At 44.8% G+C, this 144179-nt stretch overlaps 1 protein-coding gene across 4 annotated transcripts; it reads left to right on the top strand.

Moving 5' to 3' along the window:
- Window positions 1–37156: 37156 nt before the first annotated feature.
- COPS8 (COP9 signalosome subunit 8) lies at window positions 37157–77467 on the top strand. 4 transcript variants are annotated; one of them, XR_012332904.1, is made up of 8 exons: window positions 37157–37313; window positions 38372–38442; window positions 39573–39621; window positions 40826–40958; window positions 44154–44261; window positions 46366–46428; window positions 71715–71898; window positions 72166–77467. XR_012332904.1 is itself a non-coding variant. In XM_004314660.3 (8 exons), exons 1-8 carry the CDS (start codon window positions 37236–37238, stop codon window positions 48683–48685), a joined length of 630 nt encoding a protein of 209 aa, XP_004314708.1. In that variant the 5' UTR covers window positions 37157–37235; the 3' UTR covers window positions 48686–49635. The 4 variants fall into 4 exon arrangements, 3 of the variants coding, with proteins under 3 accessions (XP_004314708.1, XP_019779198.1, XP_073663179.1); XM_004314660.3 differs by lacking the exons at window positions 71715–71898; window positions 72166–77467 and adding exons at window positions 47832–47879; window positions 48606–49635; XM_073807078.1 differs by lacking the exons at window positions 37157–37313; window positions 71715–71898; window positions 72166–77467 and adding exons at window positions 37324–37368; window positions 47832–47879; window positions 48606–49635.
- Window positions 77468–144179: the final 66712 nt, after the last annotated feature.

The raw sequence follows: 144179 nt of genomic DNA, 5'->3' as shown, positions 1-144179 counted from the left end.
TAGGTTAGATGAAACTTTGTGAAGAGAGGGGGACAGATCAAAGAGAATGTTTTCCACTTAGGCTGAAAGTTGCATAACATTAAGTAGTGTTTCCAACACTTTATGATGTTTAACTTGTCCGTGCAAACATCCATCACTAGTTACTTAATGTATTTCTTTGATTCACTGGAAAATTTAAATAATTTATTTCCATCGTAGGCAATAATATCCATGAAAAAATCTGGTTTCATGTTGCAGTTATACGGTTTAGTTATGTTTTCCAATTACATTTTCTTCAGCTCAAATTAAAATAATATATAACTAACAAATAAAAATATTCATGCATCTGTCATGTAAAACCCTTACAAGCATCGTCCGTGGAATGCTGCCACACTAAAGAAACACTGACTTAATGTGACCATGATGGTCTTGAGTTCCTGCAATCAGCAATGGTGGCTTTGGACCCAAGAAGATAACACAGGACATAACAAAGGAGAGGGTGGAAGACAGTTCATATGATGGTCAAGCCTGTACAGCTCTGCAGCCCTGCAGCCCTAGCTCTGGTGCCACAGCCCCACTACTGAGCCCAGAGCCTATGCTCTTTAGACCTCAGTTTCCTCACGTACCGGAATAACATCTCCTAATTCACTGCACTATTGCGAGTATTGACATCCACTCATTCACAGACATTCACGGAGCACCTCTCACGGGGCACCAAGCAAGTACCCCACCCATGCCATATGCACCTGTCATCAGTCATCTGCGGGTCCCTTGTTCAGGAAGTCTCTCTATATACTTGTTCATCCATAAGCACAATTTAGTCACTTTCAGTCAACATCCTTATTTCTAATTTTCCATTTAAACAACTACAGAACACATGGACTTGTGTGGGCCCTACTCACAATCAGATGTTAACATTTTTATTTGTTAAACTTCAGTTGATTTACAATATTGTGTGAGTTTCGAGTATACAGCTTCAGATTGTTTCCATTATACGTTATTACAAGATACTGAATATAGTTCCCTGTGCTATAAGTAGGTCCTTGATGTTTATCTATTTCACATATAGTGGTGCTTATCTATTAATTCCATATTCCTAATTTATCCCTCCCCATCCCCAGCTGTTAATTTTAATGCAGACTAATTTCTGCCTGCATGGAGCTCCCGATCAATGGGGTGGGGGTGGGGGAGAAGAGACAGTAATCAACTAATTTTGCAAGTGTACATAAAATTGTAATCTGGGAAAAGTCCAGGAAGCAGAGAGGGCATCTGAGCATATAACACAAAGACCTTACTTGGGCTAAGAAGTAAATACGATAAGTAAATATTTATAAAGCCCTTTGGAATAGCCCATCGTCCACGTCAAGCTGGTGTTGATGATGAAACGAAAACAGGAGGAGGAGTTCCCAGTCCTTGGTGCAGGCCAGAGACACTTCTAGTGGTCCAAAACAGAATCCCACCCAAGCTAGCTATTTAGAAGTTGACTGTTCATTAAATCACTCCATGAACATGGTCACCTGTAGTACAACTGAGTTTCTGTTAATTATTGTCTTTATTTCTACTTTTCCAATTAAAGAAACATTTTGTGGTATTGTCTATAAGAGAATCCCTGGACAGTGTACACCCTGCAGAGGATTAAGTCACTACACTAATGTTCAGTAAGAGCTGACCTCGTAGAGTAGCTGGGTCACGCTGCAGCAGATGGCATGTTTTCATAAAAACCTAGAGTACATCATTAAGTGCCCAATGGAACGCCATGGAGGTAGTTGGAGATATTCCAAATGACCGTACATCACATGCTCCCACCTCCGCTTTATCTAACTGAGGTTGTAGGGCGATTAATCTGTTAACACAATAGCGATTTAAAATATTTATTTTTACTGTGACATATCATTTAATCAATTTACTTCAAAACATCTCCTGGACTCTTGCATTTTGCTGCTGTAATCATGCAAATGTAAACATGATGGTTGGATGACCTAACTGCTTTGAAGTTTGTAATGTTTTTTAAATTTCCCCTTCTCTTACAAAGGTACAGGAAATGCAGTACTTGTTGAAAGTCACTGTATATGTCCAAAGGGGAATTTAAAACACTTAATGACTTGAGATTTCACTGCTGCTGAGTCCACATTCTTCCCTGTTAGCAGCTGAGCCAAGAAAGGAAATCACAGAGGAATCTTTGATGTCAGAGAAAAGCAACTTGAATGGCAGGGCAGGAGACAATGGGTGTAGCTTCCTTAGAAAAGACAGGAGTAACATAAACCAGGACGCAGAGGGTAGCAAGGGAGCCTGGAACTTTGCATGCCAGAATTCTGTTTACTTTATAATAGTATCAAATAAGCATCCCTAATATTAGACACCATGCAATTGCACACTCCTTTTTCCTAGAGTATGTTTAATTCCTTTGAAAATGTATAAGTGAACCAATTTTAACAGGAAAAATCTAAAAACCCAACAATACCTGGTTTTTCAAAAAAATAAAGCAAGAGTTTTGGCTCAATATATTTTCCCTAAGACATTTGACAATATGATACTTGGGTAGTTTTTCTAGTAATTTTTCCAATGTTCATTATTTGAATGGTGTTGTTAAGCTGACAGATAAAAGTTGTATAATCTGTAGAACTTGTATAAAAGAAACCGGTATGATGAAACTTGAGAACTCCAGGAAGATCTGTCTCTACCTAATCAGCTTTGCCGTGTTCTACTTCATTCATTTGTTCAATCATTGAACCAACATTTGAGGAAACAGGTCAGCCAGAGATGAGAGTTTGTGGATCACCTGTGCCTTCCTGAAAACTTCCCAGAGCTGCCTCTGCCTGCCTCACTCACCACCACCACCCCTCCCTACATGTGGACTCAGACACCTTTGATGACCTACCAGCGCACAGAAACCTATGAGAAGGGAAATATTCTCAATGGCAAGAGAGGTCGATTGCTGCCTGCGAGAGAAAGAAGTTTTGGAAGTACAAAGGAAAGCCTTCAAAGGAATGCCAACCAAAGCTCTCTGAGCCAACGCACTTGTCAGGTACATAACCTTGCAACCCTGAGCCATGACTGATTTGCGGAAGGACTATTCTGATTGGTAAAGACCAGGTTAAATTAGATGTGTTTTCTGTATGTTCTGATTCATCTGTTATATTTCAAAGTCTCATGGAAGTGTAGAGTGTTTTAAAGTTTTGTTCACAAAAATTTGGTTCAATTATCTGGTCATTTTTCTTAGGTGAAACAATACATTCTCAAGGATGGCAGATAAGTGAGGGGCTGCTGAAGTTTACCCCCAAGAAGTTATCCACTGGGGGTGTTGCCCATCCCTAAAATATGTGTGTGGACTGATTAAAACCACGAATAGTGTTCGAGCACCCAGCATATGGAGGGGGATGAGAAGTTCTTTGCAACAAGTGGGATGGCCATTCTGAATCCCCAAAAGAACCCACAAGGGGAGCATTTCAACACGACCTTGGAGGAGCTATTTGGAGCGAGGGCTTGCCTAGGAGTCCACAAAGTCATCAGGGAATAAGCAAGGGACAGGTCCTTAAAGGAAAGTAAGGAGACTGTTACCACCCGAAGACAGGAAGCAAGCGAAGAGCAGTAGCCCACCACCAACATGATGCAAGGCAGTTTTCTAGAGTATTCTGCCTCTCCCATAAGAATCTCCCATGAGTGTCACACTCGAGCCCAGTGACCTTCCACACAGGGAGAAAGGGGGTCATCTCTGTTGTGCAAAGCACAGGGCAAAAGGGAGGTTGAATCCATATCATTCTTTTCCCGAAAATGAGAACGGCAAATCCCTAGGTCCCAGTGTCCTACAAGAGGGGACGCGGGAGGAGGGGTGCACGCGAAGCATCTGGTTTACAGGAGAAGGTCTTGTAGACACAGACAGCTCAACAGCCCATCCGAATCCATCTTCCCATGGAGAGAAGAAAGGCCCCAGCGCAGGGGACAGGGGACAGAAGAGCACTCTGCAAGCAGCTGGTGTGTCCCAGCTCCCTCCAGGCCTCACACTTGACTGCATAGTCCTCACTGCTCTGTCTAAAGCTCTGACTTACTTTTGAGAAGATAAAAGGCATCAAAAGCCGGGGACTTAAAACATATTTGAAGAGTCACCTTTACCATGTGGCCTTGGGGGTGTTTTGAAACCCTCAGTCGGCTCACTAATTTCAGAGCAAAGGCCCAGGCACAGACACTGAGTTTTCCTTGTTAAGTGGAGCCAGTACCTGAGGACAAGAGCCGGGTGCTTCCTCACCCAAGAATTTGGAAAGAAAGGAAATGCCCTGAGGCTCGAGTCAGGAGCTGATCTGTCACTGAGGACTCTGGGCCCTCATGGGGAGGCCCGTGGCTTCATCCCGTGTGGCTCGTGGTAATCTCAGTGGGGCAGCACCAGGATGGGTCCACAATTAGGAAGGCTGCCTTCAAGTCTCAGAGAAACTTTGTGATGACAGAGCTAGCAGGAAGCCAAGACAATGGAGAGACAGACAAGCCCTGATCATGTTTATCCCGCAATTTCTAAGAACAAGAGGCCCTAAATCTTGGACACAAATATTCTGGCTACTAAAATGATGTTCTCTGTTATAAAGTGGGGAGAGCTTGTCAGCTGTCATCACGTCTGCCCCGATTTTCCTTGAATTAATGTTTACCTGCCCACTTTCCTATCTCCCTTGACTTCCCACATTTACTAATCCTAAGAAGGGGGTCGTAGCTAGCAGTCTCTGAAAAGGAAATATAGCCTTTCTGATTTATTTCGTTCATTCATACCATCAATATTTATTATAACTTCCCGTATGCCAAACACTGTGCTACAGTTTGATGGCATCCAAATTTGAATCAGGTACAATCCCAGCCCTCAGAGAGGCTCCGTTAGCTTGACTCCATTCTAGAGACTTTTATAAGATCCTGTGACACTACAGTTGTATGGTCAGAAGCACAAAGAGAAGAACCACCTAACTAGTCTGTGGGTTGCTCAGTGGTCTGAGCTAAGGTTGGATTCCTGTAGAAGGTTTTGTCTGGGTTAAGTCTTTAACTCAGCCCATCCTTTAATAGGTAAATCATAAAAGAAAGGCAGAGAAGAACAGAAGAAAAGGCAGAAAGGTGTGTTATAGCATGGTATGTTTGATAAAACCTCAAGAATTTTGGCATAGAGTTTGAAGTAGTGAATGATGAGAAATGAGGATAATGACACAGGACCCAGGAGCTTGCAGGCGAGAGTTTCTCAATAAAGGCTGAGTGGACTCCAGGGTGGGGTGGGGTCTACGGCAGTAAGCCATGGGAAAGAGATTAATGCATGGCCATTAGGAGCAAAATTTACAACTTTATTAGAAGACTTACAAGAATCCTCGAATAAAAGGTAGATCTACATGTTTATGAAAAGGAGGGCTTAGTATCACAAATGTGTCATTTTTCCCAAAGTCAATCCCATGCAATTCTAATGAAAGGGATTTTCTTGGTGGGACTGGAGAAATTGATTCTAGAATTCTGTTTTGGTGAATAACTAAGAGAGGAGGTATTATTCCCCTCAAAATTCATGGGTGGGAGCCCTAACCCCCAGTACCTTAGAAAGTGACCATATTTGGAGATGGAGTCTTTATAGAGATAACTAAGTTAAAATGAAATTATTAAGGTAGGGCCCAAATCCAATATGACTGTTGTCCTTATAAAAAGAGGAACTATGGACACAGACATGAACAGAAAGTAGATGATGGGAGACACAGGGAGAAGATGTCCATCTACATCTTCTGGAACAGATCCTCCCCTTTGAGCCTCGGAGGACACCAACCCAGCCAACACCTTGATCTCAGACTTCTATCCCCCAGAACTGTGAGAAAATAAATTCCTGTTGCTTAAGTCACCCAGTTTGTGGTATTTTATAATGGCAGTCCAAAACAACCGATACAGAAGATCTCATCCAATAGATATTAAAATTTATTATAAATCTATGTTATTGCACAATATTATATAGGGGCAAAGATAGGAAAACAGACCAGTGCAACAGAATAGAACATCCAGATTCATCAGAAAAGAAAAAAATTATATCTGACAATACCAGTGCTGACAGGCACCTTGGTGCGCACCTTGGCGGGCACCTTGGCAATACAAGTAAAACTGAAGTTGCACTCACCTATGACCCAACAATTCTCCTGTTAGGGACACATCCTAGAAAATTATCATGTGGACAAAAAGGTAATGTGCATGTGCTTATTTCAGCATTTACAACATGAAAGGGAAACCACCTAACTGTCCATCAGTAAAGAAATGGACAAGAACATTGTAATAGATTCACTTGATGGAATCACTTTTGTGTTCTGAAAAAGTCCTTATTTCACCTTCATTTTTAAAACATATTTTCACTGGGTAAAGACTTCAGTGTTGGCAATTTTTTTTTGTTTCCAAACATTAAAGATGTTGCTCCAATAAGACATTGGAACATTCTCACTTGCATTGTTTCTTATGAGAAATGTGCTGTCATCCACATGTTTCCTCTTCTTTATTCTGTTTGGCTTTTTCTCTTGTTATTTTTTTCTGGCTTCTTTTAAAATTTTTCTTTATCATTGGTTTTGAACAATTTGACTGTTATGTGTCTTGGTGTACTTTTCTTCATGTTTCCTGTGCTTGGGGTTGCCTGAGCTTCTTGGATCGGTGAGTTTATAATTTTCATCCACTTTGAGAAAATTGGGGGCTAGTTATTCATTCTACCATCTCTTCTGTCTCCACCCCTTTGGGGATTCCAATTACAAGTGTATTAGTTCACTACTTACTGTTCCTTTTATTTTTTTTTTCAGTATTTTTCTCGTGTGTGTGTTTCATTCTGGACTGTTTCTGTGGCTATATCATTAAATTTACCAATCTCTTCTTCTGCAGTACCTACCGTGGTGTTAATTCCATCCAATGTATTTTTCATCTCTAGGAGTTTGATTTGTGTCATCTTTTACCTTTCATGCCTCTACTTAATTTTTGAACATAGGGGATACAGCTATTGTAATTGCACTTTAATGTTCTTGTCTAATATCTAACATGTGTGTCCATTCAGGATTAATTTTCATTGATTTAACTCCATTATGGGCCACACTTTTCAGCATCTCTGCATTCCTTCTCTTGAATGTGGAAAGTTTTTGTATTCCTATCAGTATTCTTGAGCTTTATCTTGAGATGCAGCTAGGTTGCTTGGAAAGGATTTAATCCTTTTGGCTCTTGCTTTTAAAGATCTTCTAGGTGGGAACAGATTAATGCTCAGGCTAGTTCTAATTTATTTCCCACTAATTAAGGTGAGGCCTTTCTGTGTGTTCCAGCCAAATATCTTGTGAGTCATGACGTTCTCCAGTCTGGCTGGTGAGAGGAGGCACTCTTCTCAGACTGTGTCAGCAGCAGGCACTGTTACCTCTAATCCTTTTGGATGGTTCTTTCCCAAGACAGGAGCTTTCCTCAAATGTATATGCCAATCAATATTCAGCTGAATTGTTGAGAGTGACTCTCCACATCTCCGGAGTTTTCTCTCCATGAAGCCCTCTCCTCTGGTATTCTGACATGTGAGCTCCAGCCACCATGATTTTCCTGGACTCTCACCTTTGCCTTCTCAACTCAGGAGTTATCAGGCTTTGCTGGTTCACCCCTGCCCTGCACATAGCCTGTAACTCTCTCAAGGCAGGGAAATTGGGAAGTGGTTAATTTCCTGTCTCACAAGATCACTGTCCTCCATTGCCTGAAGTCCACTGTCTTGAAATTCATCATTTCATATGTTTTGTCTGTTTTTTGGTTGTTTCAGGCAGGAGGGTAAATCTAGTCCCTGTGTGTCCACCTTGGCAAGAAGAACAAGCTAATTTGATGGAATGGAATATTGCAGTTTTAAGGAATGAACTAGAGTAATAGATAAGTTTATACACATTAACATCTATCCTGAAACTTAACATTAAGTGAAAAAGATCAAATTTAAAGAATAATATATTCTTCCTAAAACCATTTACATAGTTTAATAAGAAGTATGAAACATACATGTAAAAATATTAGTGAATTAACATTACTTAAATTCGATGGTTGGTTAAGAGGATGTTTATTCATTAACTATATTCTTTCTGTATCTTCAAATTATTTCATAATTTAAAATACCTCTCATTTAGGTTAGTGGTAGATTCTGCTATCAAGAATAGAAATTTGCATCTGCCTTTTGGTCTCAGGTTCTTTGCTCACAATTGCATAATTTAAAAGCTCACAGAGGTGGCTTCCTGGGAGAAAAAGAAGGCCCTCTTCTGAGAAGGAAATATCCAAGACAAGACAGCTCTGAAGAGGTAAACTGTTCTGGGTGATTAGACATGTGTTTAAAAGTGTAAGCAGAATTCTAAAAGTATGTCTCTGCAAAAATTTTCCTATGGAAAAAAAGGTTTTCTGTAAATATTCATCTAGACTAAACCATGCACCTAAGTTTTGTTCATTCTCCCGCTTCTAGGGAGGCGACTATATATGTATACGTGCGTACGTGCGTGTGTATGTGTGTGTGCACGCATACACTTTTCTTGTTCAATGTTAACAGGAGTAAGGAATCTCAAAAACTTGGGAAGATCCATAGGCTCATTCTCAGGACTATAAAAAGGAATAAAATTCTCTTGACATCCATATGTAATATTACTTAATGTTAATTAACTAACATCCTGATACAGGTATTGATGTTAAGACTGTACGGTACCATTATCTTGTTGGGGCGAGACAGGGCTAGACCACGCCCTGTGAGTATGTGTGCTATTCCTCTTGAAGACAGTCAGGAGTCCCACTGTCCAATGTAACAAGAAGAGGCAGCTCTGGGGACAGCAAATGAGCAATGGCATCATTTCTTTGTGGGAGCTTCTGCCAGTTTGGCTTTGGATGTGGAGACAGAGCTGGAGCTCTGAAGGTTGTAACATTGGTAACAACTCTAAGCATTTCTTGTCGTGTTTTCCCTTCCATTATACCCCAGAGTTCCATGAGTCCTAGAAGTTACCACCCCGTCTGTGCTATGCCTGGGGGCAGCTACTTTGGTTATTGTCAATGTAATTTGGAAATAATTTGCAAAGGACCACTTTCCAGTAATTAAGTTATCAGGGGTCTCTCACAGCCTTCACATCTGGTTATATGTTGAGAACGTGATTTTCGTTTGTAGTTATGGATTGATCTGATTGTATCTGGGTACAGCCATCAGGAAAGAAGTAGACAGCTAAGTCTGGAACTTGTGACATTCTCTAACTTCTCTGCCGGAGGAACTCTCCACCGTCTTTCTTTTTCTTGACCAACTTGACAGATGCTCGCTCTGGGCTGTCAACAGGGTTAGAGTGTAAGTGAGTGACAGTGGCATTCCTTTACAGGTAGCCCTGAATGTACTTCAACCTTTATAGAGAAGTAAATTTGGGGCTTTGATATTGGTAACAAATGAATTGTGCCATGGCCTACACTTATCCATCTTTACAGGCGAAGGCAACGGAATGCAAAAGGCCGGGGTGGGGGGTGGTGGGGGTAGGAAATAAGCAAAGAATAAATAGTCAATAGGCTTCTCAGTCAGGGTCTTGTCAGGAAGATGGAAACCACTCTAGGTATTTCAAACAGAGGAAATGTAATACACAAAACAGTTTAAACAGGTACTGGGAAAGCAGAGCATTTAAACAGGGATGGCAGGCAATGTGGAGATGGACAACAGGGTGCAGCTGCTGTCCCCAGGGCTAGGAGGTCACGGAGAGGAGACCCAGGGCAGCCCAGGATCTGGCCACTTGGAAGAAACTGCAACGGTGGCAGGCAGATCTGGCCAGACCTGGAGCCATAGGAAAGCTTGGTTATGGCCGAAGAGGCCACCAGAAAAAGGGAGGGGCCACATAACCTGGCTCTTCCTGGCCACCTGCCCACCGAACCTATTTATCCAGGATTTAGCAGCAGGAGGGCAAGGGAGCTGGGAGATGGAGTCCCTGTGAGGTACGGCAAGGAGGGGATTGTTCTAAGAGTGTGGTGCCAAATTCAATACAGATGCCCAGTTAAATTAGAATGTCAGATAAACGACTAATAAATTTTTAGTATAAGTATGTCTCATGCAATATTTGGTACACAGTTATACAAAAATTTACTCGTTGCTTGTCAGAAATTCAAATTGAATTGGGCATCTTGTGTGTTTATGTGCCAATCTGGCAGCCCCATCTGAGAGCAAACAGGGAAATATTGGCAAGTATGGAAATGAATGCTAACGTGGGCTCCAGAAGGCCCCTTAGCCCAAAGAGTAATAGCCGTGAAGGAAGGGGAATTTTGCAAAGACTAAAGGTTCAAAGACTAAAAAAAAAAAAAAAAAAAAAAAAAAAATGAGAATTAGAGAGAGAGGTAGGTAAGCAGTTAGTATATCAGAGTCTTCAAAATATTTTATAAGAAAGATCAAGGGCAAGGGGATTCCTGCAGATGTTGGAAAAGGAAGCCCGAGACCGGGAGCTGGGAGTGTGTGTTGCACTCAGTGATTCCTGTTAATGCCCCTCATTGAAGTCTGAAACCAATTAGAGGCCAAAAGATGCTCAGCATCAAAATTCAATCAGAGCGAACATGGTAAGGCATCATTTTGAAGGATGAAGGAGAGTAAGCTTTGATCGGGCCCCTTTCCACCTTTCTGTGCTGTGGTGAAATAGACAAATAAACCAGGAAAGAACTGGAGGAAAATACTAACCATCTATGCATCCCAGGAGGGCCTTAGGAGTTTGGAGCAGTGCCAAGTGCTACCTTCTGTTCTTGGGGAGAAAACTGTAAAATCGTATAGAGTTAGTTGCTAACTTTGGGTTGTTGGATTACCAGTGGGTCTACTAGTTGGCTGGGCTGATCAGACCCAACCTCTCCTACAGGGTCTTCCTTTGCCATCCCTTCTTAGGCACACACACACACACACACAAATACACACACACACACACACACACACACACACACTGGAGGCAGAGGAGGTAACTTGGAAATGATTAACACTGTCCACCCCACCTGAACACATGATGAACTTCCCTTATTATGGAACAGTTGAAACACCGTAATTCCCGGGCCTATCCCCCCTATCAACATCCAAAGTCTTGAAGTCAAGAGGGCCTCACACACACTTATAACAATTACTGAGGGTGGATTCTTTGGGGCAGCAACTAGGACTGGTCCGTGATGAGCAAACCATACCACGGGTGTCAGGAGTGCGCTACTGCTTCATGAAAGGGGTACTTCCTCCAAGTGGTTCCAATCACAAACACAAATGAAACATGTCTAGGTCGAAGGCTCAGACACAGGTAAGTATTCAAGAGAGTAGCCTGGTCTGGCAGAAAGCTGTCTTGCCTACCCCAATTTTTACATGAACGGTAAGATTTTGCAAGAACTTTAAAGACCAGGAAGCAATGCAGCTTGCGGGTTTATGCAGCTAGCCCACGGTAGAATCCTGGCCTCAGAATCAAAGCCTAAAAATGATTTTTGCCCTCAGCAGTCTTACCCTAACTGAAGTGGTATTGGTCTTCAATAAAGTAAGCTATGGGTTAGAAGGAATTATAGGTGGAAGAGACACATGCTGAGAGTGGGGTAGGGTCTATGCAATTTGAGATAGCAGTTCTGGGACAAACAGCAAAAGGAATTGGGCCTCCTAGTTTTTGATACTTTTCCTAAGTCCAGCCTCTCTCAGCAAAATGGTCCATTGGGCCAACATTTCTATAGAGCTTCCTCCTGAGGCTCCCTATTGGTAGTTATCCTATATACATCCTACTGCTGTTATTACGCAATCTTTAGAAACAAAACACATGCATATCCTAAATCCACATGTCCAGTGTGGTAACTACCAGCTGTCTATAACAATGCTATTGGGTATTGGAAACGTGGATGATTTTTACATTATATTTTCCTTTAATTAATTTTAAATTAAAACTGATCATTCAGTTATTGGGAAACTGAAGTATCTTTGGCACCACCTGGGTATGTGAACCTACCTTTCCAATCTTCAATTTTATGAAATTTAGATGCACAGCAAGTCTTTCACATGAAAACTTAACATTTGCCTTGAGAGGTAAGGGTAAAATTCATCTGAGATTTCAAAGACTTAGTATAAAAGATACAAAAGTTCTCATTAATAACTTTATACTGATTACATGGTAAATGATATTTTGGATATACTGGGTAAGATATAGTGCTTAGGGCTTCCCTGGTGGTGCAGTGGTTATGAATCCGCCTGCCAAGGCAGGGGACACAGGTTCGAGCCCTGGTCCGGGAAGATCCCACATGCCGTGGAGCAACTAAGCCCGTGCACCACAGCTACTGAGCCTGCGCTCTAGAGCCCGCGAGCCACAACTACTGAAGCCCACGCACCTAGAGCCCGTGCTCCACAACAAGAGAAGCCAATGCAATGAGAAGCCCGCACATCACAACAAAGAGTAGCCCCCGCTCGCCTCAACTAGAGAAAGCCTGTGCACAGCAATGAAGACCCAATGCAGCCCAAAAAATTAATTAATTAATTAATTAATTATTTTAAAAAAGATATAGTGTTTAAATTAATTTTTTTTGTTTCGTATTTTCTTTTTTTAATACAGCTACTAGAAAATTCCATGTGTGGCTGACATTATATTTCTATTGGACAGCACTGCTCTAAGTTTCTATATCTCCATAGGGTCTGTATCACTATAAACTTAAATGTATACACCTGAGCCTTCTTTCCCTGTGGTTTAACGAGAGCGGCCAGGTGCACGGAGGCAGACATACAGTTAGACTGCATATCAGGATGATACATGCTATCTCAATGGGAATATTAAGTGGAAAAATTGCGTTTTCTTCCCACCCACTCTTTTGTTCATTTCACTATCAAAATCTTCCGTGACACAGAGTAAAGAAGTAGAGATTTTGCAAGGATAATGAAAATTATAATTATGAAAGATGGCCTTGGTCACGGTGAAGATGCTGAAGGGCTAAGACACTACAACATCTAAATTGTTCACCTTGAAGATGCCCTAGTGCCAATCACCTCTCCTTCATGCACTGAAAAAGCAGGATGGAGCCTCGGGGTGACTGATGGGTGGAAAACTCAGAAGGGAATGTGGCGACAAGAGAGTAGAGGGAGAACTGTACAGGGGGACACCCAGGTGATGCTCTGGTCCAGGTTGCATGTGGAGGGCTGGATGGGCAACACATCTCAGCACTGTGACTCATCTTCTGGACCCTGAGAGTCTGTGAGTCTTTGTGTCTGTAAATTATTTTCTTTCTGGTAATGGATATAGCAAATGCAGATGAGAGATTTTCCTAATAATCTCTAACTCTGGCCCTAAAATAGGAATTTTTTTTTTTTTTTGCGGTACATGGGCCTCTCACTGCTGTGGCCTCTCCCGTTGCGGAGCACAGGCTCCGGACGCACAGGCTCAGCGGCCGTGGCTCACGGGCCCAGCCGCTCCGCGGCATGTGGGATCTTCCCGGACCGGGGCACGAACCCGTGTCCCCTGCCTTGGCAGGCATTTGGGATTGAAGCAGACTTCATATTAAATCATAGGTGTATATTCCCATCAAGGTACATATATCTTGATTTCAGCAGATTTCACTGCTAAGAGAATTCCTTTTACAGAAGTTCCCATGTTTCTTCCTCTCACCATCGCCATCACGACACTTATAACCATGTAATTCTTTAGCCCTGGCTTACCATCTACAAATGTTTGCATCAGTGGCCCCAGTCAATGGGCAGGCAAAGCAGGTGTGCCTTGGGGAGATGTAGGGTTGAGCACTCTGGCCAACCACACATTCTGGCTGTGATCGTCCTGCCCAGATAGGACAGTCCTGGGAACAAAGCTCACAGAAGGCAGGCTGGACCTTACCAATGATGCTGCCAAGAGCATTCCCCTTATCCGTGAAAGGCAGGCAGAATTCCATGAGGATCTCTTAGACAACACTAGAAATGAATATTTTATTTACACACATACACATACACCACACCAAGAGATAAATAACAGGAAAAAATATTGTGACAATTTCCTTGTTGGGGACTTTTCACAAGGACACTAAACGTATTTGTTTCCAAAGTTCTGGGTTCCTTCTGAGGAGCAGCTGGTCTCTGAAGAGTCCTGTCACCCCCTTCGCTCCACCTCACGTCCCAAGGTGATGCACTGGACCCTGCACAGCGCCCAGCTCTGGAGGCTTAAGGAGGCTGCTCGTGCCACAGGATCGTGAGAGCGAACGGGAGGTGTGATCACGCATGGGGAATGTGAGAAGCAAAGAAGGATGGGATGGTACGGAAGGAAGGATAGGTGTGTAGAAATAGAATAATTTTTGCATAAAACCAAACTCCTGGGCTTCCCTGGTGGCGCAGTGGTTGAGAGTCCACCTGCCGATGCAGGGAACACGGGTTCGTGCCCCGGTCCGGGAAGATCCCACATGCCGCGGAGCGGCTGGGCCCGTGAGCCACGGCCTCTGAGCCTGCGCGTCCGGAGCCTGTGCTCCGCAACGGGAGAGGCCACAACAGTGAGAGGCCCGCGTACTGCAAAACAAAAAACAAAAAAATAACCAAACTCTTCCCTATATCCCTAGAATTTCTGGGTTAGGATAAAATCCTAAATTCACATCCCAAAGGCTGCCCTGCCCAACTCTGTCAGTCCTCTGGGGGGAAAGCGTTTATCCATCCAGGAAATCACATATGGCGGGGCGTTTTGTGGCTTCATCAGTGTTCTAGGTCACTTTGAAGATGGAGCTTTTCTTTCCCAGACAAGTTCAAGAGTAGCTCCTCTGTTCTGAGCTAGAGCTTGGGACAACACAGGATTAGGTTATGCAAATCAAACTGCAAATACTGGGAAAGCAGAAAAAGGAAAGAATGCCCAGGAAAGTTTCAGATTGATTTTGTTCGTACTGTTGTGTTTGTAAATGGAGAACTAATAAGAAAGATTACATTTGGGGGATGAAGCAGTGACTGGACTGGAATCCTTTTGTGGAGAGCACCACCTTGTGGTCCATCTCTTGAAGTTTTCCCAAGAACACGGTAGAGGCGCCCAGGCTTGGGGACAGGGGTCTCGCCACCCACACTTGGACAAATACACCTAACCTTCCCACCTGAGGGCTCAGGACCACCACAGACCCACCCCAGCAGGCTCATCCCACTTTCTGGAATTAAGACTGTACGTCAATTTTTTGGCCCCGGACCAGGGCGCAGGTGTCTTGTAACCATCACTGTGCCCCCAGGTCACTCTCTGCTTCCTCAGGTTGCCGCCACACCTGAGATCATTGCCCTACACAGTGCCCACCCACCCCACCCCATGCCTATTTTGACTCAAAACTACCATCTGCCAGGAAATTCTATCCTTCCCTCCACATTCAGACCCATCCTGCAGCCAAAGTGACTTGGCAAAGGTGACTTCTGATGTGGACCCAGGAGGCTGGCCTGGCCCCATATCCAACACTTGGTTCATCGTATTTGATTCATTCTCCCCAACAACAGTTTAATGTAGTGATTATTTCCCCCATTTTACAGATGAGGAAACAGAGGCTCAGGAGGTTAAAAATGTACTTGTCTTGAATTTCCCTAGACATTACCAACCTGTTGAATGAGTTCACTTTGTCACAGATACTCAAATTCTACTGGCTTGTGACTCCCCTCAAATGGAAGTAGCATCAGCAACCCCACCGGGACCCCTCAGTGATATGTGGGCATTTCTGGGTGTCTCTGGTCTCTGGGTATCTCACACGGGCTCTCCTCATGGACACCTCTGCTTGCAGAACCGTGGGGGTCAGCACCTCCTTCACCACGGCTGCAGGTGGGTTCTGGAAGAACCATCTGGACAAACTCAGGAGGACCCACGTGTGCAGGGTTCCGTCAGCCCTCTCCATGCTGCAGCGAGGCTGTTCTCCTTACAGAACTGGGCAAACTGCCCTGTCCTCCCAGGCAGCATGTGTGGTGACCAGCATTTAAGCTGAAAACTGCTCCGTCACGCTCTGTCCAGAGCCCTCTCGCTGCAGGGCTCAGACCAGGGGCCACCAGGCACAGGCACTGCTTTCCTCTTCTTTACTCTGTATTCATTTTCTACTGTTGCCATAACAATCACCACAACCTTAGTGGTTTCACCACACAAGCGTGTAACCTGTTGTTCTGTAGGTCAGAAGTTCAAATCTCGCCAGACTAAAAGCTGAGTGTAGGCAGTTGCCCTTCTTTCTGGAGCCTGGGCCGGGGGTGGGGGGGGAGGGGGGGTCGATTTCCTGCTCATTCAGGAGTCAGCAGAATTCAGTCCCTCGTGGTTGTAGGACCGACGTCCCTGTTTTCTTGCTGGTTGTCCTCTGAAGACTGTTCCTAGTTTCTATAGAACAAATGGGATTAACAGGATGTCCTTCAGAGGGCTGAGGTTCCTCGATATCTAGCGTGGCATGCAGATGGGTTCTTGGTCTTCAGAATCATCACTCATATCCAGCTCCCTCAGATGACAGAGAGCCCTTTCTCCCTGGTCACTATTTTACGGAAAGCAGATAATCTTTATTTCTCAGTCTGTCACTCTGTGTCTCTCCTGCCACTGTCCCCAAAGTTCTACCATGCTCCTGTTCATCTCTGAATGGTTCCCGCATACCATGAGGTCTACTCACCAGTCAGCTGCTCTCCCAATGATGTGGGAACATCGGATACTGGGGGACCGAGTCAGATAGATGGTACATCCCTACCTGGAGCAGTCAATCCTGCTGAGATCCAGGGACTGCTCAGAGCCAAGAGCTAATGGACAGGACAGGAAGGCTGGATCTGTTGATGTAAACTGGGCAGAGGGGCTAGAAGATTTGAAAAATGGAGAGACCATCAGCAGGCACCCAGAGGTGGAGCAGAAAGCTGGGAGGGGCTCATTAACTGGGGAGACAAACGTGGGAAGTCAGGAGGGAAAGGGTGGCCCTAGGTGACTCTGGGAGAAGAGGTGCAGGTGCTGCCGCTGTCTTTAACTGTTTGGAGCAGGAGAAAGGTTGGCAGCCCTTTCCATCACCCCCCGCCGGGCTGGGAAGTGATGGACCAGCGCTGGGGTCCTGCCACATTTCCTGTAACTATGTCTGCCCACTTCTCAGACTCTCAGGTGACCCTATGCAAGAGGCCCACGTACCTGGGACAGGGTGCACATTGGCCACCCAGACTCGAGGCCACCTACGGACAGGCAAAGGCAGACTGCAACACTTAGGAGAGCAAAAGGAGGCATCCAGAAATGGTTAGAGAGGAATTCCCTGGTGGTCCAGTGGTTAGGACTCAGTGCTTTCACTGTTGGGGCCTAGGTTCAATCCCCAGTCAGGGAACTAAGATCCCACAAGCTGCATGGCATGGCCTACATAAATCAATAAATAAATGTTTTTAAAAAATGGTTAGAGAAAAAAGAGCAGAATAACACAGCTGTGCTGGAAATTGTCATGGAAACAGTAATGCAGCCAAACAGAGGATATTTATGGGATCTGTACTAGAGTGAAGACTAGGGCAAAACAGTGAGGTGAGCAGAGGCCTAATGATGGTTTTCAAGGGCTTTGCAGGCAGTAAGAAATATGTCAGAAGGAGAGATGTGGGAGGTAACCATGTGACTCATGTGTAGATAGTGAATTGAACATGAAGACCCAGGTGGTGGTCAGGGCTGAGCTCCCCCATAGGCTCTATCGGCCCCAGTTAAGATGGCTCACGTCCGGGAGGAAGGCTGCTGACTGTGTATGTAGGAGACCCATCCTGGATCAAGAAGTTTGAATCGCATCCAACAGAGGCACTTCCATCACTAGAAAGCCAATATCTCCAAATCTGTGGGCCTAAATCATTCATCTCCACTGAAGCATGGCTTGCAGGCTGTGGCCAGGAGGTCAACACGCTGCGCAGATCCAACCAGCTAGCTGAGCAGAAGGAAGGCGGAGCCTTTGCACGTCATTTATCAGTGGACTAGCTTTGAAGGGACAGCCCCCCAGGATCGCAGATGTGTTGGGATGAATGACCAGGTGCCTTTGGGACCTCTCAAAAATGCCATGCAGGGCTTCCCTGGTGGCACAGTGGTTGAGAGTCCGCCTGCCGATGCAGGGGACACGGGTTCGTGCCCCGGTCCGGGAAGATCCCACATGCCGCGGAGCGGCTGGGCCCGTGAGCCATGGCCGCCGAGCCTGCGCGTCCGGAGCCTGTTGCTCCGCAACGGGAGAGGCCACAACAGTGAGAGGCCCGCGTACCAAAAAAAAAAAAAAAAATGCCATGCAAAGGTGACAGGGCACACACTGATCCCAGCTTAGCAGCCCACAGGCCAGTTGCTTTGGCTTCTGTTTGGATGGGGGACAGCTCCCACTTCCAAAGAGACTTCTAGAAGTGGAGCACGACCACTAAGGAGACAGACAAAGCTGGGACCCCATTGCCCCAATTCACACACTGATAAGCCCCGCTGGTCCTGGGCTAAACATAGAAAACAGAGCAGAGAGGAATACTTGGCTTGACTTGCCAACATCCTCTGGGTTGTTTTAATGGAAAAGTCCTGATGTTAAGCTTCCAGAGAAAGTTTTAAGCACTGAACCTGAGCTGGATAGACTATTACCTCCTGTGTTGTGTGTTCACATCTGTGAATCATCTCTATCCCATTTATCTTTCCCTGTCCTTTTACCTCCATGTGAAAGCAGCCACTTGTGATCCTTTCCACTGAAAACAATATGATCACACGCCTGGAGCTCCAGGCGCTGGACCACAAAAGAGAGCAAGATGTGATAAATAATATTTAAACCACTGCAAAGTTTGATTTTCATGTCTAATATCTGCCTCTGGAGATTCTGCTAAATGTCTTTTATTCCTCTGTTCATAAATTCTTATGATAACAGCTTTATTTGGGAATTAATCCAGATTCCCATTACTCATTGAATTATACTTTCTGGGAGTGTAATTCCTCGTTGTAAGTTACAAGGCTTTAGAAGCTGCGTTAACTCTTTCTGGCTACTATAGTGACAGGGAGGTATTGCTAATTCTCCTGTGTTTCAGTATTATATCTTAAGAGCATTAATGTAGTTTTAAAGGGTTTACAAATTAAAACCAGGGTGAAAATTGGCTCCTGAGAGAACCTGATTCGCACTATTATGGGATGTTTCAATACACTGCTATTTATCCTACTGCCATTGCCTTTGGCCCCCATGCAAGGAACGGGCTTCCCTCTTGAATCCCTCTACAAGCACGCAAGCTCTGGAATGGGACTTCCAGGGTTCAAACCTCCGCCCCATCCCGCACTGGCTGTGCGACCTGAGCCATGCTGCATAAACTTCCCGAGCTTTGGTGTCTTTGTTTGTAAACTGGAGAAAATAAGACCCACTTCCTGAGGCTGTTGTAAGGATGAAATGATAGAGAACGAGTTAGGAGCTGAGAATCGTGCTTGGCAAATAGTAATACGAGTTAACATTGACCTAGGACGTGGCCACGTGCCACGCAAGCGCGCCTTCCTAAGTGCTTTACAGGACTAACTCAGTGAGCCCCTCAGCAGCCCTGAGGTTGGGCTCAGTGACTGCGGGTCATTTCCTGTTGGTTCGGACCCCTGGCAGCCACTCACCCCACTGCCGGTGGCTCTTTCCAGATTTCAGCCTGGAAAGCACGCCCACGCGGCCTGCCTCAAGTCCACGGGCTCTGGGTGGGGTCGAAGCCAATCAGAGCCTCACATCTTCGCGCTGACTGGCCTACTGGGCGCCAGATCCCGTGGGACTCTCTCCTGCTGCCCTTGAACCTGAGAAGGTGAGGCTGGGCCTGCCTGCCAGTGTGCCAACTCAGGGGAAACTGAGTCACGGTGGGACGGGAGAAACCAGGTTCAGGTGGCAACGTGAGACCCACTCAGAAAGCCTGCCTGAAATGCCCCGACTCCGGGCTTCTCTGTTCCTTGCGCCCTTGTTGGTTGAGACGGTGTAGTTGGATTTCTGGCATGAAAAGTCCTAACTGACACGGTAATGTACAAAGTATGATTATAAAATGTATCTGAGAAAATGAATTCCTTTCCTTGTATCTTGACCCAGAGCATGGGAGCTTCTTGGGAAAGCACTGAGGAGGAGGCTTAGCCCCACGTCCCTCCCTCACTCCCCCCCCCACCCCCAGGAGGAGGGACCCGCGGGGTGAGGGCAAGTGGAGTTGACATGTTCAAGGGAGGGCAGTGCCTCCAGGCGTCTCTCTTTCTACAGAAAGTAGATTAGAGGTTAGCAGGGCATGGGGGAGAGGGGGCGGGGAGTTATTGTTTAAGGGGTACAGAGTTTCTATTTGAGGTGATGAAAACATTGTGGAAATAGTGATTATGACTACACAACACTGTGCATGTACTTAATGGATTATACACTTTAAGACAGCAAATTGGGGACTTCCCCGGGCGCAGTGGTTAAGAATCCGCCTGCCAGTGCAGGCGACACAGCTTTGAGCCCTGGTCCAGGAAGATCCTACGTTCTGCGGAGCAACTAAGTCCACGCGCCACAACTACTGAGCCCATGTGCTGCCACTACTGAAGCCCACGCGCCTAGAGCCCGTGCTCCGCAACAAAAGAAGCCACGCAATGAGAAGCCTGCGCACCGCAAGGAAGAGTAGCCCCTGGCTCGCCGCAACTAGAGGAAGTCTGCGCGGCGTAACGAAGACCCAACGCAGCCAAAAATAAATAATTTTTTTTTAAAAAAGCAAATTGTATATTATTTAAGTAAATCCTTTTATAATATTTTACCATAGTAAAAGAAATATAATAAAACACCAGCTCTACTGAGGACAAGCTGTGTGACTCTGGAAGAGGCTTTACAACCCATCGGGGCTTCACCAGCCTCATCTTCAGATGGAGGAAACTGGACGCACCGTGTGCCGAGTCTAATGATGGATGAGGGCCCAGGGCGCAGCCTGTGTGACAGCCCGACCAACGAGAACCACGCTCAAGGCAGCCCCAATCAGCCCGCAGTCCAGGCTTCTCACGTCGGTGGTGGGGGGGGCGCAGGTCTCACGCCCGCTCCCTGCCGGCCAGATCTCCCAAGGGCTGTCTCTGTTGGCGGTTGGTTTCCCCTGCGCCCCCAGTCCTGTGCCCACCTGCCCAGCTTTCCGACAAGCCAGACCCCAAGGCTCCTTTGAGGTCCTATAGATTTCCCACTTCTTTCATCAATTCTCCCCGTGGACTTAGCTTTTCTACGCGCACCCCGACTTTGTTCTTTCCCAGCGGCCCCAGTACAGGAATCTGTGTCATCTACCTGCTCAGAGCCCACGGGGCAGGAGGTGACTCCCTTTGCCACTTAGTCCTTGTCAGCACCGAGCAGGCAGCTTATGCATACTTACTGACTCGACTTGAAAACCAGACCTCCCAGCGCGGGCAGGGCAGCCGCCCGATGCAAAGCAGGCCCGGCACCACCCGGTGGAGGCGGTTGGGGGCCTCTGTCTGGTTACCTACAGAGCTCAGCTGTCCGCCGTGATTGGCAGCGATCTGTGTCTTGGGTCTGGGCACTGTGGCCCTGGGAAAACGCTACCCCTGCCCTGGTGGGTCTACTGGACCCAGACGATCCTTTCCACCAGCACAGAACCGTGAGGTCACCTGGGGCTACTGCAATGGCAGGGGCGAGGCTGCTGAGCAACTGCACAGACCCCCGCCTGTAGCACAGGTCTCTCCCTCCAAAGCCTTCTCTGCCCTGTGTGTTGCGGAACCCGGGGAAAAATTGTCTGGGGAAAAATTGTCTGAGCTGGTCGCAGGCCATCCCGCCCATCTGCAGGCCCCGCCTCCACCATCTGCAGGCCCCGCCCCTCCTCACCCACGTGGTCACCCAGTCTGGGTATCACACCTTTTCCAACCCCTGGGTCTTCATCACCACCACCCAGGTTCTGCCAAACTCCAAGCGAAGATTCAGACCCCAGCTGCAAGTTTAGGAGTCCCGAGAGCCACCCTCACTCAGACCAGCTGGTTACAAATTTGGGGCTCCCTATGGACACCCACAGGATTGATAATCCGCTAGAATGACTCACAGAACTCAGGAAAGCACGACACTTACAATGACAGTTTTATTATAGCAAAAGGAAATAAATCAGAACCAGCCAGAGGAAGAGACCCAGGGGGCAGGTCTAGGCGTGGGAGCGTTCCAAACGTGAAGCTTCTATATCCTCGAGGACGCAGTACCCTCCCGTCACTGATGTGTGACGATCCACACAGAGTTTTCCCAGCCCAGGAAGCTCACCCAAGCTTCCGTATCCAGAATCTATTATTGGAGTTTCATTCCAGAGGAATGATTGATGGAATCACCACGTGCATGACTGAACTCCACATCCAGCCCCCTCCTGTCCCCCTGGATTTGGGCTGACAGCTTGAGGATCAAACCTCCAACTTGCTGATCACATCATCGTTCTTTCTGGCATGGCCAGCCCGAATCCTAAGTCATCTCATAAACATAAAACATCTAAGGGTCCCCCACGAGTCACCTCATTGGCATCACCTACCAGGTGGGGTCTAAAAGGCCCACCATGAATAACAAAGACCTTCCCGTCACTCAGGAAATTCCAAAGGTTTAGAGGTTACCTCCCCTCCCGGGAACCAGAGATAAAGGCCAACCAGATTCCTTATTACACAACCAGCTACTGACATCCCTTTGGGTGAGTAGGGCTCTGGGGCAGGAACACTTACATTTAAATTCTGTAACTGGATAAGTATTTAACCAAACAGCAAAATTGTAGCCCCATAATCGTATGTATGATGCCTCTTTGGCCTGCCCACTTTCTGTGAATTCCTTTTTGTTTTCCTCCAAGCCCATATTTAATATCAGTATCATATTCTATTGAAGGCTCTCTGTTTTGCCAGAGCTGATGTTATCAATCACCCTGAAATTCAGAAACTTCACCCTGGTTTGTCCCCTCAATTAGGGAGTACATCAACAGTTCGTGTAAGCTGGCCTTTGCCTGGGGGCCACAGGATGTGCTATTGAATATCAGGAAAGTCATTTCCCACAGAGCTCTTCTGAGGATTTCAACACTCACCAGCTAACCCAGACCCAGTAGCTCTAAAAGGAAATGAGTATGTTTCTAAAAAATACACTTTCCTCTTCCTCTGGGCAAATGGGGCAATGGTTTGCTATCTGCCCCAGATGATGTCAGCAATGGTTGAACCCTTCAAAGGGGTCAAACGATGTGGAAAATTTCCAGTGCCTCCTGGGGAGGAAAATGAAATGTCATCATCCAAGCTTCACAGGTTGCAGGGCTGTGAGCAGTGGGGCCCTTCAGAGCCTCCAGGGCAGAGCCTTGGCCGATGGTGGCAACAGAAGACCCAGGTCCCAGAGGAGCAGTTCGGAGAAACCATCTGGTTAGGACCCAGCAATGATCAGCTCAGAAGAGTAACATATCCAAAGCCTTCAAAGGCTGAAGTGTCCTCTAAAATACTATTTTAAGACCCCATAATGAAAATGTCAGCTCTTAGAGGGACCAGACCCCTCCGTCCAGGCCCTTCTCTACCTGTGGATACCTTTCTGGCAGGAAGGTCATTTTGGGTGCTAGAGAGAGGGAATGAAGGACTTGGACATTTTTAAAAGCCCCTCACCATTTCCCTTACCCTGGCTCAAAGAGTTGAGGGCCTCCTTGCCTTCCCTAGAGACGAGACTTGCCAAAGAAACCATGATTTCAGTGCCCTTGATCATGACCTTGTTGGCTGCACCAACCATATTCCATGTCTGCCCCCAATCTTTTATGTGATATCCAAGAGAGAGGAGGTGGAAGTTGCCAGTCTTCCTGAAGACTAGTGCCCTTAAAGAACTGACAGAGTTCACTTCTATGTTCTACTGGGCACAGTAGAAGGAAGGAAGGAAGATTCAGGGTCAGCCCAGATTCTGCATGCAGTTAGCTGCACGTTCATACTGGGACTCATGGAATTGACTGTGTCATCTTTGGAGTCAGTGAAGATGTTCTTCATTCCTTGTTAGAGCTATAAACCTCTGAAAAGCATTCCACTGAGAGTATGTACCATGGTTTAGCCGACCAAGCTTCTGCGTCTCAGCATTTAGATGGTTTTCAACTACAAACAATGCCTTAATGAATAAGATGGTTCATGTGCTATTTGTTGTATCGTCGGAGGTGTGTCTTCATGATACATTCCTACAAGAGGCATTATTTGGCCAAAGGGTACGTGTATTCATTGCCTCGGACTACCTAATACATACTAGTATTAATATTACCTAACACTACAAAATGTGTGGTTTTAGGGAATTCCCGGGCGGTTAGGATGCCATGCTGTCGCTGCCGAGGGCTCAGGTTCAATCCCCGGTCGGGGATCCCGCAAGCCGCGCAGTGTGGCCAAAAAAAAAAAAAAAAAAAAAAAAAAATGTGGTTTTAAATCACAGTAATCTATTCTTTTACAGTTTTGGAGGCTAGAGTTCCAAAATCAAGGTGTTGGTAAGGCCATGCTCTCTAGGAAGGCTCTAGGGAAGCATCCTTCATTGCCTCTTGCAGCCTCTGGTGTTGCTGGCAGCCCCTGGCATTCCTTGACTTATGGACCCATCACTCCAATCATCACATGACCTTCTTCTCGTGTCTGTGTCTCTTGTCTTCCCATAAGGAAGTCATATTTGGTTTAAGGCCCACCCTGCTCCAGGATGATCTCGTCTTAACTTGATTACATCTGCGAAGACCCTATTTCCAAATGAGGTCCCATTCACAGGTTTTGGGTGCACAGAAATTTGGGGAGAAGCTATTCAACCCAGTCCTGTAAGTGTGTATGTAGTTTGGCTATATTGTGTTGAATTCCCCCCCCACGGAGCTACCCCGTGGTGGTCTCTCCCTGGCGGTGTATGGGAGCGCCAGTTTCTCCACAGCCAGCAACAAGGTGTGTTGTCAACCTTTGGAAATTTTGCCAACCTCACATGTGGACAACAGTACTCAGTGTTCCAGTTTTCATTATGCATAAAGTTGAGCGGTTTTTTTATGTGTCGATTTGCACATTTTTTTTTTTTTTGGACAGTTCATATCTTTGCCCATTTTTTTCTAAGGAGCTCTGGTCTTTTTCCCTCTATTTTTCCTATCCAACTTGTCCAGGATTTTCCCTCAATTCTTTTTTGTTGTTCTTTTTCGTGTGGCGAAGTTTTCACGACCAGTTAGAAGGAATCGTGGCTCACACTAGCTTCTCTAATCCACAGAGCTCTCTGCCCTTACTCATGTAAAACGTTTTTTAAATACGGCAGCTTCGTTTCTGAAATTCCCTGGCTATGTTCCTCTTGTTCAGTTGTATGCAGACCCTCTCTTTCCCGTTTCTCAGTTGCCCCTTTCCTGGAAACTCTGTTTATTCCACTCCCGGCAGTTTCTCCCGGGTGCAGGGTGTCCCGGAAGAAAGCCCTCAGGGGTCCATTTTAAGACTCAACTGGGGCTAGGAGGCTCCACCCCCCCTTCACCAGGGACCACTGCAGTCATTGGCTGCTGAGGTTGGCTCTGCCCCTGCCTCCGCGCTCAAATCACGCTTCTGTGCATTATCGTGAAAACCCCGTGGCTCTTCTGGGGGTTTCCTCTTCCTGGGTCCCTCAGAAGCCCCATTACTTCTTCTGCTTTTCCTTGCACAGACACAAAAACACACGAGTCTTCACGTACTGATAATGGTCTGCTCCCATCTGCTTGTATTTTGAAGTTCTTAAGACATCTTGTGACCCAGTTTTATTATAAATGTTACCCGTAGCTTCTGCTTCTCTGTCTAGTTGCTCTAGCTATTCTTACGGAGGAATGCAGAGAGAATGAAAAACCAGAGTACTGCCAACGTGGCCATCTTCACCTGCCTTTGCTCAGTCTTGAAGGATTCTTTATGGGCTCCTGAAATTGTCCCTGTTTCTGATACATTGCAAGTATTTTCTGGCGAATCGTGTGTGTGTGTGTTTTAAACAGCGCATGTGGCACATTTGGGTCGCAGAGGTTCGTTTGTAATTTTTATGTGTTCTGTTTTACTCACTTTTTCTTTCATGACACCTGGATTCTGATTCATAATGAAAAACCTTTTCCCCATAGAGGAATTCACTCATGTTACCTTCTAGAATTTGTATGATTTCATTGTTCTCGTTTATATGTCTAATTCATTTGAAGCTTATTGTTGTGTCTGAGATGAGGAATGGTTACTTAATTTTCTCAGCATCATTTGTTAAAAGGCCAATCACTTTTCCAGCATTTGAAATGTCATCTTTATCATAGACTAAATTTCCCTATGTACTTGGGTTATTTCTGGACTTTTGTTCTGTGGATCAGTCTTTCTATTCATGCACCAACACCCTGAGTTTTCTTTTAAAAGAATACTTTCTTCTTACAGCATTTACTGTGAAATATTGAAGACATACCCAAAGGTTTAAAGAGTGAGGCAATGATGACCTGTATACCTATTACCCAGCTTAAGAAAGAAAAAAATCACTGTAACAGCTGAACCCCTCTGTGTGTGTGTCCCTCCCCCACTCACACCAGTAGAAACACTGCCAGCTTGGACTGAAGACACATAAAGAAAGGAAGAGTTAGACCAGCAGGAAACAGATTGAGGAGACCATTTAGCTGTAAACACGGTTTACCTTTCATGAATAAAGGAAGGATGGCTCAGAGTCAGGAGCTAGAGAGATGTGGAAACTATTCCAGAAATGGCCGCCATTTACCCAACTGAATTTCAGAACTGCTGTGGACCAGTGACTCCTTCATACCCCCATTTCCCCCCCTTTCTTGAGCAGGAATATCTACAGCGGTTGTCCTGTGCCCGTCCCACCTGCAGTGCACAGGGGACAGGGCATGTGTCTCTTTAGTTTCACAGATCTACAGTTTGAGAGGAACTGTACTTGAACCACACCCTGGGGCCTTGTTCACACCCAGATCTGATTCAGACGCTGAGATTCTGGACTTTGAGCTGATGTGAAAATGGACTGGGACTTTGGGGGTCTTGGGAGGAGTCGAGTGTCTTTTTCATGTGAAAGGGATGTGAATCTTTGAGGGCCAGAGGGCAAACTGGTGGGCAGCCTCTAAGATGACCCCAGTGCCCTCCCCCCCCCCCCCCGCCCCGCTTCAGGTAGCCACACCTTCTTCCAGTGCTCACAGCCTTTCCAGGAAGTGTGGGCTGCACCTAATGACCTGATTCTGAAGAACATAAGACAGCAGAGTGATGGGATGTCACGTCAATATCCAGTTACGAAAAGACTCTGGTTTTAATTTGTGGTGCTGTCTCCCATCTGAGGTGGCCAGCTGACACCGTGAGCTGATCTGCGGGGGGCCCGCCTGGCAGGGAACTGAGGGAGGCCTCCAGCCAACAGCCCTGAGGTGCTGAACCCTGCCGAGGACCACGTGAAGGGGCGTGGAAGGGCTCCTTCCCCAGGGCCCTCAAGAGGAGTCAACACCTTAATGACGGCCTGTGAGAGACCCTGAGGAAGAACCCAACTGAGCCGCACCAGGATCCCAAACGTCAGGGACTATGAGATGATAAAAGTCTATCGTGTCATCTGCTACATTCTGGGATTGTGTGTTATGTAAATAATTAATACAGAATGGAGAGTACCCCAGAAGCCAGAGCAGTGCCAGGCACACGGTAAGCACTTGGTACACGAGCTGCTCCAGGAGGGAGAAGCGCTGACATGGGCAGAGTGGGTAGGTCTTGGTGGGGTAGTGGGCAGAGTGGATCTAAGTGCGGAGAGAGAACGGAATTGAAAGGATCAGGAAGGATGTGGATTCATAATATGGCCTCAGAAATTCAGCTGTGACCTGGGCTTAAACTTGTGTCCAGGCTGCCTCAGGCACCCATCCCCAGGAGTCACATAGTTGGAGAGAGTGCCCCTTGGTACTGAGGGGTCCCCCCAGCCTCTTGTGCAACGCTGCTGAGAATGTGAGTTCAAACCTCTCATACTTACTAGCTGTGTGACCTCCGGAGAGTTACCTAACCTCTCTGAGCCTTGGTTCTTCATTTGGAAGAAGATTGCAGGAGATGTTGCAAATAAGGTAGCTTAATACATGGTCATTCAAATCTAGTTAAATCCAGTTCAAAAATCACCCTCAACTTTATCGGACTCAGTCCCCGACCTCCAAGACATGCAGGAGTGACCTTTTCACAGCCTCACGCACCTTCACACTGGCCCCTCCTTCAGCCCATCAGCCTCCCCAAGGCAGCTGGGAACGCCCCCTTCCCAGCAAGGACGCCCAGAGGAACCTACCTACCAGCTTCCTTCCCCTCTGCTCTCCCAAAACCTTCATCGGATTTGCACCCAGATGCTCCAGGCTGATCCTGACCTGCACCCCGAGCCTCGTACACATGTCCACTTGCTTGGACTGTCAGTGCAGCCAAAAGGGGACTACAGGCCTGAGGAAGCCGGAAGATTTAGAGCCAAATATAAGGCACACGGAAGGGGACTCCTCAGAAGCACAGAGCCCCAGGTTTCCACTTGAAAAAGTCATTTGGAGGAGGAGGAGGAATTAATTGCCCTGAACTGAAAAATAGAGGATGAGATAAGGCCCCGCGTGTTAAACTGCTCAACCCAAGGTCTGTCCGAATTCCTCCCGGTAGGAGGGAAATTAAAGATCCTCGCGGTGCGATACCGCCCCCTCGTGGCGCGTCCTGAGATGGCACCCAGAAGGTTTCCAGGCGGCTCCCGTCTTTGCTTTGGAGGAGAGAAAGCTGAAAATTACTTCCCTACGATCTTGTTGCCTCCAGAAAACTTAAGTATAATGTTTGCTTTCCACTCTTACAGGTTAAAGAAGCTGTGTCTTAAAACCTCGGGTGAATAAGGTTATGGGACATCCCAACCTAGCGTCCATCTGGCTGCTTCCATCCGGTTAACAATAATCACCTCGTTTTAGCCCAAACGCTGGACTAAGAGTAACCTAATCCAGTCCTCAGAGCGGCCTTGCGGGGCAGCCCCGGTGTTGCCTCGGTTTGACAGGAGCAGAAGTAGCCTCAGAGGGGCTAAGGGTCTCACCCAAGGTCAGTGATAGGATTCTAAGGCTGGGATCCCAAAACTTCGGCTGTAAGTTGTGTGGGAAACACTTGATGGTTTCAGCTTTGATTCCACAAATACACGATGAGTTCTGTTTGGTTTCCAGAATTCCTACATTTCTTTCCCCACCAAAAACTGACTTTCTGTTAGTCAACTCCGGATTCCAGTCTGCTTTTAGGAATGTATAAATCATCCCTCCGAGAGAGAGAGAGAATTGATGACATGCAGTTTGCAAGGGAGCTGGGTTAGGCGCTGTGGGAAAGCAAGCAGCAGGAGCCTCACATTCTGGGCGAGCGGTTCGCACAGTCCAGTGGGCATAGGGTCACCCGGGTGACTCTGGTGGCTCCAAAGCATGGCTACAATCAGACTCCCAGCTGAGAAATCAAGTGAAACCCAGGGTTCATTACCACGTGCGTGCTGTGGCTGTGAGCCTTGGGTCAGGCTTGCAGGTCACAGCAACTCACTCCGGCACAGAGTCTGCTGGGACCTGGGGAGCCCTGAGCAAACAGGAGGCAGGAAGGAAGGATGAACAGGGAGAGAAGTGCCTAAGGAAGATACCGTCTCGATTCCACCTCTGGAGATGCTCAAGATCGGGACGCTGATCAAGCCCTTGGGGCACGACATCCTTGTGCGGGAATGAAGGCTGCCACCAATCTATTCACCCCGATCACTCAAAGTCGCTCACCAACTCTGATCCTAAGCGGGGATTCTAAGACCACATCCAGGCTCCATTGGAAAGAAGGCTGTGATTGATTAGTAATGGCGGCAGCATCCACGCCATGAATTTGCCTTTTCTGGTTCCAAGAGAGCTGTCTGTACTCAGGCTGGAAATGGAGGAGATGACCTAAAGCAAGGGGAGGAAAGTCAAGGGCACTGGATGGAGTATGGAGTCCTAACCCAGTGGGAATGGGTTGGGTCCTGGGTGGTGCTACAGTCCGGGAAGAGTGAAGAGGACAGAAGCCATCAGCATAAACCATGAGGAAGTGTTGCAGGACAGAAGGCAGATGTCCAGGCAGAGGCTCTGGGTGCTACTTGGGAGGGCAGAGGGGGATCCTAGGAGGTGACATCATGAATGTCCTGTGCTGGGCTCCCTGAACACAAGAGAAGTTCCAGCCACGACCCTGTCCTGAGGTTTGGGTGCATGCAAGGAGCCAGATCCCCCCGGGCGGGGAGGGGAGAGCAGCACCGAGACACCCTTTTGTCTTGAGAAAGGTCCTCTTCATCAAATGGCCACCGGAGCTGAAAGTACCAGAAGACCCTGTTGCAAAGAGATGAAGACACAAAAGGAAATGAAGCAAGAATTAATGGACAGAGAGGAAGGGCAAGCAAGGCCAGGTCCTGGTCTCAGGGAATAAATGAAAGTGAACACATGCAGTCAGCATTCATTCAACATTGACTGAGCACCTACAACGTTATGATGTGCTCACAATACAAGAGTGTGGCACTGCCCCACGGAGCTTAAAGAATTAAAATAGAACTAGCAACGACAAAGCATAATGAACTGTTTACATTCCCTCTCATGTTGTTAGCCAAGAGACTCGTCTTTACCGAGGAAATAAATAATGAATATGAGAAGGGGCTTTAAATGATGACATTTTTCTAGAAGACTGCCCTGTTCCCGGTCCATCCCTGGCCTCGCTTTCCCTTGTACATCTTCTATTCTTCCCTGCTTTATTTATAATGCCTTTGCTTCTACCACTGCCATCATTTTTTTTTTACCACTTTTCTTTATTCCTCCAAACTTTCCCTAACATTTATCTGCCCTTAGCTCCAGGGCCTTTCAGAAGTTTTGCAAAAATGTTCTCTTTTATTATTCAACTGTGAACACAAGCATTAGTCAAAAGGGGGAAAAAAGAAAGAGACCAAAAAAAAAAAAAAAAAAGAAAAGAAAAGAAAGAGAAATGTCCTATTTTTTAAGTTTGGATTGTTAAAGTTAAGACTTGGGGCAAAAAAAATCATTAAAATAATTTTACAATATTTTTAAAAATCTTAAAAGAAAATATTGTTTCACTGATCAGTTATCCCCCTAACCTTACAAGGGTTTTCAATTCTATGTTCCCTTCCAATATCTATCCATAAATCTAGTCTGGAACGTACTAATAGCCAAGAGGTATATATAATATCACTTTCCATGTTTTTTTTAATATTATCTCAGAAAGACTACTTTTACAAAGACTTTATGTTTATGAATTTAATTGCTGCAAAAATCCCCTTGAATTGATTGACCATGACACGTGTAGCCATTCGCCTATTAAACATTTAGGTCACGTTAAGGGCTTCAGCCGTTGTATTCATGTTGCTGCGCCATTTTTAGCTATGTTTACTTCCTCTTTTGCAATGGCCCCCTCAGGATAACTTCCCAGGGGCAGAACTCTACATTGAGGCTAAGGTCGCATTGCTAACTTACTTTCCAAAATGGCGGCATCCACCAGTGACGCCACCCACAGGGCATGACTTTGCCAAGAGCTCCATTTGTGAGTTTACCACACAGAGACCCACACACCCTCTAAGTCAACGGGCCAATGGAGTACATCAGTACCACCTTCCTGCTCTTGGCCGCATCGGCGGCCCCCAAATCCCTGGGCCTCCAGAGGACCACCCATCAGAATTAATACACTCCTCAACTCTGCTGAGACTTCTCGATGGCCCAGGAATTTAAAATGCATCCCTTTCCCTCCCTGCCTGTTTTGCTCACCCTGTGACAGAGGCAGCTGCCCATGCGCTGAGTTTATTTTCCACCCTTAGTGTGAAGCCCAGGTCCTTGCCACGGAGGAGGGCTGGTTCAAGACTGGCCCACTGCTGCAGCCGCTTCCCTGCAACTCTGATGCAGACCTGTGTTGTCAGCAAACTCCACCATGGCTCTGGTCCTTTGTGGCCCATCCTCTTTCCCCAGGTCCTGCTGCCTCCTGCCAGTTCCTTTCTGTTTCTACGGATTTGCCTATTCTGAATATTTCATATAAAGAGAATCATACTGTATTTGGTCATTTGCAATTGGCTTATTTCACTTAACACAATGTTTTCAAGAGTCCTCCAGGTTGTAGCGTATGTCAGTACTTCTACTGTTTTTATTGCCCAATAGTATTCCACTGTACAGATAGATCACATTTTATTATCAATTCATCAATTGATAGACATTTGGATTGTTTTTACTTTTTGGCTGTTATGAATAATGCTGCTATAAACATCTACGTAAACATTTTGTGTGGACATATTTTCATTTCTCTTGGATATATACCTAGGAATAGAATTGCTAGGTCACGTGATATCTCTATGTTTAAACTTTTGAGGAAGTTCCAGACTGTTTTCCAAAGAAATTGCACCGTATCACAGACCCACCAGCAGTGAGTGTTTCAACTTCTCCATATCCTCACACATTTTTCTGCCTTCTTTATTATAACCACCCTAGTGGGTGGGAAGTAATATCTCATTTTGGGTCTGATTTGCATTTTCCTAACCAGTAGTGATGTTGAGCGTCTTTTCCTGTGCTTATCGGCCATTTGTACATCTTCTCTGAAGAAATGACTACGTAAACCCTTTGTCTCTTCTTAAATTTGGTTATTTGCCACTCTACTTTTGAGTTATTCTAAACCCAAGTCTCCTGTCCAACATACGATTTATAAAATTTTCTTGCATTCTTTGGTTGTCTTTTCACTTTCTTGACGTGTCTTTTGAAGCACAAAAGGTTTTAAGTTTGATAACATCTAACTTGTCTATTTTTTCTTTGGATGCCTGTGCTTTTGGTGTCATCTCTGAGAAACCAGTGCCTAATCCCAAGTCATGAAGACTTAACACTATGTTTTCTTCTAACAGTTTTATAGTTTTACCTCTTACATTGAAGTCCTTGATGCAGTTTGAGTTTATTACTGTACCTAGTATGAGGCAGGAGCCCAACCTTTTTCTTCTGCGTATGGATACCTAGTTGTCGCAGCACCATTTGTTGAGAAGACTATTCTTTTGCACACAGAATGGTCTTGGCAGCCTGGTCAAAAATTTATTGAATGTAAACGCAAGGGTTTATTTCTGCACTCTCAATGTGTCCCATTGATCTATATATCTCCTCTAATTATCCATTGACCTACATATCTACCATGTATTGATTACTGTAGCTTTGTAGTTAAGTTTTTACATTGAAATGTGTGAGACTTACTCTTCTTTTTTTAATTACTTTATTTATTTATTTTTGGCTGTGCTGGGTCTCCATTGCTGTGTGCGGGCTTTCTCCAGTTGTGGTGAGCAGGGGCTACTCTTTGTTGCGGTGCGCGGGCTTCTCATTGTGGTGGCTTCTCTTGCTGCAGAGCACGGGCTCTAGAGCGCATGGGCTTCAGTAGTTGTGGCACGTGGGCTCAGTAGCTGAGGCTCACGGGCTCAGTAGTTGAGACTCACAGGCTCTAGAACATAGGCTCAGTAGTTGTGGCACACGGGCTTAGTTGCTCCACGGCATGTGGGATCTTCCCGGACCAGGGCTCGAACCCGTGTCCCCTACATTGGCGGGCGGATTCTTAACCACTGTGCCACCAGGGAAGTCTGAAACCTACTGTTCTTAATTTTCAAGATTGTTTAGACTATTCCCTGTCCCTTGAATGTGGATAGGAATTTTGTGATCATCTTGTCAATATCTGCAAAGAAACCAGCTGTGATTTTGATCAGGATATGCACTAAATCTGAATGTGAGTAGTGTAGCCATCATCATATAAAGTCTTCCAATCCATGGACAAGACATGCATTTCCATTTCTTTAAGCCTTCTTTAATTTCTTTGAACAGTGCTTTATAGTTTTCAGAGTATAAATTTTGCACTTACTGTGTTAACTTTCTTCCTAAGTATCTCATTCTTTCCATGCTATTGTAAATGAAGTTGTTTTCTTAATTTCAGTTTGTTCATGGTTACTGTATAGAAATCAATTCTTTTGTGTATTGATCATCTATTCCTGCAATCTTGCTGAGGTCATTTATTAATTCTAGTTTTTTTCAGTGGATTCCTTAGGAACTAGATGAAATTTTGGAGTCCCGAGTTAGCCATCTTCCCGTTTCCAACCCCTTGATGACAACTGTGCTTCTCCTCTGAGAACCGTTGGGAGAGGAGGGGCAACTTGCAGAAGTGGGGGCTAAGCTAAGGGTAATGGGTATAAGACCTACACTCTCCAGCCTCAGGAGCCCACGCTTCCCTGCTGCATGATGACCCATCCTTCATCCCAAGCACACTGGGAAAAACAGCCTCCCGCCAGCCCCAAGGCAGCATCTCTGGGGAGCAGAGCTTCCTTCTGGTGGCCTCTTCTCTACTGTCTTGTTTTTGCAGCATTTCTATATCTCTTCTGAGTCCTACCTCCTGGAATTACTGCCTTCTATACCACAGTGCCCTTTATCATACCCTTTCACTCCATTATTGAAAGTTTGGGGGTAAAAACATAGGTACAGCACCATCAGTAACAACTTAAAACTGAATGTCAGCCACTGCAGCCCTGGAAATCCATCAGCCCTTCACGGTCACTTGGAATTCTCTGCATGTAAGCCAAGTCTCACCATAGGCCCCCAATTACTCCATTCCCCTCACATTCAGAGCCCTCTTTCCCTCTCCAAGACTCTCTTCCTTCCCCCCTGTAGCTCCCAGCCTCCAATTCCCAAATCCCTGTACCTGTCTGTTAAAGAAGAGTTTGGTCCTCTGACTGACACCCCAAACTCTACCTCTAACCTGTGATTGTATTTCCAAATCTTTATTGTGATTTTCTGTTCAGCAAAAAACCCATCTATTGTCTTCATCTTCTAGCAACCCATATTACCTGCCAAAACTTTAAAATCATAGTTTTCCCTTTAAATGATCAAACTGCTGGAATCAGGTGAAATTTCAGGGATCTGAATTAGCCATCTTCCCACTGGATCCTTCTTAGTCAGAAGTAGGTTGGGAGCCATTCTCACATGTTGAAAATTCAAAATCTGGCTCCTCAAACTTTACGGAACGATCTCAGAATCATTCTGCCCTGAGTCCTTCTCTCTTCTGCATGATCAATGAAACTTTGTTGCTTTATTCCTTCAAAATATCTAGTTATACTAGCTATTTGATACCTTCCTATTTAAGGTTGGCTATTCTTCAAGGGACTTTTGTAGTCTTTTTTTTTTTTTTTTTTTTTTTTTTTTTTTTTTTGCGGTACGCGGGCCTCTCACTGTTGTGGTCTCTCCCGTTGCAGAGCACAGGCTCCGGACGCGCAGGCTCAGCGGTCATGGCTCACGGGCCCAGCCGCTCCGCAGCATGTGGGATCTTCCCGGACCAGGGCACAAACCCGTGTCCCCCGCATCGGCAGGCGGACTCAACCACTGCGCCACCAGGGAAGCCCTGTAGTCAGTTTTTATTTTTATATTCCATCCAATGCATTACTAAACACAATCATTTCCATGTGGAAACAGTGTTGATTCTGCAAAACTAATCAGTAAAGCCATCACTGTCTTAGCATCCTTAACAATTTTATCTTCTAGCTTGTGTTTGGTAAATGAAGTCCAAAGGGACAGTGGAAACACAAGCAAAGAGACACATGCAGTGTGTTGTCTGCCATTCCAGAGCGTGTTTAAAATATCCCATGAATCTAGAATTCTCAGTGGATCCCCAATGGTGGGAATTCACCCACCCAAGACTCAACATGAGTGCAAGGCAACTGTGTTATGTCTTCAATAGAGTACGTTGGGTGCTGACATCCCTGAAAGGCCACATTTTCCCCGTAGAACCTGAACTGGCTTCAAATGCATAATGTAGACAACTGTGTCCTAAGAAACATGAATAATCAAGGAACCTGATCATATTCTTTCTTACTTGTGTTACTTCCTTGTATGATGCTAAATATTCCTTTGTTTTGAAAACAATAACGTAACAGTGAAGGGCAAGATAGAGCAACCCATAGTTCCTTTTGCTTTCAGTCCTCCCTCACACATCCATAACCCTAACTAAGGTAGGGAGTGCTGGTAGGGCTTCTGCAAAAAACAAAGTGTGGTAAAAACAGTTGAGTTCATTTTGTGAAGCATTCCCATGATTCTGATAAGGATAAAATACACACACATGTACGAGCTATGAAATACAAATTGTGTGATTTCTGTGATTCCACATATCAGTTAAATGCACTTATATTTGCTTTTAAAACTGGCTTCCCAATGGATGGATTGGGAGTTTGAGATTAGCAGATGCAAACTATTCTACATAGAATGGATAAACAACAAGGTCTTACTGTATAGCACAGGGAATTATAGTCAATATCCTGTGATAAACTATAATGGAAAAGAATATGAAAAAGAATATGTATACACATATATAGAACTGAATCACTTTGCTGTACACCAGAAACTAACACAACATTGTAAATCAAGTATGCTTCAATAACAACTTAATTAAAATAAAATAAAATTTAACGGGCTTTGCATAAAGATGGATGGTAAAATTCATGCTAATAATTTAAAATTGTATTACTTTTTCTTTACTTAGGATATTAAATAGCAGTTTTTGAAATGATGTGAAAGTCTGAGAGACACACTGCGAATAAAGGGAAAAGCTTTATATTACATAGCTTTAATTGTACTTTCCCCTGTTTTTTGAACAAGGGACCTGCGTTTTCAATTGCCTCTGGGCCCATAAATAGTGTAGCCAGCCCTGCAACACGGGACAAATGGAAGTCACTTCCTTGGCTGTGTAGCCAAGGGCAGCAAAACAAAGATGTAAATAAATAATTCACAACATAATGTTCGCTAACGGTAAGCACCGGGCAGAAAACTAAGGAGGCCAGGATGGCCAGAGCGAGTCAGAGGGGATCTGGGAATTAGATCTTGAAGCCCTTTGCAAGCAATGTGAAAGACTGGATTTTAGGAATTTGTTGTTATGCTATCATTTTCATCAGAGCAACAAGATCTGATTTATGTTTCCGAAAGCATCGTTTCGGCTGCGGTGGCTGTGTGGGGAGTAGCCTGGAGGGAGGCAGGAGTGGAAGTCAGGATAACGTTGCAGTTCAGGCGGTGCTGGAGGTCCAGGCCAGCGCAGCTTCCCTCGGAGGTGGGGACGTGAGGTCGCTGGAGGGGAGCCCCGCAGGGCACCGCAGCGCCTTCACCGATGTGGCAGGGCTGCTGAAGGAGTAGGTGCGGGAGGAACCAAAAGTTAGGTTTTGAACGTTTAAATTTGCATGTCCTCAAATATGCACTAAACCCCTCCCATCCCGACTTCGGCTGCACGCTCTTAAAGCGACTGGCTGCCTTGGAGGCCGGGCCAGTCCTCCAGAGCACCGAGAGCGCCGGCCAGAGCGGTGGCATACCCTCCCGACCTCAGGGATGTCTGCTGACGCGGCGGAACCAACGAGGCGCCTGCGCATGGGCGCTCGGCGGCATCGTCGGCTTTTACGTCATCGCGGGCGCGACGCCCCGAGGGACAGTCTGAGGTCCGGCTCGGCGGGGAGGTTCGGTGGCGGGACCGGCCGGGAAAATGCCAGTGGCGGTGATGGCGGAAAGTTCCTTTAGTTTCAGAAAGTTGCTGGATCAGTGCGAGAACCAGGAGCTCGAGGTAGCCATTCTCCTCGTGGGGTCGCTCGTGGCTTCGGACCGCGCCGGTCTCCAGGGTAACGGGGCCTGGGGCCCACGGGGCTTGGGGCCGGCCCCTTGCGGGCGCGGGAGCTGGGCGTGTGGAGTCCGGGCCGCCGGGGCCTGCTCCGAAGGCTAAGCATCCAGGCCTGGCCTCCCCCAGCTCGCTCGGAGCTTTCTGTTGTTTGTCTTCAGCTAGTGAGCCCGAAAACGCTGTGCATCTTTGCTCCTAACATCCTTTATGCTTCTCGTATTAAACTAAATCTCTTTCCTCCCCATTGTGGGGAGAGGTGGAGAATATGTATATTATTAAAGACGTTTGTGCAGGCCTACACACAGACCAAGAAGATGTAACTTGTAACCTTTTATTAATTCGGAAAGCCCTTAGTCTCCTGTGATCACTGAAGCTTACCGTTTGTTTTCAGTAGGGCAGGTGAAGGTTATATCATGCAACTACTAAAGTAATTAAGGGTTTGTTTTTTTTTTTTCTTAGAAAGGCCCTTAAAGACATTTATAGCATTGGTCTAAAAAGCTAATTAACCAAAGGAGGGAACTGCGAAGAAGCAGCCGCTCACTAACAGACGCTTAGTAGATGTCTCCTGAATGAATTAAAATTGAATGAGGGGAGTAGTGTCTTTGTAACTCAGCTGTGATGTTTTTCTCTTTATTACTCATTTATGTAGCTATTTAACATATTCGGTATAATGGGCAGAATCATATTGCTTTAGGAATCTGTTGGAAATACTTCCTATAATAGTGAGGCTATTTAAATAAGAATTTGAGAACTGGGAAAGGGATCCCATTTAAATACTCTTGTGCGTATGAAGACACAGAGGCCCAGAGGGGGAGAAGTCACATCTGATGACAGATCTAAACTTAATACTCTGGCTTTTTAGTGTGCGATACTCCTCTAAGCTGTCTCTCCATCTGTAAGTACTATAGAATATACTTACTCTTTAGATGAGTTAAGAAAACACTTCTAAAATTATAAAAGTATAAGAATAAATGAGGTTTTTTTTCTTTTGTTTTTTGGTCTTACAGGCTCCAGGAGGAATTGCTACACCCCCAGTGTATGGTCAGCTTCTAGCTTTATATCTGCTTTATAATGACATGTAAGTACCTTTTACCTAAAGCTAAGAGAAGCGTTTTCCTCAAGCAGTTATTCTTGCCTTGAAGTACCAGCACTAAAGCGTAGGCACAAGGAGCTATACTTTTTAGTGTAATACTTAGTATGTTTATTTCGTATATTGAATCATGACAAGAAGTTATGATTAGTCTGAGTTATTTTTAAATACACCTGTTTTACATATACCTTGTAAAAAACATTCCAGTTTGTTACGAGAAACTGCATTGTCAGTAAATTCCTTTAAATCTATTGATCTTTTCTTTATTCTCTTGTTATAAAACCTCTGTCTTTTATGACCTCTGTTTACTTAACTTCACATCTAAAGTTTACTTTACTGTTGACTTAAACTGTTTACTTAACTTCCCAGTCTCTATTGAGACTGAGAGAAACTGAAAGGGAAGATTGAGACGACTAAGAGGAATTTGTTACTAACATGTATGACAGTTCTTGAAAGGTTTTTGTTTTTTAATTATTCCTAATGCACGTTCATTGAAGAAAAGTCAGAAAGTATAGTTGTGCAAAAAGAGTCCCTTGTAGTTCTGTAACCCACTGATGGTTACTGTTAAATTTTGTTTTAAATTCTTCTAAACCTTTTCATTTCATACCTTTTAAACTAAACTGAGATTTTCATTATGTCATATGCTTGATGTCATTCAAGCTTGCGAACTCTTAAAAAAAAAAAAGAACTACCTTGAAGTTTTGGTGGCTCTATATCCACTAGTAGGACGAGGGGTCATGATAAGGAGAAAAGCATCGTGTACTGTGTATATTGTCAGGGAATGCCAGGACCCTGAAAGTGTATGAATTTGTTTATTTTATATATGAATAAATTATTTAGGCAGTTCTATTTAAGGCTTTGTGGTGTTGCCTCAATTTAAGGTCTGTATTATTAATTTAAAAATGCACTAAAAATGGTAAAACATTACTTTGGTAAAAATATTTCATGTCTTTTATCTGGAAAACCACTGTTACTTCCCCTGGATAAACTCATTATATGAATTTCGCTCTGTATTTTATAGAGTATTTTAAAGTATACTTCTGGGATCTAGAATTCTAAACATTTACGGAGGTGATTTTTTTAAATTGCTTATTCTTTCTTGGGGGGGTGTAAATTAGGAATAATGCAAGATATCTTTGGAAAAGAATACCACCTGCTATAAAATCTGTAAGTAGTCTTCAATATACCTTATTACTTTAATATAGTAATGACATTCATTTAAAAAGCGATCTCTTAAAAGTTTCTGTTTTCTTTTTCATGTGGATCACAGAAATAGTTATTAAACTGGTATTAAAGTTTAAGAATAGATCTACAAATTCTTCTCATCAGAAATTGTAATTTCCCTTGGGTGGTACAGAAATCTGTGCTCAGCTCCTGCCGATCAGGTTTCTTAAGACACTTTGTAGCAAAGTGTCAATTTACGCAATAAACAACTGGGTCAGTTTAGGTAAAAGTTTGGTTTTTGTTTGTTAGGTTTTTTTTTTAACTGATCTGTGCAGTTTCCTATAATGGTATTTATTTTGCAACTAGTATTATTTACAAGAACACTCTAAAAATAATAATTATTCAGAGCATTAAGATTTTTGCTAATTAGGATTTTGGATTTCTTGTTTTTCGTGTGAGAATAGATGAACTCACTTAAAAGTTTCTTCCAAGATGGAATGAAGTAAATTTTTAATTTCAGGTGATTCACTGTGTCTAGCATAAATGTGAAGTGAATTTTTTGTACATTCACAGAGCATTAATAAGAATTCACCTAAATTCCTTTGTTCATTATTGATATTCAGCAGCAGATCAGATTAGCATTTATACTCTCTTTCTTTCCTCCACATTCTATGAAGTAAGTTTGGAATGTTCCTCCAGCTTTACTGGTTTAAAATAAAGCTGTAAATGAGATGATATTTCAGTGATATTAGTGGGAACTTTATCCTTAGGCTACATTTTATGACATCTTAGATTGGGAGTCTATATTATTAGCCATTTTGCTACTATTTTTGCCCTAAGAATAGGTGTATGTATTTTATGTACATGTATATGTGGATTAGTACATGTTCTGTATACTATACATAAGTATATATGAAATGTAAATAAATGTAAATCTTCAAAAAACAATGTTTCAGATAACTAATTCCTAAACTTATTTGTGAAATATTGTTGGACTAATTTCCCATGCCTTAATTTTCTGTTATAATAAAACGTGCAAATAAATTCTACAGTACTGTTCAAAACATTTGAAAACCTTTTTGATAGTGGTTGGGCTGAAAAAGTAATTACACCTCTTAAAAGAAATGTTGAATTATGTTTTAAGATACGTTTGTTGGTATATGTGCAGAGTGAATATCTTCAAATGAGGCAATGATATTTATTGCAGGCAAATTCTGAACTTGGGGGAATTTGGTCGGTAGGACAAAGAATCTGGCAGAGAGATTTCCCCGGGATCTATACCACCATCAGCGCTCACCCGTGGTCTGAGACGGTCCAGCCAATCATGGAGGCACTTAGAGGTAGTGTTTCTTTGTGGCTCAGAATTAAATCAGACTAGACCTGTTCCCCTAAGGTGCCAGGGTGTTGAAGTAAGTCGATGATGTGTGTGAAAATAGGTACGCTCTGCTAAGTGAGTAGGGTTTTCAGAAGTCTTTTTTAGATTTGCTGTAATCATGCTTTGATTTCACGTTGCTTGAGTTTATGTCGGCAGCTGAGGACCTCACTGTCTATTAATTTAATTCTAGAAGTGAAGTTACTTGTCAGTAAGAGGTGTTTTTTTTGCTACTGAAATGAAATGTAATATTCTAATAAGTCCAGGTCATGAGTTGGATAAGATTTCAAGCCCGCATGTTTGAAAGTAGAGACTGCTTTGGACTCTGTGGACCTCAGCATTTGATGGGGTTGTCTCCAGCTTCTGGATTTGTGATTAATCAATTCAGTACGCAGATGCTCAAACTTCTTTTAATCACGCTGAAAGATTGCAAGTCTGGTGTGACATAGCACTGATCCTGCAACGAAACTCCCCCGTGCTTCTCTCTTTCCATTCTCCCACCCCCAGCGTTTGCTTCCAGTCTCTTGGTTCCCCCTCTTATATGTTGTTATACCCTCACTTCTTGTTACCTTGTTTCTCTGGCCACTACCTGCCCTCACTGTCCACCCTTCTGCTCTGGAGGAATCAGTGAGCAGAAGTTCTTGAGAATCGCTCATCACTCTGGCAGGACATGTCAGCTTTTCAGGGGCAGGAGGGGAAGGTTGCTTCCGAGGTGCACCCAGTTCTTGGCGTGGTGAAGCAGAGCAGTGTGAGTGAGGAAACAGGAGTCGCTTCCTTTCAGCATGGGGGAAGTGAGCAGGGGCACGGAGCCGGCAGCGGTGGGAGGGAGGCGTGTGGGGTCACTGCTACGCCGGCACAGTGGGGGCAGCTTTGGATCTCCGCACTGGAGGCAGCCTTAACCGCGTTGCATAAGCCCTGAGGAGCGGGGATACAGAGCTTTAGCCAGAGCGAGACAGGGAGGGGCCGAGGAAATACACTCCCTGCCCTGCAGAATCCCATTCACGGAGTAAGGGAGCCCAGGTGCCACAGGCCTGGGTGGCCGCCGCCCTGGAATTTAAGGGCAGAGATGGGTTGGGAAGGACAGCAAGCTCACCTTCCCTTGTGTCTCCAGTGCCGGCAGTTGGCAGTTCCCGGTAGATAATAGGCACATTTAAGTATTCGTTGAACAAAAGAATGAGCATTCTCTTAGGGTCTCCCCAGGACTGTCCCAGGATGAATTGCCAGCAGTATTAGGTGCGAGCTCAACTGATGCCACCTTCCAGCTTGTCGTTGTAACGCGTGCCCTCCTGAGGTTACACGTCTCATAGATCTCCCGGGCCACATAGTGACTGGTGAGAATGCAGATGTCAGATTCATTCGCGCTGAGAGGTTAAAAGCCGCCTGAGTGTCTCACTGGTGCCCTGGATCACTTAGCCTTGATTTCTGCTCTCCTTGTCAGTCTGCTGTGCCTCCCCTTGTATGTTTCTCTTCTCTCCATTCTGTTTTTCTCTTTCATTCACATTCTATTCTTGTTCTGTTCCCCATCTTTTTCAAATCTGAGAATCTGACCAGAGTACTTGAACTAAAGTGAATGTTTTTACAATATGGTAAGCTTGCCAAATGAATGTAGTTTTCGGTGCACCCTTGTATTTTCCTCTTTCATTGTTGCTCTCGGTTCTTTTCCACTGAATGTCTGTAGCCTTGAACGGAAAAAGTTCCTTCATCTCTAAGCTGTATTAGAAGTCTGATTTAAGGTCGTTTGCTGAGAGTTGGTAGCAAGAAGGAAGGAATTGGAAGAGGAGCAAACAGTGGCTCAGTGAAAGCTGGGGAGGGTGTCAGCCTCAGTGAGAAATGACACAAGGTGATTGACTGCCCGCGATTTTTCAGGCAGATGGGAGCACAAAGCCTAGGGCTGGGGTCGGGCCCCCTTGGGTCCTGGTGAGACCTTCCACAAGCCTGTGTACAGCACATACTTCCTTAGAGATGCTGGGCCCCTCAGGGGATATAAAGATATAAAAGCCCTCCTGCAGAGAAGTTCCGGATATAATTGAGACGATGGGGTGAGGAGGGGTGCAGTGTACACCATAGGTGGTAAAAGATTGCTTGTTCAATAAGTAAACGTTACTGTGAGTTCAGAGAAGGGCGGAGATTGCAGTGACTCCAGTGCCACAGGGAGAGTTTATAAACAGACCTGGGACTAGAAGAGAGGAGGGCGGTTCAGACCACACAGCAGCATACACCCAGCGCCGCACGGATGAGAAGGTGTAAGGCTCCTCTCTGAGAGCCAGCAGGCCACTTTGGAGCAGAGTGTCTACGGGGATTGATGTGGCTGTTAGGCGGTGTCCCAGGAGTGGAGAGCGGACTTTCTTATGTTGCAGGGCTATCTTGTACGTGTATACCTGCCTATTAAGTGTGGAAAGTAAAATCCAGAACACTTGCTAAGCATGTTGAAGGCAGGTGGAGGATGCTTTGTGTTACTCAAGGAGCAGTGGGCTCCACTTTCTACCATTTGGTTATTGTCTCTGCTTCATTCCTGAATTATTTAATGTGGAAATTTAAGCCTGGGGGGCGGAAATCCCACATGTGGTCTCCAGGGAGGAGGTTTTGTTGCTGGAATTGCTTGCAGCCCCTTTCTGTGAGGCTCAGTCATTCAGGATTTGCACCTGAATGACGTCAAGAGTTCAGAGTAGACTTGAAAGTTAGGAAGGTGCTCTAGTTACAAGGTTTGCTCTGCAACTCCCAGGTGTGGTCCTATAGCAGAGGCCCTGATGAGAAAGGACAACTAATTATGGGACTAGGTAATTTCTGCTCCATTCTTTCTAGTTTTTATAAGTGAGATAAAAGAAAAATTTTGAAATATACATCCCCAGTACATCCCAAATTTAAATGAAATTTTCTTAGAGCTGGAGTCTTGTGTATATTAACTTTTTTCCATCTTTGTAATTTTTATTGTCACCTGAGATTTTTTGACCTAAGAGGAAGTGCATGTGTTTATTCAGCAATATTTGAGCCCCTCTTACATGTTAGGCGCCTACAGCTGTACCTGTAAACACAGAAATTTAGGTTGATGTAGTCTTGCTTATCAAACTTGGACAAGGACAGTGATGTAATAATTTAATTGTGTGTTTCAAAAAATGCCAGCTCTTGTGGTTCACTGTTTGTCAAACCTCCCCTCCCACAATAGATGCCACCCGGAGGCGAGCCTTCGCCCTGGTCTCTCAGGCATATACCTCCATCATCGCCGACGATTTCGCAGCCTTTGTTGGACTTCCCGTGGAAGAGGCTGTGAAAGGTATTTGGGGCTTACTTTTTACTTTCAGGGAAAACGGAAGTGTAAATTACAGGTCCACGGTCCCTTATCTGAAACCATTGGAACAGGATGTGTTTTGGAGTTCAGGTTGTGTGTGTTCTTTAGAAAGGTGCTGGCAGACCTGCACTGCACAAACCGTAGCAGCCAGCAGCACGTGGCCAAGCCCAGTCGTGGTTCTGCAGGCAGCACAGAGCGCAGACCCGCACGCAGGTGGCGTCAGGGACGAGTGTACAGAAAAGGCTTGGGGGTTCGCATCAGATTTCGCCACCATGGCGATTAAAGAAGACTTTTTGGTTCATAGAGTTTTTTTGACTTCTGCGTGTGGATGAGAAATTTCGGGTTTGTGTTTACTAAAGCACTTTTTGCCAAAGACAGGCAGCAGTTAGAGATGTCTTAGAACAGGAGCTTTGTAAAGGAATACTTTGCCATTTTTATGAAATTAACATTTGACTGTGTCTTTGAGATGTACCCTTGTTGCATGTGATTATTCTAGCTCTTCCCTTACGGAACCTCTTTAATGTTCCTGTAGCTATTTCTTATCATGGTACCCATGGTCTGACCCCTGAATATTTTCTACTTTTATCTCTAAGACCTTTGATCAACTCCTAAGCCCTACTAAGTGATAGTGAGCTCTCCAAGTTGATGCCCAGGAAGGAAAAATTAGAGCTGCTGTTGACTAAGAGTGGGAGGGAAAAGAAGGTGGTGAGAACAGTGAGTTACTGGAAGAAAAAGGTAGCGAATGGGGGTACAGAGTCAAGCATTCGATAACATTCCCACATCTGAGCCCCAGGTTACAGCATAGTTGTTACAAGTGGTAGAAATGTGAGATGCAAGGAAGTAAAGCACGTGCACAGCATTTGCTTCTAAACATGCCAGGTGGGCAACATGACACTCATCATTCTGAGCTGAAACTCTGGAACGTCTTTAAATTATTTCTCTTCCTTTGAAAATCAGCACGAGGTGGGGGTTTGGTTGGTGGGTTTTCTCAGGGAAGGAAGTTTTAGTTGGTCTGGGACTCGCATTTAGAAATCCCTGTTTCACCCTTCCGTGGTGAAGGCGGTCTCATCCCGGTATCCCTGTTCAGCCCAACTTTTCCCTCACCATTTCTTAACAGTAACCTAGGTGCTTGCACCCCACTCTTGGCCACTGGTTTCCAGATGTGCTTTTGCATTTTCATTTTTCAGGTCATGCCCAAACTGTCCCCTCCCCTTGCTAGGTTGCTGTAGAATATTAATACTGCATGTGCCTTGTGGCGTTGTTTTACGATGATGGATTCTCCAGTCAAAATACGAGCTCCACTAAGCACCACAGGTTATAAATTTCCAAGGCCTAGCACAGTTCTAGACGCATAGACGGCAGGTTAATGAACGTTCTTATAGTAAATCATACTGTTACTTACTAATACAAACATTTATTTGTTTTGACTACTTTGAAATTGATCCATAATTTATTATCTAATAAATAGTATATCCCAGAGTCCATACTCTTAACTGACTGAGTGTGAATCCTGGTACCCTTCCCCATGCTAGCTACGTGACCTAAGGCAATTTACTGGAATTCTCTAAACTTCCTTTTCCACGTCTGTTCAATTATGGTGCTGTGTCCCCTTACAGAGCTGTTGTGATTACGTAAAGTGATCCCTGTAAGAGCACCTAGGACAGTACCTAGTGGCCAGCCTTCTGTGTTGTGTATGTATGCTGTTGTTTTTATTGTCACCATCGTCTTTGTTATTACTGAGGTAATGATTATAGAAGATACTAAATAAGTCTTCCTTATGTCTGTCTTTAATAAGGTTTGATCAGGTTAATACTATAATATATATATATATTATAGAAAACTAATCATCTGTTAGTGATTATAGCAGCCTGATAGAATAAAATCATAGATGTTTCAGAAATATTTCAAAAATAAGTTCCCATGAGAATGCTGTCTCTAGTATACGCTTCTAGTTAAAAATACACATTACAGGTTAATCTACACACGTCAGGTCTCCCGTACAAGTAGTATCATTGACAGATTGTGAATCTTGTAAATGAAAAGTTTTTGGTTTTTTTAATTCATTTCTGTGTTAAATACACATTTTTAGGTATCCTAGAACAAGGATGGCAGGCCGACTCCGCCACGAGGATGGTCATGCCCAGAAAGCCAGGTAGGTGGAGCTCTTCGTCCGTCTTGCAGCACTGAGCTCTTGTAAGATCACTGAAGTTTTTCAGGCATTGAATTTGAATAATTTGATATAAAATTCTGCTATACTAACAAAATGAGAGTAACTCATGTTAAGTTCAGGTATAGGATGGACACTTAGGGTAGAAAGGATCTTAAAGGTCACCTGGGGCTTCGCTGGTGGCGCAGTGGTTGAGAGTCCACCTGCCGATGAAGGGGACACAGGTTTATGCCCCGGTCCAGGAAGATCCCACGTGCTGCGGAGCGGCTGGGACCGTGAGCCATGGCCGCTGAGCCTGCGTGTCCGGAGCCTGTGCTCCTCAATGGGAGAGGCCACAACAGTGAAAGGCCCGCACACTGCAAAAAAAAAAAAAAAAAAGTCACCTGGTTTTACCTTAATTTTTTTAATGTATTTCATACATAAACTATTTTATGTGAGTGTTTCATAATCTTTATTACAACTTAATTTTTAATAAGTATTAATCTCTCATTCTTTTATTTATGGGGCCATTTCTAACTGCTTATTCTTAATATCTAAACTATTGCCTTTTAAAAAGATATTTAAAATATTCAGAAATTCCCCTTTTCTCCTCATGCTGTAGACACATAGACTCTTCTCCTAAACAAGATATTCAGTGGCTTTAACGTTCACAAAATTAAGGTCTCTGGCCTTTACAGGCCTTAAATGATTTGGCCTGTCCTCATTGTCTCCACCTGAATTCCTGGTCCCTCGGCCTTCCTCTCTGAAATGAGCCACGTTCCTTCCTGCAAGAAGGCTCCACTCCCTCCTGCTTACCAGGAGTGGCCTTTCCTGCCCTGTCCTTAGAGCTGGCCTCAGTGCCCACATCCGTAAACCTTCTGATCTGCCTCATCCCAGAGTTCCTTCCGTCTGCTCTGAACCCCTGTTGTTAGACATTGTTGACCCCACAGTAAAGTGGTGCACAGATCTCCATGTGCTCGGACCTGCGAGGGTGCAGAGGAGTGATGCGAGGGGGTCCTGTCAGTCTAGATGGGGAGAGAAGACTGCTGCAGTAAAAAAGCAATGCAATAAAATAGAGCGTAACTGTCTCTGTCTGAACGCCACTGCATTAAAAATGACATGTTCTGGGCTTCCCTGGTGGTGCGGTGGTTGAGAGTCCGCCTGCCGATGCAGGAGACACGGGTTCGTGCCCCGGTCTGGGAAGATCCCACATGCCGCGGAGCAGCTGGGCCCGTGAGCCATGGCCGCTGAGACTGCGCGTCCGGAGCCTGTGCTCCGCAACGGGAGAGGCCACAACAGTGAGAGGCCTGCGTACCGCAAAAAAAAAAAAAAAAAAAAAAAAAATGACATGTTCTATGTGAAGGTTCTTTACAATGACTTCTGTAAATTGGGCTCTACATTTTATTTAGTTGCAGGGGCCCTGGATGTTTCCTTTAACAGGTTTATTCCCTTTTCAGGTATGTATTTTCATATGCTCATTTAAAAATTGTTTCATCGTTTTTCTTGTTTGCTGTTGTAGTATTTATTTTTCTTAGCTCTAATCTTATAAACAAGGGGATGAAATCCTAACTTGGTATTTATAATAGTACATCTGGTTACAACCATGAATGTGTGGACTCCTCTCTGTAGCTTACCTGGAGGTAGTGATCCCCTCTGGCCTGGCCGCAGGGTGTCCTGTAGGGGAGGTGTGATCGAGCATCTCACCAGCACTGACACAGACGCAGCCCCAGGCTGACACTTAGTAGCTTAAAAGTTAGAAGTAAACTTTTGGGGGATGGGGTCCTTTGTGGGTTTTTTGTTCACTGACAATTGAGTAGTCTAGAGGAGTGCCTGGCATGTGGCTAGCACTAGGTGACTATGGAAGTAAATGTCATGTGGGGAGGGTCTTTCCAAGAAGGGCTATGTTCCCTTGGTAGACGGATTACCTGTTAAAAGTATTTTTAACCTTCGCATGGAAAACTTCAGTAACAGCAAAGCCAGACATGCCTTTACTCCCAGGTTGGGAAAACTACTCATAAAAATTGATGCTTCTTGGCTTGTTTTTTTTAAATGTCCAAGATCAAGGCAAAGCTAAGAAAGTTTCCGTATTGTTAAATTAAAGACATTGGAGGGCGGGGGTGGCAGTACCAAAGATTTGTGACCCTGGTATCTGACTTGAGTGTGTTTCTGTCTCCAACGCGCAGAGCCTGCCCCCGTTCCACCCATCCCCAATGAACAGCAGTTAGCCAGACTCACCGATTATGTGGCTTTCCTCGAAAACTGACTTATCATTCTGAGTTCAAGATCCACCTTCAGCATCCTGAATACTGACAGAAAAATGTAAAATTCTTATTTTCAATTTTATTGGATGGATTAAGCACCTCAGCATTCCTTACTGAGTATGTGATAAAATACGTATATAATATAAAATATATTATATATATTTTGTCCTTAAACATGCTGAATGGTTGTTGAAACAATTCTCATTTTGCAATATTTGACAGTTTGGATGGAGCCCGTCAGTATTAGGCAGTCAGTTTATATTTCCTAGTGACTCGCGAAATACAGCTGTCCTGCTTCGTGTAGAACAGTGGTTGTCAGCTGTCTTCTTCTGCCCCAGCACACAGCACACTCCCATCTCTACCACAGGTTGACAGTTGCAGTGATGCGTCTGGGGTTTGAGAAGGACTGTCCCCAGGGGCAGGATCTGAAGTGCTGGGGACTCTAATTCACCCCCTTTGGAGAATATGCTCTTTTTCTCTCCCCTCCTGAGAATCACAAATATAAAATGCTGAGATAGAGCTGAGGAACAAAGGCCATCTCCCTAGTAAACCAGCTTGTTAACTTCAGATTTTTTTCTAAGAGTGTGAGTACATCCATTGCTGGCAGTGGAGGGCTTGCCATGAAAATGCAACTTGTCAAAGACATTCATGAGAAGTATTAAGTTGTAATATTTCCTTTCAGAAGAAGGGAAGTGTAAGTGTGGAATGCATTGTTTGGGAAAGAAGCGATTAAGTGACACGCTCTGTACAGCTGTCCGCAGCCTTTTGGCTGCTTACGTCTGGCCCTTGGGTCAAGTTCTGCCCTTTGGAGAAATACTGAACAAGTCTTTCATGTTTTGTGTGACAGCCCTCTGAATGATATTTGAAGTTGTTTATTGTATCTTCTGGTTAAAACCATCCCCAGTTCATTTATTCTGCATTTGTTCAATAAATATTTAATTGAATTTTTCAACTGTTTTTTCGAAGGTAGTTTCTAGAAGTTTCACTATCCTGTCTTCCTGTGGATGTGTTCTAATTTGTCATTGTCTCTTTTAAATTACAAATTTCTTAATTAAATAGAAATGACCTATATAGTGGTAATTATATGAGTCATGTTTTTCACTCATTTTAAATAGACTTTACTGGCTATTTCCGCTATTGTTAACATTTATGGAAATACCTGTTAAATTAATGTTTTATTTAACCTTGATATAAGTCATGTTGTTAAAACTTCTTGTTTTACAGTTGAGGAAATGGAAATTCAAGAAGTCAGAGGATCAATAGCTAGAAAGTAACAATGCTAGTTTGCTAGTCTTTGAACTTCTAGGTTTAAGGACAAATTGTATCCACGGGTCTTAGTTTTAATAGATTGGAATAACCCAAATGTTCATTAATAGGAGACTAGTTGAGTAAACAGTAGTGTACAGTATGGTGACGCCATGCAGCTGTAGAATGCACGCATGCATGAATGAGTGACGATCTCGGTGTACTAAAGGTGATCTCAAGTGAAAACACAAAGCAGCGGGGGTTTATACTGTTATTTTGAGGGTAAGAAAGGGTGAATGGATATACAACTGTGCATACATGCATATTTACCTGTATTTCAAGCAGAAGCCATTGAAGGATAAACCAAAAACTAATAAAAATGGTTCCCTAAAATGGAAGGGGAGGACAGTCGAGCATAGAGGAAAAATTATTTCAGGCGACTCGTAGTATTTCATAGTATTTTGTTTTACATTATCAATGGGATACATACAAAGGACAAAAAAATCTCAAACTACTGAATATGGTTTCATGGTTAATTTCAAAAACGATTTTGTTAATCGTTATTTGATAATAATTACCATTATTATTAAAAGTATATTATAGGATAAAACCAATTGGAAATTACATAATTTAATGTTAGAAGCTAATCTTAAATTTGACTCAACAACCTCATATGGTTTATTTTTCTTTCTAAACAGTAAATATTTCCTAGCTCTGCCCATCTGTAAAGGCCTAGAAGAATTATAAGCCAGTAACAATGAGAACCACTAATGTCCAGGTCGTGGTCTCTAAATTCCATTTTCAACTACATAGAACAAGAACTTATTTGCAAAATGGTTAATACTAGGTCTGGGGCAATAATTGTAGATTGGGGCTTCCCTGGTGGCGCAGTGGTTAAGAATCTGCCTGCCAATGCAGGCAACCTGGGTTCAAGCCCTGGTCCAGGAAGATCCCACACGCCACTGAGCAGCTAAGCCTGTGCACCGCAGCTACTGAGCCTGCGCTCTAGAGCCCGTGAGCCACAACTACTGAGGCCCGCGCACCTCGAGCCCATGCTCCACAACAAGAGGAGCCACCGCAATGAGAAGACTGCGCACCACAACGAAGAGTAGCCCCCGCTCGCCATAATTTGAAGGAGTTCCCACTGGCTAAACATGAGACAAATTGAGCATGAAAAATAGGTATATGTGTTTCTATTTTCAATCGCAAGGTCATAATTATAATATTAGAAAAACCTCATCATATACAAGAAAGTACACTCGCTTAGTTATCAGTTTTCAGAACAATGAATTGATGCCCTAGCAATCTCCAAAGTAATAAAATGGAACCTGCACAGTAGCCAGCTGACCAATGATGGGAACTTCTTCATGGAAGAATTCCACCTAAAAATACAGATAGAAAAGCAGTCCTTTGCCGCCCCTAGTGAAATAAGTAAGGCATCTAGGGAACGAGTATCCGTGGCTGCTGAGACCACGGAGTGAGAATCAGCCCATCCCTGTGCTCTGGCTGCCACCGAGACTGCCCGCTGCACGCAGGCAGCACCTTGCTGTACATCCAGTGAGGGTTACCGTGACACTGCCACAGGGGCTGCCCTTGCAAACCGGGGAAGAGAGTTAGCTCTTCAGCAGCTGGGCACGTGATATGGTGAGTAAACACTCCCTTCCTTGTCTAGGAAGACAGTTCCAGGGTACGTGCTCTACCTGGTTCCTGAAAAGACCCCAAGAAGATTGAGCTTTGGTTGCCCATTGTGACCAGCCTGTCTGCAGCATGGCCTTGGACTGTTTCTTCTTCATTTTGCTTTTCCCAGTTCTCCATCTCTTTCCTGGAATCAAGAGCAGTGATCCACCTGTGCGTGGAGGCTTAGCGTCACTAACAGTGGCACCAGTGGGCCTGGTGCGGAGCCATAGTAAACACGTAGCATCAGCCGTAAGTTTTCTTGTCAAGGCAAGCCCTGCCCCCACAAAATGCATGTGAATCTAATCAAGGTTTCAGATTTACCTGCTCACTTACATGAAATGTGGGAATCGGATGAACAAGTTAAACACCCCACTAAGGAGCAATCAGCCAAATCTAGAGTGAGGGGAATTTAGCAGGACAAAGAACCGAGTTTCCTTAAATAAATAACGTAAAAAGAGAGGTGGAGATGGCGATAAGGACATGTGTATTTCTGCTCCTGGCTGAAGTACTTTCAGGCAGACCCATAATGTGCCAAGAACTACAGAAAGAGGGATGCATAAAATACAAATCTGTCTGACGGCATTGGAGAGCTGGAGAATGAGGAGCTGAGGTTTGAGAGCAGAGAGGCTCCTGAAGAGGTTGTATCTGCAGCAGCCTCTTCCTGGGGGGTGTGCCGATTCTGGTGCCACTGCTAAGAACCGAGCAACCCGTGGGACTCGGGTATTTTCACAGGGCTGGAGTGCTAAAAACAGGACTTGCGAGGGCTAAACCACACTGCTGTTTATCCATCTGGTAAACTTTAAGGCTCCTTGGGGTAGGAAGTCAACAGGCCAAATCCAGAAAACCATTTGAGTACAGCTTGGTTTTCTTCAGTCCGCTGTGCTGGGCTTCAGTCAACACGAAAGGCTCGGGGTCGCGAGGTACCTGTAAGCATAAACTGCAGTAAACCATTAGTCAAACTGCAACTGGAGGGTACTAGAAACTATTCAGACTGAAGCACAGAAGGCACTGGTACACAGTACAGAGACAGACCCTGTAGTAATTGGGACCCAAGAAGGAGAGAGAGGATAAAGAAGGAGAATAATACTTGAAGTACTGCCCAGGAATTTTCCAAAATTGATAAAAGAAATCAGGCCACAGATTCAGAAAACCCCACACAGGATAAATACACAAAACCACACCCTAACACATCGTAGTAAAACTACTGAAAACCAGAAAGCAAAATACTAGAAGCACGGGGGTGCGGGGAGGGGGACTTTCTCTTCAAAGAAGCAACAGTGAACTAGAAGACAGTGAACTGGCGTTTCTAAAGTGTTAAAAGAAAAAACTCCTATTTATGAGAGATGCTTAACTTTCAGTCTTCCTGTGCTGTTAAAAGTTGGGAAGAGATACGTCAATGCAAATACTAAGAGAAGGCTGGCGCAGCTTAGGTAATATTACAAAAAGTAGACTTTAAGGCGAGAAGCATCATTACAGAGAAGAATTTTTTGTGGAAAAGGTTGCATTGGTTTCCTGTTGCTGCGGTAACAAATTCCCACACACTTGATGGCTTAAAGCAGCAGGGGGATATACACTTACAGTTCTGTAGTTCGGCAACCTGAGATGACTCTCATGGGCTGACATCAGCTGTCAGCAGGGCTGCGTTCTTTCTGGAGGTTGTCGGGGACAGTCTGTCTCTTTTCCCTTTCCAGCTTCTAGAGGCCGCCTACATTCCTTGGCTCGTGGCCCTCTGCCTGCATCTTCAAAGCCAGCAGCGTCGGGCTGAGCCCATACTACTCTCTCTCTGGTTCTCTTTTCTGCCCCCTCTTCCACTTTTAAGGATCCCTGTGGTTGGTTACATTGGTCCCACCTGGAAATCAGGATAATCTATTTTAAAATAGGCTGATTAGCAAACTTCATTATATCTGCTCTCTTAATTTCTCTTTACCATGTAACCTAACATGTTCACAGGTTCCAGGGGTTAGGATATGGATGTCTTTTGGACCATTCTTCTTACCACAGGAATCAGTTCAACAGGCAACAGGAATATGTAACTCTAAATGTATCGTGAAATCTAAAACTAAGTCTAATCAAGCAAGAGTTGACAACTGGGAGTCCTCTGCGGTCATGGGCGGGGACATCACTGTCCTATCAGACATTAAACCAGCGCAGAGCCTCTGTTACTAAGGGCAAGGCACTGGGGCATGAGTAGCAGGCAGCCCAGTGGAATGGAACAGAGATGAGAAGTAGACAGATGCAGGGATGCACTATAGGATAAAGGTGGCATCGCAGAGCGCTGGGATAAAAGCACACTTTTTACCAAATGGTTCTGGGAAAACTGGTTAGCCATTGGAAAACTAGAAAGGTCCATAAGAATAAAGTACAGATAGATCGGAGATCTTGATGCCAGCGCTGGAAGAAAAGATGGATGAATTCCTCTTTAACCTGGGCAAGGGAAGGGCCTCTGGCTCCCCGATTAAAGAAAAGATTAAAGAAAAGAATGATCAATTTGACTACCTAAAAATAAAACATTTGCATGGCCAAAAATAAACTCAAACAGATGTCTGACAACTGAGAGAAAATATTTACAACAGAAAGGACTAGTAATATTCCTAATATGTAAATTGAGGGAATTGGAAGAAAGCAGAAAAAAGTGACAAAAGACATGAATACACAATTCACAGGACGTGAACACAATTCACAAAAAAATTATAAAAGTGGCCCTTAAACATGAATAGATGTTCAACTTTATTGGTAAGAGAAATGCAAATTAGAAACAGTGAGTTAACTCATCCAGTTGGCAAAAACTAAGAGTTTTAACTGCATTCTGTTGTGAAACTCTGGGGAAACTGGTTCTCGTGCTTTGCTGATGGGAATCCGCATTGGAATGGTTCTTATAGAGGGGGATTTGGCAATATCTAAGGACTACAGTCATTTACTTTTTATCCCAGCAACTAATCTTCAGGAATTTACCCTGAAGATTCAACTCCCACAATATAAATATAAATATACACAGACATACACTAGGTTATTTATTGCAGCATTAATTTATTGCAGCATTGTTTCTGACTGTAAAGAATTTGGAAACAACCTAATTGCTTATACATGAATAGATGTTCGTATATCCATGTAAGGGAGCGCTACGTATCTGTAATAGAGGATGATGACAGTCACTGATGTGGAGGGATTTTCAGGCTATGTTGTTAAGGAAAATAAAGCAAAGTGCATAAAAATGCCCAGAGTATGCTATTTTTTTGTGTAAGAGAAGAGGAAATAAAATATACCTGTATTTGCTCCTCAGTGGACACACACACACACACACACACACACACACAGAGAGAGAGAGAGAGAGAGAGAGAGAGAGAGAGAGAGAAAGGAAAATAATGGAATTGTTTGTTTTCAGGGTATGGGAAGGAATGAGATGGAAAGGATAGAAAAAATTGGGGAATTAGGGCCACTTTTGTACGGTTCTGACTTCTGGAATTATGTTAATGTTTCACATATTCAAGGAAGAAATAATATAAATGGTGATGGAGGCGTGGGGAGGAGTGACCCTGTCTGTATTTCAAATGAATAACGTAACTGCCCTGAAGGCAAGGGACGTAACTCAAGTAGGTTTCGAACATGCTATTTAGATATGTCCAGAGGTTAAAGACAAAAGAACTTTAAACATGTTGAACTCCAGTTAGTGGGTTTCTTTTTTGCAAAAGTAAAAGTTAGCAGTTCTAAAACTACTTTGTGTGTATTCTAGGATTGAACAAATAAGTATATTGAAGATAATAGGATCCAGTTTGCCCACTGTCGGAGGAGTTACAGTTATAGAAAAGAGGAAGCATTAGACTGAATCCTGTGGTGTTGGACTGAACTAGAGATATTGCATAAACTCCTGGGTTTTAAGATGGGTGGATGCACGGGTGGGTGGATGGATGCATGGATAGAGAGGGACATAGATATATCTCCTAATTCCGTCCACTGAAAGAGACTAAGCTCTGTCCCCTGAGAGTAGAGCAATGACACCTGCCCTCAGGTCATTGCTTCTAGAAGCATCTCCACTAAAAGGAACTAGGGACTTCCACTTTCATGTGTCTTCTGATACAAAACAAAGAAAGCTTGAAAAACTGTTCCAGTTCAGAGGAAACTAAAGGTGCACAACAACTAAATGCAGTGCTATAGCAAATAAAAGTACATCGTAAAGCACATGATTGGAAAGTAGATGAAATCTGAATAAAGTATAGATTATGTCAGGAGCTGGCAAACTACAGCCTGTGGCCAAAACCAGGCTGCTGCCTGTTGTAGATAAAGATTTATTGGCACACAGCCACGCCCACTTGTGTGTGTACTGTCTGTGGCTGCTTTCAGCCCACAAGAGCAAAATGAGTAGTTGTGACGGATTGTATGTCCTACAAAGGCTAAAATATTTATTGTCTGGCCCTTTATAGAAGCTTTCCCAAATCTTAGATTAGATAATTTTGTTTCAACATTAATTTTCTTGATTTTGTTGATTTTACTGTAGTGACAGAAGAGAGCATCCTTGTTTTCAGAAAGTAAATTTACTTAGAAAATGAAATATTTATAAACATATATATACACATACATATATGTGTACATAGTTTACATATATGTACTTGTCAGCAATAAATATTAGAGCTACTTTTATAAGATGATTTAATCAATGAGAGCACTGAATTCTCAAAGTTTTTTTGCCTTCATGCTGTTAGTATATGCAGTACATTCATTACATAAGCTTTTCAAGCTTTGTGAAATTGGTGTTCCTGAAGAGTGCAGGCCAGTTATTTTGTAAAATGTCCTTCATTTGGGGGTTGTCTGAAGCTTCTTAATTATTAGATTTGGGATATACATCTTTGACATGAACACCACGAAAGTGATGTTGTGTTCTCTTCAGTGTTTTGTATCAGAAGGCACACAAATGTGGAACTCTCCAGTTCCTTTTAGAGATGCTTCCAGAAGCAATGATCTGAGGGTAGGTGTGCTTTTTGCTGCTGGGGTGTCATTGCTGCATGCTCTCTCAGTGGACAGACAGAGCATAGGCTCTCGCAGTGGGTAGAACTAGGAGATATATCCATGCACGTAATTGACTATCAATGCATTTGTAATATTTGGAAAGGTCTCCTGAAGATTTTGATACTCCCTGCGTCTAATTGAGAATTATTAAAATAAAGACATCTAAAAACAAAATGTCTCCAAACTTATAAACTATTATTGCCCAGTATGTTAATCCTAAATCATTGAAGTGTTCAAGAAGGAGGAAAGATACAGATTAATTTTAGACGTTAAACTCTAGGGTTAACGTCTGCTTCTGCCGATATACTTGTCTAAATGGAGAAAACCTTTAAGTCTAGAACAACTAAACTGTGGTTTAGAGTATTAAAATTATTTTTTAATATACATTCATGAGCTTGCATGCAAATCCTCAAAGGCCAGAAACAACTGGACTCCAGTGCTGGAACTGCATTTGTTCTTGGGGCATCTGCCAGTCTTGACGCCCTAGAACCCGAGTTACTTTTGGCCACTGATAGGAAGGAAGGAAGGGAGGGAGGGGAGAAAGAATCAGGATAAACTGAAAACTAGAGGATTAAATTCTCAAAGACATTACACTAGCTATCAAAATTATAACCATATAATAAAGTATTACAAGTATACATCTATGCTAAAATGTTTATGAAACAAATTTATTACATTATATTTCTTAAATATATGTACGGAAATCAAGGTACAGAAAGTGTGAAGAATGAAGAGACATCAAAAAATACCTGGCATATATGAAAAAGAACTAGAATCTCTCAAAAAGAAAAACACAATAGTTAAAATTAGCATCTCAGTGGATGGGCTATAGCTTGGTACTGTCAGATTAAAAGGTGTACAGCAGTCCTTTGCTGTTCAATGAAAATGGTAAATTTGATAGCAGGTCCAAGAGGTAGAGAGAAATTACACAAACAGGTAACCCAGACTCAGATACTTCCTGCCTCTATGGTACCAGCTCCTCTCCGTCAACTCATGCCTGTGGTTTTATGGGAGGTGTCTTCTGATAAGCGGATGGAAGAGACAAAACCCCATGCCTGGTTCATGTTTAGGTCAGCTTGATGTGTTGATACAAGCCAAAAATGCAAGGCTGCCGTATTACAGACCATTTAGTGGTGACCATAAAGGAAGCAGTGAGGGGACTAATCCCAGTGGGCAAATTTCTGAGCAGTGCTTTTGGCCATTCACTTTGAGCAAAGTTAGGAGCCTACGTTACAGACTTAAAGACAGTGGCAAATGGCTAGGCTGGTTGTCAGGGTCCTGAAAGGAGCACGATTGGAAAATTGGAGATACAGACATCTGGGAAAGATGGTTGAACTCGAGGGAGTAGACACACAGCAGGTAGATCCCTGGGTTTCAATGTTAATGCCCGCCAGAAAGCACCCACCAGAGAGGACAATCTCAGCTACCAAGGTGACAAGGTAACTTTTCTTTTGGACGCAAGCCGGGCTCTGTTCAGTCACCCTACTGCTGGCACAATGGGCCGCTATGCGGGGCCACCACGGTGGCAGGAATGGAGATGATGCGTGAGCTAGGCAGAATGAGGTCTCTATCACCAAGGCTGACCTGGCCTCAGCAGAAAGTGATGTTGAACCCTCCAAAGGGCACCGTTCCTGAAAGAAAGCAAATGACCAGCCGGTGGCAAGTTGATTGTCTTGGCCCTTTCCACCGTGCAGCAAAGGGCAGTGCTGCCTCCTTGTTGGAAGTGACGTCTAGTCCAGGTGTGGTTCGCCCTCCACGCTGACAGTGTCTTCTCTAGCATCACATTCCAAGAACATCCAAAATACCTGATGTTGATAAAAATCCTGCAGAACACTGCCTAGTCTGTTATATACAAAAGAAGATGTGACACTGGGTACATGACCACGTGATCCATTGACTTGAAGCTATTCCATTGATTCTAAATCCTTACCTGAGAGTACCCAGCCTAATAGAATGGTGGCATGTCCTAGTCAAGGCTCAGCTAGTGTGCCAGCTTCGGGACAACAACTTGCCGATCGGGAGGCTTCCCTCCAAGAGGTGGAGCATTTACTGAACCAAACCACAACTAATGTGAAGCTGTGTCCTCAACAGCTGGAAGGCAGGAGCATGAGGACAGAGCATCATTGGGTACCGTCCCCATAACTCCAGGAGATACAGGTCCAGATTTTTTTGCGTTTCTCTTTAAGGTTGTAAGAACATCACTCATTCTCTAGTTTCTACAGGTTAAGCTCTGAGTAATGATCCACAACTGATAAGGACCCAGATGTTTCACAGCACTGTAAAATCAAAGTTACATTCCCTGGAAGAGCCCGGTGAAAGTCAACTAGGCTTAATAAAGAAATTGTTCAGCAAGATAGCAGCAATCATTTTCCAAATTTTGGATAAATAATCTTTAGCAGATGCCGTAGAAGGAATGTTTTCGAGGAGGGGCTGTACAGCATGAGAAGAAAAGATGGGGTGGGGATGATGAGAATCCTCAAATATTGGACTTTCATGTGGAAAAGTTTTGTTTATTGCTTCCAAAAGCAAAATTGATTGAAGGTTAGAGAAGGCCAGTTTGGACTCAACCCAAACTGTCTAGACCAGCCCTATCCAATAGAAATAGAAGGTGAGTCACACATGTAATATTAAATTTTCTAGTAGCCACTGTAAAAAAGTGACAAAGGAGGGCTTCCCTGGTGGCGCAGTGGTTGAGAGTCCGCCTGCCGATGCAGGGGACACGGGTTCGCGCCCAGGTCCGGGAAGATCCCACATGCCGCGGAGCGGCTGGGCCCGTGAGCCATGGCCGCTGAACCTGTGCGTCCGGAGCCTGTGCTCTGCAACGGGAGAGGTCACAGCAGTGAGAGGCCCGCATACCGCAAAACAAAACAAAAAAAGTGACAAAGGAAAACATATGAAATTAATTTTAACATATTTTATTCAGCCCAGTCCAAAGCGTTATCAGTTAAACAACGTCAACGATATCAAAAAATATTAATGAGATATTTTACATTGTTTTCTTCATATTAAGTCTCTGAAATCCCATGTGGATTCTATACTCACAGCACATCTCAGTCTGGACCACCCAAGTGTTCACCAGCCGGCCACATGTGCCCAGTGCGTATTACACAGCAGTGGTCTGGACTGTCTCAGAGACCAAGAGAGTCCTGTCAATCAGGTATCATTGGAACCAAGTTAGATAACCACTCATTAAGGACGTTTAGAGGAATGTACTGGTTATGAAAGGGACCGTTTCCTGATCTCTCCTCCCCACTTGCCTCATCTCCACTTTATGTAGCAAAAACAGGAAGAACAGAACCCCACCTAACGGCATGCATCTTCTCTGCCCCCGTCCACCCAGATTATGGCAGTGAGGGCTGTTGGCCTTCTGGGAAGGATTAGCGGTTTTCCAGAAGTCTCCTAGCTTCCAGTGAGTTTGGAGGATTTTTAAAACAACCCGCAATCAACTCTGCATTGAAAAGCAGGGAGACAAAAGCATCTATTGACTCTTGACAGCTCATGAGGAGTAAGTACGGTTGACCCTTGAACAACACGGGTTTGAACTACACGGGTCCACTTATACGTAGATTTTTTTCAATAAATAGATTGGAAAAACTTTTAGAGATTTTTCAACAATTTGAAAAAACTTGCAGATGAATCACACGTAGCCTAGAAATATTGATAAAATAAGTAAAGTTATGAATGCATAAAATATACATATGTACTAGTTTGTCCTTATATAGGTGCAAGGTAAGTGATATTTAGGATAAAATTAATAATGTTAGTTTTCTTACTATTTTATGACTACGCTTTCAAAGAATTACATCAGTGTACAATACGTCCCTCTCTCCTAACTGGGGATACTGCATATCAGTCTATCATCAGAGGTGGGGTTTTTTTAAGTATAACAATATTTCCAATACTGTATTATGAATGTGACTGTAATACTCTATGCTATAAAAGTTTTATAATGATGCATTCATTAGGATATAGGCTAGTCTACTGTGAAGCAATCAGATCGATTACACTAGGCAACCATAAAGCAATCACATTGCTGCTTCTTCAGATCAATGCAATCGTCATACCTATAAATAAATATGAATTTTTTCACATTAGCTTTTAATTTTTGATGTCTAGTGTTAGTAATATGTATAACATCTACAGTGTTTTGTGTCATATTAGACGATGTAGGTACTGACAGACAATTCATCTTGTAAACAGATGACGTAAACTTAGGGTATTGATAAACACAGTACTTTACTAAAAATGTATTTTCTCTTTCCTAAGTAACATCTTCTTTTCTCTAGATTCCTCTATTGTAGATACATATATAATATATATAAACATACAAAACACGTATTAACTGTTTCTGTTATCGATAAGGCTTCTGGTCAACTGTAGGGTATTAGTAGTTAACTTGGGGAAATCAAAAGTTATATGTGGATTTTCAACTGCACTGGCGGGGCGGCTGGCACCCCTAACCTCCAAGTTGTTCAAGGGTCAACTGTACCTCTTTTTAAGCAAATGCTATGCCTGGGTATCCCCTCACTTGCAAACCACTGATAACACTGCAATTTGAGGAAGATGGAGGCTTGCCTTTTGAAGGAGTTGATAACCTTGGGTCATCTGATCACTTTTTAAGGTCCAGCAAAGTAATAACACTCCTATGATTTTGTTGCTTCTCTAAGGAAAGGAAGTTTTCAGAACCCAGTGGAAAAGACAGTTTAATTTTATCTAAATATGTAAAGACAAGCTAAAACCAGGGTGGAAATTTTCTTCATTTAAGTGATGGACGACATTCTCCTGGGTCAGTCGAGACAGTGGGAAACCAGTTCTTCCAACATCTTTTCAAGAAGCGAGTGAACTTGTAATCAAGACAGTATGGTACTGGCACAAAAACAGAAATATAGATCAATGGAACAGGATAGAAAGCCCAGAGATAAACCCATGCACATATGGTCACCTTATCTTTGATAAAGGAGGCAAGAATATACAATGGAGAAAAGACAGCATCTTCAATAAGTGGTGCTGGGAAAACTGGACAGCTACATGTAAACGAATGAAATTAGAACACTCCCTAACACCATACACAAAAATAAACTCCAAATGGATTAAAGACCTAAATGTAAGGCCAGACACTATCAAACTCTTAGAGGAAAACACAGGCAGAACACTCTATGACATAAATCACAGCAAGATCCTTTTTGACCCACCTCCTAGAGAAATAGAAATAAAAACAAAAATAAACAAATGGGACCTAATGAAACTGCAAAGCTTTTGCACAGCAAAGGAAACCATAAACAAGACCAAAAGACAACCCTCAGAATGGGAGAAAATATTTTGCAAATGAAGCAACTGACAAAGGATTAATCTCCAAAATATACAAGCAGCTCATGCAACTCAATAACAAAAAAGCAAACAACCCAATGCAAAAATGGGCAGAAGACCTAAATAGACATTTCTCCAAAGAAGACATACAGATTGCCAACCAACACATGAAAGGATGCTCTACATCACTAATCATTAGAGAAATGCAAATCAAAACTACAATGAGATATCATCTCACACCAGTTAGAATGGGCATCATCAAAAAATCTACAAACAATAAATGCTGGAGAGGGTGTGGAGAAAAGGGAACCCTCTTGCACTGTTGGTGGGAATATAAATTGATACAGCCACTACGGAGAACAGTATAGAGGTTCTTTAAAAAAACTAAAAATAGAACTACCATGTGACCCAGCAATCCCACTACTGGGTATATACTCTGAGAAAACCATAATTCAAAAAGAGTCATGTACCACGATGTTCATTGCAGCTCTATTTACAATAGCCAGGACATGGAAGCAACCTAAGTGTCCATCGACAGATGAATGGATAAAGAAGATGTGGCACGTATATACAATGTAATATTACTCAGCCATAAAAAGAAATGAAATTGAGTTATTTGCAGTGAGGTGGATGGACCTAGAATCTGTCATACAGAGCGAAGTAAGTCAGAAAGAGAAAAACAAATACCGTATGCTAACACATATATATGGAATCTAAAAAAAAAAAAAATGGTTCTGAAGAACCTAGGGGCAGGACAGGAATAAAGACGCAGATGTAGAGAATGGACTTAAGGACACTTGGAGGGGGAAGGGTAAGCTGGGACGAAGTGAGAGAGTGGCATGGACATATATACACCACCAAATGTAAAATAGATAGCTAGTGGGAAGCAGCCGCATAGCACAGGGAGATCAGCTCGGTGCTTTGTGTCCACCTAGAGGGGTGGGATGGGGGTGGGTGGGAGGGAGACGCAAGAGGGAGGGGATATGGGGACATATGTATACGTATAGCTGATTCACTTTGTTATAAAACAGAAACTAACACAACATTGTAAAGCAATTATGCTCCAATAAAGATGTTAAAAAAATTTTTTTAATAAGAGTGGATATATGTAAAAAAACAAAAAAACAAAAAACGAGTGAACTTCACTGATCACGTGTGTGCATCCACCTGACCAAACCCTGAATGTGAATCACAAGATTTCTCCTGGGTGGAGCTGTAGGCAAAGGTTTCATTCTGAATAAAGAGAAACCAGGCCATTTTCCACGTGAGTCACATGATGGGAGGAATCGCCAAAAGTCAGTTTTGACTGAATAACATTCTCCTAATTGTGTGCCAGTGCCTAGATGCTAAGAAGAGCCACTCAGGACAACCAGCAAAATGCCCCACGTGTAATGATCCATATGGTGATAAAAACCTATTTTCAGGTGTCCCATGTCAGTTAAATAACAGTTTAAAAACTGGAGTAGGTTGCTTGTGAGGTTGTGTGGTGAGTGATGTCAAAGGAGAATGGTCTAAGAACTTCCAAATCCATCTGGCAGCCTTAAGCCGATTGGATGGCTTCCTGTAAAATCTGGATTTCCAGAGAACTGCTACACAGGTTTCTGAGCCCACGTCACCATAAAACGCAAAGAACATGGATGGAAATACGGGAGCAGCCGCTTGCGTCTTGCCAGAGACCCTTTGATAGGGACTGATTTCAAAAGGGCAGGAGGCTTTTGTCTTCCAGGATGCAGGTTAACTCGGCTCAGTGGTTGTTCTGATGCTGCACCTGACGTCTTCCCTGTGCCCACAGCTGCTGCTGTCGATGCGGGATCCCCTGCAGGGAAGCGTTTCTTCACGTCCACCCACGCCCTCCTCAGGGCAGCCTGGGGCTCCAACCAGGGCAGCCAGACACACGGGGTCCACACTGAATGGCCTGAAGCACGTGGTCTAGGCAGAGCCAGGCGTCTGCGTAATTCTTACCCCTCCCCTTGCTGTCACTCGGTCTTCTAATTGTCTGGAAAATGCTGCTGTAATTCACTTGGTGGGCAGGGTCATTCCTGTGGCTCCAGGCTTTGTGGATATCAGGTCACTATCACTCACTCCTGGCTGAAAAGGTAGTCTCCTAGAGAAATAAACCTTATCTAAAGGCTGGAGAAAGTGCCCTTAGATACTAGATATTTTGGACAAAGAGAAGTTTTGTTTTCTTAGTTTGTAATTTTTTTGATCAGCCCTTGAGATGTCAGTCCTTTTGTCATAGAAGTGGAATGGATGAGTTTACTAAGACTTGGCAAGATAGAAAATCTGGTGAATTTAGAGCTGAATCCCTAATAATTGGGGAAAAAAATTAAAAGATCCAGCCAAGGTGTAATTCTTGGGGGACAGGGTGGGGGGCAGTGGTCATATACCTGAATTCATAAGTTTGGAAGACCAAATCCAAATGTAGGCTAAATTTAAAAATTAAATTAAATTAATAGATAATAATTTAAAATTTTAATTAATAATAATGAAACTAATAATTTTAAAAAATAAAAATAATTGTTTTAATCTCAAAACATAAAATAGACAAAGCCAAATCACATTACCCTGGATGTTTGCTAAGAGAGGTCATCTGCAGAGTCCGCACAGGGAGCGCCAGCCGGGGCCGACTGAGGACATGCCCCCCCCCGGTGGGGGGGAATGCAGCAGCCATGGCTGCAGGTCCAGTGCTGGTCAGTCTATCAGCACCAACAGGCAGGCAGCATCGGCCCTGCACATTCAAGTGTGTGGCCCGGCCTTTGACTGCAGCCCAGGGTGTGAAAGCATTCTGCTCTCATCAGGAAATTAACTCCAAGTGCTCTGCTATCCAGGTTTCATCATATTTTCAGTTGTGAAAAATCACATTCATAGAGGGAGCCTCGAAAGCCCTGATTTCTCAAAGTGTGTTCCCTGGGCCACAAGTTGGGCATCACCTAGGAGCCCCAGTCCAGACATACTAAACGGACACCTGCCCTCAGCCAGCTCTGCAGGTGATTCTCTGCAAGGAAAGCCAGGGCGGTGGCCCCAAGGACTTGCAGTCTTCGTTCTAGACCCTCGCTCTACCCTCGTGCCGGCCCTGCCCTCGATGAGACAATCTGAAGAGGAGCCTTGGGACACGGCTTTTGTGTTTCCTGTCAAACTAGGGAGAAGGCAGCACCCATGTCACCAAGTGACGTGCCTACATGAGAACCCTCTCAGGTGAGAAATTCCGCCAGGCCTCTGCGTCCGGAGAGGGAGGCTGGTGGATCCCGTGATCCTGAAACCAACACACCTGCCATTTCGCCTTGGCCCACGGGGAGCTCAGAGCTGTTCCCGTGTGACACTGGGTTTTCTCCCTAAACTTGCTTTTTCTCTCCCTCTATTTACTGCCCACATGCCCTGATTTTTTTTTACTTAATTCTCTTTATCCTGAATGAATTCCTCTAAATGCCCTCCATATTTTTTTCTAGAACAAGGGGGGAATCCATTAGTAAATTAATATTATTCATGAAAATGAATAGTCTTCTCTGATGGTGATGTTTCCTCAATGGATAAAGGAAGCCTTCGTGATATTTTTCAAAGGACCACTTGCCAAGTTTCTTGACCCCAACACTTGGCCTTCCATCCACCACGGCAGCTGCTCCTGGGAGCCAGGCGTGCACGTGGAAAACAACAGCCGGGATTCGTGATCCTCTGGCCTTTTGTCATCAGAAGGGGAAGACACTCTAGCTCTCAGAATTGATGTTAACTTTTGCCGTTAGTGTTTTTTCTATATTTAGTGTTTGACTAAGGTTTGTTATGTTAGTTTAGCATACTGCCATGTTCTCCGTATACATTGTTTAATTCCCACAAAACTATGGGGCTGACCTCTGTGTCTCCATTTTGTAAGTGGTAAGAGCGTGGCTTCAGTGAGCCCAAGGTCACACAGCAGTGATGGAGCTGGTCATCTCAACTGTCACACTGTCCCAGAGGAAGGAGACCAGAGAGTTGGCCAGAGTCCTTCTGAGGCCACAGATGACGACTGATTCGACAGGAAGTTTCAGAGAGAAAACTGAGGTATCTTGAAATCCCTAGTATCAGATGTTCAGATTAAGGCAGCAGATGTAAACACCCCAAGAATTTCTTATCCACGTGATCCAGTAATTCTTCTCATCATTTCTTTCTAAAGAAGTCATCTCAGATGCGGCTAAAGATTCTGGGAATGATAATATTTACCACTACATTATTTAGAAAATTAACATGGCATTTCCAAAGGAAGCGAATGTATTGTTAAGAACGGCTTAAGCAAAAGGCTCTGTTCTCACACTTGTGCTGCAGTTTGGCCGAACGGGGCAGGCTCTTCTTCCTTTGGAGATGCGTCTTGGGGTGAAGAACACAAGCAAGGACTAAAATTAATTAATGGTCTCAAAGTTCCAAAGGATGCTTCCGTGCTCGGCCCCTGGGGGTCATGGGTGCAGGCTCGCTCCTGGTGTGGACAGAGCACCCTGTCCTGCAGGGTGGGTGGCTGCCTCCGTGAAGAGCTGGCTTTCGGGCTTGGGGACATTGGCTCTCGCCACTGTCCAGCACCACCGTGTCAGCCCTGATGATCAGCGTTCTGCTTCCTGGTTTACATAGTGATGCAGAAAAGTCACAGTGTCTCCCAGTCACTGAAACACGCTTCTAACAGCCATGGCTGGTTTTCACTCCAACTTCCAAAACCAGCTTTGGGAGCACAAGTCTTCATGGTTTTAGACAAACAGCCTCCAACACCTGATGAGTCCTCGGCGTGCTTTCCCGTTGATCCCCCCTGCCCCAGAATCCTGATCTCCCACCACGTTCCAGACGTCTGAACAGTTATGTGCTCATTATTTGTTGTACACTTCTCTAACTGAAATCATTCTTTGGTGTTGCAAATCCAGCTTCAAGTGGTAAGAAAGATGATTAGAAAAAGAAACCCATTGCTGTCAACATTTTGAAGAGAAGAATCACTTTTGCTTGAAGGGCTACCCCTAACCGTCCTAGTTAACCTGCCTTAAAGCTGGCCGACCGTGACCGAGGGGTCTCACAGCGGCGTTCACAGCGCCCCTGCTGCCTGGACCTTCCCAGCCATGCAGCCGCGCTCTGCTGGGAAGCTGTCCACCCCAGTCACGCTGTCGCTGCTGTCACCCTGGGCTTAGCTGGGGACCCTGTTTTACCCCATCTCCGTCTTCCCTCATCTCCCCCTCCACAGCATGGCAGAGACCAGTCTACACGTTTTAATACAACTTGCTAACAGTGTAAGGATGTGGTAGAAAAATGCATTGAAGTGAGTGACTTTTCCTGGCGTCAAACAACTGTCAGGGCTGCAAAGAACGGAGGGCTTGATTTGGGGTCTTAAGAATTGCAATTCAGGAGACACAGATTTGGCTAAATCCCCAAGAGTGTTCTGGGGAGGAAAAAGAGTCAGGGGTTTACAGAGACAAAAGCCACAAGGTTGTTAAAGTTGCCTGGACAGAGTGCTGACTGACAATGACACAAACCAGGAAATACTTGTCCTTAAGGAATCACAAGTTATTTTAGGGTAAGGGCCTGATAAGCATCTGGAGAAGGGCAACGAGTGGTCAAAAGGTCACACTGGTGAAAATGGAGGTCCTTTCAGAGAGTCACCAAGTCGTTACAGGACAGACACACACTCCCCAGTCCTCCTGGGCTGTCTGCCCATCACACCGGGGGCCCCGGCCTGTGCACCCTCGTCTGAGCCAGAAACAGCTTCCCCCTCTGATAGCACAGGAGAGAGAGGGGCGTCCTTTGGAGTGAGAACTCTATTTTTCCATCTAAGAGTGTCATGATGCTGGGTGAGTGTTTTTGGGGCACATTTGCAGAATAGAGCTGGTGTTCCGAAAGGAGTTTTGAGGGAGTCATGCACCCCTTTCCCTGACTCCAGGGGTCCACTTTCTATGGAGCTTGGCTAAAACCAACCTTAATAGTGTCCGCCCAAGTCACCACAACCGGGCTCCTGGTACGGCACCCTTCCTCCCTTTCTCTCTGTGACCCACTAATCCTTCATTTATAAGAGAAACCAGACCCCAATGACAGAACAAAAGCTGTTCCCAGACACCAGCACTGGTCATGGCCAAGGTCCTCAGCCTCCCTCTGCCTCTTTTCTGCCAGGGGACTGGAAGCTTTCTTGGAGAAATTAGTCATTCAATTAACTTCAAAATATATTTAGAAACTTTGGCATTTACAAACCCATCCTGTAATTAAAAACACAAAGAACTGAAGGTTTTTCCATTGTTAAAAAGCATCAGTTTAGACTAACTGAATTGCTATGCTGTCATTTTCTGAGTCCAGTTTGGTGTAGACAAAAATTAAGAGGGGGACTAAATGCTCTGTCTGTTTTCTAACATCATAATAGGATTGTGAATTTTAACAGACTAAATATCCTTAACGTCAGTCCCTGAAAAGGAATTTGCAGCACTTCAAAAATTGAGAATTAAAAAGGCCCAAGTCTAGAAATGCATCTCCTCAGCATTTCAAAAAAAAGAACCAGCATTTTCGTCTAACTGACTAAATCTTTCCACCAGGAAGAGGATTTTGTTTCTTTCAAGTTTGCAGTGTAAGCCTGAGCCGCTCTGGCATCGTCCAAATTTAAAATGAGCTTAAATTCAAATACATTATCACGTACAAACATATATGTGGATGTGTGTACACACACCGAAGCACCAGATCACCCACTAACAGTTCAAGCATAGCAGAAATAAGTCACCAAAACCCACCGCACTTGTCTTCTTCCTCCCCTACATGTTCTGTCCCTGTCCCGTGCACCCCTGCTGTCTGTCCCACAGAGCACCGCATGGGCACCCTCTCTGGACAGAAGCCCTCTCAGGAGTTGGGGTGCAGGGGTGGGTCAGCGCGCGGGGCAGGGGAACGGGTAGTGCTGGAGCCCGGCCGCAAGGTCCCCACCAGCTTCCCTCCTGGGCCCAGTCGAGGCCACTGCCAGAGCTTCACTTCAACGATTGCTAAAAGGTTCCCGTGTGGACCCAGGCTTTGAACCAGGGTCCTGGCATGGGCTGCAGGGTCTCTGCGGCTCCGCAAATGCATGCAACCATGGGAGCAGGGCACGTGACCTCCCTCCGCATCCTAAGGGGACACAGGTGCAGAGCACTTGGGCCCAGGCCAGCCGTGCCCTTGCACCTTCCCGCCACCCGGAGGGTCAGCCCTCAGCCCGGCTCCCCACCCAGTCCTCTCTACCGGGGGAGACCCGAGGCTGGTCCAGGACCCTCTGGGTTCCTCACATCCCACCTACTCCTGGGTCAAGCCTGAGTCTGGTCTTCAGACCCTCCCTGTGTGAAGTCTGAGCCCAGGGTCCCACGAAGGCCCCTCCTCAAGGCCACTGGGCCACCCTCCCCGGCACCACCCGAGGATCACAGCATCTCTCTCCCCTCTCCGTCCTCCACACCCCACTCCCCTACTCGGACCTATTGCCCTCTCTTTGCTGCTTACTTTTCCACCCCATTGCCCCTCTCCACCCCCTCTTCTTTTTCTTTCTCCATTTCCCTTTGAGCTGAAACCACATTTTGTAAAATTCAGCCTACAAGGCCCTTTCCTTGAAACCACTGTCTCCCCCACTGCTAAAGGGAAGCCGAGGCTGTGACGGGAGGGTTCCCCTGGCCTCTCGGACAGCGGCAGGCCTCGTCAGTGCCTGGAGCCCTGCCTCTTGTGCGGGGGTCACTGCCGGGCGAGCAGCGGCCTCGACTCCACCGGCCTCAGACTCACGCTTTGAGCCAAGCCGTGTTCCGAGCAACTTGGGTTTTGGTTTCTGTAGTTTCCGAAGGAAAAGCGAGGCTATGGAGCTCGTTCCCACACTCCTCCAAAGAGGCTCCTACGCGGGGCTGGGCTGCTTCCCCTGGAACCTGGTACGAAGCCTTCCAGCAGGGCCGCCAGCACTAATTAGCATTCATTATGCTAATGAATGCCTGCCAACTTCACTCCTAACGCCTCAAAATGCAGGACGGCTGGTCTGGTTAGAAGGAAATTTTAGAGTTGCATTTGGGCCTCTGTAAATCACTGGATTTAAGCTCCTTGGAGAAGCAGTTAAGTTTGCTAAGTTCATACATTTCTGGTGGCTAAAATGTCCTACTTTCCCTTTTCTCTTAAAAAAATGTTAACCAATGCCCTGAAGAAGCAAAGACAGAAAGCATCGTTGTTACCCAGCCGTTCCTCCCTGATCCTTATCAACGGCTTTCAGATAAGGGCCCGCCAAAGTCTCAGGACAGCATCTTTATTTACTAAAACCTCCTGTTTCCTGGGATTTCTCTGAACGCCACATCAGCTCAAGGCAGAACATTTCTAAAGCTGCTTTGATTCTGAGCTCGCTCAGCTGTGTCGGTGGTGAGATGGGTGGCGGGCTCTTATTTTCCCGGGTTCGGGGCAGGGAGCCTGTCAGGCTCCGCACAGCATCCGCTCCAGCTCTGGCAGGAGCCAGGCCACTCCCTCCTCAGTTGCAGAGCAAGAGGCCGGCCTCTAGCCTCTGTTCCCCGGGCAGGTGGGGGGCCCTGGAGGCCTGGCACCCACAGAGGGAAAGCAGGCCGGGCACCAGCTGGTACTTCCTCCGCTCACATCTCCTTCCTCAGCCCCTGTCCAGAATGACCCTGCTTTTCTCTCCCAGCCTCTCCTCCCTCACGTCTCCCGCCGCCCAAGAAACCACCTGGAAGAAACCCAGGTTCTCCAAGTGTCTAAATAAACAAGAAGCTTGTGACTCATCACGGGATGAGGCGGCTGGAGGATGGAGTGAACCCACTGCCAAACCCATGACGGGAACCCTGACTCAGAGCGGGAAGCGGGAAGCGGGAGCTGGGCATGGACGGGGCGAGAGCTGAGCGGCAGCGTGCGCGTGCGCGGTCAGGCCGCTCGACAAGGCTGATCTGCTCTCTGCACCTGTGCTTGCCCAGCCCCTGCGCCACCTGCACCTACGCACAGAAGCTTGCCTGTCCCCCCCCCGCCCCCCCCCCCGGCGGCCGGTTCTAACACTCCACCTGCTAGTTCACTAAAGGGAAACCTCTAACCCTGAGATGCTTGTTAAGCTGAGGGATGTACCCCCCCACCCAAGGCTGGTTTCCATGGTAACTGAGAAGGCCATCCGACATCAATCCTCGTATAAATGGCAGCCTTCTTCTCCCCCAAGCAGGGAAGGTTACTGCCATCCATGGTGGAGTGTTGCTCCAGGACCTTAGTTTCGGACGTGTAAGGCCCCCAGTCCAATAAACACTTGATGTCCTTGTTGCTGTCTCTGGACTCTTTCCTCCGCCTGGCGGCCAGGCGATTACAGGCCTGCAGGGCTGCGGGCTGCGGCCCAACAGCGTGAGAGAGTCTGTGTGTGGGTCAGTGAGTGTGTGTGAGAGGGCGTGTGTGTAGGAGTATGTGAATGTGTGTTAGTCTGTGTGTGAGCATGAGAAAGTGTGTGTGTGTGTGAGCCTGAGAAGCTAAGTCTGTGTGTGAGCGTGTGTGTACAGGTACGAGTAAGCAAATGTGCATGCGTGAGAAGGGGTGTGTATGTGGGACCGTCTTCGTGTGTGTTCCTGTGTATATCTGTGTATATCTGCTCCTATGTATATCTGCACACACGTTTCCCTGATTCCCCTTTGCCTTCCCCAGACCGCTTTCTCAGGAACAGGCCTTGAAACAAGGTTCTTCCACCGGCTGCTGACTTACGTCAACCTCCCCACCCCTGCTCCTTGGCCAGCCTGGGCTCAGTGGACTCTGAGGCTTCACAAAGCCTTCTTCTTCAGCGCATCCCACTTACCTGTGTCCTTAGGGGTGATTCCGTGGTAACTCGGAAGCTGAAAAAGTTCTCATGTTCTGTTTCAGTGGCGTGGCGCTGTCGGTTCTGCCCGGTTCATAAGGAGAAGCAAGACTTAATGCAGCAGCTGGGCAGGCTCGCCGCTCCTCACGACGTTTCTCACCCACTATGCTGATCAGGGGGAGAAACAGCACGTGAAAAGGAGAAGAGGGGAAACTAGGAAGCCAACCTCAACCAGGAAAGAAGCGTCAGGTGAGGCTTTACTGAATGCTTCACACGTTGAGACCATTCACTCCTGCAGAGAAGCCTGTGGGTCCGGTACAGTTTTACAGCCTGAGGAAATTGCCCCCCACCCCAAGGAGCAAGCTGGACCCTACACGGTGGGAATGGTGCAGCCCAGATCCTAAACTCCCTCTGATTCTAGCCCATCCTTTCCGCAATACCAAGTGGATACCAATAACAAATATTTTAAAAGGTATTAGAAAACATAAACCTTGTCTTTTTTTATCTATTTTACAGGAAGAACCATCTTTGGAGCTGGGGAGGGCCTGAGGTTGTCTGAGAAGGTAGCCTTGGACAGTGAAAGCCCTTAGGAGACCTTTGACCCAGACCTTTGACCTAACCTCGCCTGCATCAGATGCTCGGCAGGGGAGCAGATCATAAAGCAAATCCAAAGAAACTGTGTGACTGTCAGAACTAAAATGTATTTGTGCAGATTCTGGGATGTCCCCGTGGCTGAAGATGATAACCTCAATCAGTGGTTCTCAACCAGGAGCAGTTTTGGCCCCCAAGGTTCATTTGGCAATGTCTGGAGGTATTTTGGTTGTCACAATTGGTGGTGGAGGTCACAGGGTCCAGGGATGCTGCTATGCCCCCCACAGGGCCCAGAACAGCCCCACCGCAAAGAATGATGTGGCTCAAAATATCACTAGAGCAATTCCTTTCTTTACCTACTGGCCACTGGCATGAGGACACAAGTGATGGTAGCCTCAACCCCAGTGGACCCATTACAGCGCCTCCTAGCAAACTCAGGACCATACTGCAGTGGAGCCTAAAGCTGGGACTTCAATGGGTAGCGCAAATTCCCTGAGGGTGACGAGACATGCTGCTGAGGACAGGGCACCGGGTTCCCGCTAAAGGCTTAGCCCATGTGCGGCAGCCTGTGAGTCAGGCCCTGCCTTGTTCACTGTTCCTTTATTAAACCCTCTCACGCTCCCCAGCTTGCGTGTGCCGTCTGTTTCTCGCTGGCAACCTGACTGTCACTACACCAATCTCCTTGCAGAGTAGCTCCCGATGCACACTCCTGGTAAACAGCAGGAAGAGCCCAGATCTGGAATTCTGCATTCCTGATCCAAGGGTTTCTGTTTAACTTAGGGAGTTTTCCAAAGTGGTTATACCAGTTTACACTCCCATGAGCAGTGTATGAAAGTTACAGTTGTTTTACATCCTGATCAACAGTATTGTGTGGTTTTCAAAAATTTATTATTTGAGTCCTTCTGATGGGTGCATAAAGAAATTTCACAGTGGTTTTAATTTGTGCCACTCTAAGGACCAATGAAGTTGAGCATTTTTTCCTATGTTTGTTGGTCATTGGATATCATTTTTTGCCAAGTCTTTTGACCATTTTACTGTTGGATTGGTTTTCTTATTTTACTCCTGACTTTAGGAGCTCTGCATATGTCCCGAAGATGAGCCTTTTGTTAGATATGTATAATACTCATGTATCTTCCTCCACTCTATGGGCTGCCTTTTCACCCTCCATATGTCATTTGACTTGATGTTAGTACCTGGAGTATCTTTTCATTGCACTTGTTTATGCCCACTGATTCTTGAATTGTTTCTTTTTCCTTGGATTCCTCTTTGATTTTGCTGAATTTTATTCCAAAGTACATTTTGGGACAGATAGAAGATAATATTCTGATTTCTTGAATGTTAACAGGTCTTTATTTTGCCCTTATTCTTTATTGGTAGTTTAGCTGGGTATATAATACTTGGAGAATGCTCTTTTTCTACAACTGCACCAGTGAAACGGTTATGAAGAAAAAAATACTTCCTGACGTCTCATTTACAATATATATTTCAAATTTCTTAACCTTGGTTTCTTTTTGTTAAGTTTTCTTGTTTCTTAAAATACCTGTTTCATAGAGATTCAATTTCCCTGAATGGGCCAACTGGTCTTCATTTTTTCATCTGCAGAAACTAGTGAGTTTTAAATGCTTTTTTTCCTTTTCTTTTAAACCCTTACAGAGGGAAAACTATTCCAGGTAAAAGAATGGAAAATTTTAGAATCCTTAGCATCTCTTTTTGGTAGATTTAATGTAATTTGATGGGCAAGTCAGGTAATGGAAGGTGGCACACACCTGGGACGTCTTCTGGGGGGAACAGTTTCCCCTTCCAGTGGGCCATCTGCTGTGGCAGTCTTCAGCTGGCTGGGAATACTTAGCCTTTAACTCCCATTGCCAGCTGACAGAGGTCAGCAGGAGCTGATGCAACAGAATTTTCTGCTCCATGCAGAGAGCTGCCTTCCCCACCTCTCTCTCTAAGCAGGTATTATAGGCTGAGGTTGCCCCAGACTGGCTGCAGCAGGAAATTCAACCCCTATGCACTCAACCACCATAATCTGTAGCCCCCTCTGGAAGATGTAAATGGTGGGATGGTCCACATTTTCCTTTAATCTCTTTTTTTTTCTGGTACCATTTCTTATTTCAGAGCATCAGGAATTCAGGAATTTAGATAGTGCCTTTTCCAATTCCCAGTGATTATGGAGAATTTTCCTTATTATTCTGTTAGGTCATCTCAGTGGGGATTTTGTAGAGTAAAGTATATAAAAACTACTAAAGGTTAGAATATCACCCTGAATGAGAAAATCTAGTAGAAGCTTTGTGATGGAAATCATCTGTAGATTTAAATGCATGCCAAAGAGCAAATTCAGAGATTTAAGGATTAAATGTGATTAAAACACAGACTTTTGACTATTGCTTCAGTTTCTAGTAAAACCCATAGCCAATTGGAGGGTCTCCCTTATTAGCTCATTCTGAAATCATCAGCAGTTAACATCTTACTCGAGTGATCCAACAGCTCTGGCTTAATTATCCATGAAACTGAAGGTAGCCTTCAGCTAGAAGAGCTAACTGACCTGCTTCTTAATTCAAGCTGCAGGAAATCCAAGGTATGTCTCTGAAAATGCCTTGATTACATACATACTTTGGAGAGATTCACAATTAATCTTTACCAAGTGTTCCCATAAATGCTAGTTTGAATTCTTTTTAAATCAAGATAGCATGTCAAGGATTTCTATAATTAGTTCAACTCGACCTCTTGATAGTCAACATGTTTATTTTTGGATGACTATTTGCTATTAGCTCTACTGCTCAACACTAAAATACAGTCCCTTAATCCGAAAAAGAATATATCTATAACTGAATCAATTTGCTGTACACCTGAAACTAACACAACATTGTAAATCAACTCTATTTCAATTAAAAAATAAAATAAAATACAGTCCCTTTCCTAACTAATTTTACTTCCATAAGCTCTATGTTGTTAAACAGATCAAGTCACATGACCTAATGAAAGTTTAAGTATATTTAAAATTTCAATTTTCCCCAAAGTGATTAATAAATGAAATTCCCAATGAAAAGCTTTGAAACCCTGTAAAGGTATGCCATCTTTTTTCTTGCTTTTTATTTTGAAATAATTTCAGACTTACAATGGCAAAAATAGTACAGAAATACTATACTCTCTTCTTCCAGCTTCTTCAAATATTAACTTCTAACATAACCAATAGTACAGTTATCAACACCAAGAGATTAATGTTGATATAACACTATTAACTAATCTACAAACCTTATTCACATTTCACTTCCATTGTCCCACCCATGTCCTTTTCTGGTCTAGGATCTGATTCTGAATCCCGCACTGCATTTGGTAGTCCTGTCTCCCTGGTCTCCTCCATCTGGGACAGTTCCTCAGTCTGTCTGTTTTTTTTTTTTTTCTTTGCGGTACGCGGGCCTCTCACTACTGTGGCCTCTCCCGTTGCGGAGCACAGGCTCCGGACGCGCAGGCTCAGCGGCCATGGCTCACGGGCCCAGCCGCTCCGCGGCATGCGGGATCCTCCCGGACCGGGGCACGAACCCGCGTCCCCTGCGTCGGCAGGCGGACTCTCAACCACTGCGCCACCAGGGAAGCCCCCTCAGTCTGTCTTTTATGACCTCAGTGTGAGTGAAGGACATCAGCCATTACTTTGCAGACTGTCTCTCAGTTTGTATTTGCCTGATATTTTCTCATGATGAGACCGAGGTTATGCATTTTTGCCAAGGATACCCCAGAAACTGCTGCTCCCTTCTCAGTGCATCATAGCTGTGGCTACATGAGGTCCATGTCTTATTACTGCTAATGGTCACTTTGATGATTTGCCTAAAGTGGTCTCTGCCCGGTTTCTTTACTGTCATACTAGCATATTTCCCTTTGTGCTTAATAAGTATCTGGTGGGGAGATACTATGAGACTAGGTAAACATCCCATTTCTCATCATACTTTTCACTCACCCATTTTACCATCCGTTGAATGCTTTTTGCCTACAACAATTATTAGTATGTGTTACCCAAATAAAGACTTATTATTTTCATCATTCTTTCTACATGTATTAACTGAAATTTTATTGTAAGAACTGTTCTTTCTCTTATTTTATATGTTCAATTATTTATTTGTATTAATATGACCTCTTGGGTATTTAGTTTATTCTAGGAGTTATAATCCATGACTATCATATGAGGAGTCTTTTAATTGCTCGACTTGTCCCAGATTTAGTCACTGGTGATCCTTCGAGTTAGCTCCTGTTTTGACAGTGACCCCATCATTTTTGGATCACAGTCCTATTTTCTGGCACTACAGAATGTTCCCGGCTAGTCTTGTGCATTCCCTGGGCCAGCTCTGGTGTCAACTGTCTCTCCAAGGAGCCCTGTTCCTTTAATTGGACAATGTTATTTAGAAACCAAGATCTGGGTACTGGGTGTGTTCGTTGCTACTGGGATGTCACTTCTTCTCAGCCCTCTCATTTTTCATTTAGGTTTACTTGTCACTTGTGTTTACTTGTGTTCCATTTTGGATTCCCCTCACATTCTGTTTGTCGAAAAAAAGTAAGATGGTCTCAGTTTCCTTCACTGAAATTGTGTTTTACTTCCTCCCGTTGGAGGCCAGAGCTCAATACTTCTAACTACTTTCCTACCGTGTTTCCCCCTTTCTTTCTTTACATGTTAAGAGTATAGAATGTTTGACAAATTGGACATACTTCCTAAGGGAGCTGGATAGGAGCATCTGTCCTAGAGCCTGGCTGGCAGGCAGCCTGAATGATGTCCCCAGGTGACCTCAGGTTCGGGTCTGAGAGGCCTGTAGTCCATCTGACCTTGTGCTTGCAGTTCAGCTCTGTCTCAAACACACCTTTTAGGGATGGAAGGGATTAGTCATGCAGAGAGAAAACAGTTTTCCTCAATAAAATTTAGTATCTTTCAAATACCACCTCAACTTAGTTTTTTGGGGATTTTTTTCCCCCAGATTTGCTTCAGTTCACCTGATTGAAATACTCTAACTCTGGGTTGGGAGGGAGAATTCCTGTTGAAATATGTGGATGGATGTTCTGATCCACAATGTGCATCTTGTGTGTGGAGCTGTTTTTAAAATAGCAAGTTGTTGTTGGGTTTTTTTCCCCTGTGCTTCAGATAACCCAAAACCAGAGAGGATGTGTGTAAACAGGCGCTTTAATGCACTGTTGGAGGGAAAATAAATCATTTGAAGAATTTTTGAAATAAATTTTGCAACACATTTTGAGATTGAAAAATGTTCATATTCTTTTACTTCTTAATTTCTTCTCTGAGAATCTATTCTGGGGACCAAAGCAATTAAAAAAAAATAAGCAGAGGTTCATTTCAGCATTTTTGCAATAATAAACTTGAGGGGGGAAAAAACTCCAAAATATCCAATCATAGGAAATGTGAAAACATTATTACGAATACTCTTGATAGAATATTAAAGAGCCATTAAGCAGATTCCCCAATAAATTCATAACACTAAAAAGGATTATCACATAATACATTTTAAAAGGAAGATCCTGGGTTAGTTAGACATTTGTACAGAACACACACACATTGTTTATGCATGTTTAAAAGACCAAGAGGAAATATACCAAAGTATACATAGTGGTGATGGTACTTCATGTATTTTTTTCTTTCTACTTCTTTGTGTCTTGTAAATCTTCCTGAATGAGTGCAAATTACTTTGATAACACGTGGAGAAAATAAGGTTTTTCATTTCTAGTAAGAAGAAGTGGTTGGGCTCAGGGGATGGCACACAACAGAGGTCGTGCCGAGGGATCCAGCCCCAGAATCCCTTGTCTGGGCTCTGGGGTTTGAGCTGTAAAAGGGCCGGGGAGCATGGACACAGCCTCCAGGCCTCCAAACCAGCCATTTGTCCAACACGGTCATGGCAAGACCTGCGGTGAACCTAACTGCACATTGTTCAGAGAGCTACCGAGGCAAGACCTCCCGTGGCCCTTTGAGCTGACCCTGGTGCTGCTGGGGACTCCCTGTGTGGCTGACGAGACCAGGGGTGGGAGAAGCAGCAGATGTTTAGAACAGTAGGTCTTGATCATCAGGTCAGGATGCAGCCTCAAGTCATGCACCAGGTTAGACTGGATTGGCCAGTGTAGAGATCTGGTCCCCTTTGCACTAGGACTCCGCAGAGCAGACCATGGCCCCAGCAATGTCATGTCAGTCCCTGGAGACCTCCTTGCTGTTCCAAAAATACTGTATCGTCTGTGGGTCTCCTGACACACAGGCTCCAGTGGATTCGGCTGGGTGGGAGAAGGTACTGAGTGTTCCTACTGGAAGCTCGGGACCACAGCCCTCCCCAAGGCCAAGGTCACTGACTCATGTCCCCAAAGGCCATCTTCTCCTTTGTTCGTGGGAACAGCGTTTGGCCAGTAGCCCTGAGCTGTGGCTGGGAAAATTGCATCTTCAGGACTTCAGGGAATAGTTAGTACTCTTCATTGTACACCCTTTCTAACGACAATCAAAAGATGAAAATCATCTGGAGATCTGGAGTTTCTAACCACGGGCACACACCGAGCCTGTCGCCCCTAGGTCCTCATGTTCTCCTGAGAGAACCTCCAAGGGGCAAGAAGTGTGAGGTCAGAAGGGCCTGGGCGGCCCCCTCCCAGCCTCACCCCTCAGCCAGGCCAGGGCTGCCCAACATCCTGCTACCCACCCTGCATTAACTCACTCTGCAGAGACGTTCTGACCATTAAAAATTTTCAGATCTGGTTCAAGATGACAAGCCCCTCAATCAAACTTTGCTGTCTCCAAAATTCCCACGGAAAATCACGGAACAAATGTAAGGATAGTGCTGGGGAGTGAATCAACCCTGGAAAACAGGGAAGGTTGATACTCACAGGCAAGAAACCTCAGGAAACGTCTTTCACGTACAAAGTAGATGAATAGAAGGAAAGAAAGGAGGGACTGATGGGTATAATTGCACATATCTTAGAAAACCTCCCCTGGAAAGAAAGTGAGGGAATCCCTGCAGGGGCCCCAAAGAGCCTGAGGCTCAGCGGCCCAGGGCCTGGAGGGCCTGAGGCTGCAGGACAATTTGGGGAAGTGTGGCAGGGTCCGCGCTTGTGGGACAGAGGCTGTAGGTGCTCTGATCGGCCCAGGTTCCACTGCCTAAAACAGACATCACCAAGGAGAAGTGTTACGTTTCTCACTGCACCACAGCCTCCAGCAGATCCTGGCCTCTTCGCCCCACCAGCCCCGGGGTTTTAATCAGGCACAAACACTCCTGAAGTCAGAGCCACAGTCCTTCCAGGAGGACCAGCAGTGGGGCAGCGAGCGGACGGGGAGGTCCAAGAACTGGCCGGGGGGCCGCTTGGCCTGGAACACAAAGCTGGTCTCCCCTTAGTTGGTGGCAGGGCCAACCTTTATCTGTGACCTGAGGTGGGCCCAGTGGACCTCAAGAGACTGAGGCAAAGGGACAGCATGTCTTTGGAGGCTCTGACTGTCATCCCAGAGACAGAGGTTCTTGTCCTAGGCCTCTCCCAGTTACCAGCTGTGTGACCTTTGGGCCTCATTTTCCTCATCTGTAAAATAGGGCTAATCTCAGTACATGACTCATGGGGATTTTGTGCAGACTCTGTGTGGTGATATCTGTAAATCAAATACCCTAAACTATTCCCCTGAGACTCTGTGCTGGGCACTGAGAACTCTGACAGAGGTAGACGGTCAAGCAGGATCTGTTGAATTTACTCATGTTGTTTGTTATAATTATCCGATGCTGCAAAACAAAGCCCCCCAAAACTCAGTGTCTTAAAGCAATGATAAATTATGTACTTTTTGATGTGGCTTTGTGTGGGTCAGGAATCCAGGGGCAGCTTGCCGTGTGCTTTCTGGTGAGGTTGCAAAGGATTTGCAACCCCGGCCCTTTTACAGGTTGCAGAGGTTGCAAAGCTAGGATTTCAGTCGTCTGAAGGCTGCACAGGCTGGAGGACTCACTTCCAAGGTGGCTCACTTGCGTGGTTAGCAGATCGGCGCCGCCTGTTGACAGCGGCCCCATCCCTCTCCGTGTGGGTCAGTCCATGTAGCTTGGGCTTCCTCACATAATGGACTCTGGGTTTCAAAGATGAACATCCTGACATTGAGAGAGAGAGAAAGAGAGAAGCAGAAGAAGGAGAAGGAGAAGGGGAAGAGAGGGGTGGGGAGACCAGGAAGAAGCTGTGTCTGTCTCTTTTCTTATGGCTTAGCATAGGAAATCATATAGCATCAAACTTCTGTCATACTCCCTTGGTCAGGCAGTCACAAGTCCCTGCCCAGATCTGAGTGGAGAAACCAGACACCACCTCTCAGTGGGAGTGGCAGGAACCCCGATCACGCTGTAAGAATAAATATGTATGAATATGAATATGTGTCTTTGGAACTTAGAGTCTGACACATTGTTGCTCTTATTATTAGAAACTTGAGAGAGCAGATTCACACCATTCTTTTGTCAAAAACTACTGGCTGTCAGAAACCGGTCTGGTCTGTCCCATGTGTGAACAGATGTGGACCTTTCTTGCCAAACACCTAGTTTGACAAAGACTGGAAATATTTATAAGAATAAAAAATTGGCTGGGTTAGTGAAGCAGCATGAAAAACAGAACACCAAAGAACAAGTCGAGAATTGATCAAATTTATATCATATTGCAAAATTTCTTGCACTTAATAAAAACCTGGCTGTGGGGATTCGTGACATAGCTGCCCATGATATATGGCTTTGAGGAGGAAGGAGGTGGAAACACAGGAGGGAGGGAATCTCCCTCTGTCAGATTTATGGTCTTCACTCTACTCAAGCCTCTGAGACCAGGCAACTCTTAACTCTCAACACACCGCCTTCCTTCTTCCCGGAGAGAGTAGACGCCATCACATGGAGTGCTCTAATTTTGCATCATCATTCCCACTCGTGTCTTCTTTGATCCTATCCTCCTTCTTGCCTGGTACAATGGAGGAGTGGCCCCAGCACTGACTGCAGCCAGCCTCTTTGGAGCCCATCCGACCTCTCCATTCTCAGGACCCTTTCATGCTGATTTTCATTCTTTCCTGTATCTTTGACATGTTGCTCTCATTGTCTCCTTTTCATCATTTCATGCCACTCATCTTTAAAAACACACCCAAGATGACCATGATCACCACCAGTGAAAACCACCACCAGTACAAACAATCCTTTATGCATGTTTGTTTTATTCTGGGTTCTCCCAGAAATGGAACCAATATAGATATGTTGATATATAGTTGTATAGATATGACAAAATGGGAACAGTGAGTGAGGACAGTTTGGGCAAGTTTATCTGTGAAGGGAGAAGAAAGACAAGATAATAGCTGCAGGGGGATGAGAGTGGAGAGTATAATGTGATGGTTAACTTTATTTGTCAGTTTGAGCCACGGGATGTCCAGATATCTGGCTAAATATTATTTCTGATGTGTCTGTGAGCATTTTTCTGGATGAGATTAACATACCTAAGAAGGAATTAGCCCTTGGGGTTGTGGTTATTATGGAGGCTGGGAAGTCCCCAGATCCGCAGCTGGGAAGTCCGCAACTCTGCAGCTGGCAAGTCGAAGACCCAGGTGAGCTGATGGTGTAAGTTCCAGTCTGAGTTTGAGTCCAAGGGCAGGAGAAAACCAACGTCCCAGCTTGAAGACAGTCAGCCAGAGCTGAGCACGTTCTCTCTTGCTCCACCGTTTTGTTCTACTCAGGCTTTCAAAGAATTAGGTGAGGCCCACCCACAATGGGGAGGGCGATCGGCTTTCCTCAATCTACTGATTCAAATGTTCATCTCCTTCACTGGACTTGGGAACCAGGGATACTGGGGTGGGAAGGGCCCTTACCCTTTTCCAGACTCAAACTTCAGGACCTGCCCAAGTATTAAACCTTCCTAAGTAGACATCCATCACAGCAGATGAAGCTTGTGGGTTTGGGGCCCCGGTGTGTGCTGGAGATCAACCGAGATCTTGTCCGTGTACAGGGGTCTAGATGGAATGTTTACTCCAAGGTGCTTTTGTTCATTTTGGTGTCTGAATATTGCCAAAATATAGAACGATTAAATAAAAATTCCAGTCTTTGCTGTCAGGACAAAGCACACCCTGTCTTCTCTAAATCCCTAGGGACTGGGGGTTTTGTGGGAGAAGGTACTGATTGGTCAAGAAAGGCCCTCCACTTTTCCTACCTGTCTTACCCGTCTGTCCATCTGTTCGTCTCTCTCTGTCTTATATGTCTGTTTTTCTTGTATGTCTGTCTTAAATATTTGTCTGTCTGTTGTACAGCACTTTCACTGATGCCTTAGTGTGCTGGATTTCTTAGGTTGACCCATGACTTTGACCTCTACTTCCAGCTCTAAACCCAGAACCAAAGATGCCAGTCAGAAAAGGACTGAGATCTGCTCTTTCTGTTGTGAAAAATGTTCATTCTGCCTTCAAGGCTCTGTTATTTTATTTTGTATAATCCTGTCTGGCCAACCCTCCTTGTTTTATCATATGTAATTGAGATTTCATTTTTTCATCAACTTTTGAAGTTGATTTGAGTTTTATTTTTACATTCACAAACACTGAAATGTAATGGATGGGAAGAAAAATCAATAGGGTTTCACCCTCGTCAGCATGTATACAACGGACCCCCTCACTCCCAGTCTGTTTTCTCTGAAATATTTCAGTACCGTGCACAAAGCCAGGGGAAGCTGAACACCAGTTTGGTTTACTGTCGTCTCAAACTGGATAGTCAGGGAGCTGTTGGCTTTCTGATCTGTAGTTCCCTTAAAGAACACCCAAATCTTACTTTAAAAACAGATCCCGCAGCCTGGACTTTTCTCCTGAGAAAAACCTCTTGTGCTCCACTCACATTTCCCTCTTGTGGGAAAACCCTGAAGACAGAGACATGTGCTTCTAATTTCTGTGTTGAATATACTTATTGTTTCCACACTCCATTTCCTTTTCTACACCACAGATTCCTGCAGTGTGGGATGAGAGAGCTGGTGTTGCCTGGTATAGGATCTGTTGAGTCATAGGGTTTCTAGGGAAGAAAATACTTAACATATTGTTGTTTTAATGGTTTTCCTTCACAAACTCAACAAGCCTCTTGAAAATTCACTAACGTACGAGATCATTTTGCAAGACCTAAAGAGACACATTATCAGAAAATATACACATGTATACTCTAAGTAAACACAGACTTCAAAATGAAGTCAAGAAGCTTGGCAGTTCCCTTTTGTGTTTTGCCAAACTCAAAACACTTGTATTTTTATAGTTTTAGATGTTCTAGAAACTCAGGAAGTGACGAGCTCGCTCATCTCACTTTTATAAGGAACCCTGATTGTGCCACATTTAGGACAATGGGGGGCAAAAGGGAGAGCCTGTTGACCCAGGGATCTTAGGATGAGTTTGAAATTTGTCAGAGAACTCCAAGGACGCTGGGAAAGTGCGGTCAAAGGCTTGTGGGGATGGGAGTGACAGACATGGGAGCTATGTCCGCAGGGTAGAAAGGGAGAAAGGAGCCACTCTGGGAGGAACAAATGCTGCAGTCCTCATAGATGCTCTGGAGGCTGCAGGACCCATTCAGGAACACACAAGCAGGGCAGGAGTCAGTGACACTCAAGAGCCTTGGCTCCCGGATGGGAGGGTGAGGACCTCATTCATGGAGGCATCCCCCTCTACCGCCCGGTCACCAGCTGCGACCTCTGCGCGGCCCGTTTTTGACTGTAGCCGTTCTGTTGGGTTTGCAGTTTTGTCTCGTTGGATTTTTAATGATTATTTCCTTGATGGCCCATGATCCTAATGAGGCTGAGCACATCTGCCTGTGCTTAGTGGCCATTCACGTATCTTCTTTTGTAAAATGCTCAAAATCTTCAGCTCATATCCTGTTGGGTTGTTGATCTTCTGATTAATAAAGATTTCTTTATGTGTTCTGGAAACAAGTGCTCTGTCAAATATGTTTTGAGACCATTTTCTCCCAGTCTCTGAGCACCTTTTTACTATCCTAAAAGTCTTTCAAGGATCAAAAGTTTTAATTTTGATGAGTTCCCCTAACTGATTTTTTCTTTTTATGGTTAATGCTTTTTGAGTCCTGTGTAAAAAAGTATTTGCCTAGTTCATTATCATGAAGATTTTCTCTCATTTTTTCTTCTAGAAGCTTTACAGTTTTAGCTTTCATGTATATATCTGTGACACATTTCATATCAAGTTCTGTATATGCTCTGAGGTAAGAGTCAAGGTTAATTCTTCCCCATATGGATAGCAAAGTGTTCCAGGACCATTTGTTGACTCTTTTGTTCTATTGATTGACATGGATACCCTTAGTGAATAGCACTGTCTTTATTACTGTCTCTGTGTAGTAGGTCTTGAAATTACGTAGTGTAAATCTTCAACTTTCTATGTTTTCAAAATTGTTTTGGCATCTCTAGTACATTTAATAATTATCCATAATAACTTGAAAATAAACTTGTCAATTCCTACCAAAACTCCTGCTGGGGGCTTCCCTGGTGGCGCAGTGGTTGAGAGTCCGCCTGCCGATGCAGGGGACACGGGTTCGAGCCCCGGTCCGGGAAGATCCCACAGGCCGCGGAGCGGCTGGGCCCATGAGCCATGGCCGCTGGGCCTGCGCGTCCGGAGCCTGTGCTCCGCAACAGGAGAGGCCACAGCAGTGAGAGGCCCGCATACAGCAAAAAAAAAAACAAAACAAAACAAAACAAAAAAACTCCTGCTGGGATTTTGGTTGAGGTTGTGTTAGATCTATACATTCGACAAGTCTGAGAGAACTAATATTTTAACAATGTTAAATCCTCTAATTTACCAGCATGCTATTACTTAGGTCTTTATAAAATGTTCTCAGCAATGTCTTGTAGCTTTCAGTGTACAAATCTTATGTCTTGTTACATTCATTCCCAGATATTTCAAGATTTTGCCTGATAGTGTAGATGGTATTTTTATTTTCCTTTTCTGTTGTTGTTTTTAGTATATAGAAATACAATTGATGTTCATGTATTTACTTGTATCCTGCATCTTTGCAAAATCCACTAATTAGTTCTAGTGGCTTTTTTTTTTTTTTGTAGAATTCTTAGGATTTTCCATGTATATAATCATGTCTTCTGTGGGAAAAAAATACAATTTAACTTCTTCCTTTCCTATTTATATATATTTTATTTTTTCCTCTCATCCTAGTGCACTGGACAGAGATCGTACTACAGTATTGAGGTGAAGTGGTTAGAGTAGAAATCCTTACCTTGTTTCTGATCACACAAGGAAAATATTCAATTTTTCACTATTAGATATGATGTTAGCTGTAAATAGTTTCATAGATGCTCTTTATTGGATTGATAACATTATCTTCTGTTTTTAGTTTACTGAGAATTTTTATCAAGAATGAATGATGAAAAAAAGAATGAATGATGAATTGTGTCAAGTTTTTTTTCTATATTTATTGTGATGATCATATGTGTTTATTCCTACTACATTCTATTAAAGTGGTGGATTACACTGATTGGTATTTGAATATTAAACCAACATTGCATTCTTGATAAAGTCCCCTCTTCGTCATGTTATATTATCCTTTTATATGTATTGCTATGTTTGGTTTAATAACATTTCATTAAGAATTTTTGCTTCTATGTTTATGAGGGATGTTCTGTAGTTTTCTTTTCTTGTAATGTCTTTGTACGTATTCATACTGGGGTTATGCTGGTTTCATAAAGTGAGTTGAGATATGCTCCTTTCTCTTACTCTCTGAATTTACGTAGAATTATTATTATTTCTTCCTTAAGGGTTTTACTTATATAAATGTATAGCTTAGCATTCAATCTAAGACTCAAGGGGACTGCTATACACAGAGCTCGTGCTCCTTCTATATGTAGCTCTCTCCTCTCCAGCGCTCTGAACAGCAAATTCTGGTCACTTCATGCTGCCCCATGTCTCACCTCTGACTTCTCAACCCAGCAAGACCACCATGGTAAGGTGCCCCTCTCAGCGCTGTGGTCTGGGATGTGCTCAGAAACAGGCAGAAGGCTAGGGCAATTGTAGGGCTGACTTTATGTATATTTTATCAGAGATTAGAATCCCACCCTGCCTGTCATTTTATACTTAAAAACAGTTGTTTCGAGTATTTTGACCAGATTTCTGGTGATTTACAGTGGGAAGGTAAGTTTGATACCAGTTAGTTTAGTGACTGGTTTGGCTCCGCACCGACAGAGTAGAGTTGTTTTGACAAAGACTGTCTGGGCCACTGAGCCTGACATATTTGCTCTCTGGCCCTTTACAGACAAAGTTTGCAGACCCCTGGAACAGATGATGCAGAAGCTTTACCAGAGTGTTACTTCGAATTCATGTTATGACAATTGTTTACTTTTGGCTTTAAATTTGGTCTTTTCTGAGAACTGGATGTCTCTCTGTTGGTTGTCGTCTCTGTTGAAAGATGAACCATTTCAGCTCACGGACTTTACATAAACATTCATAAGCCCTGGGAGTCTTCACACAAACACCCACGACACAGAAGCCACATACCCACGGTCACTCAGTAAGGAAGCGGGAGGTTTCATAGTCCCTTGTTCTCCTTCCTTGCCAATGACCACGTTTAACCTCAGCTGATGACAGCTGAGTCCTAGGGGCAATGTCTGGGGCTTTCCGTCTTGTTTTGAGACATCATGGTGCATTTCCTGGCCCTGTTTGGGGTATTCATATAGTTGAGTTACCATATTGCCTAACCAGGACTAATCTTTCCAGCACAATGTAAGACCAGTATGTGTATGTGATAATATGTTAGTCATGGGCAGTGGTATCTATAAGAAAATTCTTTATGTTATCAAAAGTTATATATTCTTATTCTTGTATTCTATATAAGTCAATATGATTATAAATTTGAGTTGTTCTTTTTTAATGAGCAATTCCCTTTTCATTCACGGATATACCTGTATGGTGATAAATAATCATCTACAACTACATAAAAGAAATATTTCCAAAAAGATATGGGTTATCTACCAACCTCTCCTTTTTTTTAAATTTTTATCTTATATTGAGGCATAACTGATTTACCGTGTTGTGTTAATTTCAGGTGTACAGCAAAGTGATTCAGTTATACATATATATATATATATATCTCCATTCGTTTTCAGTTTCTTTTCCCATATAGGTTATTACAGAGTATTGAGTAGAGCTCCCTGCGCTATACAGTAGGTCCTTGTTGACTGTCTATTTTACACATAGTAGTGTGTGTATGCTCATCCCAACCTCCTCATTTATCCCTACCCCCATCCCCACATTTCCCCTTTGGTAACCGTAAGTTTGTTTTCTACGTCTGTGAGTCTGTTTCTGCTTTGTAACTAAGTTCCCTCCATTAGTTTAGTCCATACGTAAGGGGTATTTGAGCTGTTCTTATGAATATATCTGCTGGGGCTCCTCACTGATAACCTTTACCAGGTGCTAAAGCTCTGTAGTCAATTTGTGAGCGATACATTTTTTTCTCAGTGTAAGAGTTTCGTGGAAATTCTCAAGCTCCAGCTTCAAGCTTGGGCTTCGTGCTAAGCACCCGTGCAAACCACCTTGTGCAATCTTGACCACCACACTGGGATGCAGCATTCACGTCCCCAATTTACAGAAGAGAAAGTCAAGGCTCAGAGAGGCCTGGAGAGGAAACACCTGGGTGACCCCAATCCCAACATGCATTTTCAGTCTTTTCGTGTATGTTGTTGTTGTTGTTGTTGTTAATAACTGTGGAAACCACTGAGTTAAATATGACCCAGAATGTTCTTTACTGCCACATTTGTCAGCTCCATTACAGGCACCTTAGAGCACTGGAAATCCTAGAGGGGCGTCTACTGTCAGCTGACACAGGCCAGGCCATCAGGGGAGAAGAATGGTGTACTTAGCGCTCCATGGAATTCCAGCCCAAGAAGCATCGCACCATATTGCTTCTGGATTATTTCTACCCCAAACCAACGGGACCACGACCTGAAGAGGCAGCTGCTGCCGTTACCCCGCTGATGAGGAAGACGCTGCTCTTCCAGAGGGCAATGACCTGCCTGCTCTCACCACCAAGGGCGGAAGCTGGGATTCGGTCCCAGCAGCCCCGCTGCCCAGCCCGAGGCCCTGCCCCCTCCCTCCCCGTGCAGATCCTCGCCTCCACCCCGGGCTCGTGCGGTCCCTCTGCCACGGCCCCTGCCCAGGCTCATCACTGTGCACCCAGGCAGCAGCCGAGCCCTCCTCCTTACGGATGCTGCCGCCCCTTCCGGCCAGTTCCGGGAGCCCCTTGTTCCACCAGAACAACTGCGGGATGGGAAGCGCAGCCCAGCCGCTAGACAAATGCAGGGTCCTCTTTCCACCGAGGCTTTGTGCTCACCAACAGCTTGTGTCGGAGTCGGCGTTTGCTGTGGGCCAGCTCGGCTAAGCCCCGTGGGCTGGGACCTCCGAATGTCGCTTAGGAGATACGGGGCAGGTGGCCTGGCTCTCGGGCGCCCCGGCTCTACAGCCATTGCTGAAGGTCTGCCTTGGGAAGGGAGGCCCTGATCTCCCCGCCCTGAGGCTGGAAGCCTCTGAGCTGATCGGGTGTCCCCCAGTCACACAGGTGGCCCCCTGGATGCTTGCTCTCCCTGTACCTGTTTCTCTTGGCAGCAGCCCCCCATTCTCCTTTGGCGAGTGCCCCTCCTCCATGCCACTTGCTCCCGGGAGGACTGTCGCTTCATGCCACCTGAACTTCGGGCCACATCCCCCGACACCTGGGGGCCAAGCAGAGACTCTCCTTCCTGAGGGTTTGGCACTTGAGCAAAGGGACGGGGCGAGGGTGGAGCAGCCCCTAGAGAAGCACGCCTTGGTTCCCACTGAGGCCACTTTTCACATTTCTATTATTATTACTTGTTAGTCAGTTACGTGGAGGGCTTTTTAATACTAGCTGGCGTCTTAGGAAGGTTCCAGAATGAACAAAAGTGAAATAAGTAAGTGATGAGCTTCACTCATGGGCAAGGGGCTCTGAAGCCTCCATCATCTGGAGCCCCTTCCTTCTCCGGCCTCCACTCTGACCACCCGTGGGACTCTGTGGAGGCAGAAGAACCTTCTAGAACCAGACAGGGAGACTCAAGCAGAAGCTCATGAGCTTATTAGTTATTCCTTAGGACTGCTAGCTCTGGCTTCCTACTGGGCAAGAGAAAGTGAAGAGAGTGTTCTTTTTTAGTAGCTGCACTGATTTCTGGACAAGACTTAGAGAGACAGAGCTCAGGAGCGGGAAGGCAGTGAGTTCCCTGAACAGAAATGGTTTAGCTCCTCCGGCTTTTCCTTGCTGTTGAAAGAACAGGTCGAGTTACAACAGCATCGGAAAGTAAACAGATCTGCTACTGAGCGTTTGCTGAAGTGAACGTGGAAATCCTGAGAGGAGAGAGTGTGTGCGCCGGGGGTGAGGCTCCCAGGCGTCTGGGGGCAGGCGTGTAGAATATTTGAATCATAGCCTGAGCCACGGTGTAAATTGTGGGACTGGGTGTGGGGTGTCCACCCTGTGCTGGCAACCCTTGGAGGGTATATGTGTTTGCCTATGTGTGCGTGTTATGGGTGGTGAGTGTGAGTGCATGTGTGTGTGTTTGTGTACATGCTACGTGGTGTGTGTGTGCACGTGTGTGTGTACATGCTATGTGTGGTAAGCGTGTGTGCATGTGTGTGTGTGTGTAATGCTATGTGTGTGCACGTGTGTGTGTACACGCTATGTGTAGTGAGTTGTGTGCATGTGTGCATGTGGCCTTGCAAGGTGCCACAGAGCCAGCCCACAGCAATGCCGGGAACTGACCCCACGGCTGTCCTACCCCATTCCCATCTCACCACTCCACCTTCCATGATCCCCTCTTTTCCCTCAAAACTCTCTTCTTTGAGCACAATTTGACCCTCTTGGGACCTACAGGATTTGCCTCGCTCTTGAGTCTGTAGCTCCAGCTTTGGACACGTAGCTGGGTGATCCTCGCTGTCCTTAATTGAAATCACAGCAGCAAAATGTCCGGAGCACTTGTTGCTAGGAGCTTCCCAGCACGTGCTCTTTGTCTGAATTAAGTAATAAACAAGTGTCAAACCGCCCAGCCCACCAGCATCTGCGGCAACAGGATCACAAGGCGTTTAAATCACAGGAAAGCAGCTCTCAAGAGCATGGCTGCCTGCGTGAGTGCGGCAAGTTCAGTCTTAGCTGCGGAGGGACTCAGTGCTGCAGGGACGAGTGGGCTTCGGGGCAGGGAGGCCAGGTGGGGGGCCTCCGCACGGAGCCCCAGCATCTCTACGGGGGCTCCTTCCTCACTTGAAGCCTGGAGATCTGGCTGGACTCCCAGGGATTCTCCAGAACTGTGAGGTCCCTCAGAGGACTCCCTGGGGCTGGGATAGCTCAATATTTCATTTTTTCTTTTTTTTTTTCCCCGTGAATCTGACTCCTTTCAGGATCCCACTCAGTTTGTTTACTGAGCGCTGATGACGTTCATACTCTCTGCCAGCAGCCTCTAGCTCTAGGGCTCCAAGAGGATCCTCCCTCCCAAGAAACTTCTCCCCCAGGGTCACTAATAACCCTCATCACTCAGTACACACAGCCCGTCCACCCCCAGTTTCTAGAATTCTCTCTTCTGAAAAACATTCCCTTTGCCTGCTCTGCCTTATTTGTCCTGCCTTAAACGCCTGCTTAATCCTACCTTTTCCTCATCCATCGCTTTTTTCAGTGTGATGCGATACAGCCTTACCAAAAAGCTCCTGACTCCGGAGGCTGAGACCTCCCACCTCCCCCCTGCCCCCTCCCCACCTCCCACAGACTCTGTGACCTTGGGCAAGCTGTCTGACCTTGGTATGTCTCCATGCTCCAATTCATGAGACCACATGACAGGACCTACGTCAGCCAGTGCTAAGTGAATGTACATTCGTTCTCCATAAATACTAGTGTTGTGTTTGCTTATTCTCTGTCCTGAAGGACTTTCTGAACTTTTAGGGAAGTAAGACCCTCCTTTCAATGTCGGCACCATTCCCAGGGAAGTGCCTGACGTGGGGTGGGCATCCTGGTGACCATCTCCCCTCACCACTGAGCAGTGACGTGAGAAAATGTGAGAAGAATGTGTCTCCAGCCCATCAAGAGCTGGGTTCTTCCGAGCCAGGCGCTCACACGGGGATCCCAACCAGCTGTTTGGTGCCTCACTTTTTAGTATGAATGGGACGAACCAAGAAACAATTAAGGAAAATCATCGACATGAAGACCAGAGACCAAAATCAAATAGAAAAAAGCAACCCAGAGAAAATGGAAACATGGCAGGAAGCAGAAGAAAAGAATTACAACTGTTAACCTCAGAGAGAGGAGAAAACTATGGCATCCGAAAAACAAGAATGAAAGTTCCCTAAATACGGAGCAGAATATGAAATCACTTTCAAACCCTGGAAACTATAACAAAATCAAATGTTCGTAGGAGAGCTGAATGTTCATAGCTCTGAGTTAGTAGGAGAAAAAGAGAAAGGGCTGAAAGGTAGAAAAGATGAGAAAACAGTGCAGCCATGTCGGAATGCACTGGGTGGTTTCTGCTTCCCCATCCAGACCCTGATTCTCCTTTCTTCCCCTGCTCTGCACCCAGGGGGCTGACCTCCAGGCTCTACCCCAAGAGGACCCCAGCCCTCCGGCCTCCAGCTTAGATGGGCCAGTGGGAGGTCCAGTAAGAGACCAGCGGAGGGGGACAGAGGAGGAGCCTAGGCACATCCACATGACTCTTTCCTCTCATCCTGGAGGCAGCTCCCCCTTCCCCCCTTTGGGGGTTACAGTCCCACTGTTACTCCCCCAGGGCACTGCATGGCCTCGCAAATTCTCCATTGTCAAACCCTCCTGGAATTACCTTAATCTGAGTGTGCCCTCTGCTGTCTCCTGAGGCCCTAACTAATCAGAGCTCCAGAAAAAGGACGGAGAGAGAATGAGGACGAAGAGTATTATCGATGGAAATATCCCTAAGACAGTTTCCCAGAATTTAGAATCTGAGTCTCCAGACTGAGAGGGCCCACTGAATGCCAGGTGCAACTAGGAAAAAGGAAAGAAGACCCACACAGATGCATGTTGGTATGAGATGTCACCACACCAGGGGGAAAAAAAGAAGAGGCCCTTAAAGCCTACAGAGAAAAGCTGTCACAGTCAAGACTGAGATTCCCAAAGGCATTGGACTCTTCAGGATCCGTGGTGAGGGTGGGAGACAATGAGGCAATACCTTGAAAAGGTCAAAGAAAAATACCTGAAAGCAGAGTTCTATAACTAGCCAAGCTGTCAGTCATTCTGAGAGCACTGCTGCAGGGTGCGCCTGGCAAAACAAGAGTCCAAACTAAGAGGGAGGGAGACCTGGAGATCAGGAAAAAGGGGACCCCAAGGCAGAGCATAGCAAAGGGTGAAACCTGCTGTGGCCAGGACCATGGTAAGTTCCAGAGGAAGAGCCTCCAGGGAAAGTAATGGGCCTGTTAGGCTCTTTCAAAATATTTAATCATGTGGAAAATAATATTGCTGGCCATTTGCCTGATCAGATAGATCATTTGCAAAAAGTAGTGGTAGACACACAGAGAACCAAGACAATAAAAAATGATGCAATTCTTAAATCGAGGAAAAACAAAAAGTTGTATAAGAAAAAACTCAACAGTGAACAGTATTTACGTGATTTTATCAAATCTTATGTTTTCATCGCATTGGGAAGATGAGAAAAGAGAGTAGAATTGGAGTAGGGTTAACAGCTAAACCTATCCACTCTAGACCCTCAGCAGAGAGATAATGTCTAGTGTTGGGTACCCCTGATATACCAGGGCAAGCATATTATTCAGAAATACAAGAAGAAATAGAATTTTTAAAAGACTGAAAGTATGAACTGAGGGTGGAAAAGTTCGAGTGATGGGAAAATGTGTTTTTCCTCAATCCTTACAGCACTCCTTGGTATCCTTCAATTATGTGCGTGTACCACCTTGACAAGAATTAAACTTAATTTTTAAAAGTATGTTGGAAGAGAAGGAGAAGGTTTGGGAAAAGGGTCTGGCCAGCCATAGTCAGATGTTACCATGTGAGAACTTGGGCTTTGTATAACCAAAGACAAGCCAGAAATTCTGATTTTTCACATGAAACGTCATGATTTTAAGTGGTTCTAAATAATTCAAAAGAGACTTTAAAACACTATGAAGGCAAAGGCAAGCATACAAGCACCATGTCTGCAGGTCATATGCATCTTGGAAGTTCCAGCGTGATGTTCCTGGTTATAATTCTCAGACATCATCTGCATTGGTTTCTGGGGCTGCTGTAACAAATTATCACAGATGTGGTGACCCCAAACAACACGAACTTAATCTCCTACGAGGAGTTCTGGACCAGAAGCCCAAAGGCAGTTTCACTGAACTAAAGTCGAGGTGTTTGCAGGTCTGGATCCTCCTGGAAGCCCTGAGGGGAGGATCTGTTTTCTTGCCTCTTTCACATTCTAGAGGCCTCTCCTGCTTTCCTTGGCTTGTGGCCCCTTCCACCACCTTCTACAGTCTGCTTCTGTCCTCACTCCTTCTCTGACTCTGACCCTCCTGCCTCCCTCTTATAAGGACTCTTTTGGTTATATTGGATAATCTCCCCACTTCAAAAGCCTTAACTTAACCACATCTGCAAATTCCTTTTTGCCACGTAAGGTAAGACTCACAGATCCTGGAGACTAGGATCTGGACATGTGGGGGGAGCCATTACTCAGTCTTTCAGCCTGTGGGTCTCGACAACTAATGGGTCATGGGAACAATTTAATGGATCAAAAGTAGCGCCCTTAAAAATCGAATAGAATAATCAACACACTACTATACATAAAATAGATAAACAACAAGGACCTACTGGGTAGCACAGGGAACTATATTCAATGCCTTGTAATAACCTGTAATGGAAAAGAATCTGAAAAAGAATTTATGTAAGTATATGTATAACTGAATCACTTGGCTGTACACCTGAAACTAACACAACATTGTAAATCAACTATACTTCAATTAAATTAAAAAAAAAAGAATATAACAATCAGAGGCACCACACTTGGTGCAGGAAAGTGCTGCAGCATGAAACTTATCTCAGTAATATTGATACATACCTCTGCACATACAGCACATATGTGTACACAGGGTCCCAAGGTTAAAGGTCGGGCAGAAGTTGGAAAACCAGTGGTGTAGAACACCTGGTGATGGACTTTGCATGGAGTGCTCAGTGAAGAGGGCGGGGAGGACTTGCCACTGCCTTTCATTGGCTGTGTTACCTTCTGTAAGTCAATTAACCTCTCTGAGTCAGTTTCCTAGACTATAAAAAGGGGATAATCAGACTATTACCCTGGGTTTTGTGAATTAAATGAAACAAATGTGAAAGTCTTTTGGGGATGCACGGCACTCCAGAATTGTAAGGTCATGTAGCTGGTGCTGGAGGGTTATTGAATTGCCCCGAATGTAAAAGGTCTTCTAAGGGAATGTTAAGTGTTTGCAGTTACCACTGCCTTCCACAAGATGGCACCCTTGAAACACAGGGAGGTGGCCTCAGGGGGCAGCTGGTATCAGGGACACTGACTTCAAACCTTAGGGCCAGGGTCTCCTTGCAAAGGGTGGTCTTCCAAAAACACGGGATTGTCCTGACTTACTTTTTGCTACCAGCGGCATATCCCTCCTGAACTGTCAGCTGTTAGCTAAACCGAGGAGACACTTCCCTGCTCTCAGAGCTGTTGTAGGTCACTGTGAACAGTTCCTAAATAAGGGATGCGGTGAATCAAGGAATCCCCTGGAGGTTTCCCAGGTTTCCTGTTTGGCAAACCTTTGCTGGGATTTCTTTTCAGGGCGGCTTCCTTGCAGCATCCCCCTGCGGGGGGAACAGGGATACAGAAATCCGTGTCCTGTCCCTCGCAGAGGTGTAAGTAACATCTTGTTGGACAGAGAAGGGAGAGCAGACAGCCCAGCAGCGTGAAAACAGGCCCTTCTCACTGAGGAGAAGGTGATGGGGCTGAAAGGGCAGGTGTGCCTTCTCCAGGCCGCTCCGCTCCCTGTGGACAGGTGGGCCCCTCCTCACCTGGTTGCTCACACCAGGCTTTCAACGTGCTTGTCCCCCATCACCAACGACAATCAAACAGCAGACCTTAGTCCCTGCACCCAACGTGACTACCTCTCTCCTTCCTTGTCTCCACGGCCAACTTTCTAGAAGAGTGCCCTCACCTCGACTTTCCTCCTGTATCAACTCCGATGCTCAACCCACCGTTGCACAGATGGCAGCTCCTTCCCCTGGATGGCCTCCTGGTTGCAAATTCCACATCCTCTTTCAGTTTCCTTGCTATGATTTCCAGGCCTGGGGCAGCATCCACCACTCCCTCTTCCCGAGCCCCTCCCCCTGGCCCCCATCCTGGCTCCGGGCCTCTGCGTGCTCTCCCACCTGCCCGCTCTCCCCCCAGCCTTCCTCCAGGGCACTGCCCTCCCTCTGCTGGCCTCTGGGAACATCTCTGCCCCAGCTTCCTTCCCTTCACAGCTGCCTGGACCAGGGGCAGGGGGCTCACAGACCAACCTCTCTGATCCAGCCTCTCACCTAGCAGGGCCCTCATCTGTCCTTTGAGAGAAGGGACGGCTCCCATCGCGGTGTCCCCATGTACACAAGCCTGGGCCTTTGGCCAGAGAGAAGTCTGCTCAAGGTCATGGCAAGGTAGCAAGCAAAAGAGGCGAGAGAACTTCCGAGAATGACTCAGACTAGAGATAAATGGAGTCTCAGGAGGGAAGGGGCGAGGAATTCTTTCCTTGGGGCTAAACAGAGACCCCAAAGGAGATGGAGTTTGGGCTGTGCTCTTCAACCAATGTGAATTTCACACACTTACCATTTAAAAACAAAAAACTCAGCGTGCAATTGTTGAAAGGGGGTTGGAGGAGCGCACAGGAGGGAGAGGCACCCCCGACACGGCAGCAGCGATTGCAGCATCTTTCTTGGGCAAATAGTTTGGGCCGGACTCCCGGCTAAGTGCTTTCCAAGGACCACCTCATGCGGTCGTCACAGCAACCTCAGGAAGAATCATTATCGTGCCCATTTTATAGCGAAGGAAACTGAGGCTCAGAGGAGTGAGTGAGTCCCCCCAGGTCCTGCAGCCAGCCTGGGGGTCAGAACCTTCCTCTCCTCCGTCTGCCCAGGGCTCGCAGGCTGATGGCCGGTGCTCCCAGGAAAGCACCCTTGACCTGACGTCAGGTTGTGCTGGGAGCCTCCTGAGGCCACACATTTCCTTTTTTGTTTCCTTTTTTGAAACACCTCTGAATGCTGCTTACTTTAACTGGAAAGTTCTTTATACCGCTACCTACACAGAAGAGTGAAAATTCTAGCAACCAGCTGCAGAAGGTTCCAAAGAAAATCACAGTTAACTTTACATGGGCAGTTCTGTGACTCCCCCCTATTTTCCCTTTCCTCAAACTCAAACACTGTAATTAGAGAAAAATTCTAACCGTCCTTCCCCATGGAACGCTGTTGAGGGGAACCGCAGTCAATAGAGACCACGTGACGTTCTGTGGTTCCTGTATGAAAAGAACAGCCCAGGATAACAGAAAATGAGAAAAAAAACAGAGACCTACAAACGCCCCCTGCCACCTGGTGCACAGGGTGTTCTGACGTCACTGGGTCTCCTTTGCAGAAACACCCGGTCATTTGGTCTTAGGCTTGAAGTTGCCACATGCCTTCTGGTCAGTAGGATCCGAAGCTGCATCTCGGGGAGGGAGCTGGGGAAGGGGAGGAAGGTTTTCAGATTCCACGTTAATAAGGGTTCAGATGACCAAGAGCTCCTCCTGTGTCAGACGTTCTCACCCCCCGACCCCCGCCCTTGCCGCCCCCATCCCCCGTCCTTGCCACTGCCCACGCAATCACCATGGAAAACACGAATCAGAAGCCGGCTGCTGGCTGGGCTGCAGGGTCGCAGGGCCTGTGAGTCACAGGCCTGGCTCTGCGGGAGCTGCTGCTCCCAGCCAGGTCCAGGGGATAATCCTTCCCTGGACGTTCCGTTGCTTCGGTCCCCTGGTCTCCTGGACGTGGCCCAGGTGTGTGCGCTCTGGCTGAAAGGACAGTGCTCCAGGGATGAGCACGTCTTCAGAGACCAGCCTGCCTGCCTGTGGATTAACCCCTGGGGTCCTCAGAGCAGCTCAGGAGGAGGCTGCCCCTCTACCCATTTCACAGACCAGGAAAGCAAGGTTGGGGCTCATCAGCTTCAGGCTCGGACCCTTTTCCGGGGCTTTTTCACCGGAGTCCGTGCTTTTAATCCGTGTCATGCATTACACCCAAACTAACTGAGCACAGCCGGGAAAGCACTTCTGACGTGATCCTTTGCTTCTCTGTGGCGATGGCCACAGAGACGGGCATGGGGGTCGCCCTCCCCCCACCCCGCCTGCACAGAGGAGCCCACTGCCCACCCAGCCTGGGGCTGCAGACAGAGGGTTCAACCTCACAGTCTCTCAGCTTCTCTGGACTCAGCAGCTTCTGCAGGGAGAAGAGAGTGCTGGTTCCCCTCTCCTCGCCTGCCCCTCTCGGCCACTCAGCAGGTGGGAGGGGGAGCAGCAGAAGACCTGCCCCCCAGGCCGCGGTGAGGTGCCTTTGAGGTCCTGAGCCCCCCGCTCAGGACTTTATACACGTTGTCGCCATTGGTTCAACAACAGCCCTCAGCGCCGGCTGCTCACTGCCCCCATTTTACAGGCCAGGAAACTGAGGACCAGAGAGCTTCAGGGAGCTGTCTGTGGTCCCTCAGCCGCTAGGCAACAGGGCCAGGATTTGAACCGTGCACTGCTGGCTTCAGAGTCTATAGTCTAATTTATTCTGACTTTACCTCCCTCCTCCCACCCTCCGTGGCTGGCTGTACGTGTGGCAGAGACCGCTGAACCGTTTGCATACGGCATGAATAAATTGCTTCTGTCCCGCTGCTCTGCTATTTTGCGAGGTCCTTCTTGCTTGACTTGTCATGATATCCAGCAAGCTCCTCTGCCTCGAGGAGAACTAGGTTGTACTTCAGCAGAGTCTGGATTTTGATACGGCTCTTATCCAGGGACAGACAGACAGCAGGTCTCGACTACAGACAGAGCCAGTGGTCTATCTACGATGGCCAGTTCAGACAGGCTCTCACGTGCTGTGTTAGAACTCAGGAATTTTGTGAGGGAGTAGTTAAACACAGCCATCGTTACAAATGAAATTGTACACGTTTACAATTAAATAAGTTATTATCAATACAGGTAATAAATTCCCCCAATTTACCACTTTTTCTTATTGGATTACAGTTCACTGTTACCTACTATTTATTTAACTAAATCCAAACGCTCAAGTACTATATAGTGGTGTGATACTGTGTATCTCTTCCCAGCTCTGTGTTCAGTTACTTCATGTGGGTAGCTTAAAATTGGCCATGGTGGAAGTATCCACGCCCTGGAAACTGGCAAACACTACAAATCAGGTGGTTTCGGTTTTGGGTTTTCCCGGAGAATCGGTTATTACACATTTATCTGCATCCCATTGGAGAGAGCCTATCTGCAGCACCTTTCGTATTCAAAGCAACATTTATTTACAATAGTTTTCAGCTAAGTAAACGTGGATAGAAAGACAAAGCCTTTTGGAAGTCTAATTAAAGATTACAGGATTCTCATTGAAGCCCTGGGAGACCATCCACACAGCATTGCTACAGTTAACGTAGAGAAGAGAGCTGCACACTCCATGGCCTTGGATGAGGCTCGGATCAGATGAGGCTGCATCTCAGTGTTCTCGCAAAGGCCTGCCCTTACTCAGCACAGATGAATCAGACCAGTCCTTACATCGTGTTCACCATGGAGACAGCGGACCCGGCTCCGGGTGTTCTCTTTTTTTTTTTTTTTTTTTTTTTTTTTGGGTACGCGGGCCTCTCACTGCTGTGGCCTCTCCCGTTGCGGAGCACAGGCTCTGGACGCGCAGGCTCAGCAGCCATGGCTCACGGGCCCAGCCGCTCCACGGCATGTGGGATCTTCCCGGACCGGGGCACGAACCCACGTCCCCTGCATCGGCAGGCGGACTCTCAACCACTGTGCCACCAGGGAAGCCACGGGGTTCTCTTTTTTAATTACTCCAAAGGAAATTACAAATTATTTCTCTGTGGGACTACCCAGAAAGGCTTCCTGCCCCACTCTGGACATCATAAGACTTGGCCAGTTCGTGCAAACAGGGCATGTGGATGTACATGGCAGACAAAAATGCAGTGAAGATACTTTGTCTCTAATAAAAGAACAGAGTAATAAACGTGGATGGAGGTGCTTTGCAGCGGGGATAGAGAACGGTGGGCCAGTCCTCCTGGGGCTTGTTAAACTGAGTACAAGAGGAATTTTTTAAAGGAAATGCTAGAAAATAGTATTCGCGTTCTCTTAGGAGGCCCTTCTTTAAAGTTTTGTTGTTTTGAGAAAAAGCCTAAATATAACACAGCTTCGTTTTGTATCCCCAGTTAGTTTTTGATGACCTGTTTAAGAAGGTGACAGAGGAGAGTCCTTCGGGGTCTTCAGAGAAGAGTGAGGTGCACAGGAGGGGGCGCTGCCGAGGAGCGTGTTGGGGGCAGGCAGAGATGCCTTCAACCGGAAGCTGATGTAAGTGGCCAGTCCTGGCCACCCCGGACTTCCCGTGGGGTGAGAGAGAGTCCAGGTGTTTGAGCTCAATCCTGATCCTCACCAGCAAGGGATACGCTGGGGACACAGCCTTCAGAGATCCTCCAAACCACTTCTATGGGGGCTCACCACAGTCTCCTAAATACGTGGGCTGGAAGGAGATGGACAGACAAGGTTTCCGTAGAGGGAGACAAATAAAGAGTTTCCATGATGACTGGGGAATGGCCCCCTTGATCACTAAGCACAGCAGGAGGCCCCGGGTCAAGCACTGTTCAGAACCAAAGGGAGGTACGGTGGCCTGACGGTGCCATGGGGCCAAGGCCAGCAGAGAAGCCCAGAGGCGCAGCCTGCAACTGTGATGAGGGGCGGAGGCCGCAGAGGACTCTGAAACAGTGGGGAGATGTTTTCTCACCCACAGCTGGTGGGATGGATCCCGGGCTGCCCGCCCTCAAAGGCACCGTGACTGTGTTTTTCAAAAGACTTAAACACATATATCACCTTTGACCTTGTAAGTCCATCTCTAGGACTGATGATAAAATACCCTTTGTGGCATTATTTGTAACAGTAAAAAGTAGGAAACCGATATTTCCAGTAGTCGAGGGTGTCCAAAGTACTAGTGTACTAGCCAGTGTGAAAAATCCAATTTCTGAAAGTATTTGATGACCTAGGACAATTCTAATAATATGACGGTCGTGAAAACAGTGATCACAGAAGTTCATGTGTGACACACTCTTGTAAAATGCATAGAAAAAAGAGAACTGCTTCAGAACTCATCAAATGTTTTCCTTTGATTGTTTTGAATTAGGAGTGAGTCCTAGTTCCTTCTTTATATATTTTCTTCTATAAAACTGTTTTATTCACAATAAAAATGAAGATTAAGCAGAGTCATGGGTCAGGTGAAGAGAGAAGTTTGGAAGGAAGGACTTGGGTTCCCCAGGGAGGCTCCTGATAGAGACACTAATCAAAGCCACTTCTTTTCTAGATTTTCCCACACCCCCTTGGTGGACCACCCCTAGGTTCCAAAAACTGGAAAAAGTCATATCCTAGAGCTACACCTGTGTGATTCAGAACTGTCGTATACAGCTTAGTATAGAAACTTGGATCAGGTAAAGAATTCAGTCAACCTCACATGGAGGGATCAGGAAATGCAGACTCTAAGCTCCACCCACAGATTTAACCACAGTGTTTCGCATCATTTCCCTCTGGAACCTCTTTAGCTTGTCTGAGTGGTGAAATGTATCTCCCCAAAGACTCAAAGCTAAAGGAGAGGCATCATGTGTCCAGGGCGAAGGGGGCATTTAGCAGAACAAGAGCAGCAAAGTAGATCTTTAGACTAAAAAGCTGAACGAGGTTCCTCACTCTGCGGGGGGATGGCTCTGGGAAGGGAACCGTGGGCGGGAGCTCCCCGGAGTTTCTTACTAAGCCATGAAGGGCTGGCCGGGGAGGCTGGTGAAGTTCTGTGATGTCTGTGACAGTCTCCAGAGGAAGAGTGGTCAGGCCACATCTCAGGGACAGCCCTTGGCTCAGGGTCACCTGCCCTCCAAATGTCTCCTTAACTGGATTGCCCCAGGGTCCGAAATACCCACTGTTATTGAAGTCACTAGAGGCCAGGTGACCATGCGACCATGTGACCTAGAAGGTCACCCATCACCATCTGGAGAGAGAGAATAGGCCTAGAGCTTCAGTGAGGACCGAGGGCAAGTGAGGCAAGTGTATTAAGTGGGGCTGGGGGAGACCCGGGGCTGCCAGTTCAATGATGTCAGCCCAGTTACCTCCAGTGCCAAAGACAGTATTTGTGGGTCTAACCATGTTTGAAAACTGGTTGCAAATTTTTACAAAATTACTTTTGCTTGGTAGTTTCATTTTTCAGTACCTTCTCTTAAAATTTGGGCTTTTGAAAAGTTGAGAAGCAAGTGTCTCATCTTGTTTTAATCAACATCAATTTGGATTTCCATGAATTACTAGTGAGATTGAATGTCTTTTCAAAAGTTTATTAGGCATTTGGGTATATTCTGCTTTCAGTTGACCACTTACGTCTTTTGTTCATTTTTCTATCAGAGTGTTTATCTTCCAGTCCGTGTGTTTGTTTGTTAGGTTTAAAGGGTTTCTTTATCTAACCCCAATACTAATCTTTCATCAGATTATATAAGTTGCATGTTGCTTCTCCTAATCAGAGACTGCCTTAACTTTGGCATGTCTTTTGCTGCACAGAAGTTTTTAATTTCTAATTCATTAAATTTATCTTTTTCTCTCTTTCTTTTTTTTTTTTCAGTGTGTGTGTTTTCTTTAAGAAATGCTCCTTTACCCCAAAGTTAGAATGATGTTTTCTTACAGTCTCTTCTAAAAGTTTTCAAGTTGTACTTGTCACATGTAAGTCTTTGATCCAATCCAATTGTCACTGCTCCATTTTCTAGATGGCCTGTTTCTTCTCCATCAATTTGCAAATACCATCATGGTTGTAGCTCAAGTCCCCATATGTGTGTGGGTATCTTTCTTGGATTTTGTTCTGTTCCACTGGTGTATTTGTATTTTCCTGAGCCAGTAACTCACTGTTGTAAATACTATAACAATATAATAGGTCTCTATATTTGGTCGTATGAGTCCTTCCTTATTCTTTTTTAAATAGTTTGGCAGTTTGGGGCCATTTAATCCTTCACAGAAATTCTAGAATCAGTTTGTCACATTCATTAAAAACCCTGTTAAGAGTTTTTTTGAACTGGCATTAAATTTACACATTAATTTGGGGTGAATTTGAGTCTTCCCATACGTAAATATAATCTTTCCCCCATCTTTTGTTTTTTTTCTCTTTCCATTTATTTAAGGCATATTTGATATTCTTCAAATAGAATGTTCTTATTTTCTCTCCAGATAGCCTGTTTTTAGTTATTCCTATATGCTTCGTAACTTTGTTACCATGAATGAGATCAGTATTTAATTTTATTAATTTTGTAATTTGTTTTTACTAGTACGTTGTGATGCTGTTGCTTTTAGTACATTGATTTTATATCCGAGAATCTTGCTGAATTCATTTTTAAAGAATGATAGTATGTAGATTCTTTCAATTTCACATGTCAAGAATCATATCCTCTGCTAATAATGACGATTTGGTTTCTGCTTTTCCAACTTTTTACCTCATTTAATTTTTCTTTTGCTATCTCAGTGTCTGGGACTTTCAGTAAAATGACAAATAGAAACTGTGACAGCTGGGTAGTTATTTTGGTCTGATGTTTAGGAGCATCAAAGAGAATATCCCCATGGTTTTAGCATTTAATGTGCGATTTACTGTGGTTTTGTGGTAAATCCCCCCAATCAAATTAAGGAAGCTCTCTTCGTCTCCTGGTGATAAGTTTTACCAAATGTGTTTTCTACATTTATGTATATTGAATTGACCATATGATTCTCTCTTTTAATCTGATAATATAATGAATGATATTAACACTCTTCTAATGTTTAGCTCTTCTTATATTATTGGTCCAAATCCCACTTCATCGTACTTAAAAATAAACCTTTTAAATGCATTGCTGGACTCAGTTTGCTAATAGTACATTTAGGATTTTTGTATTTATGTTCCTTTGATAATTTTTTGTATCATATTATCCTTGTCTCATTTCAGTGACTTAACTTATAAAATGAGTTGGAAAATATTCCAGGTTTTTCTAGTCTCTGGAACAGTCTGGAACACCAGGATAATCTGTTCTCTTCAAGCCCGGTAAAACTTCCCCATAAAACTGCTAAAAGTGAGACTGGCCTATATATTTCTTTTCTCCTGCTGTATTTTAATGTTAAAACTCATTATGAGGTATGAGTCTCTTTTAAAAGTGAATTTGATCCATTTTTAGGGATAATGATCACATTTAATTCTATGATATTATTTTGTGTTTTTTATTGACTGTAATTTTGTTTACCCCTTTCCTACTATAGTATTCATTGAGGTTTTTCTTTCCCTTTTCTCCATTTTCGTGCCCCTTTCCTCCTTCTGTGTCCGTCTGTCCCTTTCTGTGATAACTCTCTCTCCAGTCTTTATTTCTCTTAATTTTTTTTACTTCTGTAACCTCCGTCTAATCATCTCTCTTGCTGAATTCCGATGTTCCTCGTCTTTCAGTTTGCTAATATTTTTTGTCACCTGTGTCTACTCTACTGCTGGATCTTCCCATTGAGTTTTCCCTTTCAATGACTATATTTTTGACTCCAGTAGGCCTATTTGGTTCTTTTTCTAAACTACCAGCTTTTCCTTTATAGTTTCCATGTCTTTTTTAAATCACTGTAATCATTTTAAAGATGCTTTTATTGAGTCATCTTTAATAGATTGTCCTATTTTTTTTAATTTCTTGGAGAAAAAATCATACCATTCATTGCACGTGCCGTCCTTCCTCATGGTGGCTAATTTCCCTACGTGGTTTGTATCTTTTTTTTTTTTTTTTTTTTTTTTTTTGCGGTACGTGGGCCTCTCACTGCTGTGGCCTCTCCCGTTGCGGAGCACAGGCTCTGGACGCGCAGGCTCAGCGGCCATGGCTCACGGGCCCAGCCGCTCCGCGGCATGTGGGATCTTCCTGGACCGGGGCACGAACCCGTGTCCCCTGCATCGGCAGGCGGACTCCCAACCACTGCGCCGCCAGGGAAGCCCCGTAGTTTGTATCTTTTATAGCGAGTTCACTGTCAGTGGACATGGTTTCATGGATGAGAAGCAACTGTGCCTCTGATACTGGTTGTGATTTGGTTTGGGGTCTTAGAGGATGCTCTGCACCCCAGGCACATTCTGTTCATTTCTAGGCTCCAGATTCCATAGTGCACAGGCCACTCCACTTCTTATCTGTTGCACGTGAGCTCCTGACGTGAGATTATTTCTCATAGGAACAGCTCTTCTCCAACCAAAGAAAAGCCTTCTTTGTCATGTTTCTGTTGAGTGTCGAATTTTAATCCCCTCCTCACACAAAGAACTTTATGCAGGCATCTCAGTTCTATCTCCCTAACTCAAATGCATCCAAAGTCCTGTCTCCTGCCTGATATGGACATGAAAACTCAAACACAGGGTCCCAGACTGCCCTGGCACTGGTGGGAGAGTGTCATCTTAGCTTTGCGTTCTTTTTATGTTTGGGGCATCTGATGATTCCCCTCCTTGCTTTGAGTGTGGTTGTGCATTTACTAGGAGCACGTTCTTCTCCTGGTCCAAATTACTTGTGTACATTTGTAGGGTGGGAGGTGGGGGGACAGGCGTCAGCCTGGTCTACCTTGCTTCCAGAAGCCTTCCCTACTCTCTCTACAGTACCTGGAACCCTTGTGTACCACTCTACCCGGACACACCGATGACTCCCCTCCCACCAGATTCAGACCTCTGTCAACGCTCACGGCGGTCGAACTTTAACACAACTCCACGTGGTGGTTCCCACACTGTGGAGGATACTTTTCACATGGCTTCCATGGTGTGGCTTCTGGTTTTCCTCCAGTCCTGCTGGTCCGTCTTCCTTTGTTTCCTCTGAGAGCTCACTTGTTTCCACCAGTTCTCCAATACCTTACCTCTTGATGGTATCAGAGTTAGATATTTCCTTTTTCCTTCTGAATGGCACAAAAATAATCCAAGAGTTACCTCAACAATTGGAAGCTGCATTTCCAATAAGTGTAAGAAATATCTTAATCTCTAGATCATCCGCAGATACATAATTAAACTCTGCAAGGGGATATGGGTCTAGAATTTCATCCTAACACAAATATAAGGTGAAAGAAAGCAAGAAGATTAGGTTGTGTATGTGAGTCAAGGATTTTTCTTTTTCTTTTTTTTCTTGCTACGAACTTTGTAAACCCGTGTATTCAGAGAGTTGGATTTAATATAGTGGAAACCAAGTACAATTTTACTCTTCATTCTGAGACCCCTGGAAGCCTGGTCTATTGAATCTTTCTTTCTATCCCTGTATTAAATTCTGGGCAAAATTTCATTGCTTTTCAAAATCATTGAAGATAATGACAAAAGGATAGTCTCTCTTTTCCTGGCTTTGAAAAGTTAAGTGTAATGTCAAACCTCCAAACTCTTGTCTGATTTAAAATATCTTTCTCTCAGACCAACCTAGGGCTTGGACGCCTGCAGAAGAAGGATTAGGTTGTACCGATTTATTTTTTGTTTCTCCTCTTTGCATTTCAATGCATTCTCCCAGAGTCACACTGTGCTTTTCCAGGTAAGAATTCTCCCCCCTAGGGAGAACCTTAGGGTTCAGAAGAAAAGGCATCCATCCTTGGCCTCCCAACCCCAAAATGTTCCTGTATACAGTTAATGCTGATTCTTAACTCTACCACCAGGTGAACCAGTGTGGTCACAGCCTTCAGATTTTCCTGCTTAGATCACAAAACACCTGTCTCAGCATCCCTCACACTTGAAGATCTCTCATGTGACTTCAGGTGAAGGAGGATGAAGATGAAACATTCTTACCATGGGGGGGAGGATGGAAGGTCACAATTCCAGACAATGATCTCCAAGAGTCTTCTCTGGTATATTTATCACCCTTTCCAACTATCTAATAAGTTCTTAGCCTTCCTTTATGTAGCTGCAAAGGATAATAGGCTAATGCCGGCAGAAGTGGCTTTGGACACGCTTGCTTCTGGTAGGTGGTTTAGCACCTTGGTCAGGTTAGAGGGTGCTTGGCAACTCTTGCATTACTCTCCGCCTTTGGTGCCTCTGAAGAAATGGAAAGATTAACATTCTGTTGCAAATGATTGATAGAAAGACTTCGCTTGTTACATTCCTTCCGCAAATGTGTTATAATAACCCTCTATTCCCAATTTTAAAAGTAAAAGCACACTTGAAAATTGAGCATTTTTATTTAGCAATTTTTCAGCATTTGAATAACATACGAAAATTCAGCTTAGAAAAATTCCATGTCATGAAAAAAAGCTAAGATGTAATCCAATTTGAGCAAAGTCTTGAGCTGGACAGGAGCACACTGAGGATGATGACAAGGAAGCCAGTTCTCCCTTTATCTGACAGTAATTGTGACAGATAAAATTCCCTTTTCATCAAAGGGCATGAGCTTGACTCATTTCTCTAATGCTACTTACGGTTTTCGTTAAAAAACAAAACCAAAAAAGCAAGCCACCCCAAATAACCTTAAGTTTCAGGGTTTTTTTGTTTGTTTTGTTTGTTTTTTTGGCCGCACCATGCGGCATGCGGGATCTTAGTTCCCCAACCAGGGATCGAACCCATGCCCCCCGCAGTGGAAGCACAGAGTCCCAATCACTGGATCGCCAGGGAAGTCCGAACCTTAAGTTTCAACTCAGCCTGAAAATCAAGACATTTCTGAATTGCAATGACAGTCACCTTCTAAAGTGCTACAAGAGGCACTGTGTCCCCTACACTGTGTTGTTTTTCTTCACCTATGAAACAGGATGGTTCTCTTTCCGCGCAAAGGAAAATGGTACTCAGAAGGGTTCATGCATTTGCTGCAGGTCACACAAGTTTACAACTGAAATTATACTGAACATAAAGCTTAATGATTGAATTTTATATTTTGCTGAACTCCCCAAAACATCACCAAAATGTTGCTAATAAAGCAAAACTAAGATTATTGGGGCTCACTGCAGAAAGGGGGAACACACCTGGCCAGTGTCTCAGCAGTGATTGCGGGGAGTGAGAGCAGGACACCTACAGGCCAGTAGGGTCTGGGTGAGGCAGACTTTTTGAGGCAGGAAACTGACTGGGTCTGGACAAAGTCTGTGACACAGTGACTTCACGATGATGGACTTGATAGGTGAGACTCTTGAAGCAAGTCTTGAGAAGTAAACTGGTGTTTATAAGTGAGTTGTTTAAGTGAGCAGAGTGTTGTCTCAGATAAATTCATCTTCAGGAAGTTTCTGAAGCAAAGAGCAAATTTACTGGTGGGTGTATTTTATCTTTCACGGGCAGAGGCAGAGCAAAGCATGAGATCATGTTGACACAGGTGGTCGGTTCTCATCTTAAAAACCTAATCTTCTAAAAACCATTTGAAGTAACAAGTTGTGGAGTTAAAATGGCATTCTTTTTCTCCATCTTTCATTTTATGTTGTATTCAAACTATTGCAAGACGTCTCACTATTGAGGCTGGGTTTGGTTAGGTTTTCCAGCTGAGGTCTCACTGATGCTAAAGAAGGTACAGGAGGCAATTTGAAGTAACGTGAGCAGGAAAAATCTAACACGCGTCTCTCTCCGACCCTCCCATTCCCTGCCTCCACCCTCCCGACACCTTTCTTCCCCATGATTTATCCTGCATCTCCTGCTTCAGCTCTCGCCCCATTTGCGCTCCTATTTGGCAACAACCAATTCTGGCTCAAGTTCCACCTAATAAACTAAAGTGTCACCTGAGAGCTCACATGGTGGCCTTTGCTAGATGCCTGGGGTAAAGGAGATGGGATGGGGTGAAGGAGCGAAGTACCCCGAACTCACCTTGACACCTACCTTCAAAACTAATGATTAACATTACTATTTTATTTTATTTTATTTTATCTCTAATGTTTTTATTAGAAGTACTTTTCCAAAGGATAAACAATTATGAGTTACATGCATTTTCTTACCCACAGATTAATAATTCATTTCTTTCATTTAGGTACATTTAAGTTCCCACCAAGTTAAACTCCTAGGGACATCAATTCCTTTCTTCATATGCTTTCATAATTTCAGGGTTAAAATTAAAAGAAGTTTTCTGTGCTCTCTCAAGAGTGAAGTGATCTTAAGAATTTCTATAACCCAAGAAAACGGTACTATCTTAAAAACAGCCATGAAGGTAGATGGCTCTTTTCTCCTTAAAGGCAGAACGTATTTTATGCCTATTTATTCATTGATACTATTTGTATATTTGTATTCACTTAAAAAATAATTTATGTAAAGTTTATTTCTCATTCAAATGAGAAAACCTCTTTGACACCTGGAAATAAATGAACTCAACATTTTCATTAACTCCTCCAGAAAGATCTATTTTTTTTCCTGAAGTTTTCAAAGCTAACTTTCTCAAGTGTCCTTCTCCCTGGCTTTCAAAAACTCAGAGATAAAATATATGATACTCTAAAGGTTGCATTATGTACACTTCACAATGACCTCTTAGAGTTAAAGCTGAGCAGAGGTTCCCTGACCTTTTCTCATGAGATGCGGACAAAAGTCTGGTGGACGCCATTTCCACTTCCTTGCATCTCTTATCTCTCCATCTAGACATTTGAGGGTAGAGTCAGGATTGAACCATCTATGCCCTCCATCTGGGCAGCCTGGGGAAGTTGCCAACTATCTAAGGCTTCTCCCTCTGTTCACACCCTGAGTTCTCTCCACTGAGGCACACACATTCTTGACATCTTACTTTTTTTTTTTTTTAGATCCTCTTTACATGGTCACCTTTATTGTTTTTGTTTTTGCTTTTTTTAACATCTTTATTGGAGTATAATTGCTTTACAATGGTGTGTTAGTTTCTGCTTTATATCAAAGTGAATCATCTATACATATACATATATCACCATATCTCCTCCCTCTTACGTCTCCCTCCCACCCTCCCTATCCCACCCCTCTAGGTGGTCACAAAGCACCGAGCTGATCTCCCTGTGCTATGCGGCTGCTTCCCACTAGCTATCTATTTTACGCTTGGTAGTGTATATATGTCCATGCCACTCTCTCACTTCGTCCCAGCTTACCCGTCTCCTTCCCCCTCCACGTCCATTCTTTACATCTGCAACTTTATTCCTGTCCTGCCCCTAGGTTCATCAGAACCTTTTTTTTTTAGATTCCATATATATGTGTTAGCATATGGTATTTGTTTTTCTCTTTCTGACTTACTTCACTCTGTATGACAGACTCTAGGTCCATCCACCTCACTACAAATAACTCAATTTTGTTTCTTTTTATGGCTGAGTAATATTCCATTGTATATATGTGCCACATCTTCTTTATCCATTCATCCGATGATGGACACTTAGGTTGCTTCCATTGACATCTTACTCTTATTCTCTTTAAAGTTCTCTGCATTTTGACTTGGATATATTTTTCCATTGCCACCTCCTAATTACAGTCTTGTATTTTAAATCCTGAAGTTCCTCAGGTTATTGTTCATGCTCTGGGCACCAGAATACAGATTCCAGAGATCTTATGTCCTGTTTCTTAGCTCTTTCTCATCTTTTTCTCTCCTGAATAACCATATGCCTTTTGCCCTTCTGGTCCAACTTGCCCTTCTGGTCCAACTTCTGCTTATATCAGAAACCCACTCTGGCACAAGAAAAGGGTAACAGGGGGCTCTCAAGCTTGATGAAAGGCTGCAGAACCAGACCCAAGAGAAAATAGGAGAGGCACACAGCCAGCATTTTCCCAGGAGCTGCCCGCTTGTATGAGGCTGGGGACGGTGGGTACCACTGTGTTTGGTTTGGCGCTGCTGTGGTGGCCTTTCATTGCTGCAGCCAGGACAGCTCATGATGCAAAGCTCCAGGTGAAGTCACCTAGTTTGCTGCCCCTCACTGGCTGCCTGTAAAGTGTGAGGTGGAGTCCTGCTTCCCATCTATCTAAAAAATCCCCCCAAATATATGGTAATTAGATACTGAACAGCCTCAGTAAGAAATCCTCACTATAACGACATGAAAATGGACGTGTACACTTGTCTAAGCATTCCTGCCACATTCTTGCCCGAGGATGAGCCATATGTAATTAATACCATTTCTAACTGTAGTGTTAATACTTTCAGCCCTTAACTGCTCCCTACATCCCATCAGGCCATGAGTTTTGGGTTCCTTTGCTGGTCATTCTAAATATGTTTAAAAAATACAGAATGCACATGTACTGTAGGATCTCTCATTTTAGTAGGGAAAATAAATGGGTAAGTCTATGTGTGAGTAGAGAAGAGAGAAACATTGTTATTTAATATTAAAACCTGTTTATAGCTATGCATTCCTTCTCATAAAAGCAACTATAGCCACATCCGCAGGAACATAAATCTCTAATAGCACCCCTTCTACTTGCAGATATTGGGAGAGAGAGCAAAGGGATAGGGGACCTTCTGATACCCGCCACCACTTCTGCACTGAGACTGAGAGAGATCCAGGTGGGCTATTGTTTAGCAGAGCATTAATGAGACTGAATATATTTGATAATATATATATAGTACATATGAGTCCAAGCCAAATAGAGAAAGATTTGAGGGGAACTCAGGGGGAAGGGACCCTAAAAGCAGAACAAGTTGAAGTCTTTAGGAGAGAGGAAGCTAAGCAATGCAATGTATAAAATTCCTCAGTTGTTTGCTAATTAGTAAATCTGCTAATCCCACAGATGCCTTGTGTAGGTGGAAAGGGTGAGTGAAAATGGAGGGGGAAAAGCTGTGAAACATTTAAAACAATACAGTTTACATAAATTAAAAATACACGTGCATGATTCAAAAGTACACATTTTGTAATAACACATGCCAAAAACAAAGATCCGATTTAGAAGGAAGTACACAGAATGATTTACTAACAGGAAAGGGGAGCAGCAGAAATGTTTAGTAAGTAAGAAGAACAGATGGAGAGAGAGGTAGATAGATAGATAGATAGATAGATAGATAGATGATAGATGATCGTAGATAGATAGATGATAGATAGATAGATGATAGATAGATAGATAGATGAGAGATAGATAGATGATCGATAGATAGGCAGACAAAGGTAGATGCATGGATGGATGGATAGATGGATGGACGAATGATGATGATTGGATGAATGGCTGATGGATGGGTAGATGGAGAGATAGATAGGTAGATAGATAGATGATCGATAGATAGGCAGACAAAGGTAGATGCATGGACGGATGGATAGATGGATGGATGAATGATGATGATTGGATGAATGGCTGATGGATGGGTAGATGGAGAGAGAGAGAGAGAGAGAGATAATGGGTAGATGCATAGACGGAAAGACAGGCAGATGGGTGACTTAGCAGGGACCACAGACGATAATGATCCATGAACTAAAGAGTCTAATTACCTCAGCTTTTGCACCTGAGGCTTAAGGAAACAAATTAGTATGTTTGGGATAACAAAGCAATCATCATTTTCTGAAGTAACTGGGAGAAAACTGAGCTAAAAAACAAAGGGGGGCTTCCCTGGTGGCGCAGTGGTTGAGAGTCCGCCTGCCGATGCAGGGGGTGCGGGTTTGTGCCCCGGTCCGGGAAGATCCCACATGCCACGGAGCAGCTGGGCCCGTGAGCCATGGCCACTGAGCCTGCGCGTCCGGAGCCTGTGCTCCGCAACGGGAGAGGCCACAGCAGTGAGAGGCCCGCGTACCGCAAAAAAAAAAACCCCAAAAAACCCAAAGGGACAGGGGTGGGATAGGGAGGGTGGGAGGGAGACGTAAGAGGGAGGAGATATGGGGATATATGTATATGTATAGCTGATTCACTTTGTTATAAAGCAGAAACTAACACACCATTGTAAAGCAATTAAACTCCACTAAAGATGTTTAAAAAAAAAAAACAAAGGGGACTAAGGAAAAATGATACCCTATTTCCTTCCCTTATCAAATTCTCAGACTGGTTGGGAGGAATGTGGAATTCCCACCACATGTGGGACGAAGTCCCAGAAAATTTTATTTGAATCTTGAAAGACAAATTTCCTCATCTGACATCTGGTTTTCAGTCTGTATGTGTGTGTGAGTTGGGGTATGTAAGTATTTGCATATGCATTGAAGCAAAGCTTGAATGGAACATTTGAAAGTGTTAGGAATGATTATTTCAGGAGGGGGAAGGTGTTGGGGGAAGGGTTCATTTTTATTTTATATCTGTTTTAAAATTCCTGAAGAACATGCATTACTTTTGTAGTAACTTCAAATCTACTCGGGGGATACATTCAGTTCTGGAAAGTATTTCTTCAATTTTGTGGCAGCGTTTGGATGTGGATTTTATTGTATAATGATTTCTCACTGCCTTCACTCTCTGACCAGTAAAGAAAATGAAGAGCAGGGAGGAGACCAACTATTGGCATTTCAGCCGTCTGCCCATGGGTGGCTTTCTTTTACAAACCTAGACATTTTATCTCTAAAAAAATAGCCCTAAACTCCTAATTTACCCTTCCCCCCTTTCCCCTTTGGTAACCATAAGTTTGTTTCCTATGTCGGTGGGTCTCTTTCTGTTTCGTAAATGAGTTCATTTTTTTTTTTTTTTTTTTTTTTTAGATTCCACATATAAGTGATATCATATGATATTTGTCTTTCTCTGTCTGGCTTACTTCACTTAGTATGATAATTTCTAGGTCTAATCTTTGGGATTAACATATACACACTCCTATATATAAAATAGATAACCAACAAGGACCTACTGTATAGCACGGGGAACTATACTCAATATTTTGTAATAACCTATAAGGGAAAATAATCTAAAAAAGAAATATATATATATATAACTGAAACGCTGTACCATATACCTGAAATTAACACATTGTAAATCAACTATACTTCAATTAAAAAAAAATAGCCCTGTGGTGTTGGATTCTAGCTGTTCAAGGCATTTAATTATTCCTGAAATATACCATTTAATCAAACCACTCAAAATCATAGCATGATTTGAGCTGACACTATTGGGGTAATGAAAGTGTGGTTTTAAAGATCTCTCCCTTCAAAAATTCACAGACACAACCTTCTCCTTGAAAGGCACCAGGGTGAGGAAGCAGATTCTTGTACCCTGTAGCCATTTCTTCACACAGCGTGCTGATCCCATAAACTCAGTGGCTGGAATCTGTTTTCAGTTTTCACCCTTGCTTCCAGCACTGAACTGAGAGCAGGAGACCTCATGATCCTGTGGGCTGGCCATTCAGGGTTCATAAATGTCTCAATAAAGCAGTACCTCCCTCACTACAGACTAGTACAGACAGTCCTCTCAGACCGTTCCCACGCTCGCTTTCCAGACCACATCCAGGCTCGCAGGGCAAAAGCAGCACGAGCCGTCTCCCCGGGCTTCTCCCTCCTACACGTCAGTCAAGAGCCAACGATGCTTGAACGTCACAGACTTTGAGTCACAAAGCAAAACCCTTACCAGCATACGTCAATGATGTTACGTACCACTACTTGGTGTCATTTGATAAATGAATTCTGTGAATGGAAATTTCAGATTTCTCTGAGCAAAGTGTCACTGGCTTTGTGGCTTCTTGTGTGAGCATCTCAGGAACTGAGGAAGTCACATCTGTCCAGCTAGGCGACTGCCTCCTGGAATAATGCCTCTCTGGTTTCAGTCTATTCTCTGTCTTTAGCTCCCAAAATTATCTATTTCATACCTAAAATATTGACTTCGTGCTTACTTATTAGAACACTCTCCCTCCTCAATAGTTATCAAGTGATTTATAGGAAAAGTCACTGTACTACTTTGCTAACAAGTGATCTGAAATTTTGATGGTTTCATGTCAGTGTTGAAAACATTTCATAACAGACCGTAATGATAGAGCACGAGGGGTCCAGCACCCAGCATGGTCTTATGTATGCTGAGTGACACACAAAGAAAGAGTATAGGGGTGAATTTTTGGCTTGGGGCATAATTTGGACATAGAATTTGTTACTATCTGTTTTAATTGTTTCAGAAGTTTCAGAATTCGTTACTATCTGTTTTAATTGTTTCAGAAGTTTCTGAAGGCAGAGGCAGAATTGGGTGCCAGGTGAGAGCAGAACATGATGTTGGGTCTCATCCCCAGGGAAGCTTGGGGACACAGCTGGTACCCTTGGGATCACTGGTGTTAAGCCCCCTGGGTGTCAAGAGAGCAGACCCAGGAGAGTTTGAGGGTGTCAGGGAGGCTAATAATTTCCTTCTCCCCACATTCCCACCTTGGTCCATGGGGGTGGTCATTTCTGCCTCTCTGTCCTCACTGGAAGTACCAGAGTTGGGGAAGGGGTGAAGAGGTCCCCGTTGTCCTTCTGTCCGCTCTCCAGTTCCTCTCCAAAAGGAGAGAGGTCAACAACCTGGTCAGAGCTGGATTCTCTTTGGCCATATCTGTAGTATAGCAGTGTTACAGACTGCACGTTTGCTTCCCCCCCAAATTCATATGTTGAAACCCTAATCTCCAATTTGATGGTATTCAGAGGTGGGGTTTTGGGAAGTAATTAGGTAATGAGGGTGGAGCCCCCACGATGAGACCAGTGTCCTTGTACAAAGAGACCTGCAAGAGCTTGCTTCCTTTCTGTCTCCTGACCACATGAGGACACAGCAAGAAGGCGTCATCTACAAGCCAGGAAAAGGGTTCTCTCCAGGAGGTAAATTGGTCCTCACCTTGATCTTGGACTTCCCAGCCCCCAGGACCATGAGAAATCAATGTCCGTTGTTTAAGCCACCCCATCTATGGTATTTTGGTTACAGCAGAGGAATCGTAGTATGTAGGTCAGTCTCCACTCATAGTTCCCTTTGTCAGGATATTCAATGACTCCCTGCTTTGTGAGTTGAGCACACCAGCTTATATCAGGGCCTTCGGCTCTGTTCTGCCTACCAACTGGTCTAGTGGACTTTAAGTCTGAAATACAGACTCAGGGGCGCAAAGTGTGGTCCAAGAAGCTCCCCTCAGGGCCTCCTCACCCAAGGCTCATCCTACCCCTCATTGTCAACCGGAGGAGACCTGTGTCCTCAGGGGATAAGGAAGGAGGTCGCCAGGCACTGGCTCACACTGATGACCAGAGCTGTATCCCATCTGCCTTGGGATCCTGGTGTGGATCACTCCTGGAGGGGTCACTGGAGCAGAGGAGGAGTGAATGGTAGGATTCGGATGTCAGAGCTCATGTCACACAACTGCCTGTTCAAGCAGGTGGTCCAGGACCTGGAGGTTTGGGGTGCTGACCATCTGTCTGTACATTCCCAGCAGAGACATGACTAACATCCTACGTATTCTACATCCTGAGGTCAAGAAATACAAGCCCAGGAATGGAACGTTTATTGGTTGACCCAGGAGCCTGAAACTTCACAACAGCCGCTCTTCTTATGAGTAAAACTTGGGGAGTGACATGTGAGCCACACATGTCCAGCATCTAGCTAGCCAGCCCTGTCTTTTTCCCATGGCTTCTGGGTTCCAAAGGCAGCAAGAGAAGACAAACCAGCATGGACACTTTTCAAGCTGCTACTTATGTCATACTTGCTTGTGACCCATTGGCTAAAACAAGCTGCATGAGTAAAGGGAGAGAGAAATAGACTCTATCTCTTAATGAGGAGGGGCTGCAAAACTTTGCAACCATATTTTTTTATTTTTTCATTGAAATATAGTTGACATACAATTTTATGTTAGTTTCAGGTGTACTACATAATGATTTGATATTTGCATACATTACATTACGAAATGGTCACCACAAAAAGTCTAGTAACCATCTGTCCCCATACAAAGTTATTACAATATTATTGACCATATTTCTTTTTCTTTTCTTTTTTTTTTTTTTTTTTTTTTTTTTGCGGTACGCGGGCTTCTCTCTGCTGTGGCCTCTCCTGTTGCGGAGCAGAGGCTCTGGATGTGCAGGCTCAGCGGCCATGGCTCACGGGCCCAGCCGCTCCACGGCATGTGGGATCTTCCCGGACCGGGGCACGAACCTGCATCCCCTGCATCGGCAGGCAGACTCTCAACCACTGTGCCACCAGGGAAGCCCTGTTGACCATATTTCTTATGCTGTATGTTACATCCCTGTGACTTATTTATTATATAACTGGGGGTTTCTACTTCTTAATCCCCTTCACCTATTTCACTCCTACCACCAACCCTCCCTTCTGGCAACCACCTGTTTGTTCTATCTTTGAGTCTGTTTTCATTTCATTTTGTTTTGTTTTTTAGATTCCACGTACAGGTGAGATCTTGCAGTATTTGCCTTTTTCTGACTTGTTTCACTTAGCATAACACCCTCTAGATCCATCCATGTTGTTGCAAATGGCAAAATTTCATTTTTTCATGGCCAAGTAATATTTCATTGTATATATATCATGTCTTCTTTATCCATTCTTCTGTCAATAGACATTTAGGTTGCTTCCATATATTGGCTATTGTAAATAGTGGAAATAGACATTATAACTCAAATTAGAGTTTTTTCTTCCAGTAAATACCCAGAAGTGAACTAGCTGGATCACACAGGAGTTCTATTTTTAGTTTTTGAGGCAATTCCATACTGTTTCCCATAGTGGCTGCATCAATTTACAAACCCACCAAGAGTGCACGAGGGTTCCCTTTCCTCCACATTCTCATCAACATTTGTTATTTGTTGTCTTTGTGATAACAGCCATTTTGACAGGTGTGCGGTGGTATCTCATTGTGGTTTTAATTTGCATTTTCCTGATGACTAGTGATGTTGAACATCTTTTCATGTGTCTGTTGGCCATCTGCATGTCTTCTTTGGAAAAATGTCTATTCAGATCCTCTGCCCCTTTTTAAATCAGGTTGTTTGTTTTTTTGATGTTGAGTTGTATGAGTTTTTTGTATATTTTGGATATCAACCTTTTATCAGGTATATCATTTGAAAATATCTTCTCTCATTCAGTAGGCTGCCTTTTCATTTTGTTGATAGTTTCTTTCACTGTGCAAAAGCTCTTTAGTTTGCTGTAGTTCCCTTCGTTTTTTGGGCTTTTTAAAAATTTTTATTGGAGTATAGTTGCCTTACAATGTTGTGTTAGTTTCTGCTGTACAGCAAAGTGAATCAGCTATATGTATACATATATCCCCTCTTTTTTGGATTTCCTTCCTATTTAGGTCACTGCAGAGCATTGAGTTCCTTGTGCTATACAGTAGGTTCTCATTAGTTAGCTATTTTATACATAGTATCAATAGTGTATATATGTCAGTCCCAATTCCCAATTCATGCCATCCACCCCCCCCCACCATTCTCCCTTTGGTATCCATACATTTGTTCTCTACATCTGTGTCTCTATTTCTGCTTTGCAAGTAAGTTCATCTGTACCATTTTTCTAGATTCCACATATAAGTGATGTTATACGATATTTGTTTTTCTCTTTCTGACTTACTTCACTCTGTATGACATATTTTTGTTTTAGTTTCCCTTGTCTAAGGAGACAGATCAAAAAAGAAGTATTGCTTAGATCAAGGTAAAAGAGTGCACTGCCTCTGTTTTCTTCTAGGAGTTTTATGGTTTCCGGTCTTACATTTAGGTCTTTAATATATCTTGAGTTTATTTTTGTATATGGTGTGAGAAAGTAGTCCAGTTTGACTCCTTTGCATGTAGCTGTCCAATTTTCCCAACACCATTTATTGAAGAGGCTGTCATTTCCCCATTGTATATTCTTGCCTTCTTTGTCATAAATTAATTGTCCACATAAATATAGGTTCATTTCTTGGCTCTCTATTTGATTTCATTTATCTATATATTTGTTTTTGTGCCAGTGCCATACTGTTTTGATTACTGTAGATTTGCAGTATAGTTTGAAAGCAAGGAGAGTGATACCTCCAGTTTTGTTCTTATTTCTCAAAATTGTTTTGGCTATTTGGGGTCCATTATGTTTCCATACAAATTTTAGAATTTTTTCCCTAGCTCTGTGAAAAATGTCATTGGTATTTTGTTAGGCATTTCATTGAATCTGAAGACTGTCATCAGTAACATGGCCATTTTAACAATATTGATTCTTCCAATCCATGAGCACAATATATCTTTTCATTTGTTTGAGTCATCTTCAATTTCTTTTACCGATATCTTTTAGTTTTCCAGGTACAAGTCTTTGACTTCCTTGGTTTGACTTATTCCTAGGTATTTTATTCTTTTCAGTGCAATTATAAATAGGATTGCTTTCTTAATTTCTTTTTCTGATAGTTCATCGTTAGTGTATAAAAACACAACAGATTTCTGCATATTAATTTTGTATACTGTAACTTTACTGAATTCATTTATTAGTTCTAATTCATTTGGGTGGCATCTGTGGTGGATTTTTTATATACAGTATATCATGCCATCTGCAAACATAACATTTTAACTCTTCCTTTCCAATTTGGATTCCTTTTATTTCTTTTCCTTGTTGGACTGCTGTGGCTAGGACTTCCAATACTATGTTGAGTAAAATTGAAAAGAATGGACATCCTTATCTTGTTCCTGATCTTAAAGGAAATGTTTTCAGTTTTTCATAATTGAGTATGATGTTGGCTGTAGGTCTGTCATATATGGCCTTTATTATGTTGAGGTATATTCCCTCTATCCTCACTTTGTTGAAAGTTTTTGTCATAAATGGATGTTGAATTTTGTCAAAAGATTTTTCTGCATCTATTGAGATGATCATTTGATTTTTATTCTTCAATTTGTTAATGTGGTATACCACATTGATTGATTTGTGGATGTTGAGTCATTCTTGATCTCTAGGATAAATCCCGATTAATCATGTTGTATGATCCTTTTAATGTATTGTCAAATTCAGTTTGCTAATATTTTCTTGAGGATTTTTGCCTCTACATTCATCAGTAATATTGGCCTGTCATTTTCTTTTTAAAAAAAATAAATTTATTTATTTTATTTTTGGCTGCATTGTGTCTTCGTTGCTGCACGCGGGCTTTCTCTAGTTGTGGTGAGCAGGGGTTACTCTTCATTGCAGTGCATGGGTTTCTCATTGCTGTGGCTTTTCTTCTTGTGGAGCACAGACTCTAGATGCACAGGCTTCAGTAGTTGTGACTTGTGGGTTCTAGAACACAGGCTCAGTATTTGTGGCACATGGGCTTAGTTGCTCCATGGCATGTGGGATCTTCCTGGACCAGGGCTCGAACCTGTGTCCCCTGCATTGGCAGGCAGATTCTTAACCACTGCACCACCAGGGAAGCCCCTGTCATTTTCTTTTTTTGTGGAGTCTCTGGTTTTTGTATCAGGGTGAGAGGAGCCTTGTAGAATGAGTTCAGAAGTGTTCCTTCCTCTGCAATTTTTTGGAATGGTTTGAGGAGAGGTGTTAAGTCTCCTCTAAATATTTAGTAGAATTCACCCATGAAGACATCTGGTCCTGGATTTTTGTTTATTGGAAGTTTTAAAATTACTAATACAATTTCATTACTGGTAATTGTTCTGTACATATTTTCTATTTCCTCCTGGTTCAGTTTTGAGAGGTTGTATATTTCGTACTTTTCACATTTCTAGTTGCGACCTTTCCTTTTTCACTTAGAGAAGTCCCTTTAAGATGTCTTGTAAAGCTGGTTTGGTGATGTTCAACTCTTTTAGCTTTTGCTTGTCTGTAAAACTTTTGATCTCTCCATCAAATCTGAATGATAGCCTTTCCAAGTAGAACGCTCTTGTTTGTAGGTCTTTTTCCTTTCATCACGTTGAACATCTCACGCCACTCCATCTGGCCTGCAGAATTTCTGCTGAAAAGGCAGCTGATAGTCTTAAGGGAGCTCCTTTGTCCTTAGCTAGTTATTTTTCTCTTACTGCTTTCAAGATTCTCCCTTTATCTTTAATTCTTGCCATTTTAATTATAATGTATCTTGGGGTGGGCCTCTTTGAGTTCATTTTGTTTGGAATTCTCTGTCTTTCCTAGAACTGGATGTCTGTTTCCTTCCCCAGGTTAGGGAGATTTTCAGCTAATATTTTTTCAAATAAATTCTCTGCCCGCTTTTCTCTCTCTTCTCCTTCGGGAACCCCTATACTGTGAATGTTGTTGTGTTTGCTATTGTCCCAAATGTCTCTTAAAATATCCTCATTTTTAAAAACTCTTTTTTCTTATTTCTGTTCAGCTTGGGTGATTTCCCCTACTCTGTCTTCCAGTTCACTGATCTGTTCCTCTGTATGCTTAATCTGTTATTGATTGCTTCTAATGTATTTTTTAATTTCACTAATTGTAGTCTTCAGCTCTGTTTTGTTCTTTTTTATATTTTACGACTCTGTTGAAATTCTCACTGTGTTCATCCATTCTTCTTCCAAGTTCTTTGAGCATCATTTTGATAATTCCCTTGAATTCTTTATCAGGTAGATTGCCTATCTCCACTCTGTTCAGACCTTTTTCTAAGGTTTTGTCTTATTCCTTCATTGGGAACATATTCCTCTGTCTCCTTATTTGCCTAATTCTCTTTGTTTATTTCTATGTATTAGGTAGGTTGGTTATGTTTCCCAATCTTGGAAAAGTGGCCTTATGTAGGACATGTCCTATGGTGCCCAACAGCACACTTCCTTCTGATCAGCAGAGATATAGGCTCTAGGCGTGCCCCCTGTGTGGGCTGCATGGGCCTTCTGTTGTGGGGAGTCCAACTACTGTGAGTGTTCTGGTACACTGGGCTGGCCCCTGGCCAGGTTGGCTGCCAAGTTCTGCCTCATGTGGTAGCTTCTGGCCCACTGGTGGGTGAAACCAGGTCCAAGCATGTCTGATTGTGCAGCCTGGGGGTGCTCAGGGCTTATGCCAGCCTGCTGGTGGGTGTCTGCTGCATGGTCCAGGGGTTCCAGGACTGGTGCCAGCCCACTGATGGATAGGTAAGCCCCTGGTCCTAGTAGGCTAGAGAGAGGATTTCAAAATGGTGTTTGCCAGCACCAGTGTCATCATAGAAGAACAAGTACCCAAAAACGGTTGTTGCAGGCATCTATGTCCCCAGGAGGAGTCCGAGTTGCCCCCTGCCTCTCTGGGACACTCTCTAAGATCAGCAAGTGGGTCTGACCCAGGCTCCTTTCAAACTACTGCCTCTGCGCTGGGACTAGGAGTATGTGAGGCTTTGTGCATGCCCTTTAAGTATAGAGTTGCTATTTCCTATAGAATGAAGTCTCTATTTCCTACAGCCCTCCAGCTCTCCTGTTCTCAAGCTCTGCTGGCCTTCAAAGCCAGATGTTGTGAAGGCTCACCTTCCCAGTGCAGGACCCACAGGCTGGGGAGCCTGATGTGTGGCTCAACCCCTCAATCCTTGGGGAGCACCTCTGCAATTGTAATTATCCTCCTATTTGTGGTCGCCTACCTGGTGGTATGGGTCTTGACTATACTGTGTCTCTTCCCCTCCTGCTCCTCTCACTGTGATTCCTTTTTTAGATCTTCAGTTGTGGAAACTCTTTTCTGCTAGTCTTCAGGCTGTTCTCGTAGATAGTTGCCCCCTAAATGGTTGTAATTTTGGTGTACTCACAGGAGGAGGTGAGCTCAGGGTCTCCCTGCTCTGCCATCTTGGTCCTACCTCCTCAACCATAGTTTTTTCAATCAACTAGGGTCGTAAAAGCAAAATATTCCAAAAAGACCTCCTAGAATATTTACAGAGCCCTGAAAACACTTTCTTGGACCCTTGTAATGAGTAGCCCATGTGAGGGTGAACTTCTGAGCTGAAAGAGAATAAGCACATTTTGCTGATGCTCCTGTGATGCTGGGATTTACAGTCAAATAATAAGGATTAAATCGTATGTACACTCAGGTGTTACAATGTGGTTGTTTGCCAAGTGATATTAGGAAATACAAGGCACGAGAAAAGGTCTTTCATTTCTGGCTATTGCCAACGCGTTCTGGTCTCCACTGCTAGATGCTTGGTGTCAGTACAGGACAGCATCCAGCTGGGAAGATTACAGTGGTCCAAGCATCCCTGCCTGAGTTCAGGGTCACCAGGAATCTTCCAGGGACACGTGGGGAGGAAGGTCCCCAAATATAGTAAGAGATCGGACAATTCAGATTGCGATGACTCACTGCTAAGTAATCTATAATATTAAAGGGAGAGACTTTGCAGTTCTAAGGAAGGCGTGGGTGAGTCCTGGGAGCAAACTACGGCTTTTGTGTCACACAGAAGGTTTGCATCTTTCTCAAGGGCAGGTCAGGAGAGCAACAACTGGATCACTCCTCTGGCCAAAGAAGTAAAAAAAGGTCTACAATCATTTCTGAAGTTAATGGATATTTTTGTGTGTTTGTGTGGCTTAAACAACATTTACTTCTCACAGTTCTGAAGGCTGAGATGTGCAAGATCAAGGTGGCAGCAGATTTAGTATCTGGTGAGAGCTCCCCTCCTGGTTCATAGATCGTTGATAGATTTTTATTATGCTTTCTCCCATGGGAGAAAAAGCCCAAACCTCAGCGCTGCTTACACAAGAAAGCCATTGATGCTGGTCCAGGGTGGTGGTCTGGGCACCAACTTTGCCTGAAGCAGACGTTAAGGAAACGTTTCGTGTCCACCTGGGACAACATCGCCACACCCCAGCCACTGGTCTAGCTTAGATGGGGGTGGAGTCAGGAAGAACTGTGGTATGTGTTATTTATTTAGTTAATAAGTTTACTGTAGAAGTAAAGTTTGAGTGATGTTAAAAAGCCTCCTTGCCGGTTTCTGGGAAATAATCTGGAACCAGTACTTTGGGGAACAAACACGCAGATGCAAACTGGTAGATTTGGGGTTCAGAAGGAACGTGTTCTGAGTCCATAGTCTGCTTGACGACGTCCCCTCTGCGCAATAACCATGGCAACAGGTGGGCTGGGCAAGCAGGCTGGTTGTTCAGAGTGATCTGCATGAGAATGTCTGCCTTAGCAAAGTCCTTCAAACCTGTCTACCAAGCAGGAAAGTCCAGCAGGGTAAGGAAGGGCTGGAACTGGGGGGACCTCATGATGTGCTGAAGCATTGGAAAAAGAAGAAAACAAACACAGGGCACATGAATAAGCAAAGCTTCCACTGTGAGCAGTGGAGGCTCAGTCCCCCTGGGAAACTGCACCCAACTCACCTTTGAGGGCAAGGGGTCTGGCTATTGGACCACCACCTTCCACCCATCCTTGCTTTAGGGCTGTTTCAGGGTGTTAATCCCATGGCATTCTGGTCTGCCTCGTCCCCTGGCTGGACATGTTTCTGGCCAGTGAACAAGTAGCATGTTGTAGCAGCGTCCCATGTCACCTGATACTCAAGACATGCAACTACAAATCACACTGCTGATGAAACCCAAAGCCTTTTAGTGCATCATCTTTGACTATTAAGAAATGAGGACTGAGGATATTTATCTGTTGTTTCCCATGCTGTGATGCCTGAACAGCACAAAAGTGAGAGAGTTCATGTCTCTCTCCTAGTTTTCCATTGCTGCTTCTCTCAGTTAATCCTCACCTTCTGCAGTGCACATCATTAGAGGCTTAAACAAGGACACTTACCTTCCTATTTTCCCAAGATACATTGTTCTTTATTGAAAACACAATTATAAATAATATTGGGGCCAAGGTGCTAAGTATGTTGAGTAAATTTTAAAAGGAAAGGAATTATACTCATTTATGCATATGATGTCTTGTGTATAATTGGAAGTTGAAAATATTTCTATGTGAATAAATTAAAAAATTAATCAGTCTTTAAGTGCACAAAATCTTTTTCTACTTACAAAATGGGTCTAATTTTACTTATAAAAATACACTTAAATAAGCAAGTTCTGTCAGCCCTTCACGCTTTTAAATAGAGCAATATTCTCAGCAAACTAAGTTTGTTTTTCTTTTTTTAAAAATTGAAGTAGAGTTGATTTACAATGTTTCACGTGTACAGCAAAGTAATTCATATATATATATAATGTATATATATACATATATATTCTTTTTCAGATTCTTTTCCATTATAGGTTATTACAAGGTATTGAATATATTTCCCTGTGCTATACAGTAGGTCCTTGCTTGTTATCTATGTTGTATATAGTAGTGTGTATCTGTTAATCCCAAATTCCCAATTTATCCCTCCCCACCTTTCCCTTTTGGTAACCATATGTTTGTTCTCTCTGTCTGTGAGTCCATTTCTGCTTTATAAGTAAGTTCATTTGTATCATTTTGTTTAGATGCCACATACAAGTGATACCATATGATATTTGTCTGTGTCTGACTTATCAGTGAAGTAAGATTTTATGGTATTACATGGATTCATTTTAACTTGTGCTTTTTTTTAACAAGAAAAAGAAAATGGTCTCATGGGCTGCAAGCCCAGAGATTATGTTTTCTTTCTCATTTTCTGTGTGATTCACTGTCTCATTCCAGGCAAGCTGCACTGTCTGGGTCTTCACTATCTCACCTTTTTAGAGAAGCCAAATGGTACCTTTAAGAACCATCTCTCCTCAGAGGGTGTAAATATCAGAAGGCCGCGTAGCCTGCTGTCTATAGATGACAAACATCAGGCCTGAGCTTCTCATCACCCCGGGAATTTAGATTCTAAATGCCCAGGGGGCCGGAGTTGTGTCACAGAGTCCACTGGAACTTCCCTGGATGGCTGAGATAGTGTAGGAATTCCTCCCTCCCTGTTGGCTGAATACTGGAGCCCAGTGGATGAACAGTGTCTCTGGGAGGAATGTGGTGAGAGTCATTTCTGAGGAAAGGGAGACCCCTTTACTTCTCCACAGGCGCCCCGTGAAAATTGCTCTCTGGGTTGTACATTGAGTTGTATCCTCACTTATTTACGGGCATGGACAGATAAAGGGGAGGGTGATGGAGACAAGCCATGGGTAGCTCCTCCAGCTCTCCCTGGAGGCGGGAGGGGTAGGAGGGGTGAACTGACTAGTTGTCTGTCTGAAGCCACCTTTCTGGGATATACTGGAGGACTTGTGTCCGCATCCTGTCCTGGGCCTTCTCGGGGTTTACCTGGGCCTTCTTCCTCCAGACACAGAATCCCACGTTTTACTCTTCTCAAGATCAGAACAGAAAGATCCCAGATCTTGGTCCCCAATTGTAGAAATGACTAGGATGCAGGTCCTATGGAAAACGTGACTTTCCTATCTGGGAGTCTTCGTCGCTTAACTGGAGGGTCAGCTGGTGAGTCAGCCCAGGTGCTACCCTGGTTCTGGAATCCAGGATGATAGCACTGCTTCCTGGGAACTGAAGCGAATATTCTGGGCTGGAAGATGGGTGGGAGATGCAGACAACTCGCTGGCAGTAAGTTCTGATCCAAGTCCTTGGGCCCAACTGTGCAGGCGTCTTCTCCAACCAACTTCCCTCTCTGCCCTCCTACAAGGACAAGACAGCAGCTCCCTGTAGCTCTGAGTGCCTTGGGTTTGGCCTCTGTATCTAATTTCATTCTGTTTTTTCAAGGTTTCAGACAAGTTGGAAAAATGAATTTCATGTGTTTTGAGAATAAAATTTGTAATTATGACAGAATCCCAGAAAATAAAAAGTTTAGAGCTCGGGAAAGACATCCATCTAGTTACAAACTTACATTGTTGATGAAAGTGAGGGAGAAGCTTCTGTGAATGTAGCCCAGAGGATTTCCTGGAAAGTCCAGCTAGCTGGACCTCGTCAACATCCATTCTTAGACATATAGCTTGGCTTGCAAATCAAGCTGTTTTCAGAAAAGTTCAGCTCATGGCTCACAAGTTCTTTATTTAACTAGAGGAAATGATCTATTTTGCAGAACACTCATGACTAAAAATTCATGTGATGTGAATTTTTGGAGACAAAATCTGTTTTTCTGACTGTATAAAAGTCAGGGGGAAGGCAGAGTGTTTGGTCTCAACCTGTTGCCGATGGGCTGGATCCTCACTGTGACTCCATCTCCACTCAGGCTGGACGTCCCATCCTACTCACAGGACTGCATGTTCTTCCTTCCAAGGATCTTTGACCTTCTCCATGATTCAGATCAGCCCCTAGGATAATTGGGAAGGAGAAACTCATCCTCACCATGCGATGCATCTCTTCTTTTTCATGACTCCACCATCCATGGCTTCACCCTCTAGTGATCAGAAACAGGCTTGGCCATCAAGCCTCGCTTTTTTATCTTCTTCCTTCTATGCAGCTGAAGGGGAATAAGATACAGGAAGTATCTTTAAGTTCTCTCTGTGGTTTAACTCAGACAGAATCTGGGCTCCACCTGGTCCACACCCAGCCTGGAGTCAATTCAAAGAAACAATCCCAAAGTGATCAAGACCTTCCCATGTCGGTCACCGCAAGCAAGGACTCAGGCACATGCTTGCCTTGTACAGAGTCTGAGCCCTCGATGGGGATCGCACCCTGAAAACAGGTGAGGTCCAGTCTCAGGTGGGGCTGATGTAAAGCACATCCTGTTGGCCCATGTGAAATATTGACCTTCATTTCAAGTAGCTTCATGTTCTCCAACGAGAGGTTTGGGGAGGAGATTCAAGCAATCAAGTTATTCCTTTTATGCACCAAACATTTATTGATAACCTAGTATGTACTAGCTCATGTCCTAGGTACTGGAAGTAGAATAGGTATAAAAATATTAATAATAAATAAAAACTCTCCCCTCAATGCAGCTTATATTCAGTTGGAAAGATGGACAATAAATAAAATGAAGCTGGTGACAGGATAGTCGTAGAGACCATGGTAAGGCTTGGGCTTTGTCCTCAATGAGACCAGGTCTGCAGAGCGGTGAGCAGCACAGTGGCATCGACTGACACGTGATTTAATAGATCACAGCGCTTGCTGGGTTGAGGATAGACTCATGGGGCAAGGGCAGAAACAGGGAAGCCAGAGAGAAGATTACTGTGATAATCCAGGTGAGAGCTAACGTTAATGGATGCTTGGGTCAAGGTGGTGGCCATGGAGGTGGAGATATGGTCAAATTCTGGATTCGAGATGTGGGTAGAACTGATCAGTGGGAAATGGGTGCTTTCTAGCCTGATGGACTAGAAGAATGAATTTCCCCCCAGCAGATTTGGGAAAGGCTGTGGGAAGAGCGAGTTGGGTCGGGGGAGGGGAGATAAGGAGTCTGGCTTGTGCACGTTAAGTTTGCCGTGTGTGTGTGTGTGTGTGTGTGTGTGTGTGTGTGTCCCATCCCAGAGGACATAGCATGTAGGCAGTCGGGGATCCAGGCATAGATCTCAGGGGAGACGAGTGGAATGGGGTGAGATTTTAGAACCATCAGCGCTTGGTGTGAGGGCGGAGAGTGTGCCTCTTGTTCGTGCTGACTCCCGACACTTAGAAGAGGACCTAACTCCCAGCGGGCTTTCAACAGGGATTTGTTGGCTGTGACGGCTCCCTGATGCTGCACCCAGCTTCCCTCTTCCAGACAGATGCACCCTCCCCAGCTGCAGGGAATATGGGCTGCTGATGGCTCATGGCTGCATCCCTTACTGGGAATTGCCCTCAGCCCCAGGGAACTCCTGACTCAGGGTTCTCCTGGTCCCAGAAGTGTGCCATGGCCAATGACCACCTGACTTGGGGACACAGAGACCCAACTCTCTCCCCTCGGTTGGGACGACTCTGCAGGAGCATCCCATCTGCAGAGTTACCTGCCAGTTGCCTGGGGGTCTTATCTGCAGCCATGTTATAGGTCAGCTGTCCCCGTGTCTAGTCTCCTCCATGTCCCTGTGGAGTTCTCCTGGGAACACTGCCTGGTAACCCTTCTGCCAGTCTGTTTCCAGGGAGCCCAATCTCACGTATACTGAGAGAATCGGTACAAGGCTCAGCTGATTTCACTGTCTCAGGAGAATCTTCTCTGCTTCTTTGGAGTAAATCATGTCCCTGTTAGAGGCACTCATGGTTCTTTGTATTTTTCTTCCAGGCACTGCTTGTTTGTTATTTCTCAGATTATTTGGTTCATGTTCCTCTCCCTGAGCCTTTGTGGCAAGGACTAGGGGGTCTTGCCCAATGCCTAGTAGATGTTTAGAAAATATTAATAGAATGAGTGAATCTGCCAGCTACAGCCCAGCTATAGCTGATCCGGATTCACCCTGGGAGTATAACCCTTGGAAAGTGTGTCAGGACTCAGTGTAAAACTCCAGCAGGGTTTGGCCTCCATCCCCTGATGGGTCCCTGCTGTAGCCCTTGGTGTAGGCTTCACGGGCTCCAGCCTGTGGCTTTTTAAGGTCCCCAGCTGGCCCTCCCTCCCCCACCATGGGGGCTGACATTTCTCAGCCTGTCTCATCACTCCCCACCCCACGCAAAGTCAAAACCTCCAGTGTGAAGACAAAGCGGGTGACGTGTGGCTGTGTTTCGTCTGAGGATAAATGTTGGGAAAAATAAATAGAGGGAAAAGACAATGATCTTTCTTCAAGGAAAGTGGAGAAACAAATGATTTGGAATCCTTTTCCAAAACAAGACATCAAGGCTTAGTGAGAGGCAGCCAGACTCTATCTCAATGGAAAAGTAGTTATTCTGCCTCGCCTAGTTCATGGAGAATCTCTAAGGCGTTCCCCCAGTTTCTGACAGCCTCCCACCAGACCATCTTTGAGATCAGCGCTGCTTTGTGCGGGTGTCCTTACAACACTGTACTCCGCTGGTCTCTCAGGCCACGCAGCCCTGAGCCTAAGTCAAGACCGCTCAGGAGTTGAGCTGACCGGCCTCATTCTACCTTTGACCAATGCAACCTGGAGAGGCCTTTCTGGAGGCACCAGTGTCCACCTGAGTCAGGTTGCCTTCAACCTTGGCCCTGACATACGGCGTGTGCCCTACCTCTTCCTGTGGCATTCAATTTCATGGGATTTGCCATGACTCTTCGTGCAGGACAACTGACACGCCGCATCACCTCACCTGACCTTCACAAACAGCTGTAAAGCAGGTGATCCATCATCATCATTCTACAGACTCAGAGACTGAGGCTCAGACAGGTGAAGCAACATTCCCAAAGACACGCAGCTGGTAAGAGACAGATTCCTGACTCAATCCAGGTAGGCGACACCAGCAAACAGAACTTGAACACCTGTGCTTTACAGCCTCTTGCAACGGCACCTTGTGTTGGCTGCTTTGCTACATTATCTCAAATCCCCACAACCACCCAGTGGGGGTGAGGTATGATTGTATTCATTAGAGATGAGCAAGTTGGGGTTCAGAGCAATTAAGTGCATGTCTAAGACACACAGTGTTAACTGGTAGAAACAGGGTTTGAGTCTTCCAGGCTCAAAGGCCTTGTGACACTTGACACTATGGCATCTGGATCAAGTAGGCTCAACTCTCTGTGTTCCAATACAGTAGCATCTTCGTTGCAACCGTGCACTCGACAGACTGCATCTCTTCCTGATTTTACACTTCCCCCAATGGGGGTTCAACCAAAGCTTCAAACGAAAGATTTCAGTGCCTCCACGTCAGAATTGGAAGTTATGGGCTCTGATGCAACAGAAGCAAAGCCTCTGTCTTTGAACATATAACTGCCAAGGACCACAGAGCTCTCAGAGAGACCCTTCACCCTTGAGTCACCAGCAATTCTACAACTGTTTGTTGTCCCTTAAACAAGACAACAATCCCCACAAACCAGAGTTCACACGTTCCCAGGTTAAAGCAGCTCATGTGTACAGCTGCTGACCACGAGCTGGTCCATTTCAAAAGCAGCTGTATTCCCAATCCACCCTGAATTAAACAGACATGTTCTAAGGGAATCACTGGGGAACGTTCCATTATCAAGATGGTGACATAAATTCTCTAAGAATCTTATTTTGCTGCCAGACTCATGTCAGATTATCAAAGATGTGTTTTGGATAAGATTTGTACTTGGGATGAGTTTAGGAGAAGAAAGAAAGAAAGAGAAGGAAGCAGTTATCTGTCCTGGTCTCCACAGCTCTTAGGAAGGAAAAATAAAAGAAACACTTTAGCTATCAGGCCCCTCCACCGACAGAGGGTCAGGCAGGCTGGTGGGGGGATAGACACCAAACAAGCGTGCTAGTAGGGAAAGCTGTGGTCGCTGGAACCAGGCAGAGGGGCTCAGCCAGAGGAGCGCCCCTTAACCCTGCTGCAGGGCTGCATGCCACTGAAGTGCCCCGGGAAGTTACAGGATGAGAGTTGTGTGTCAGTCCAGTTGATTCTTATTCCTGTGTTTGGACAACTAGACCAGGACAATGCTGATCTCACCACGGAACAGACACTTGGGTCTGTCGAACACACACACACACAGCAGCCAGGGAGGTGGGAAGCGCTACAGTTTTACAGATGGCTTTGGGCAGTCTGATAGTTTGGGTGATTATCCACAATACACACCACCACTCCCAAGCAGCTTCATCACATTGGGACACGCTCTGTCCAATGGAATGTAGGCAGATGTGGAATGAGCACAAGCCTTTGACGTGCTTGGGCAGTTTGCCTTTCTCTTATGCACTGAGGTCTGCTATTAAAAGAGCTTCCTTTGTGTGGCTGCTGCCTCTTTAGCCTTGACCCCTGAACTAAACTTAGCAGCAGACCTGAGTTTATCCTAAAGCCCAGAGCCAAGCCCAGCTGACCCACAGCCTGAAACAGAGCTGCCCACCGAGCCCAGGGCTGACCAGCTCCGTGGCATCAACATGTAGGTCCATGAACATGCGCGTAAAAATTTGCAAAAAGCCATTGCATTTGGGAGTGTTTGTTATGCAGCATTACTGTGGAAATAGCTAGCTGATACAGAAAGGTTATGTAATTAACCAAAGTCAGGGAGAAGTTTGATTTCAAGCATTCATATTTTCCCACCTCTAAATCCAGTGTTCTTGTAATTATACAACATACAGCAAACAGTGTGGAGGTGGGAAATCACGACAAATTTGAGGAAGAGTCCCCACTGCTGGCTACTGAAGCTTCCAGAAGACAGAAGAAGAACATTACATGGGAGCTTATTCAGAAGAAGGATTTACTGACAAATATTCCTAGTATCTGTAGATTTAGGTTTCCAGAAGATCTTCTACAGGAATTATTTGTTATTTTCATCCAATTGAAAAAATTACAGCCATGCTAATTCATGTGTTTATCTGTGAACCTAAAATGTTTCAATATATAGTTCTCCCTGTTTTTAAATTTGGCTGAAATACCTGTTTTCAACATTGTAGATAAGGTCCTGAATCAGCAGAAACTATGTGATAGTCTTAAAATTTAGCATGGGAGGATTTTTTTTTTTTTTGGAGGGAGTTTCAAATTTCCATTCTCACTTCGAGAATAAGAATTTATTATTACATGCAAAAATTTTAACATCTTTTTTTTTTTAACATAAAGCTCTTGAATCATGGTAGATAAACAGATGCCCCTTACTTCTTACTTTTTAAAAATTCCATTGGGAAATGCTATGCGTAAATATTTTTAAGCATCTATGAGTTTAAAAAAAGAGGTTTTCCATCCAAAAAAAAGAAATTTAAAAATCACTCCTGTGCTCTAAAATCCCTGGACTTCTACCATTAAGTTGCAGGAGCCTGAATTGGGATCTGCATTTTTATTGGCTTTCCATACACGACAGGCACTGTGCTCAGCACTTCATATACACACTTCCGAGTCATCAGAACAGCCTGGGTGGTCTGCCGTGGAATCTACACTTTGCAGACCAGGCTCAGAGAAGTTACTTTCCCAGAGACTTAACTAATAGGCGGTGGAGATCAGGACTGAACCCAGGTGTGTCTGGCTCCGAATTCCATGCATTTTCCACCGCTGCAGAATGCCTCCTCCCAGGCTATTTCTTCCTCATTGGGTCAAGGAGTCAGCAGGAGTGATGCTGACCCTTTCAGCAAGGACAGGGAGCATGGGGCTGGGTTGGGGCCAGTTTCTGATGCAGGAAGGACCTCAAGCTCAGAGCATCTCTGTCACTAATGCTGGACTTCACCCTGTTCATCTGACCCCTCTCTTTCTGTTTTCAATTTGAGACTCTTTTACTAGCTTGTCTAGCGGAGGGATGTGTGTGAGGCTCGGTCAATTTTCCTTTTACTTAGAAATTAAACTAAAACCTTTGTGTTTAGAGAGGGAGAATTTATGGGTAAAGAATTAAACAACAATCATGGAAGGTTGGGGGTTTTCGTTTTTCCTTTGTGCTTGCCTTTTGTTGAGAGAATTACTCATGATTAGCTACATTATCATAGAGGCATAGTTTTTAAAATTAGTCTTGACTGTTTCAACTTTAAGGGGAAATATGATATCTTATAATGTATTTTTTCCCCACAGAATGCCAGCGTCAACAGCAGCTAGGTTGAATCATCAGTGACTTGGTGAAAATTAATGATCAAAACTAAACATTGACATTTTCGCATTTTCTCTAACAATTGCTGACACCACTTTTTTGTTATTCATATATGATAATTTACAATTGCTCAAGCCAAATATCCAGGGATATATTCTTGATTCTTCTTTTTCCTCCATCCTTGACATCCAATACATTAGCACCGTGTTCCCCAATCTTTCTTGTACCAGGGACCAGCTTCGTGGAAGACGATTTTTCCATGGACCAGGATGACGGGGATGATTTCAGGATGATTCAAGTGCATTACACTTATTGTGCACTTTATTTTGATTCCTATTACATTGTAACATATAATGAAATAATTATACAACTCACCATAATGCAGAATCAGTGGGAGCCCTGAGCTTGTTTTCACTTGCCACTCACTGATAGAGTTTTGATATGAGTCTGCAAGTAATTAATTTATTATGGTCTCCGGGCAGTCAAACCTCTCTGCTAATGAAAATCTGTATTTGCAGCCGCTCCCCAGCGCTAGCATCACCACCTCAGCTCCACCTCAGACCATCAGGCATTAGATGCTCATAAGGAGCTCTCAGCCTAGATCCCTCGCATGCGCGGTTCACAGTAGGGTTCGCGCTCCTATGAGAATCTAATGCCGCCACTGATCTGACAGGAGGCGGAGCTCAGGAGGTGACGTGAGTGATGGGGAGCGGCTGTAAATACAGATGAAGCTTCGCTTGCTTGCCCACCACTCACCTCCTGCTGTGCGGCCCGGTTCCTAACAGGCCACGGACCGGTACTGGGGGTTGGGGACCCCTGCATTAACACACCCTATAGATTAGTCTCCGAAACCTCATCTCTCTTCGCTTCTCTCCGTTGCTATGTCTATGTCTGGTCCTGGATGAACTCTCCCCTGGATGAACTGGGGCACTGGTAATAGTGATGCCAGAACAATAGGTTCTAGTAGGGACTGTGCCCCAAACCTGAATGTATGGTGACTCCCCCTAAAATCCATCTTCTTCACTGGGGAGGCTGAAATCCAGGGTCAGGCCAAAACCCCACGAGTGATCTTTCAGGCTGGACCACAAGCAAATACAAGGCTTTGCCCAGCAGACCTCGTGGGGGAAAGCACCCCCCTCACGCCAGACCTGGGGCACAGTCTGCATGCTGCAATTTTCTGGAAGAAGCTGCGGTCAAGGACTCAGGTGCTGCCAGGGCAGCCGTGCTCTGCACATGTCTGCTTCCCCAGCCCAGGTACCTCTCTCTGGAGGCCTCTTAATTGGGAACATTGGCTGCGCACTTTGCCCTACTCTAGGCCTTTCCTCTCCCTCTTACCATGGCCTATGGGTCCATAAAGAAGCAGAGGCTCCTCTGAGTGAGACATTCCTCCCATCAGCTCCACATCCATCTGGCCCCTGCCCAGTGCCTTTCCCTGGGGAAATGGAAAACTGGGTGGGTGAGGGAAGTGCCTCTTCTTGCCTGTTGCTTGTACTGTTGCAGGCAGGGATAAAGGCTCATTGCCCTACAATCACCTCAATACACAGCAGCTCGATCTACAGAGTAACAGAGGGTCACTTTTCTGCACCAAGAGTAAAATCCATACTCTACACGGTCCAAAGGCCCAGCAGTCGTATCGTTTGGACTGTCCCAGAGTCTCCTGCCCGTGCTGCACCTCTCAGAGCAGCTGCACTTGAGCACACCAACCAGTCCTTCTCTACAGGGTCACCACTTTAATTTCCTTTTAACAATGATCACAGTTTGTCACGATCTCGTTTCTTATCTGTCCCCCATACTGGAAGAGAAGCTCTACACACGTGGAGTACAGACACACGTTCACTGTGTTTGCGCAGTGCCTGGCACAAAGCACAGGCTCAACAAGGAAGTGAAGAGTGACCATTGGGCTTGTTAGAGGTGCACCTGTGTCCTTTTCCCAACATGAGCTGGATTCAGACAAGGAACGAGTCCTAAATCAAATGCAGGGAATGGAAGGAACCCCACCCAACGACAACTTGATTTATCTGCAAATGACGTGAGGAAGGTCCAAAGGACCTGTGTGATGTTTTACACAGACAGGGAGACAGGGATGAAATTGACTTCTTCATCATGGTAATTTTTTTAATTGGTCTTTTCTGACTACGATCTAAGGTCTATAATGACAGGATTCTGAAGAGTTTTTTGCTTGTTTTTTACTGTTTATTTTTGGTCTTTTTTGCTGCTGTTTCCTCAGTGCCTAGAACCATACCTGGCAGGTAATAACAGGTACTCCACAAATATCTGGGTATATGGGAGTGATGTCAGAACTACGGTAGCCTCTGTCTTAAGTCTCTGAGGACACAGAGAAAAGTAAACAAGCATTCATCAACAAAATACTGCTGGTTGGGAGACTTGGGCTTGAGCAAGAATCACACAGGTCAGGGTGGCAAATACCAGACCCCCTCTACCCCTCCCCCTCCCGACCCCCAGCAGAGGTGGGAGCTTTTTGCACCTGAGCCCAGAGTAGCTTCAGACTCTGCCGTCAGTGCTCTGCATGCCTCACCCAGATCCCCTCGGATCATTTCACCATCTCGGTGTTTCCAGCTGCCCAGCTTGTCTCACCATTGAGCACCAGATTCTGGCCAGCCTGGCACTGGGAAACATTCTCTTCCACGTGGAGGTGACATGAGACCCAGGAGGAAGGGGAGGGGAGGAGAAGCAGAGATCGGATGAGTCCCTTTCCTAGTGAATCACTTTCCTTTTTCTCTTCTTTTCCACACATTTGGGGGTAAGACTCAGTGAGAGAAATCCAGAGAACTGAGCTGACTGCACTGAGGCCTGAGGAGCTCCGAGAGCCTCTTTATGGAGGCTTGGAGCGACCAGTGGTCCGGGATCCCAGTCTCCTTCCCTATAGAGGACACTCACTGCCAGTGAGGTGGTGGGACCTGGGGACTCTAGGATGACTGACAAGCCTGTTTCAGTGGAAGCATTGTTCTTCCTGCAGCATCAATGATCACAAGTTTCAAGTTCCTAGAAAATTCTATGGTCTGCTTCTCTGCATAGGCCTCTCAAAGCTGTTATACTCAAGGCTTACTTGAGGTAGGGGACTAAAATTAACTTTGAAATGCAGTTACAACTTTTCCATTTCTTACTTATCTGGGTTACTTTGGCTAAGCCTGAGCTCACAACTTTCAAGCATTCAACTTTTTTGGAATTAAAAAAAAAAGTCATCAGAAAACACTCACTCATCTTGTCCTGCTCTGACTCATTCTGAAACCATGGGTACTTTCTTTGAGCTGTGGGAAATACAATTTGGTGGTCCCGTCTTGACTCTGTCCTGTGTGTGGGTGCCCGCATAGCCAGGAAGCAGTGGGAGGCCCTGAGGTTGAGTCACCCGATTCGATGCCTCTTGGCCACGTACGTTCAGCTGTTGTCACTGCCCCTGGAATGACTCAGACTCTGAATCCCATGGATGCCTTGGTCCCTGCAGAGCTTTGACAGTCCTCACACAGGACATTCCTTCTTAATTTTTCACCCACCTCCCAACTCTGCCAGTGACTAGATCTTCCCACTGGGGGTTGCAACCACAAGCTAAGGACTGCTGACCTAAGGAATAACTATTTCTGCTTTTGAAGATTCTCAGCCCAGGGAATGGAAGTATTTATATTGTTGGCCTATGAATTAAGGGCTGAGTAGTCTTCTGAGGACAGTATAGGTTATCCCATTAACTCTGGGAATCAGACATTTTCTCAGCTCCTTTGCTGAAGGCTCCCAAGAAACTCAGCACTAGGGAACAAAGGAACAAAGATGAGGTGTCTGAGGTTCAGGGAAGAGAGAGAGTTAAGAGACAGCAGACTCAGACGTCATTGCCTTGAAACAAGGAAAAGCAATCTTCCACGAATCTGCCATGAATCTCTGGGATTTGGTGTGATGCTCTTAGCTCACAGACCTCAGACGTGAAGCCCATACAACAGATCCAACAGCCCCATGCACAGTCCTGGACCCCGTCCACTTCTGAGATATCCAAAGACCAGTGAAGTCTTTTCCATGGGTTGCCTGAAATTCTCATCTGGGTCTTACCCCTCACATCCATCTTTTCTTGCCATGCCACCAATGCATGGTAAACTGTATCTTGCTGTATAAAGCCTGAGAGCTATAAAGAAATGCCTTACCTAACCCAGTTCCTCTTGCAGGCAGCATCCACCAGAGGCACATGTAATGAATGGCCTAGTGAGAAATGCTAGCTCAGTCAGGAAGAAATAGGACCACAGAGGTCTTTTCAGGGTCACTTGATTCCACTTCCCAACTCCAAGGCAGAGGCCTGGGTTGAATTGGGATGGGTCGGGTGGAAGGATGGGTAGAATTTTTCTGTGTTGTAGGTGAAGTGTCATTGGTGATTCCTCTTCCGAAGACCACTTTCCGGCCATCCCTCCTGCTCCTAAAGATCAGGCCTTTAGCACTAATCACTTCACTGCAGCCCCACAGGATTGAGGAAGAGGTAGTTTTCCTTAAATGCTTTTAGCCATTCACCTAGCTACTAATAAAGAGAGCTATTAGTATCAGCATCTTCATAGATGGGGGAGGGTATGCACCTCACTAAATACACACGTCTGGGTTGAGATAGAGCCAGGTGATTCCAGATGCCACGTCACTAGGTTGCTGGGAACATCGGGAGGGGAATCCCACAGTAGAGACGCCCTACTTGGGCTGGATCCTGGGGGCGGAGAGCTCAGTGTTACTCCTGCTTGACGTCTAGTTTTTGACACTGACTTTTTATCCTCTGTCCACACCACCACCTCCTTAAATGCAAGTGGTCTCCAAGACCCCACCCCGGACCTGTTCCCTCTGCCCCTGGGGTTAGTAGTGTCCTGTGCTGCTATTGCTGCCGTGACAAGTTACCACACACTTGGTGTCTTAGAATAATGCGTTTATTCTCTTACAGGTCTGGAGGCCAGAAGTCCCAAATCAGTGTCCCTGGGCTGAGATCAAGGTGTTGGCAGATCCCACTCCCTCTGGGGGCTCAGGGGGAACCCATTCCTCGCATCTTCCAGATTCTGGTGACTGCCGCAGTCCTTGGCTTGGGGCCACATCCCTCCAAACTCTGCCCCTGTGATCCAGTGCCTTCCCTTCAGTGCGTCAAATCTCCCTCTACCCCCCTCTTATAAGGATGCATGTGATTGCAACTAGGGCCCACCTACATAATCCAGGATAATCTCTCTACTTCAAGGTCCTTAATTTAATCACATCTGCAAAGACCCTGTGTTTTGTTTTTGTTTTTTGTACATAAACTAACATTCACAGGTCCCAGGGATTAGGACATGGATATCTTTCGGGAGCTATTTTCCAGTTTACCTCAAACTCAGAATCCATACCTTCACCCTTGGTCTCTGTATTGAGCTGCAGATCTAAATTTCTAACAGCCCACCAAGCACCCAAGGTCAGGGAGAGCAGTTTCTGGACTTGCTGCAGACCACTCCCTCCATACAGCTGCATTAGATGTATAATGAATTCTGAGCCCCGGTGCTGCAGTGACCCAGGAGGACCAGGCAAGGTCTTGCTTTGTCCCTGGGGCAGGTCAGGTTGCACTCAGTCAGTGAGGAGAAACTGACCGCAGCTGGAAATTTGGGGGCAATATCCCAGGTATTCGGGGAATTCGGTATGCCCGCTGGATCCATTTCCTTGCTTTGTTTTTGCAATCATAAACCTGTCGCAGTGGTCCAGGTTCTGGAACTGTCTGCAGGCTCTGGTCTGTGCGGAGCATTCCATGTGGATTCATTTCCTTGCTCTGATACATCTGGAGGGAGGGCCTCTCATCAGGAGGGCGACATACTTGATATAAGACACATGAAAGGCACTGGAGGAACAAAAGGTCAGAGGCAGCAGTAAAGCAGTAACTCCCTCCTAGGGTGGAGTTTCTGTGTCAGGAAGGAAACTTAAAGACACACAGGCCGTGGTCGGTCTCCAGCCACACCGGTGTCACATGTACATTGTGAAGACGCATTTCCCCAGGTTGGGGGCCTGGCCAGGAGTGTTTAGTACAGGTGTTGTGAATTTTGAGTCCACTCTTGCAAGCGCTGGGTAACATCTGGACCTGTAGCTCTGCTGGCTCAGTCACTTGCCAGGAAATGAAGTATTCCACAAAGAAGGGGTTTGTGTATATAAATGAGGGCGTGGGAGAGGTCCCAGAACTGCAAAGAAAGTTCTGTGAAGCTATACAGTTCTCTGGGACTTAGGGGGAAGAAACAGCAGCTGTCCTGTGCAGCCCTTAGGAAACTTGGAATTTACATGACAAAAGGAAGCCCCCTATCACCATCTGGCATCATTAGACTAGCTTTCTCTTTTCTTTAGCAAGAATCTCAAGTTGCCTCCAAAGGCAGTGGAAAATTCTTATGAAAAGCCTCATTTCGATGGTTCCTGAAACTTTGCACTCACATGACCAAAATATTTGATGTCAAACCTCACCTCTTCCTGGTTCCTAAATCCTAATTCATTGCTAACAGAATCCACCACAAACTAGCTCTCCCACTGGAAAAATCACCAAACCCACAGCGCTGAAAAGTAATCACTATCACATATGCTTTCAATTCCTATGGAGCTTTGAGGAAAACAGGCCTGTTCTTCCACGGTTGGCCTGTCTGCTCCCACCTATCTGGGAGACCAGCGTTAAAACCCTTGTAACTCAAAGCTTTTCCTCTCTGCTTGCCTGTGGTCCCCTCCTTAGCCGTGTTGCTGAGACCCACAGATGGTCCCCAGAGATGGAAAACCCAGTCCTGCCTTCTACTCTAAAAGTCAAAAAGCATACCTAGGGGATTTTCATTCTTTCAAGAAGAATTCTATGTTATTTTGCTTCTTTTTCCCTCATTTAATTTTTAATGATCCTAAAATAAATCAAAGAGTTGAGTAACATATCTGATTTCTAGAGCACAGGACTTCTGCCAGCCCCAAATTAGTATTCTTACAGGCAATTATGACACAGTGTCCGGAGGGAGGGACTCGCCCCACAGACCTTGCCCAGCCTCAAGGCTTCACCACTGTCCTCCCAGAAAGATCAAGAATGGCAGCCAAGCAAGCAGCTTCCAACCCAACGGGGATTGAAACAAATCAGCAGCTGTGCTGATAATTGGTTGCACCAAAGGGTTAGAAACCCATAAGTCTGGGTGGAGAGGGAGAAGTTTTCATGTTATTTTAAAGGGAAATCTATTTGAATTGTGGAGCTTTCTGAGTTTGGCTAGACGCTGCAACTCCAAAGCCCGAATATGGATGTCTTCCTTGTTAAGAACCAGTGATCGCACCTAGCAGAATCCTAAGCTTTACAACAAAACACAGGAGATTGTGGTCCATGTACGTGACTTATCCAAAGGAAAATCTTTGTTGGTGCCTCTTCTTCCCACAGCCACAAAGCTGCTCCTTTGGTTTCCTTTTAAAAGGCTTTGGAAAGACTTAGAAGGGAATTATTCAGGGCTGGGACTGTGACTTTTGTGCCTTCTTGCCCCGTCCTGGGACAGTGTCTCGTGGCTTGGCTTTGAGCACCATCTCCCCTGCTGCTGGAGGAGTCTCAGCTAGAGATGGTTCTCAACCTTGGTTTCCCATTGGAATCATCTGGGGAGTTTTAAAAATGCTGAGGTGTGGGCTGCACTGCCAGCGTTTCTAGTTCACTCGGTCTGGGGCATGGCCTGGGGATGACATTTTTGAAAGCTCCTCGGTGACCCTCAAGTGGAGTCAGGGTCAAGAACCACGGGTCCTGGACTCTCCCTCTGTGGGAGCTGCTTGTCTCCTTGTATTTAAAGAGTATTTGACTAAAGATAGGGTCTTAGTCTGTTTCAGCTGCTGTAACAAAAATACCACCAACTGGGTGGGGGGCCTTAAATAGTAAACATTTATCTCTCACAGTTTTGGAGGCTGGAAGTCCAAGATTGAGGTGCAGGCAGATTTTGTGTCTGGTAAGTGTCCTCTTCCTGGTTCATAGATGGCCATCTTTTAGCTGTTTCCTCATAGGGTAGAAGGAATGAGGAGCTCTCTGGGGTCTCTTTTATAAGGGCACTAATCCCATTCATAAGGGCTCCACCCTCATGACCTAATCACCCCAAAGTCCCCACCTCCCAAAACCATCACCTTGGGGTTTAGGATTTCAACATATGAATTTTGTGGGGGGACTTAAACACTCAGTCCGTAGCAGATGGGCTTTCAAAGTGTTCCTGTGATGACCTGTCAAGATTGCCAGATGCTTGCTTCCTGAAGGAAGGGGAGCAAAAAAGGGTAAGGAATGAAAGGGAAGTAAAGGTACAGATAAATATAAGATGGCCCTAAAAACCCTTTTGCAGGACATGAAGTTCATGCATTTCAGGGAGCCTTATTTAAGAAAAGCAGTATAAAATTAGGAATACAGAAGTAAGAACAGGGTTTTTGAAGATTGGTGGAGAGAGAGGTCTTGATCCTTCATCTCTGTGAGCTGTCTGCAAATCTATTTCAGCTTAAATAAATGAACGATGCAGCCACATGGTGGATTGAGGGTGGTCTTTGGACATGTCGGAGTTGAAGCACACTTTTCACATGGAGAGATGTTTGTGAAATATTCATTTGAATTAAAAGGGTCACAAAACAGCATGTAAAATCTGCCCCATTTTTATAAAATGCTGTATGCACACTCATGGAAGTGTGTCATTATAGTCCAGTAGAAGAATGGATGATGCACTACTAGATGTAAGATAGATGACCAACAAGTACCTACTGTCTAGCACAGGGAACTCTACTCAATATTCTTTAATGAACTATATGAGAAGATCTGAAAAAGAATGAATATACGTATATGTATAACTGAATCACTTTGCTGTACACCTGAAACTAACACAGCATTGTAAATCAGCTATACTCCAATAAAACTGAAAAAAGAAAAATGGATGATGGTACCTGTGAGTTGTAGGACCTCAGGCTTCAGAATGAGGTTACTGAATGGGAATGTCGCTGTCCATCATGACGTGGCATCAGTGCTACGATCATGGCACACCCAGACCCAGTACGTCCCACAAGGATGGAGCTGGCACACTCAAGTCCGGATGAAACTCCTTGCAACTTGCCTGTGGAACTGCATTTCATGAGCCTTAAATAATCTCTTTCTCAGACTCATTATTTGGGAGAAAAGGAGAGATAGTTTCATTCATCCAATGACATACAATCAACATATATTGTACCACTAACATATTCTAACAATTTCTAGAATTTAACATTCTAACTAATGTGTGAAGGACCATAAACACGTATAATGAGACTCTTTGGGAGAAAGACATCTTTCCTAAATGAGAGGAAAGAGGAGGTAGGAAGGGACAGAGATTCAGACAACAGGGCTTGCACACTGCACGTTTGCTGGGGAACATTTGGATCAAGGGCACATGGTGCGTTTTGGATTTTCATGGTATTATGTGGAGCATGTCTCATCCTTAGCAGATTCCGGCAACACCTAACTAAATACCCACATCATGGAATGGTCCACCTGGCATCAGGGAACTAGCTCTTCCTCACCACACAGACCATCCCTTCTTCCTCTGTGAGTGAGTTCAGTGAGGCTACAGACTTCTTTATGTTATTGAAACTTGTAGTAGAGTTCTTTCCAGGAGTGCTTGCAAAATAAAGTCTGCAACTTGGAAAGAACCCCCTTGTTTGGTGTGATATATGGCCTGTGAATACCACGGGCAACCCAAGGAAGGCAGTCAGAGCATCATAATATGTCCCTGGGTGCAGAGACAGTCAGCAGGGAGTTTACAGTGACCTGAACAGGAAGCACGGCTCTGCTCCCTGACACAGTATATGCTTCAATATAATGTTTGGCTGCTTCCACCCTCAGAAAAATCTGAAGACTCCGGTCTAGAGGTTTTGGGCTTTATGCTTTGTTAGGATAGAGACAAGACCAAATCAGAGAAACATCAGAGGCAGTTCTTATAACACTCCCCCTCCAAAAGAAAGAGGAAATGATCTCTGAAAACTGCAAATATATGCTGATGAGATCAATAAAATGCATGTGTGCTCACAGCTGGGCTGTCCCCACCACACACTCTGAACGTCCCCTCAGCCATCTCAGTAGGATCTGCATCACTATGCATGTTGCCATGCATGCATCTTTGCAAACAAATTGGAAGCTGTTTTGGGGTTTTTTTTCCGTTGCAATCACGCTCCACATGCACATGGCTTTGATTAGCGGGCACGTACAGGCTCCAAATCTAATGTCATCTGCGGCTTTTGATTTTATGGGACTGGAAAAATCTTAGCGTACAGCCTGGAGATGGTTTGTCTTTGTTATTCTAGTGGCCCCATGGCAGAGCTGAGACAGAGATGGGAGAGAGCAGAGATCCTCCCGACCGCTCGTTCTCAGGACAGTAGGCTGGCTGCAGGCCCGGTCTCCCTCGTGTCCCCGTCTCCCCTTGGCAAAGGCTCTCATCTGCCTTCTTAACTGATCTCTGAGCCCTCCATAGACATACCCCCGTGTGAGCAGCTGAGGAATCAGCGTGTGCCAACCTCACACAACCTAGGAAGGACAGGGCACCGTGATAGCGAGATTGTGCATTCCTAGTTCCTAAACACAAATCGCAGACACTAGAGTATCTGGCACCAGAGATGGTGCTGGCACGGAGGGAATTTCTCAGTACGTCCCATGAAAACAAACACCTTGCGGTGATGGGGGGGTGCCCTTGGATGGCACTGTCCCGAAAGTGTACCCCAGGAAAACGCTTGCTGAGTTTTAGGATAGGATGGCTCCTTCCAGAGAAGGGTAAACAGTCCTCACCACCATTTTTGACCCTCTTTTCTCTGACTCAGACTAAATCATTAAATACAGTCTTTTCTCTTAGAAAAACAATAAAATGATAACTTCGGGGCGGGGGATATTTTTAGACTATAAGAAAAAGGCAGGCAGTCATGTATTGGGCAGAGCAGTGAAAAGAGGTTGAAGAGTCTCTGCAGGAATGAGTGACGCCTAAGACCAAGTTAAGGACACTGCTTCCGGGCCAACTGTGAGAGTTAATCAAGGATGTCTCTAAGGAATGAATCTTACTCTGTAGGCACATGAGATGCAGATAATTTGAATCGTGTGCTGATTAAAATCTGTAGCGTGTCGGTGGAATTGGATCCAAATGCTGAGAAGTAGAGGAAATGCAAGGCTATTGTCATCCATGGTCAAACAATATAATGAATTGCACACCGAACCTTCTCAATCAGTCATTCTTCATTAGGAAGTAGTTCTGCATACCTGGTATTGTATTGAGCACTGATGGGCATCCACACAGGGAGAGGAATGAAACTGGTGCAACCTGCCCCACTTTCTCAAGATACAGACATGGCCTTTTTCCTTTGTGTTTCCAATTAACTGCTCAGATTATCATCTTCCCTACTGCAAACAGTACACCCTTCCCACCCCTAATTTATCCCAAAATTCAGTCCAAAGAAGCTTCAAGCTTGAGCCCCAAAGCTCAGTGGAAAAATACACAGAGTCTATTATTCCACCTTCACACACGCGTGATCACTGTGAGCAGAAGCCACTCAACTGACAGCTGAGATCGCCCATCTACTGCCACCAGCATGACCCTCTCTCTGGTCCAGGCTTTGCCCATGGTTGGGCCCCAAAGTTGCATTCATTCATTCTACGAACATTAATGAGGATTGACTATGTGTCAGGCACTACTCTTGGTTCTGGGGTTACAGCACTGAACAAAACAGAAATCCTTGCACCCTCTTTCTGGGGTAGAGATGGACAAAGAAAAAAATTAGTCATTAAATGACTTCTAATTAAATCATGAGTAGAAAATATTAAGGCGGAAAAAACTTTAGTTAGAAATGGAGAT

This window comes from Tursiops truncatus, chromosome 7 (assembly GCF_011762595.2).
Source record: "Tursiops truncatus isolate mTurTru1 chromosome 7, mTurTru1.mat.Y, whole genome shotgun sequence".
Classification (NCBI taxonomy): domain Eukaryota; kingdom Metazoa; phylum Chordata; class Mammalia; order Artiodactyla; family Delphinidae; genus Tursiops; species Tursiops truncatus.
Note: the sequence above shows the minus strand (reverse complement) of the source record. Positions and strands in the feature narration are given on the sequence as shown.

Coding starts and splice junctions, on each gene's coding strand:
- COPS8 (XM_004314660.3), top strand. CDS start 37,236: ATGCCAGTGGCGGTGATGGCGGAAAGTTCCTTTAGTTTCAGAAAGTTG. Junction 39,622..40,825: donor TACCACCTGCTATAAAATCT/GTAAGTAGTCTT, acceptor TATTTATTGCAG/GCAAATTCTGAACTTGGGGG. Junction 47,880..48,605: donor CAGGTTTATTCCCTTTTCAG/GTATGTATTTTC, acceptor TCCAACGCGCAG/AGCCTGCCCCCGTTCCACCC.